Genomic DNA, 144,179 nt, shown 5'->3' with positions numbered 1-144,179 from the left:
TCAAATTAATGTGATTAAATGAGATTGGCGAAAAATGATGAAACTAAGAAGGATAAAATGTTTTCATTAATTTATTTACTGATAAAATTAGTATTGATTTTACCGGTTGCTATTACTACTGTAGAGGAAACATTTTAGCAATGAGTTTTGTAAATAATTGTTTGCAAAATAAAATAAATGGATAATGTTGAATGATAGCTTGATTGTGTGTATATAAAAAAAGATGTGTTTGATAATATTAATAATAGACTCATTATACAGTATTTTTAAAAGATTAAATCACATCAAATAATTATAAATATTTTATTAATATAAATATTTATATTTATTTTAATTTAAAATATATTTATGTTATTATATCATAGATCCTGCTAAGTTCAGCTTCTGGATGGGCCAGCGGAAGGAAGTTAGCTCGAGAAAGTGACATGCGAGAATGCGCAGAAGGATGCAAAGAAAAGTTTGTTCATTTGGTTTGTCAAATTATTACCAAACCTTATAAGAAACGTTTGCCAACATGTGAGTACGTAGGCCTTAACACGCGTAAGCGAATCTAAGGTTGCTTTTTGCTTTGATATAAGCCCTCGGACTTATCACCAACACGTGTGGCTAGCCATGCATTTGCCTAATTTTTTGACCTTTTCCTAATTTTAGCAGTTCTTTCGCCCTCCTTCTAATTTTATGAAACAGTGACCGACATTTTCTCCACTTGGGGAAGTTGTGCTTCGCACCAATTCACCATTTTTCCACAGCTTAATGAATCTTCCTCCTCTATTTTACACTATTTATTCAGGTCATCATTTATTTATTATTTTGACTCTTTGATTAGATTAAGTTAGGGTTTGAGTTTTATTGAATGGCTAAGTTTTGTTGGAATTTGATTTTTGGATTATTATAAAACTTGTTTGATTATTTGATTTGTTTTGAGAGTGATTGTTTGAAAGAAAATTGGTTAGTTTTGGGTTGTTTCTTGATTGTTTGTAATGTGTTTAAATAAAGTACGGTGTGAAATTAGTGAGGTTAGTTTTGTATTTAATGAATATGTCATATATTTTCATGTTATTTATTAATGATAAAGAGTAAAGTGAATGTTATAAAAATGTAAATGTCATAAAATGTATTTTTAATCTTTAAAAATGTAAACAAATAAAGTTAGATTTGAGTTGAGCTTGTTCAAATTAAAAAATCAACTCAGTTTGAATGAATCTAAAATGAGCTCAGCGTGCATGAATTTAAAACAAGTTCAACTCAAACAAATTTTAGCTTAAGCTTGAGCTTAAGAGTTAAAAATTTTTGGGTTTGAACTTCAGTTCGAACTTAAGGGTTGTTCGCTTCGTCAAACTCACAAGTCTTACAAAATTTTAACAAATCGATTAAAACGATTTGTTAATATTCTACCAGTTTTATTAATACTAAAATAATGTTTTTATCAATACGTATCAAAATGATATCGTTTTAGTCATTTTTTATTCAGTTATAATATTGAGTCGAGCTCAAAGCTTGACTTGACTTAAACTTGAGTTCAACTTGCTTGAAGAGAGTCAAATTTGAACAACTTTAAGGAGAATTTGATGAACTCTAGTTTAGGTAAGCTCGAGTACAGTTCGACTCAAATTCAACTCTATAAACAAGCAACAAAGACATGCTAAGTGAGAGAGAGTCATCCATGTTTCTCACATGACACCCCTTTCTCCGAAACATTGTCAATCCTCTTCCTCTGCCTTCATTTCATGTTATTGTTTGATTATTCATTTAGAAATTAAAACATTGTTAATTCTTTCTCCACAACATTCTCAATTTGATGTCTTCACTTTGGATATACGCTTAAATGTCAAATTAATGAGAATAAATGAGATCAGTGAAAAGCGATAAAACTAAAAAGGATAACATGTTTCTATTAGTTTATTTATTGATAAAATTAGTATTGATTCTATGGTTGTTACTACTAATATAGAGGAAACATTTTAGCAATGAGTTTTGTAAATAATTGTTTGCAAAATAAAATAAGTAGATGAGATTGAATGATAACTTGATTGTATATATACAAAGAAAGATATATTTAATAATATTAATAATGATGTTATTATATAATATTTTTAAAAAATAAATCACGTCAAATAATTATAAATACTTTATTAATATAAGTATTTATATTTATTTTAATTTAAAATATATTTATATTATTATATCATAGGTCCTACCAAGTTCAGCTTCGGGGTCCGCCACCGGAAGGAAGTTAGCTCGAGAAAGTGACATGCAAGAATGCGCAAGGATGTAAAGAAAAGTTTGTTCATTTAGTTTGTCATATTATTACCAAACCTTAAGAGAAACGCTTGCCAACATGTGAGTACGTAGGCCTTAACACGCGTAAGCGAATCTAAGGTTGCTTTTTGCCTTGATATAAGCCCAGTCACTTATCACCACCACGTGTGGCTCGCCATGCATTTACCTAATTTTTTCACCTTTTCCTAATTTTAGCAGTTTTTTCGCCCTCCTTTCTAATTTTATACTCTTTGTTTCCAACGTACGTCCGTTAGCCTGCCTCACTTCATCATCATTTACGATTGTGATTACCCAATATTAATTAATTTGTCAAATGCACTAAAAGAATAATGAAAAAAATAATGATCATGTTTAATTTTGTTTATTCATTAATGCTATTTAAGACGATTATGACCAACCAATCAAACTCAGTAATTTGTTTAATTTTGAGTACCCTCCTTTCATCCAATAGCAAACATGTTCATAGTTTAGTTGAGACACGAAACATTTAATATTTATTAATTAAATCCTCTAATTTTGACTAAATGTCTTTTAATAATTAAAAAAAAACTTTTACCTAGTTATTTGAATTATTAAAGATAAATATTTTATACACTTAGTTTTAAATATCCAATCAAATAACTAAATAATATGTCTTTCTGTAATTGATTATTATTTTATCTTTAATTCAAAATTACTCGATTATATAATAACATATCATTTGATAATTAATTAGAATCACTTTCTTAGAGGGGTTCAAACTTTCTTATAGTAGAGACATTGCAAACTGGAATAGAGAATAATTAAAGCATGAAAATGTCCCTGTGAGGTTGACTAGAATCACTTTCTTGCATAAGCACTTATAGCATTGAATTGTTTTTTTTTTTTTTTTTTTTTTTTTTTTCTCTCATAAGCACAGTCAATATCATATTAGAGGTTTTATAGCTTTTGAAATAAAATTTAATAAAAAAAGGCCAATTAGAAAACATATCTTGAAAATTTGGGCATCAACAAATGGGTAGTATGCTTGCAATAGTGGCATATGCACAGAAACCAAAACCTCAAAGCTGAGGGGAACGGGAACCCAAGGATACATCCGTTACCGTTAGACGAAGAGTTAAAAAGTAAATCTTATTATCCATGTTTACTTCTTTTAACTCAATAACACTTTACTTCATTGCTCTATAAATGCATCACCTCTTCTGAACTTTTCTCACTGCTTCCTCTTTAAACGGTTTTGCCTTTTCGTTTCTTTTCATGGCTATGGTTTCTATCTGCGTTTACTTTCTCTTTCTTTTTCTTTTTAAATCCTCTTAGTCAGGACAACTCTCACTGTAGTCATTATACTCTATACTTTTACATTCTGCTTTCCAAAATCAACACTACCATTGAAGAATATCGCAACAAATACATTAATTTTGAAACCATAGAAGCCGTTTTTCTGATTGTCTTAATCCTTATAAAAATGTGGAAAGTTGTGAATCCTAGTTTCTACGATTTCACAGATCACCCATTTGGGGGCTTATCTCTAAACCCTAGGCAATACCAAGATGCCCTCGACGAAGCGATCTACGGCTCCGATGAGTTCCGCATGTATGCGTACAAGATCAAACGGTGCATAAGAACCCGCAGTCACGACTGGACCGACTGTCCCTACGCCCACGAAGGCGAGAAAGCTCAGCGCCGGGACCCACGCAAGGTGCCCTACTGTGCTATCGCTTGCCCCACGTTTCGAAACGGAAAGTGCCCGAGAGGCGACACGTGTGAGTTCGCTCACGGCGTTTTCGAATACTGGCTCCACCCGGCTCGATACCGTACACGTGCATGCAATGCGGGGCGGTTTTGTCAACGGAAGGTCTGTTTCTTTGCGCACACCCGTAATCAACTCCGCCCCGAGGCCAAACACAAGCGCCATTTTGCTTTCAAGGAAAAAATCAATGGTAGAGATCGTTTCATGGGATTTGGTCGAGGAAAGCATACCACCTCAGCTTCTATCGTTGAGTCGTCAGGTTCTCCGTCGACGGCGAAGACTGGGGACAAATACTGTTTTGAAGAGATTTCGGAAATTTTGAAGAGTTTGAGGGGATTAAAGATTAGTGAGGAAGAAGGGAAGAGTACTAGTCGAGGAGTTGGAATTGAAGTTTCGGATTTTCCGAATATTGAATGGATTTCAGACTTGGTGCGGTAAAATTCAAGTGTATAATTATGTTTTGGGATAAGATTATTACACATATACGCTTCAATTTGGTGCCGTTTAAAGTGTAAAGATTTATTGTTAAAGATGAGTACTGTTTGGATGGAGGGTCTTTAATTTTTGTTTTTAAATTCATGTAATATTTTCTGCCGAAATGCTTGAAGAAAGTTCATTGCATGAGTACTTTCTTTTTCCATGTAATAGTTAATTTTATGTGTTGTTTTTTTATATATTTTTATAGTATTAGTTAGTGGTTCAAGTAGGTTTAATTTCGCCATGGTATTATCTGTGACCTCCATTCCAGGTTCAGGAATGATCAACAGCTTCCCTTGATTTCTGTAAACGATCACGTACAGCCAGTGAGTTAAGAAGTCATGTCAAATTTAGTACAACTAGCATTGAATTTAACAAGTTTTTCTATCCAGACATCCATTTCTTTTTGTTATTTATTTACTGCAATTTCTTTTCTAGATTTTTTTTCCCTTCAAATCCATTTAAATTAATCTAATCAAAACGTTAATTAGAGCTTAAACTATCTATTGTGTTACAACTTGATTACCATCTCACTCAATTTTATCTCTTTCTTCTAAATACCTAATGTCACATTCGGTTTAAGTCTAAGTCTAAGTCTAAGTGTATAAGGTCTAATATTTGTTTGAGATGCTTAACCCATATTTCTAGAAGTTTTTAGAAGATTTTTTCATAGGAAAACTATTTAAATCATACTAGGATTCCTAATTTTTCAAAGTAGATCTTGATAAGAGAGAGAGAGAGGCAGGTAGATCTCTTTGTAAGTTGACTTAGTGTTTGATTTTGTGCTTGCACACTAAAGCCATATCTTATATTAAAAAATGTTAGTTCACATATCTCATATTAAAAAAGGGAAGGATGACACAAAAAAATTGTAATGATAGTGATGTTAGTATGGGCCAATAGTATGCTCACAAGCAACACTGAGGTGACTAGACTAAAGTTGGCATTCCCAAAGCATGTTGAGAAGTTAGATTGCCTAGACCAATATGTGGATGATGTTGATGGCAAATTAGAGAGCCTAAAAAAGCCCACACTTAAATGTTATTAACACAAATATCGAATAAAGTCATAAGTCAACCAATGACTTTATAGAGCTTTTGAGTCAAAAAATTTCAACATATTAGCCAAGAATCAAGCTCAAGTTGAAGAAATTAAGAGATGAAAATTGATTGTTCTATCTTTAAGAAAGTGATAGTAGTAGGACCAATCATCTCTTTATCTTTGTTTATAGCCACACATGTTAAAACTCCTAAGATGATGCCATATAGTGGGAAATGGATTGGGGAAGAGGTGGAAACTTTCTTATGGCACTGACAATGTTATTTTCATGTAATTACATTGCTAGATGAAAAGAGAAAGGTGAATCAAACCACTATGTACCACCAATTCTAGGAAGAGTTGAAAAGAGTTCAAACACCAATTCTACAAGAAAGCTAATAAAGAAATTAAAGCATACTCATTTTTATCATGGACTATGTTGAAGTGTTCATCAAGCTAATGTTGTAGATTGAAAAAATGAGTGAAAAGGATTTGTTTTTCAATTTCATAGATGAATTTTAAAACTAGGTTGCAGTAGATATCATAGGGTGAAAGATGTATCCTCAACCATGACTATAGCAGAAACCTTCCAAGATTATCGAAGAAGCTAGCAATTCTTCCAAACAAAATAATTTCAAACCAAAACATAGTAAATGTGAGGGAGTGAAGGAGTCTCATTCGAATGACGAAAAGAAATGGGATTAAGGCAAGAGAAATGTCAAGCCTTAAGGTAACTACTTCACATGTAATGATTCATATTGTCAATCAAAATGTCTAAAGAAAAGTGAATTAAATGCCACCATTAAATGAAATTATAGCAACCTTAGGTACTTTCAGCGGTATTTTAGTCATTTGACATGTCCAGGTCTTTTGATAGGTTTGATTGCATTGAATTTTCAAAGTCAATGAAAAAGTTAAACATGTGGAATGCCCTTCCTACGAGCTAACCATTTCAAATGATGCTCGCGTAATTTTCATGATGCGAATCTTAGGAACTCCCATCCTATTCGAAGGGACGACTGTCCTTGACGTGTTTTCTAGTTGTTATAAAACTTCTTTTAGTGTTGTGTTCAGGGTTACACATTCTAACCCTAAACTCACTTTTCACAAAGGGAGTAGTGAGGATTGAAAGCCTTAGAGAGTCGTTGGAGCAGAGGAACGCTGTTGGATTCTTGCCACCGAAGACTAAGCATCATCAGAGGAAAGGTAGGTGAATTTTTCTTATTTTCAAGTATTTGATGTCATGTTTTATTCTTGTTATGTGATAATTTTTATTTAAGGGAGTTAAGTTTGATGATTCCTAAGAATATATTATTTGTCTTATGTTTTGCAATAAGTTGTAGTGACTAGGGTGTTTATGGGTGTCTTTAGAGTGGTCTTGGTGGAAACGAGTACTTAGAGAGAATTGAAGGTTAAAACCTTCCTTCGCTCCAATAACATTGCACTTTCTAGTTTCTAACTATTATACACGCCATTGTGTTATGCATAAAATTATTTTTCAAATGAATCTAAATCTAAATAAGAGATAATTCCTTCCATTTATGCAATCACTATGGTAAGCAAACATAATAATCAAACCTCATATAAGCAAAAATGTAATGTAACATATATCAAATGAATATGAACCCCACATAACCACCCTGCATGAAACACTAACAAATTATATAGAGTAAGCAACTTATAAATAGTAATCTTACGAAACAATAAGTAGTCATAAAAACCAAACCAAACTTGATAATAGTACAAACACCACACCAATTTTAAAATCTACATTATAGAAGCCTAAAAGCTAAACCTGACACATACATAACAAAAGTATAATAAAACCTAACCCATATAGTTAAGGAGTCCTTGAAAACAAATTTTAAATAGTAACATGTTTTCATCCAAAATTCATGTGTAAGCAATAAAAACCCTAAATATACATATACTACAAACCAATATACTTTAAACCTACACACATTCCACAAGCCTACTTAGAACGAAAAAACAATACATTAAACATAATAAGCATGCTTAAGTTTCCTTTCCATTTTAATAGCTAATTTAGTTACATCCTCCAAAAAGACAAAAGGTTGTAGTTTCTATGTATTATGAATTTATCTATTCAACCCTCTTAGGCATCTTGCAATAGTTTTTTTTCTTGGGGTACTTGCAATTCACATCTCATTAATAATATTTGAAATTCCTTAACATAATCTTCAACACACATACCCCCTTATTTAAGACTTTGTAATTTAATATAGAATTCTTATTTATAATATTTAGGGAAAAACTATTTTTGCATTAATCTTTTCATCAATCTCCAATTTCTAATGTAATCTTCTCAATATCTTTTTACATTGTGCTTTCAAATTCTCCCACCATAAATTAGGTAAATTCAAAAGCAACAAGTTTTCACTTAGTTACCTCATAATAGTCTTGGCATTCAATTACTTTTTCCACTCATTGAACCCACTTTATGTACTCCTCTGGTACACTAGTCTCTTTGAATGGTGAAATCTTCACCTTAATATTATTTTTGGATTCTCGATGTTGTCACCATTGCCAAGGTTGTTCTTCTGTTTCATCCCTAATTATAGGCTTTTTCGCACCATCTCGATAAGCTCCCCTTAGCGATTGAGACTTATGTGGTGTTTGTTGGCTATTTAATCAAACAAATTTGTTCCCTCATTTTTCTTCTTGTCATTGCAGTCTCATAATTTGTGCTCGTTCCAAAAAAAATCCTCTTGTTGTGTCTTCTCCTGCCATGACTTTCATTTCTCCTTCTATGTCTCAAGCATACACAAACCTGACTTTTATACAAAAATGATGTGCCCAAGAATCAAAGTTTGTGTGTGTGATTAATTAAGATAATGTTTGTAAGGATTTATGGATATTTTGAGGGTTTGAATCAATGATCAAATAATAAAATAAGAAAAAGAAGAACTAGCAACCCTTGTTTGATACGAATATCACCATAAACAAGAAGTTAGGCAGACTCACCACACTCTAAAAAAAAAAAAAGAAGAGTAACAAGAATGGATAAAAATTCTCCACTAAACAAATTAATTCTTTCTATAAGAATTAGAGTAAAGACAAATAGCACTTTATGAAATTATTCTTTAAACTATAAGGCATAATTTAGTTTTCCACACCCTTTTATATAGAGAATAATATTATAAGGTAGCAAAATAGGATTTTCCTTACAATTTAGATTCCTATTATTATTATTAATGCTACTAAATTACATAAATTTTCTTATTAAATGTTCATTAATTTATTTAAATAAAAAAACCATTTATTATATCCAAACACTTAATTAATATGCTAACTTAATTAATATTTCTAAAATAAATACATCTAAAACTCTTAAATTAACTAAGACTTTCAAAATAATTAAAACTCTATAACAACTAAGAAACTAAAATTAACAAGGAGCTAAACTTGACATATTTCATCAAGTAGATATGTCACCAAATATATGTCACATTATTTTTCATATGTTTGATAATTGTTGCATTATCCTTAATTATCACATCATCCCTTTTTCCTTTGATTTGTGTTTTCAATATTTTTAATAGTTTTTATGCTATTACACTCTTGTTAAAATTCTTCTTTATAAGATCACATATTCATTATCTTTTGTAGATTACATAAAAAATTCTCCTGTATAATTAGGACGTATTTATGGAGCCTATCATGACTACGTTTTGAAATTCGAAATCCGCCGCTGGTTTTTTTGTTTCATCTGTTATATTTCCCTCAAGCCACGTGTCAATGACGTAGGAAGCCATGCCAACCCTAATCAAATAATCATCGCACAACTCAATTCAACTCACCAAAAAAGTCCCTTTTGCCAAGCGTCAAAGACGAACGAGATGAAGGGTCAGCCACCTTGCATTGACTCCGCTATAGATTTCGTTTTATTAAATTATTTTTAAAAAAATTAGAAGTATGCTTAAAAGGATTATACTATTCAACAAAGATATTGACTATACCGAGTTTTACTAACAAAAGGATGGTTATGAATTTTTTTAGAAGTGAGAATAAGTCTTTTGACTTTTTATATACTCCTAGCTCTCATTAGTAAAACACTATCCTTTGACCCAAAATCAATTTTATGCCTCCGCCAGACTTTATACTTTACTCCGAAATCAATTTTCTCCCCCTGCCTCTTCGTTGATAGAAATGATCAAGTTAAGCCAAGTTAAACTAGGTTCCTGGAAATGATTAGAGAAGCCCATAGAGGTAGATATGAGTTTGACGTGCAACAAAATAAAGTTGGATTGGATGTAGGGATGTGCATAATTAAACACTTTATGATATATATCATTTTTTATCTGTATCATATCGTAGGATATGATATGTATCGTATATCATAAGATACTGATAACTATAATTCAAACTATAATCCAAATCAGATCAAACCATGTTTTTCAGTTTGGTTTGGTTTGAAATCTAAAATAGTTTGATTTGGTTTAAAAAAATTTTAAATTATTTTTTTAGTTTGATTTTAGAAAAAAAAAACTTCTTAAACCACATCAAACCAAATCGCACACACTCTTAAGTGGATAAAGTGCAAGAGAAATTCTCTACTACAATACAAATGTGAGAATATATTTTAGTGTAATCAAATTTCTTAGTCAAACTCATGAAAGTAATATGAGAGAGATAATCAACTATACAAATAATAATACTTGATGATATCAGAGGGATAACCAGTTATATGTAATAGCTAATCAAATAATCATCTATCACATGAGATGACTAGTTATTCCAATTGCATGTAAGAGCTAACAAAATCATCATCTATGCCAATGGCATGTAACGGCTAACCAAATCATTACCTATCACAAATTACCTCAAAACGCAGTCAAAAACTCTTTCACCTAACCTAATATACTAATATTATATTAAAAATGCAAACTCCAAAACGTGATCAAATCAATTTTCAAAATAGGGAAATTTTAAAAAATGGCCAAAATGCCCTCCCATTAAGCAAAAAAACCCAAAATCACTATTTTCAAGCCAAAATGCCCAAAATCACTGTTCCAAAAAAAAAATGCCTATGACTTTTTTTAATACCAAAACTACCCTTCCCCTCATATTTATATAACTCTCCCACTTACTATACGGTTTTAATGTAATTTTAGATAAATATGAGGGGTTTTTAGATATTTTACATTATAAAGGCATTTTGATATTTATTTATTTATTTCAAACTTTTTCTAAAATGTCAAAATTACCCTTCCCTTCATTTATATAACTCCCCTCACTCATTATGGGGGTTAAAATAATTTTAGATAAATATGAGGGGTTTTTGGATATTTTATATTGTAAAGGTATTTTCATTTTTCAACTTTTAGAATTCGAATTTCAGTTCCGTTTTTTCGAATTTCACCGTTTTACGATATATCGACTCGTATTTTTCAGATTTCTGAAGGATTTTCCGTTTGTTGCCATTCTAGGGTTTTTCAACTTTTACAATTCGAATTTCAGTTCCGTTTTTTCGGATTTCATCGTTTTACGAGATATCGACTCATATTTTTCAGATTTCCGAAGAATTTTTCGTTTGTTGCCATTTTAGGGTTTTTCAACTTTTAGAATTCGAATTTCAGATTCGTTTTTTCGGATTTCACCGTTTTACGAGATATCGACTCGTATTTTTCAGATTTCTGAAAGATTTTTCGATTGTTGCCATTCTAAGGTTTTTCAACTTTTAGAATTCGAATTTTAGTTCAGTTTTTTCGAATTTCACTGTTTGACGAGATATCGACTCGTATTTTTCAGATTTCCGAAGGATTTTCCGTTTGTTGCCATTCTAGGGTTTTTCAACTTTTAGAATTCGAATTTCAGTTTCATTTTTTCAGATTTCACCGTTTTACGAGATATCGACTCGTATTTTTCAGATTTCTGAAGGATTTTTCGATTGTTGCCATTCTAGGGTTTTTCAACTTTTAGAATTCGAATTTTAGTTCAGTTTTTTCGAATTTCACCGTTTGACGAGATATCGACTCGTATTTTTCATATTTCTGAAGGATTTTCCGTTTGTTGCCATTCTAGGGTTTTTCAACTTTTAAAATTTGAATTTCAGTTCATTTTTTTCGGATTTCACCGTTTTACGAGATATCGACTCGTATTTTTCAGATTTCTGAAGAATTTTTCGATTGTTTCCATTATAGGGTTTTTCAATTTTTAGAATTAGAATTTCAGTTCCGTTTTTTCGAATTTCACCGTTTGACGAGATATCGACTCGTATTTTCAGATTTCTGAAGGATTTTTTTATTGTTGCCATTCTAGGGTTTTTCAACTTTTAGAATTTGAATTTCAGTTCCGTTTTTTCAGATTTCACCGTTTTACGAGATATCGACTCGTATTTTTTAGATTTCTGAAGAATTTTTTGATTGTTTCCATTCTAGGGTTTTTCAACTTTTAGAATTAGAATTTCAGTTCCGTTTTTTCAGATTTCACCGTTTTATGAGATATCGATTCGTATTTTTCAGATTTCCGAAGGATTTTCCGTTTGTTGCCATTCTAGGGTTTTTCAACTTTTAAAATTTGAATTTCAGTTCCGTTTTTTCAGATTTCATCGTTTGACGAGATATCGACTCGTATTTTCAGATTTCAGAAGGATTTTTCGATTGTTGCCATTCTAGGGTTTTTCAACTTTTAGAATTTGAATTTCTGTTCCGTTTTTTCGGATTTCACCGTTTTACGAGATATCGACTCGTATTTTTCAGATTTTTGAAGAATTTTTCGATTGTTTCCATTCTAGGGTTTTTCAACTTTTAGAATTGGAATTTCAGTTCCGTTTTTTCAGATTTCACCGTTTTACGAGATATCGACTCGTATTTTTCAGATTTTTGAAGAATTTTTCGATTGTTTCCATTGTAGGGTTTTTCAACTTTTAGAATTCAAATTTTAGTTTCGTTTTTTCGAATTTCACCGTTTTACGATATATCGACTCGTATTTTTCAGATTTCTGAAGAATTTTTCGATTGTTGCCATTCTAGGATTTTTCAACTTTTACAATTCGAATTTCAATTTTATTTTTTTGAATTTCATCATTTTACGAGATATGGACTTGTATTTTCCAGATTTTCAAAGGATTGTTGGATTTGGTGTTAATTTATTTCATTATTACTATATTTTCTCTAATTGTTTCAAGTGTGTAAATGTTTGAGTAATTATATGTTTTTATTATTTTTTCATGACAAGATTATTTAAAAAATGAACTCAAATACGATACACATCCATATATAACCACAAATAAAGTATATCATACACGTATGAACATACAATAAATATATACATCTAAACATAGGAATAACGATAAATATACATCCGTGAGCTACTCGATACAATGAAAATACAACTGCGTCGCTAATCGTCGACGCATAGAGGTAGACGACTCTCGGGGAAAAACGTAGCTCCGTGCCAATGCCAAACACTCAAAAAATCGTAACATAAAGACGCCACAGTCACCGGAGCCCAACCCCTGCTGAGGGACATCCGACGCTCGATGTAAAGTGAGGGGATCACGTCGTGGAGTCCTCCTAGAAGCTGTCCAAAAAGTCGTCGCCTCTAATAACGCAGGAATAAAGGTCATGTACGGTCGCATGCGCTGCTCCAGAGTCCCTATATTCCCCGAATATGAAACATCTAAATCGTACACCGTAATCGACCACTCACAGAAATCTATAACTCCGGCGACCCAATGTGCGTTCTCGAAGTTTATAGGGATGAAAACCTATAAACAATGAGACATTTTAGTTACTTATCGTTGTCGTTAACCAATTGAATATAATAGAAATATATATAAACTCTACCTGATCGACCATCCCCCATGGTTTGTACAACAATCCCGGGGTGTACGATGCATCAACCATCCTCGTGAAGAGCCTCGAAAACTCAAACTCTCCAATCGGTGTGGTCTGCCAACTCTTCCAGGCCATCTCAATATGGCCTCCGAAGAATGTGTGGGCAGTCGTCCAACGCTGTGAGATAGTCGACTGGTGATCATCCTGCTGCCGATGTAATAAAGCCAAAAAGGAATCCACATGCTACAATGGTATAAACAAGTTCACGTGTTAGTTATTAATAAATATATCTAGCTTTTTATCAAATTATATAGTATAGACAACTCACATCGTCGGTCAACCATTCGCGCAACTCTACAACAAGCCTCCAGAAGCTGTCCTTTGACTTCGACCCGATGAAGTAGACATCATGTGAGTCGGAAGCCGCGGCGCTGGTGTACCACGTGAGGAAAGATTCCTCACGCTCAGAGGCAGAGGATGGAATGGCCGTAGGTCGTTGCCGTTTCGCCCTCCCTTTGAGTGGATTCGTATACGGGGTGCGAACCAGCGGACCCTTCCGAACGATCCGGCCACGTGCTGTACGAATCATCTGCATGATCCCAAAAAAATAATTAATTCATCATTCATCTTACGCAACAATTAACATTAATCGATTTATCTTACCTTCTCCACGTATGCGGGAGGAGGTTTAGCAGGAGAATCTTGAAACACGGTCAAGTCCACCACGCGTGCTCCCTCGGCAGACTAGAAAATACAAATTTTGAACATCTCAATGACCAGTATATACAACTATTTATATACTAAGTATAATTGATATACCTCAATAGGGATGGCCTCAAAATCGTCCTCCTGGAAGTCCTCCTCCTGTGAACCAATATCCACAATTTTTTTGGTCGAGCTCGGGATATCAGCAAGTAACCATAATCGCTCGTCCTGAAAAACAGTCAAAACATCATTAAATAAATAATATAATTGAAAAGACAGATCAATCAATGACAATTTAAAAATAAAGTTAACCTGAACTTCCGGGGAAGGTGTTCGGGGAGAACCCTCGATCGATGCAACAGAAGGACTAACCGGTGCGTCCTCCGGGCCACTACCCTAAGATATTAGTAATAATAACTTAATTAGTGACATTTCATATATAACAATACTATAATATAATAATGACATTTAACAATAAATATAAATTTGAAATAGCATACGGACCTCGTGTGGGTGACGGGATGGTATTGCGGTATCAACAGGGGATGTCGGTGGGATATCCTCGTCCCTCTCCTGTGCGAATGTAATAATAGTTGTCAGAATAATCATCAGGTAAGCCCCGTCTGTAGTAGCGATCGGAACCGAAGAAGATGAGGAAGAATCAGCATCGGGTAAACCGGTGTACTCACGAATCTCAGCGTACCACGGTAAACCCTCCTCGATCGATGATGGCTCAAGAGGGAATGTAACATCCTCATAATAATGAAGATATATAAGTCAAAATAATTGTAACATATAATGAATTAATCAACTTATTAATTAACTAGTACATACCGGATCACCACTGAAAATACGCCCTATATGAGTCCAACTAGGGACGTCTCGCGTACGCCACCTCAACATCCGGGGGGACGAATAGAGATCGACAAGGTCAATCCAATCGTGTAACGTCTCTAGAGTCTCGTATATCCAAAACTGTAATATAATCATTTACGATGTAAATAAATCAATTTATATTTTTGTCAATTAATATATATAAATGATAATATAAAACTTACCTGAAATGCGAACGAAAATCCGTAAAGGTCGTATTTACGAATTTCCAGCATCCGTCCAGAACAGACTCTCTCACTCGCCTGTGACATAGAATCGTATGTCATCTGTCACACAACAACGCCCCACGGGTAGGAATTAAACCCGTCCAAATGATCAACTAACTGGAAGTAATCCGTGGACACCTTCTTTCGTCGATCATTCCCCAACAAAACAATGTGAAGAATATACAACAAGGCCATCTTGACAGCGTCAATATCGTCAGCCCCCCATGGCCTCGACAAGAAAATACGCTCTAAGTCGTGATACTGCACCGTCAAAAAACCTCGAAAGTAAGTATCTCTGATCCGATGTCCGGAAGAGCGAGACATATATGAAGAGACATCAGTCCGTCGACTAAACGATAGACCTGTGACTAGTGCAAACTCGAACGGACTAAATCTGACATCAACCCCACTAACCCTGAACCAAAACTCGTCTCTGGTAGAGGGTCGATGTAACTGTCGGAGTAGAAACGCATGAACCAACATCCCGGAGAATTTGGTTTCGGGTAAACGAAGGAGATACCCGAAACATGTCCTCTCAAATAGTCGTAGCTGATCTGGGGTCAATGTAGCAGTAATCTGAGATAATGCGGCACACTGTGCACGACATATCGCCTCTGCCCGGAAGTGTCTGGTCTCGTCAGGGATTCGCAGCTCGCTGTCAACCCGTCTTCTTTTGCGAGAAATATCCTGAGACAATGTAAAAAATTCGTTAGACATGAGTAAAAACAAATATATAAACAAATGTATACGTGAAAAAAACATAAAAAGATGAAAAATACCAAATAATCAAAAAGGAAATGACAAAACTTAAAAAACAAGATTGGGAACCCTAGAATGGGAACAATCGAAAAATCCTTCAGAAATCTGAAAAATACGAGTCCATATCTCGTAAAACGATGAAATCTGAAAAAACAGAATTGAAATTCGAATTCTAAAAGTTGAAAAACCCTAGAATGGGAACAATCGAAAAATCTTTCGAAAATCTGAAAGATAAGAGTCCATATCTCGTAAAACGGTGAAATAAAAAAAACGGAATTGAAATTCGAATTCTAAAAGTTGAAAAACCCTAGAATGGGAACAATCGAAAAATCCTTCAAAAATCTGAAAAATACGAGTCCATATCTCGTAAAACGATGAAATCTGAAAAAACAGAATTGAAATTCGAATTCTAAAAATTGAAAAACCCTTGAATGGGAACAATCGAAAAATCCTTCGGAAATCTGAAAAATACGAGTCCATATCTCATAAAACGATAAAATTCGAAAAAACGGAATTAAAATTCGAATTCTAAAAGTTGAAAAACCCTAGAATGGGAATAATCGAAAAATCCTTCGAAAATCTGAAAGATAAGAGTCCATATCTCGTAAAACGGTGAAATCCAAAAAACGGAATTGAAATTCGAATTCTAAAAGTTGAAAAACCCTAGAATGGGAACAATCGAAAAATCCTTCAAAAATCTGAAAGATAAGAGTCCATATCTCGTAAAACGGTGAAATCCAAAAAAACGGAATTGAAATTCGAATTCTAAAAGTTGAAAAACCCTAGAATGGGAACAATCGAAAAATCCTTCGAAAATCTGAAAGATAAGAGTCCATATCTCGTAAAACGGTGACATCCGAAAAAACGGAATTGAAATTCGAATTCTAAAAGTTGAAAAACCCTAGAATGGGAACAATCGAAAAATCCTTCAGAAATCTGAAAAATACGAGTCCATATCTCGTAAAACGATGAAATCCGAAAAAACGGAATTGAAATTCGAATTCTAAAAATTGAAAAACCCTTGAATGGGAACAATCGAAAAATCCTTCGGAAATCTGAAAAATACGAGTCCATATCTCATAAAACGATAAAATTCGAAAAAACGGAATTAAAATTCGAATTCTAAAAGTTGAAAAACCCTAGAATGGAAACAATCAAAAAATCCTTCGGAAATCTGAAAAATACGAGTCCATATCTCGTAAAACGATGAAATCCGAAAAAACGGAATTGAAATTCGAATTCTAAATGTTGAAAAATCCTAGAATGGGAACAATCAAAAAATCCTTCAGAAATCTTAAAAATACGAGTCTATATCGCGTAAAACGATGAAATTCGAAAAAACGGAATTGAAATTCGAATTCTAAAAGTTGAAAAACCCTAGAACAGAAAAAACGGATATAAAATTCGAAAAGTACACAATCAAAAACCCTAGATAAGAAAAATCTCAATTTACCCCTTCATGAAAACTGAAAATCTAAAAGGTCCACTGTGTTCTAAGGAATTTCCCCAGCTTCCCAATATTTTAAAAAAGCTACTTTTCCCCCCCAAAAACAGCTTATCTTCGCTGCACGTGGACTGGACGATTTTGACGTGGGAAACACTGTTCCCACGTCGGACTACCGATCTCTTCGACAGTCAATTTCGGCCAAATTTTGGTCGTTTCAGCCTCCGATTTTCACATAAATCAAATCTACACCTTGTCTAACACAAAACCCCTCAATCAATTTAACAAAAACAACCAAGAATCAAAACATTTTAAGCATTATTCAAACCGTAAACCCTAAAATTTCAAACCGAAAAATCTCAATCAAATCTCAATAATATGAGCAATAATTTGATCCAAATAAGATTAAGGGAGATATACTAACCTTCTTTGCCATTTGTAGGTGCCGGAAATCAAGAAAATCGATGGAAATCGACGGAAATCAGATCGCCCGTGGGATGAACGTGGTGACGTGAAAATGCTTTGAAATTTTAGAGAAATGCACAGTAATTTCGCTAATATTAACGTGGGAAATAGTAATTTTTTCTGTGTTATATATATGGACATTTTCGTAATTTTGCAAAACTCGCGTTGACGTGATAAATTTCAAAAAAACCCCACGTGGGATAAGGATGTCCCACGTCGCCCCAATTGTTTTAAAAAGCTATGTTCCCCCCCCCCCCCCCCCCCCCCCCCCCCCCGAAATTAAGCTGAACGTGGGATATTGATTTTGACGTGGGAAACACTGTTCCCAGTCGACTGCCGATCTCTTCTGCAGTCATTTCCGGCCAAATTTTGGTCGTTTTAGCCACCGATTTTCACATAAATCGAATCTACACGTTGTATAACACAAAACCCCTCAATTAATTCAACAAAAACAACCAAGAATCAAACCATTTTAAGCATTGTTCAAACCGTAAACCCTAAAATTTCAAACCGAAAAATCTCAATCAAATCTCAATAATATGAGCAATAACTTGATCCAAACAAGATTACGGGAGATGTGATAACATTATTTTCCATTTTCGATTGCCGGAAAGCAAGCAAATCGGCGAAAATGACGTTCCCCGTGGGATGCGTTAAAAATTCGAATTTTCTTTGAATTGAACAGTGAAAATTTGCTGTGTTTATATATGGGGGCATTTTCGTCATTTCACAAAACCTGGGCATTTTTGCTTAAACCGGAATTTTTTGGGCAATTTCGCTTAGACCCCTTTAATTTTGCCTAATTTTTAAAATTTCCCTTAAAAATATTACTATACTTGTTATTACCACAATTGAAATTGATTAAATTATATGTCGAGCAAGGAGGGCTAGAACACCTAAGATCCCTTCCAGTCATTGTCAAAATGATTCAATCAATAGTCAATGACTTTTAAATATTAAGATTGGATATTGACGTGCGTGATTAAATAACTAGAAAAAATATTAAAAAAAATGGGGAAAAACAAAATTCAGATAATGTGAACTGTAACAAGCATGTCCTCGCCCCGGCGATGAGAATTACCAATTATGGTAACGAAATTAACAAGGTAATTCAAAACAAAAACACAGAAAGAAATCACCACTAGACATGAAATGAGCAACTATTAAGAAGAGTACATTTCAAAGAGTAATAACACCATATTGACACAAATACAACTTACAAAGAACCCAGTACAACGCACTGTTTATTAAAAACAAACACATAAAACCAATGACTTCTCAACTACAACAGTTGATTGCATCATAGCCGTTTGATCTCCACTCAATTATATATCACCCCCGTCCATCACATGGTAGAGACAACATCAACTTAACGCCTTAGGGGCTCTGATGCGGCTCCGACCCCGTGTGCTGCTGTCCATATTGATCAACCTTGTCTTTCATTTCTCGAGCTTTAGCAGTCAGTTTATTGCGTGCATAATCAAGTTGATCGGTCCCAGGTGGGTGCTTCCCAGTAACATACCTGCGAGTTTAACAATCGTAATCAAAACATCAATGAAGGTGAAAATCTGTTCGGTTTATCAGTTTTGAGGTCTATATACCTGTAGATCCATGACAAAACAGTGATAGCTGCTACACCGAAACCACCGGAGGCGAGGAAGCCCATGGTCAAAAGAGCCACTGTAATGACCGCAGGGACAAGAACGGGACTGAATATGACGAAGAGTGGAGTGGCAATGGCGAGTGCAATGACCGTACCAACAAGAGTCAAACCAGAAAGAAGCAAAAAAGAGCCACCGGCGGTGACAGCAGTGGCGGTCTTCACAACCAGGTGGGACCGAGGTTGTTGTGGGTTGTGGTGCTGCGATTGATAAAGCTGACTTTGGTGATGCGGTTGGTAATGTTCAGCCATTGACGAAATAGATGACGGTTACAAAAAGGTCCTGATGATATTTGAGAAAATAGATGATTTTGATGAGGTGAAGGTGAAGGTGAAGGTGTAAGACAGTAGTGAATTAAATAGGAGGGACAGTGGGAGATTGAGAGGCACGTGTTGAAGAAAAAGTAGGCACGTGTTGAAGAGGTCATCATGCAGGGGTTGCATGTAACGAAGTGGATTTGGATTTGGACACGTTGATTTTTGTCTGAATTACCAGCATTCGAGGATTCCGCATGCGACACATGAAGATGATTGTCGACTGTCTTCAGCCAATTAGTGTTACCGTTTGTTTCCTTCTTCTTAATGTAACCAAAAATGAGTGAAAAGGCTCAAGTTAAATTAGCATGTTTCACTGCAGGGTGTGTGTGATGGGAAATCGTAGAGAGAGAGCAAAGCTAAGTATGAACAAACAGAGGTTAAATGAAAGGGAGAAGTTGGATGGAACAAATGCAAGAAGCACGGTGTTAAAATATATTCTCTAAATATATGTTTCCAATGTTGAAATATATTTTAAATCTATAACTTCATGTTACACCTTATTGCATATGGATTATTTTGGTTTATATTTATAAAATTTAGGACGTGTAAATTCATAAATCATTCACACAATTACATTCAAGAAATGCAATTTCTCGTTTCTCTACATGATATCAGAGTTAGATTAATATCACTTTGAGCGTCTCTAGTTTGATTTCTCTCCTTTTCACCATTAAAATTTGAGTTCTCATCCTTTACTTCTTACAACTGAATCCCTCACCTTTGAAAATTTCTTTAAAATTTTTTTGTTTCAGCCCATTGGAGGTATAACTCTCTTGGCCATAGACAAACGAGGTCTCCCTTCTCACATTGTCAACGATCTTGGTTTCCGACCACTGTTGGCAATTTCTACATTCAGCCAACGAAAAACCGCCATTGAATTGTCCCAGGTTTTGTTGTCACGGATCAATGTCTAATCCAATATTATTGCATTTGCTTGCAAAAACTCGACTCTGTTCTATCTCTGGTGTTATCATAATTGTTTGCAACGAATTAATTTCCAGTGTTGTCTCTAGTCAACATCAATCTGTGGTGACAAGACTCCTTTGCCCACCGCATCTAGTTGTTGCATATAGATTTTGGACACAAATTTCTTCCTTTGACCGTGAGTCTTCTCATTTTGCTGTCACTTTTATTTGATCGAGATATTAGATTCTTCATTGATAATGAATTTTTTCTTGCCGGTTCTTTGGTTTGATTTAGTTGAAAGAGTTCATTTGGTTCATTTGGTATTATTTAGTTGAAAGTGTTAATTGGATTGATTTGCTTGGTTTGAGGTAATTGGGTTGGGCCTAGTAAATTGATATTATTTGAGCTAGGCTTTGTGTTAGATTGATATTATATGAGTTCGGCTTTGGGAATCTTATTAGAGATATTTTGGTTTTCCCTAATTTTTGAGTTGTGCATAGTGAATCATTATTGGATGTTTTGTTTGGGAATATTTTAGGGTTGGACTCCAACTAAATTTTGTTCTTTTCGGTTGTGATTGTGATTGGAGTTGTTTGTTCCATAAAGAAAATAGATATTTTGCATCCCATTAGTACCATCCTTATGGTACCAATTATGTTATTTGGGCTCAAAAGGTGTCCATGTTTCTTAATAACCAAAATATATATATATATATATATATATATATATATATATATATATATATATATATATATATATATATATATATATATATATATATATATATATATATATATATATGGTGTTATGTTACTAGTGATATACATCAACCAATCAAAAAACAGGACATGAAGACATGCTTGAAGAATGAGACTAGAAATATAATTAGATCATTACTTGATTCCATAACACTTGTGCTCCATCATAAAACTACAATTTGGATGTTTTGAGGCTGTAGAAGAATTTAGGATCTGCTTGCTAAAGACTACTTCACTACTAATGCTATATCGGTTTCAACTTTACGATAATCTTAGTCATATGTATTAAAAAATTCAGGTTAGTCAATTAATAATTTTTTGTCTGAGATGATTATTTAATGAGACCAATTATTACTGTCTAAATTGAAATGACATGATGCTCATGATGTGTTATTTTATGCAAAAAAAAAACAAGATGAATTTAGAGTTTACTAGTTTACTGTGACAATGAAAATAATGAATTTGAATTCATCATATTCTCTCTATTACATAGAGACACTTTTCCCGATCTTGACACGGTGGTTACATAATTATATGCTAAAAAGGTTTGACTTGCTACTCTAAAGTTTCTTTAGTCTATACTATCCATTCACACATTTATGGCTACTCTTGCCTCTTTCTCCATCTCAACATAAAAAGACTTGTAGGTACTATTATAAACCAAGTGTTGGGTTGAGTTTCCCTCTATGTGGAGGATAGCCCAAAGTTCACTTATTAAAAGTGAAGCCCAAGTAAGTTTTTTCGCTCCCTTGGAGAAAGGCTAAATTGATAATCTTAATGATCAATTAAAAAGATTAAAAACCCAAAAGTTTAGGACATCAAGGGGTGATAGAATTGGTTTTTACAGCAACAAATAGAGAAGAAAAATGTAGATTTTTCTAGGTAAGAGTAGTCCATCCATGTTTGATCAACAGTCTCAACAAAGTCAATCTATGGTTTGACTGAACTAAAATTTTAGAAGCATATTCAGGACTCATTGATCATCATTCTAAATGATGGAGATTGAATTTAGAGTTCTAGAAAGTCGTCCTTTAGCCTTTGAACACACCTTTATTTTTGGTGAGATTTTTCCATATTTGTTGTGGAAACTGATTGCATTTGCTAAGAAAATTTGTTCTTGGGGAGTCATGGATTTCTACCTCTAGTTTTAACTAGAGAGATTTGTACCCAACCTTGTTGATAATGGAAATTTTTTGGTGAACTACGGTCTTGTGGTTTTTCCTCTCTCACATTAAGGAGGTTTTGCAAGAACAAGGAATTTGAGTGCTAGTAACAAAAAAAGGTAAAGAAAAAGTGGTTGAAGATAATGAAATAAAAGTTATGAATAAAGAAGATAGAGAAATTGAAGAGGAAGATGTGTTACCTATTTTGCATGATAGTGATAAAAATAGTAGAGATATAGATATTAACATTGATTTTGATGATATGAATGATTAAAAGGAAGATATTATGGTTTTTGCTTGATATATTTCTAGCAATTCCTTTCTACTCTTAAATGATTAAGAGTGAAAAGTTGAGTATAAAATGTTTTGGTTGTTTTGATTTGGTTAATAGTTATAATATTTAAAGATATGTTAAAGTTAGAAGTAAAAATGATTTTCTTATGGTAAAGTTGGATATTTAATATATAACTTTATAGTTTTATTTATTTTTTTGGTTGCATTATTATTTTTCATAATGAAATTTAATTCTACATTGTTTTCCTATACTCTTTTCTTGACTAAGTTTGTGACAATTTGGTGAAATACTTTTAGCCTTTCATTTATATTTGGAAAAATTAGTCACATTAAATTGAAGTGGAAGACAAAAAAAAAAATTATAAAAAAAAAACTCTAATTTATGTTTTTAAAATTTATTACTATTTTATTTAAAAAGGCATATCATATGATATAATATATGATATGAAAAATTAAATTTTCAATACAGAATTTGACTACCATGTTTAAGTACCTTTAACCGAGGATCCTGCTAGTCAATTTGTGTTATTGACTGATTTAGGAGAATCAGAATGTTATGCAAGAGTGATAGAAGATGAACATAAAAGTAAATAAATTGAAGCCATGCAAAATGAGATGCACTCAGTGCATGAGAATCATACCTTTGAGTTAGTAGAGTTACCTAAAGGCAAGAGAGCTTTCAAAAACAAGTGGGTGTATAGGGTGAAGCAAGATGAGATTACTTCACAACTTAAGTACAAAGCAAGATTGGTAATAAAAAGATTTAGTTAGAGAAAAGGCATTGACTTTGATGAGATACTCTTATCAATTGTGAAGATGTCTTCTATTCGTGTGGTTATAGGCTTAACAGCTAGCTTAGACTTAGAGATTAAGAGAATAAATGTCAAGATATCATTCCTTCGTGGTAACTTGGAAGAAAAAAATTATATGGATCAACCAAAGGTTTCATAGTAAAAGGAAAAGAAGATTACATGTGCATATTAAAGAAGAGTTTTTATAGTTTGAAACAAGCACTGAGGCAATGGTACAAAAGGTTTGAATCTATTATGGAGAAGCAAGGTTATCGTAAGACAAATTCTTATCATTATGTATTTTTCCATAAATTCTCTAATGATAATTTTATCATTTGATTGCTTTATGTTAATGACACGTTAATTGTTGGCAAGAATTCTTCTAGAATTAACAAATTGAAGAAACAGTTAAGTAAGTATTTTACAATGAAAGACTTAGGGCCAACAAAAAAGATTTTTGGCATTCAAATTAATCGATACAGAAATTAAAAGAAGTTGTATATGTCATAAGAGCAATATATCAAAAAGGTTTTTGAATGATTCATATGAGTAATGTTAAAGTGGTTAGTACACCTCTTGCTACAAACTTTAAATTAAGTTCTAAGCAGTTCCCTTCTACTGATAAAGAGAAAGAAGATATGGCTAGAATGTCATATGTCTTAACTATAGAAAGTTTAATGTATGTGATAGTTTGTATAAGGCTAGACATAGCACATGTCATTGGTGTTGTCAGTAAGTTTCTTTCTTGTTCAGAAAATAAGCATTGGAATGTAGTAAAATGAATATCTACGTGGCACTTCTAATATGAGACTTAGTTTTGGAAGTGGTGACCCAATGTTAGTTGGATATACAGATTTTGATATGGCAAGTCATGTAGATACTCACAAATCTACATCGAATTATTTGATCATATATTGCAAACAGTGATGTTTCCTAGTAATCAAGATTACAAAATGTGTTGCATTGTCTACAACAAAGGCAGAATTAATTGCAACAACCAAAGCTTGTAAAGAGCTGCTATGGATGAAAAAGATTTTAGGAAAGCTTGGTTTCCAACAAAGGAGGTATGTTTTATTTTCTGACAACTAAAGTGCTATACACCTTGCTAAGAACTGTACATTTCATGCAAAATCAATGCATATTGATATGAGGTATTATTTGATAAAAGATGTACTTGAAAAGAAGATATTTAGACTAGATAAAGTACACATCAATAACAACAGCTCAGATATGTTAAGAAATACTCTATCAAGGAAAAAGCTACAAAAATGTTGTTTGGTCATCAAAATGGCGAATCCTTTCATATAATCAAAAAAGGAAAGATTTGTTAGGTTGGATTTCCCTCCATGTGGAGGATGGCCCAAAGTTCACTTATTAAAAGTGAAACCCAAATTTTTCTGCTGACTTGAAGGAAGGCTAAATTGGTAATCTTGATGACTAATTAAAAAGATTAAAAACCTAAAAGTTTAAGGTAGTCAGGCAGTGATAGAACTAGTTTTTACAGCAGCAAACAGAGAAGAAAAGTGTAGATTTTTCTAAGTAAGAGCAATTTGTCCAGATTTGATCAACAACCTTGATTAAGGTCAATTCATGGTTCGATTGACCTAAAATTTTATAGGCATATTCAAGACTCATTGATCGTTATTTTGAACGGTAGAGATCGGATTCAGAGTTTTAAAAGTCGTCCTTCAACCCTTGAATGCACCTTTGTTTTTGGTGAGATTTTTTTGTATTTGTTATGGGAACTTTTTGCTTTTGCCAAGAAGATTTGCTCTTGAGTATGAATTTATATCTCTAGTTTTAACTAGGGATACTTGTACCTAACCTCGTTGATAGAGAAAATTTTTTGAGTGGACTACAATCCCATGGTTTTTTCTCTCTCACATTAAAGAGGTTTCCATATTAAAAATTGTTTGTGTTTTGTGTTGTTTGTTTTTATTTGCTTCCATATTTTTTGGTTCACACAAATTGTGAGAAATTTTATTCCATTATGTATTAATTGAATGTGTAAATTTGCAATTGGGTTGTGTTTTTTTGTGGGTTCTCCCAACACCAAGACATGCCATTTTTTAGTGTTTCAAATTGTAATCTAAACAAAGAACTAAACAAAAAAATTGCACCAAGTCTGAGTTGGGTAAGGCTTCTACTCATAACATAGTTATCATTGCCATTGAGAGTTTTTTTTCTAGTCACTCCTCTACTTTAAATTAGCTTCTTAGTCAAGTAAACACTAATACTTTAAAACAAACCTTAACACAATCCAATTTTTGGTATCTTGACTTCTTTCGTCTTGTTTGTCACCCTAGTTATATCTTCATCTGGACACTTTGACTTAGCATGTTATAATCATGTTATAACCAATCCTTATTTTTTCAATCTAAAAATAATATCTATTATCCTACTATCTATACTGTTAAAACTCTTGTTTGTCTATTACATTAGTGATATCTCTACTTCCACTTAATCTTTTTTCTAGTGTTTTTCTTGTTCTTGAAATCTATATCTTTTTTTATGTTAGATAATTATATGAGTTTAGTTTTAATATACATTTTTCTTGTCATGGTTATTAAACATAAGATTCATAGATAGAGCAAATATCTAAGACCCATTATAAGGTTGATTGTCTATTTGCATTGATATCTCTTCAGCTAACTTCATAAATTATGTTTATGTCCCATAATAAATCAAAATCTGTAGCCTTTGTGTCTTCCTATACTTGGCATTGTCATCTTAGTCATGCTTGCTCCTCTCGCCTAAAGTTTTTACGTTCTAATAGTCTTTTAAAAAATGTTAAACATTAAAGTTTTGATTATTCTTCTTATGAAATTGCCAAATCTCGCGTTTTACCTTTTAATAATAGCAATTATGTTTCTTTTACTATTTTTGATCTTGTTTATACTAATATTTGGGGATATTCTCCCATAGCTTCTATAGTACCTATTGTTTGATTTTTACTAATGATTTTTTTTTAAAATTTATTTGGATATATTTCTTGAAAAATTGTTTTTAATTGCTTCAAATTTTACGACTCTTGTGAAAACTCAAATGCTAAACTTTTCGTTCTTGTCTTTTAACATGACATTATTTTTCATAGATTTAATCCTAGTACATTTCAACAAAATGGTTGTGTTGAATACAAACAATGACACATTCTAGGCACTGTTCATACACTATTGATCCTTGCCTCTTGTCTTGAATGATTTTGGAAAGAAACAACTCTCACCATTGTCCGCACAATCAACAGTATTTCTACTAGTGACTTGTCACCAAAGTCTTTATGAATGTTTGTACGGTAAACTTGCTGATTACAATATTTTTCACGTCTTTTGTTCTTGTTTTATTTTTCTACAACCCATTACAAAAAAAATGGCCTTTAGCGAGAGAAAATTAACGAGAAAATAAATATCTCCTCATTATAACTATTACCTTTATAACTTTAACGACTAATTATATATATTCTCGTTAAAACTAAATAAATTTATACTTTTAACGACATATTTTTAATTTTCTCATTAAAAAAACTTACAAACCCGTCGTTATTGATTTTATAAGTATTAAAATCTAAAGAGGAATACGAACTGAACTAAATCCAAATATTCCTTTACATCATTTTTAGATATTTATATATATTTTTAACTAATATAAATATTTTTAATTTATTATGAATATTAATTAATTTAATAAAAAAATCTTATGAAAAATATTTTGAATATCCTTTGCAAAACAGAATGATTATTTTCTCTCCCTGTACTCTATCATTTCATGCCTTACACCTCTCTCTCTCTCCCCCTTTAGGTTTCCGTCCATGAGGGGAAAATACAAATTAATATAACAATAACTAAATACAAATTAATAAAAAAAATAAATAAAGAAAGAAGGCTAAGGCTTCTTTGTTTATTTGTCTTTTATAACAAAGAAAGTTCTAGCTGTGTTTCTAAGAAATCTCTTGATCTCTCCACTCTCTTCACCAAAGAAACTCTCTCTCTTCACATCAATTTACTTACAAATTTCAAGGTTTGTTCTTCTTAAGCACTTAATTACTCTTTTCATTTCTTCTTATTCTGTTTTAATCTTTGTTTGTCTTGGTAATTTTTTTATTTTTATTTTTTTGACTTTTTTTTTAAATAAGTTTGTTCTTGTTTCTATTTTTTGTGCTATTGTGGAAGTCTTTTTAGCGGCAAATTGTAGAGTCAATTAGAGGGGTTAGTATTGCGATTCAGTACTGTGATTTTTTTCTCTAGTGTTAAATTTAGGGTTTTAGTACTTGCTGTAATGAATTCACCCTTGTAAGTGTTTTTTCATTGTTTAATTATTTAATTATTCACCATTTTTCATATATGTTTCTCTGATCTTATTTTTGGATTTACATATCCTTAGTGCATAAGCTTAAAATTACACGATATGTACATATACATACATACATATATAAATATATATATATACATACACACACACAAAGGGACAAGTTAAAGCAGACTTTAGCAGATTTTTTTAAATTATAATAAATAGGATTATTTAATATAATATTCTTTTTGTAATTTATGCATATTTAACTGTTAAATGGATTGAAACTGATTATTTACTAATAAAATAACTCCCACATTTTGTAATTGATGATGTACATTGAATTATAAATTAAAACTTACTGTGTATATATTTTGTGTTGATGTTCACAATTTCAGACATTCTTTATAAGTAATGGCACCCGATAAGCAATGGATGAATCTTGTTAATGGTCGGTTAAGTGAAGCATATCAATTAGGCATTAAGAACTTTTTAAACTATGTTTCAAAAAAGGTGGGAGATCATGAAATTCGATGTCCATGTGTAAAGTGTAACAACACTTACTCTAGAAGTTGTAAAGTGATTGAAACTCATTTAACAATTTATGGCATAGTCCAAAATTATACATTTTGGTATCACCATGGAGAAAGGTTAGGTGAATCTGAATCTGATAGTGAAGAAGATGAGATAGTAGAAATCGAAGGAGAGGAAAAGATTCATGGGATTATGAGGGACTTTTTTCCTAGTTTTGATACGTTTAACAAAAATGAAGTGAATTTTGGTGGCTCAAGCTATAATGTTCAAAAAGAGGATCCTAATGATGAAGCAAAGAAATTTTATAGATTGTTGAGAGATTTGGAGCAACCATTAAATGAGGGTTCTAAAATTTCAAAATTGTCAATTATAATCAAACTTTTACATATTAAGAGCCTTGGTCGTTGGAGTAACGAGTCATTCACCATGTTATTACAAATGTTAAAAGACAAATTACTCCCTGATGGTTCTACATTGCCAAATTCATATTATGAGACAAAAGATTATTCAAGATCTTAGGCTCTCTTACGAAAAGATTGATGCATGTGTTAATAATTGTATGTTATATTGGAAGAAAGATGAGGAGTCTAACTTTTGTAGTATATGTGGTGCTTCAAGATGGAAAAATGATAATGGAGGAATTAAAGTTGGAAGGAATGGCAAAAGAAAACCAATGAAAATATTGCGATACTTCCCTTTAAAGTCAAGACTTCAAGGGCTATTCATGTCTAGTAAGATAGCATCCTTTATGAGATGACACCTGAAAAAAGAGTTGATGATGGAGTAATGAGGCACCCAACTGATTCTTTACAATGGAAATCTTTTGATGAAATGCACAATGTTTTTGCTTCAGAGCCTCGTAATGTGAGACTTGGTCTTGCAAGCGATGACTTCTAACCATTTGCACATTCCAAGATTTCATATAGTATTTGGCCAGTATTCCTTATTCCATACAATTTACCTTCTTGGATATGCATGAAAGACTCAAATTTCATTTTATCAATGCTCATACCTGGTCCTGAGGGTCCGGGAGATGCTATTGATGTCTATTTACAACCTTTAATAGAAGAATTGCAAGAGTTGTAGGAAGTAGGAGTTGAAACATTTGATGCCTCAGTTCACCAAAATTTCAAGATGCATGTAGCTTTATTGTGGACCATTAATGATTTTCCTGCATATGGAAACTTGTCAGGTTGGAGCACTAAAGGCAAATTGGCTTGTCCTTGTTGTAACTAGGATACATTTTCTATGAGGTTAGACAATAGTAAAAAGCAATGTTTCATGCGCCACTGCCGCTATCTTCCAATGAATCACAAATGGCATAGTGACAAGAAATCATTTGATGGCACAAAAGAGTATGGATTACCATCAAAACCTCTTTCTGGTGAGGATATTCTAAATCAAGTGAAAGATCTCGAAGGGGTCATTTTATCTAAAGATGCTAGCAAAAAGACAAAAGTTTCACATAATAATAGGGGGGATAATTGGAATAAGAAAAGCATTTTTTTCAAGCTTCCATACTGGAGTAGTCTTATGTTGTGACATAATTTGGATGTGATGCATATAGAGAAAAACATATATGATAATGTCCTTGGAACAATTATGAACATTAAAGGGAAGACCAAAGATACTATTAAAACTTGTCTTGATTTGCAAGCGATGAATATCAGATCAAAGTTGTACCTAGTAAAAAAAAGATATAAGTTTGTGTTGCCAGTTTCATCTTACACATTATCTCCAGAAGAAAAACATGTGTTTTGTGTGTTTTTGAAGAAATTAAAAGTTCCAGATGGGTTTTCATCTAACATTTCACATTGTGTTAATATTAAAGAAGATAAGATTTTAGGTTTGAAGAGCCATGATTGTCATGTTCTCTTACAACACCTACTTCCTCTTGCATTACGTGGTATTCTTCCTAAATCAGTATATGAACCACTTTTTGAGTTGTCTTTATTTTTCAAAATTTTGGTTGCTAACACTTTACGGATAGATGAGTTAGAGCAGATTGAATCTCAAATTTCCATAACCCTTTGTAAATTAGAAATGAACTTTCCCCCTTCATTTTTTGATGTGATGATCCATTTGTCTAGTCATTTAGCCTTTGAAGCCAAAATTGTTGGGTCTGTCCAATATCGATGGATGTACCCTATTGAGCGAGAGTTATATCAGTTAAAACAACTCATTCATAACTTGGCTTGCCCTGAAGGTTCAATTGTCGAAGGTTATATTGCAAAAGAATGTATGACACTTTGCTCAAGATACCTTACTACCACTAAGACAAAGTTTAATCGTCTTGATCGAAATCATGATGATGGTATTCCAAAATGCAAAAGTGAATTATTAATATTTTCACATCATGGACACTCATTGGGATCTAGCATGACTCGAGATCTTCATATAAATGAATGGAAATAAGCTCATCTTTATGTTCTGAAGAATTGTGATGAAGTTCAACCTTTTTTTGAGTAAGACTCCATCATTAAAGTAATTTCCTTTCTGTATGTACTTTTTTGAAAATATTATCAATAACATTGCATCTTATTTGTGTCATGATTTAGGGAGTATTTACAACTCGAATCTAGAGCAACAGTACAAATGGAATATGAGGAATGGAATAGAAGGTTTATTGATTGGTTTAAAATTAAAGTAAGTGAATCGTTTTTTTTTTTGACATATTTATGATGCTTAAATAAGCATACATTAAAATTTTAATATTTTATTTTGTAATTTGTATAACGCTACAAAAACATGACAATCGTAAAATAGTTGAGGAATTGATCTCTTTGTCATGTGGTCCTTCTCAATCTGTTTGTTGCTTTAATGGTTATAGGTTTCATGTAGAATGTCATGATGAAGGATTTAGGACACAAAATTGTAGGGTGGTTGTGACTACTGACATCGGTTCTGAAATGGGAAACATAGATTATTATGGAATCTTAACTGAGATTATTGAGTTGCAGTATCTAGGTGGTAGAAATATGGTATTGTTTCGTTGCAAATGGTTTGATGTGCATGATAATGAAATGGGAGCCAAAGTTGATGAGTATGGTTTGACTAGTATTAATTGTAATTGACTATTAAAGACGAATGAGCCATTTGTCTTGGCATACCAAGTATCCCAAGTGTTTTATGCCATAGACAATATCAATAAAGGGTGACAGGTTGTTTTGAAAACACATCCACGTGATTCTTATGACTTGCCTTTACAAATGGATGACAATTGTGATGAGATGGACAACGTTAGTGAGGCATATCAACAAGAGGAATCATTTAGTTATAAAGAGACAACTCCCATGTCAACTGCAATAAATAATGAAATCAATTGGGTGAAGGAAAATGTGGAGCCAATGTAGGTTGAAGTAGTGACTTAAAAAAAGAAAAGAAAAAGAAGATGTTAGAAATTTCGTTGCCTTAAAAGTATAAATTAAATTGTTTTTTTGTTCTCTTTCATACAGGTGAGTTATTATATGCTTATTTATGCATATATCTATTAATTATCACTTATGGGATTAACTAAAATGTTTTTTTTTTTTTTGTCTTATTTTAGGTTTACATAAATGATGCAAATGTCCAAAGTTGTAAAAAAATCGATGTTAAAGACCAACAAGTTTATAGCCCCTTTTAGAATGACACATGATAATCCAAGTTTTGGTATCTTTCTCTACTATGTCTACATTCTAAATTACAGTTATTATGTTCATCATTTACTCTAAATGTTTATGTGATTCATAATTCCTAGAACCTCCAAAGGCAACAAATGTTAAGATACATGGTGATCTAAAGGAAAACAATAAAATAACCATTACCACAGACGTTAACGGAGGGGTTGAAGTTGTTAGTGTAGTTCAGTGGTATAAAACTACGACTATTGAATTAGATATTCAAAATGGTCTTGAAGAAATTAGCATGTGTACTACTGAAAAGGCACGTATTATGCAAACTATTTTTTCTAATTTAAAATTTGTTGTGCATATTTTAACTTGTAATTTTCATTAATAATATTGAATGGTTTTTGTAAAATGTTTTAGGAATTTCTCTTGCCAATAGGAGTTTCTGGATATTACATTGTTGCAAAGTATACTCCGATGACTTTTGATGGTCAATCTGGTGAACCAGTGTTTGTTACATTCGAAAATGTAGTTGAAAGTAAGTATATGCCATTCAAGTCTTAATTTGGTCTATATTTAGTTACATGGATTTTAAATTTTTTTTGGGTATTTCCAAATTCTTGAAGGTGAAATTTATACACAAAAAAGGAAAGTTCGAGGAAAAAATCATAACAAAAAAGTATCTGGTCTAAAAAATGGAGAAAAACTTCCAATTGTCTTTTACAACAATCGAGTAGTGGGAGGGAATCATCTTTCATGGTCAAGGCACTTGGGAAGAATTGTGTATAATCCAAACATTTGTCCTATACGAGTGAAATCTTGGAAAGAAATTGGAAAGAAAGAGAAAGATCATAAGTGGGAATCTGTAAAGGTACATTTTCTAATTTACTTTATCTTATATTGTGATTGTTTACTCAAAATAGATATGTTTAATCACATTCTCAAATTTTATTTTTAATAGGATAAATTTGAGAATCCTGACATGGAGTTGTATCGTGACTATACTCTGGAACATATGAATACCTTGTGGGTAAATTGGAGATCATGTTTAAATGCAAAATATGTTAAACCTTGCAAAACCGTAGCTGAGGCTTTAAAAAATAAGCCAAAAGGTATGGAGAAAGAAGATTGGGAATGGTTGACTAAACACTTTTTTACTAAGGATTTTTAGGTATAATCTATTTTGAATATAAAAATGTCAAATAGTTTTAATGTTTTGATTCATTGTTGCTACATGTCAAATAATAATTATTTTTTGGTTTTCATATAGAAAATAAGCTCTCAAGCCTCTCAAAACAGAGCTAAATCTTCAATGCCTCATCGTACGGGTAGTAAACCTTATAGACAGATTATTTATGAAATGGTAATAAATAGTAATTTGTTTATTTATGATATATATTGTTCAATATAATTTTTTTGATGACTTTGTATAACTACCAAAAGGGAGGAAAATAAGGTAATCCACCTGATATGGGAATACTCTTTTTTGAAACTCGAAAAAAAGATGGAAAGTTGGTTGAGCCTGAAACTGAAGAAAAACATGTATGTTCTACTACTTATGCTTTTATTAAATGTGCTAAGTAGTATTCTTTATTTCAATTTTAAGACTATTTAAATTTTGTAGCTTCAAATTGTAAAGACTATTCAAGCTAAGCCAACACTTTCTACTATTGAGGTAATTGAAAAATGTTTTGGAGCACAACATCATAGCCATGTGTTTGGCTATGGGGGTGGAATTAAACGGAAAAACTTCAAAGATCCTAGACAAAAGAAGATGGATGAACTTCAAGCTAAACTTCATAATGAGGATGAAGAAAATTTCATCCTCAAGAGGCACATCGCAAAAATTGAAGAGAGATTACTAAGGGTTGAACATTTTATGCAACAAAACCCAAATGTGTCCACTGAATTTCCCCTATCAGAACTTGATCAGGAACTTCATAAGGTTATATTTTCATAAATCTGCTTTTAGAAATATGATTACTTTTTAGATAAATGATACCTTCTAATCATAAAGTGTTTTTTTTCGATCGAATGATTCAAATTTTTGTAGAACGATGTTTAAAAGCTAGACAACATGAAAGCATTTTGGCAACTTTTTTGTTGGATAGGTATTATATTCTTAAACTTCTTATATGATCATTAGTAATTTTGGTTTGTGTCTTGCTTTTTTCTTTATTGAAATTAAACTCAATTTATCAAAATTAAACTCAGTTATATCTTACTGATTATACTTTATGTTACTAGCTAGTAATATTTGCTAGGTGAAGCAGATTGCCAACCTTCATCCATTTAATGTTGATTTTCTTATGTCTGACTATTTGCTAGGTGAAGCAATTGCCAAGTTTATTCAAAACATAGTCATAGGAATTATTTCACCACCCAATCCTTTAATAGCAAGAAATTCCAAGTTCCTAGTTGATGTTTCAAGTTGAATGAATCCTTGGTTGGTGTGTTCTTGCTTTCTATCTTCATTTGCATTAATTCATTCTGATTGAAGTCTTTGTTTTTCATTTGGGATTTCATTTTACAAAAGCTCTTCAAATTCTAGTTTAGAGATTGTTACATAATGTGAAAGGAAAAAAATAAAGTTAAAAATGAAGTGATTTTGGAGTACTACCATTAGACTATTTTAGAGTGATTTTAGTATTAGAAAGTTACATCTCATAGTTGTTTGACAATTGTTGTTTAGTTTTCAATAATATAAGGAACATATTGTAAATATCTAGATAATTTACATATCAAAGTTGTTTGAGTGGAATGTTTATTGATTTTGCTTTCATTGTAGGAGAGTAAAATTTTTATCTTTAGAAGGATGCTCACTACTAACAACAAAAGGTTTGGAATATGTGATTCTTCCTTGGACAAAGCTTAAAAATCTGTGTAACAAATTCAAAATTTGAGTAAAATTTGCTTGTAACAACTTTTTAATTTTGGTTATAAAGAAAGATTATTATAATAGGAAATTTATAATTTTCCTTCTTATTTTTTATATTTGCAGATCATATGAAGACTTTAAAATAATTATGATTAGATATAATCAATGTCAACGATCATATCTTGAGAATCAAATTTTTATTATGAAATATTATTATAACGATGAAGATATTTATTATTGATATTATATTTAGTGGTGGGTAATTATTATTATAACGACAAAGATATTTATCATTGATATTATGTTTAGTGACCGATAAATATTGTTATGATGATAGAGATATTCATTGTTGATATTATGTTTAATGACCAATAAATATTGTTATAACGACGGGAATATTTATCGTTAGTATCATGTTTAGTAATGGACAAATATTATTATATTGACAAGGATATTCATCGTTAAAATTACTATTTTTAATGACGAGATTTATACCTATAGTTATTTATATTAACGATGGGACTTTTCTTCCTGTCGTTAATACTTTTAGCGGCGGAAGCTATAACGACGGGTGACGACGGGATTTTTTCCATCGTTAAAACTCTTTAACGATGAGAAATAGACTTTTAACGATTAATTTTCCTCTCGTTATAGCCTATCTTTTTTGTAGTGACCTCTTGAATGGCTAAAACTAAAACCTCACTCTAGGTTGTGTTGTTTCTTAGGTTACAATATTGAACGTTAGGGTTATCGATGTTAAAATCTTATTTCTACACGTCCCTATATTTCTTAACATATTACTCTTTAGGAAATTAAGATGTTTTCTACTCTTTCTGAGTTTCAAGTCTTTAAAAACTACCCCCATTTCTTTAACATTCTATCTATAAAGTTGTTTCTTGATTCATCCTTTGATAGCAACAATGAGACTTCTTCTACTTCTCCTAAGTTTCTTATAATTGTCTTCATCTAATTGAATTATAAGAAACTCCAATATTTTCTCATCTAATCTTTCATTAATAAAGAATTTGTCTACCTCAACACGCTTTGTAAGATCATGTTGAACTAGATTATAGACAATATCACATGCAATTATATTATCATAAAATAGTTAGATTGATGACTAGATAGATAACCAAAATCTTGTAAAAGAAGCTTTAAGCATAATGTTTCACAAAGTCCAAGTGTTATAACTCTAAATTTAGTTACTACACTTAAGAGTGAAATAACACTTTGTTTCTTGCCTTTTCAAGTAACAAAATTGCCACCTACTAAAGTGAAGTAACCTGAAGTAGACTTCAAATTCCATTTCCAACCCATTATCTACTACTCCATCCCAATCAACATCAATATATGCTTTCATGCTACCTCCCAGAGTTATTGGGAAACTAATTCACTAGTGAACACAAATTAGTAGTTAATAATGTTGTTACTAATGCATTCTCTAGAAGATACGATGAGATAGAAACAAAGGATGGAAAACCAACACTCCTAGCTTTGTCCTCCTTGCAATTCAATTTGATTGAAGAACTACAGAAGAAGAATTGGACTGCCATTAATTTGATTCACGTAAATCTACAGTTAGCTCTTGGGAAAATCTTAGAACTAATTTCCATGTCATAAAAAGTATACTATTCTTTCAAGGAAGGTTTTATGTCAGATCGTCTTCTTTGACAGATTGACTACTTAAAGAATTTTACGAAAAGCCGATTGGAGACATGCAAGGATTTTGTGAACATATTTACGCTTGATTATAATGTACATTTCTTAGTATTAAGAAATCAGTCCACAAGTTTGTTAGTTGTTATACTCCATTGTTGCCTCTTATGGCGTCTTTTAACCACTAGCACATCCTGAAAGGATTTAGGAAGACTTGATGTTAGATTTCATTGATGCTTACCGAATTCTCATGGATTCACCACAATATTGGTCATGGTTGATCGTCTGAGTAAAACAACAGACTTTGGGGCTTTACTTATGCATTATACCATAAATTGAGTGATTAAGCTATGTTATTTAATGGTGGTTCGTCTACGCAGCTTACCTCACGAACTAGTTTTTTACCAAGGTTTTTTTTCACCAGCCGCTTCTAGGTTAAACTATTTGAGCCCACTGGTACACAATTCTTTTAGGCTTTCACCGCCAATAGACTAAAGAAGCGGTTAGAGTTTTAAGGTATGTTGAGAAGCACTATAACACTAGTTTTCAGTTTCCTGTTGGAATAAGCCCATTTCAGGTTATATATGAGTATGCACTACCTAAAATAATGACTTATGTTTGAGGTACTTCAACCATTCAAAGCTGTGGATGAATTTTTATCTTCCCTGGATGAGCTTCTCGGTCGACTTAAGTAACATTTCTACCAAGCACAATAGAGCATGAAAGACATGGTCTACAAGGAAAGTATTGATACTTCTTTTGCTCTAGAGGATTTACTTCTCATGAAATTACAACCATATATATCGACATTCTATCACTGCTAAGTGAGTAAAAACAAAGCTCTATTGATGTTACTCCGGACCTTTTTCGTTGGTGAAGGCATAGGACCTATTGCATATACCTTACAACTTCCTCCGAATTGCAAGTTCAACCCCCCACAGTCTATGTTTGACTCTTAAAAGCGTTTAAAAGACATGTCCCTCCTACTGTCCATGACATGTCACACAGTGTTAATAACAATCCATTCATATTTCTAGTGGTTATTTTAGCTTCATGACTTGTGTTGTGTTACATCGATTTTGGTCAACAAAGGCCCAAAGTATTGACCCAACGGCCACACAACCCCACCAAAAGATGCCACATGGGAAGACTTTGTTGTATTTTGTCGATTGTCCAAGAAGTTCAACTTTGATGACAAGGTCCGTTTCTATGAGGCAGGCATTGGTATGTTGGCTGGAATGGAGATTGATCAATTAAAGGCCAAGGAGTAGCTACAAGTGGGCCTAGCAAGAAGAGGGACAGAGAGAAAAGAACTTAGCCCAAGCTAATTCTAGAACTAGCTTGTATCTGCAATGAACCATGTCGCCTCAGTTTTTGCGTGAAGAGATACATGAATATCCTTGTAAACAATTATTTGGGGTTATGAAGCCATTTCTATGAAATATGGGATTTGGAAACTGAGTTTAAGAGTGTCGTTGAATTAGTCTATAGTGGCTCCGTATCACCCACAGTTTCGTGAACTGTTATATCAAAAGACCAAAACAGAGAAATTTGATGGTTTGTCAAAGACTTTGTCAAGAGAAAAAGCAATACGGAGGAGAAATTTAAACATAAACATTAAAATATGGAGCTTTTTGCTTTCTTACGCCAGGCACCATTGACAACGATTCCTGCCTTTCAGTGCGTATCATTGTAGACGTAAATCAGTTTGTGGGGTTTCCAATTGGTGATGATTTCAGTGTAGACTTTAATTTTGGGAGTTTTCCATGGAAAAATTTGCCTAGATATTTTGGCTTTTTTTGGTGAATAGCCAACCACTATCCTAAAATGTCATTTTTTTGGAAAATGAAAATTCATGAACTTTATTCCTTTCATATTTATCAACTTTTCCATCCTGGCTTTGAAAATCCTCACCTTGCACCATTTATTATTTTCTTGTTATCCTATACATGCTTTAATAAACAAGTACAAGTCTATATTCAAATTTCAATAAATCCTCATTTGTTAGCGAAAAGGGTTTTCAAGACTTGGAAATTTTTCCCTATTCATTGTTTGTTCAGTCTCTTTCATTTATTGGGGATAAAGAAATAATTTGCATGATTTATTAAAGAATTTTAGGGTTTTGGATACATGTTGGTAGGTGGATAAAGAAATGGATCTTCTTCATTTTCTTTTTAACTTTTACAATAGAACTCCCTCTATTAAGTCTTTTAAATTGATGTCGACTCAACCAATCAATAAAATATTTTTATTCAAATGTTTGATTTTGAAGTTCCAAATTGTGCTTTAAGATTTTTCCATTCACATGGTTAACTGTAACCTTTCAGGTGTAATTGCTTAACACATGAAAAAGTTGGAACTTCAAAATTTTTAATTAAAAAAGTTGTGTTTTCTTTAAATTAGTAAGTTTTACTTATGAATTTGAAAAAATTAAGTTTAAGCTATAGTATGACTGTAGTATCAAATTGAACTTGATTTATAATGATACTATAAATAAATTAAAATTATTTAAAATAATATCGTTTTAATTTATAATAATAAAAATAACATTATTTTAATTAGTTGAATATTTCTCATACTCAAACTCGACAATTAAACTTTTAAACTCAAACTCGTCTAAATCAAACTTATTTTAATTTTATTCGAACTCGGGTCAACCCTAATTTTACCTTTTCTACTTAATGGCAATATATAAGCAAATGAAAGGGAAAGCATATTTTTGTATCCACATTGCCATTGGTCGGTAGATTGTGGCTATCTTTATTTGCTATCTGTAGTACAATAATACTTTACCAACAATTACACTAGTACTGTCCAACTCAGCTTTATGTACCAATTACTGCTCTGCAACAGGCAGTAGGCCCATCGGAAGTACAGTGAGTCTGGTTTCATTAGCGGTCATTAGTCGATTCCTTGTGTAACTGAACGCTTGGCCGTCACTCTCACGGGCTCCGGCTCATTAGAACCAACCCGGTGAGGAAAATTCAGCAACGCCCTCGAGCCACGAATCCTATAAGCTGCTCGATCATAAGCCAAAGCCGCTTCCTCAGCCGTTGCATACGTTCCAAGCCATAGTCTGGCGCCATTCTTAGCCGGGTCTCTTATCTCCGCCGCAAACTTCCCCCACGGCCTTTGCCTCACCCCTCTGTAATGTCTCCCCTTGACAATCTTTTCCTTTTTGCTAACACTTTCAGTTATGTAATTTGAAGCCACAGGCTCTCGCTCAGGCTCAAGCTCTTCCCTCGGCTCAGCTTTTATCGCCGTCGTCGTTGTAGTAAAATCTAGGGGAGACCACCCAGAATTAACAGCATCACGGAGGGAGTTGTAGATGATCATGTCCTCGGAGTCGTCAACTTTTAATGGCAAGTCACCCCAGTGCTCCGTTAAGCAAGAACTCAGACTGCTGAAGAACATAACTCCGTTGATCGTATTAGCCTAACGTTTCTTTTATAGCTAAAGCAAAAGGGGTATAAAGAAGATATCTGAGAAGAATTTTTGTGGATAAGTTTTAAGTGAACCATCCATATATACATATATATATATATATATATATAGAAGAAGAAGAAAGAGATAAAAGAAGTCAATTATTATAACTTGTGGAAATGGGTTTAAACTAATTAAAGAGTGGCAATGAAAGTTCAATGGGGCAAGTGGGCAAATGGGAGAAGCAATGAGGCGGGTGAGGTCATTGGATTAGGTCATTTACGAGTCATTGTGAAAGGAATTTACTTGTTTCTCTTGTTGGTAGTTATGTACATGGGCAAAATAATTGAGTATTTATTTATTGGCCAAATACGTTTCCCAACAGAACTTTGATGAATGGTTATTTATCTCCTTTTAAGTTTTAAAAGCCTATTTAGTTCACTTAAAATTCACTTTCGTTAATAAATATATTATGTGAAAAGGAAAAAATATATTTTTTGTAAGCATAGAAAGTGGCAATTCAAGAATATTTAAATATTCAACCAATGCAATTTCGACAAATAACTCCAACATACTTTTATCTCTCTCTAAAGTTCCCTTCTTGCATAATACTTGTTTTTCTGTTTTTTTTTTTTTTTTTCTACCTCTTCTTCTCTCTTTTGTAAAACCCAATTCAAAGGAGAACACTAGCTCAACAACGACCACTATTATAAGAGGCTCAGTGGATAGAAGACACTGGCTAAAAGGAGCAATAGCGACATTGTGAGGGTTGGGTGACCAGCAACAGAGGTGGATATATGGCTAGAAAATGCAAACTATCCAAACCACAAATTCTAACAACATTCATCCAAGTAACCTTAAGCAAAACAACAATACCAGCCACCAATCAAGTTGACAATACAAACAATGACAACACATTGGCTGGAGCAGAAAAACTGACTTAATCACTATTCTAATAATGACACTATTAAAGGAGTGAAACTAATTAGAGAGGATGGGTAATGGAATAGTGAAGGTTAGGCACTAGACACGGTGAATGTTGGAAATGTCGCATGGCACACAACTTTGCACACAAAAATGGACGTGCAATTGTGGATGTGCATTGTTGTGTGTGCTAGTGTACACACGATTGACCGATGACATTGGTCACACTAACGAAAATGAATTGTTAAAGACTTGGAGAAGAGAGGTGCATGGGTGACAAGGGTGAGCACAACAAATGGCACAATCGCAAAGATGACAACTAGTTGTTGATAGAGATCAAGGTTTGTAAGACGTGACAATTGTAAGGGAAAGCAACCAATGGTTGGTGGTTGTGTGGGTGTTGCAAATGGAAAGCAGGGAGTGGTGCACCCACACAAAATCAAAATGCAAGTGCCCTGGTTCATAACTTTTCACGATGACAAGAACTAGTTAATTATAAGTAGAATGAAATGACAAGATGCAACATAGACAAAAGTTGCGACAATGTTGTGGGTGAGGTCAACGCAAGCAAAGAGACAGAGTTTCCGATCAACAATGGTGAGGGAAGGTTGAACGAAGCCCCATAGAAAAAGTAAAAGTAGTGACGGTCGCATTCTTTTAAAATTGTTTCATAGTATTATCTTAATTTTACTACAAATTAAGGATATATTCATAATTAAATTTTGTATCAAATGTTTAAAATAGTTTCGTAATTTCACTGAAAATGACAAATTAACCAGTAATCTAAAGTGAAACCAAATAATTTTCATTAATAAAAATAAATAATAAGTAGATATTAGACTTCTCAAATTTAAAGTATAAAATTTGCCGTTCATCAAAGTTTAGGTGAAAAGTAGTTATTTGACCTTAATTTATTCAACCATACATGCATAGACGAAATAACTTTAGTTGATGATAAGAATATTCTAAAACTTGTGCATGTTCAGCTATATGATAATCTGTTTATATTAACTCACTGAATGTACAATATAAATGATATAAATTGGTATAAGTCATGAAAAGTTAAATTAATTGTGTTCACAGACTGAATAGGCTTACAAATGGACACAGATTTAATAGGATTTTGCCCAAATAAATATATTATAATAATTAGATTACTGTCATTACATCCTAATAATATGCGTAAATTTGTATACAAACTATAATATATAATTTAAAATTAGAGATAAAACAACATTCAATCGCATAATAATATATTATTAAGTATACACAAAATTATACACAAATAATTTGTAATAATTAATACAACATTATTTTTTTAAATTAACTATTATGTGGGTTGTCTCGCATCACCTTCAAGTTTGCAACTTGGAAAAGTATCAGACAATTTTATATTTAGTTTTTTTTTTTTTTCAAATGCGCCGAATTAAAAAAGCATTTCCAATGAGTTGGATAGTCTGTGGTTGTTGAGTAAGAGTTTAGCTGGCGTCTCTAACGTGGTTAGATTGAATCTTCAAGTCCAGCTAGGTCGATGACAGTATAGCATTACACTATATTTTTTTAATGTTCATGTTAATGCTTTTTAATAGCAATTTGATGTAATTAAGTTTAAGTTAATACCCATCTAATGAATAGGAGGTCAATGTAAGTTTTTAACTCAAACCTTGCCAACTAACATTAGTTCTTAAGTTAATTCTAAGAGGGAGATTTCAATATCCTGTTTGATTTTAATAGGGGTCGTGGTTTTTGATATATGAAACAATAATTTTAAAGAGCAAAAAGAGAAAAAGGAAATTTTGAAAAATAAACAAAGGTTAAAAGGGTTTTTATGGGTTATGGTAGAATTTGTCAACTTTGACAAATAGTTTGGGATTAAGGGTTACATCTAAAACCAAATGGCTTAAATTGTTAGTTGGCAAAACTTTGGTGTTTGAGAGTATTCCTTTAAAAGAAATCTAAGATATCAATACATAATTATTTACATTGATGGGGTTTTATTATTTGATTAATAATTTTAAATTAAAAATAAATTAATATCTAATAACATAACGATATTATCTACATATCTAATTATTATATACTAAAAGATATGTGAATAAAACGTTATTCTTTGTATTAAAAAATTCGAGACTCAACTTTCTCTTCTCCTCGGCCTCTCTATTCATGAGCTAAGATTAGTCAATTGTTTTTTTGGGTAATTTAGATTAGTCAAATGTTGGTTGGCTCTTTGTTATTTTCACAATGATTGTATGTTATTTTTTCAATGCTTGTGATTTTTTTTTACTTTGATCACCCTATTGGCATGGACTTTGTAATCTATGTAAGGACTCGTAACCCTACCTGTTCTATAATGGAAAGTCAGTCAATATTATTTATAAGATTTTCCTCTGCACTTCTTCTCTTATACTCAATTGCTCCTAAGATTGGATTCAAACCGAGCCGAGAGTTCAGCTCGGTTCATATATAGTTGGCTCGAGCTCGACTAAGCTCGGCTAAGACCGACTCATTTCGGGCTCGAATTTAATTCGACTCATTTTTTGTTATCAAAACGATATCGTTTTAATATATATTGGTCAAAACGACATCATTTTGTATAAAAAATTTTAATTAAAAAATCTGTCGAGTAGTTTGAGCTCGACCGAGCTCCACTAAGGCCTGCTCGTTTCGGGCTCAAGCTCGAACTCGAGCTGACTCAATTCGAATCTAGTCATAATTACTTCTATTGGGTTTGAGTCTATCTATAAAAGATCATCTAACACAATATGCATAAATTGCCTAGGGGGCAGTTAAAAGACAGTTGATTGCAGATGGACACTATACATAATGTCCCAAAACTGCCATAAGAGACTATGAACGCAAAAAGGCAGAAAAAGGAGCAAACATTCCCCTCCCCAAAATACACAAAAAAAAAGTGTCTCCAATCCCAAAATCAAAGTACATATAAATGCAAATTATGTTGTAGTAAAAAACTTTGGATCGCTTCGGACATTACAAATCATTCAAACAAAAGATTTAACGAAATCTGAGACGCAACTTATAGTTTTATGGTTTACAAAATTTGGCATTTATTTTCCAATATTAGTATCAGAGCTTGGTTGTTGTTTATGCCAATTATTCTATGAACTTTTGCATATGTTATTCTGGAATTTTTATTAAATTTATTGAAATTTGAAATTTGGGTTCGAATTAAATTTCAATAAATTGCATAAAATTGAGGTTTAGAAACATGTTAGGATGATGTTTGGAATTGTTTTACATGAGTTAGATTGAAAATCGTATAAAAAACAGCCCTAAATCGACAATATTAAAAGGCCAAAACTAAGACTTGAGCTGTGAACTTCTCACCTCAATTTCATCAGATTCCGACAACAATGACTCCAAAAGATGGAACAAAGAGAACTACCAACATGGGCTCGTCTAAAGCCCCAAACTTTCGCCGCGGATAATCAGTTGGAATTGACGAACTAACGGTGGCCAAGAATTAGGGTTTTTAGTGATTTGCAAGTTGCAATCAAATTGAAAAAATCTGATTGTCCAACCCGTTTAATCAACGAATTATACAAAACCGTTGGTCAACGGGTCAACTCATAGGTCAACTAACCAAACCGAACTAATCAACACCCATTGGGTTCGTTGATTGGTCTACAATCAATGTTTGACTGGTCATCAATTGATCAGTTGACTAGTCATCGTTTTAAGTTGTGGATTATTCAAATGAAAGATTCAATGAAATTCAGATACGTAATTTATAGTTTTGTGATTTACAAAATTTAACATTTTATTTTCCAACTGCTCTTCTTTATCATAATTTTCTGTTGAATCAAAGCCCTTACATTAAGAGCTACACTAACATGAGCAATATTATATGTTCTGTGTTCCGTGGAATTCTGTATTAAAGAGAGATAATTAGGACAACAAAAACTACCATATAAAAATCTGTCAATCGAAAGTAAATGAGTAAAGTGAAAAATCACAGTATCTTGTCATTACTAATGTTGTTGCTGCTAAACGCTTTATGGGTTCATGCTATTACTGTTTTGAGAAAAGATCTCCTCAAAGTGGAAGGTTCATGATTAGGGTCCAGGAACCAGAAACTATCATTTAGCCACATAATTGGGTTAAGGGCGTAAGGCAACCAACATGGAAGGTTCATGGCCATCTCAAGCCCCACTAATATATATTTTCAGAATTCATATAGAAAAATATTAATTTCATCATCATAAATTAAGAACTTTTTCGTCTCCCTTCATTTGTTAAACTCGACAGTCATAATTTAACTTCTTAAATTCATTTTTTATGCTCTAACCTAACTCATTGATTATAAACAGTATACAAAATCAACATACTACTTTCCACCCAAGTGTTTATCAATTATATATGGTCTTTCTAGTGTTGATTATCTCATTTCGAGAAATAAAAGGTAGTTCAAGGAATGATCAAGATAACCTGCCTAAAGTGACAAAATAAGTGTTAGACTTGCATCATGAAAGTTGGATTGGGAATATGGGGTACTACTTTTTTGGTGGAGTTTGTTGTTACATGGAAAAGTATATAGTTCGCATGATTTTAGGGATTCTAGTCATGAAGCATTAATTGTCAATGTAAATCTTGTTGTTAAAGTTTATAAGTGGGAGAGGACTTGAGAAATATAATTTTTTGATTTGGTATGATATATATATTTATATATTTTTTTTTAATTCAAATTTTATATGTCGGAATTATGTAAGCATACATTGATTAAATTTTTTTTATCGTTTAATATAAAACTATGTGAATGTGTAGTTTAAAAATAATTTATTTTATGAGTTCAATGTAATCATTTGGAAACGGATCAATACACTTCATATTATTGTTATTAATTTGGATTATAAATGTGGACCAATAAAGGTTATTAGGGTTTTTATAAGAAACTTCAATTCACATTTTGATATAAAATATAAAAGAAAGGGCTAGGTCCCCTTTCCAGTATACACCATATATTTTGGCATCCCTTGTAAATATCGTAAATCTAGAACTTGAAAAGAAAGGTTTGCTCAAAAATCGATAATCAATATTTTCTATAAAAAAAGATACAAACAAATCGGTGTAAGTTTCTAATATAAGAATTACAGTGTTTTATAATTTACTGTGTTTGATGGAAATTTCACAAAATCACTAGGATTTTGTGATCCTGCAATTATGTTATGTAATAATGATTTGGCCAACAATAGAAGCCTAATCAATAATAATCGTATAAATTTTAATGTAGCTATCTTATTAAGTGCAACCGGGCTAATAATAATAATTGTCGAGGAAGCAATAACAATTAATTAACATCTTGGAGATTAATTAGCCCGGCCATAAAGATTGATGCTTGATGGTACCGTTGCCTTTCTTTTATTACGTTTTCTATGAAAAGCTAAGCCAATGGAACGAGGAAGGGCAACACATGCTTAATTAGGCTTAAGATAAATTTTAATTTGAGGAAATAACATTTTCCCACCCAATGTATGGTCTAAGAGCTCTTGTTTGCCTTTAGTTTGTATAAATAACATTTTCCCACACAAATTCAAATCCTATTAAAAAAATTCTCGAAAGACCCTTAAACTTTTTAAAATTTCCATAACCCCCTAAAAATTTCATTAAGGCCTATGATATTTAAAAAAATTATAATTTACCCTCTAATAAACGATTATATAATAAAAACACTATTATTTATAAAAAGAGACGACGAAATGATGAGATTGGAAGAAAAAGAAAATAAGATACTTCTTATGTAATTTATATATTTAAAATATTATTTTCGATTTTTTTAGATTTAAGGTTATATAATAATTTTAAAAAATAAAATAGTAGAGATAAAAAGATAATTTTACTCTCTAATATTATTATTTTATTAACAGAATTTAATTTTGAATGGGAAGTTGTTATTTATACTTGATTTTTAAGGTGGAAAAGTGTTTTAAAGCTAAACCTTGGATGGAAAAATGTAATTCAATCTTTTAATTCAATCATTGTAATGTTTTTCAATTATATTCATCTAAAATTCTTATAAGTATTTAAACTTGTTTGGTCACCAAGAGAGTAGTGCAGTTGTTTGATAAAAATGTCAATTTGACAATTGAAATAAAAAGTAAAAAGTAATGAGAACTAGTTCATAAAATGTGGGAGACTATGCTCTTCTAACAATAATGGTATCCTATGCTCCATGATCTCAGCTGATGCAATGAGTATAATGCTCATTGGGAGTGTCATTAAGAATTAGATATCATTAAAAATAATAAATAAATTGCATTAACTCTTAATAATTATTAATTAAACATTTAAAAAATACTTTTAAGAGATTAGTGGTAAGTAAGTTGAAACATTTTAAAGGTTTTTTATTATATATGACATTCCTTCAGATTTTTAAGAACCATTGAAAGACTTTGACAGATTGCCCTAAGCAAATCGGTGCTACAATATATTTTATTTTAATATGATGTTTGGAGAAGCAATTTTGGATTGTTTAAACTTTATACTAATTTTTCTTAGTGTAAACACTAAGCATAGCAAGGTAACAGCTAGGATTAGATTTGATTTGAGTTATTCGAGATCGAATCATAGCTTGGATTGGATAAATCGTGCTTGAGTTTAAGTTATAGATTGAGTTTGATTTTATAAATGGGTTTACTTTCAAATTAAGTTTAAATCCTAATTTACATATCAAACGGAGATTGAGTCTCAATTCATTTAACACAATCATCTCAAAAATTGAAGTCAATTTTAAAACTTACTTCGAACTGAATTCAACTCTAATTACGGGGTCTACTTTTGCTAACCTTATCAAGACATAAATACATGAAGTTTACACGAGTTTTGAAATCAATGAAACTTATAAAAGTTTACATATAATCTTAATGTGATCAACGATAATAAATTAATAAAATTCATAAGCTATGATTTATGTGGATTGTTTAGTGTGGGTTTTTTGGTTACAAAATATACTTTAATGAGAGGGTCCAGTCGGGGGGGCGGGGCGGGCCGCATTAGTATTAGGAGGCCCACCCTCAAAATTAAAAAAACAAAAAACAAAAAAAATTGGATATAAAGGCTACCGAAAAGTTTTCTTAAATTATTGTTATAATCCAAACATTTTTTAAAATTTTTATTCCCTCTAATACTTAAATTACTTCTCCTCTCCAAATTAAAAATCTTGCTCCTTGAAACCTAATCTTGCTTCTTAAATCCTATTTTCAAATGGAAGCTGTTAGACTCATGTTGATTTATTGTTTTATTTCCAAAATATTGTTTTCATTATAAAATTTGTGCAATAAAATCTTAAATTAGTAAGTGATTTATGCATATATTTTTTATTATCTTTATTTTTTTTTAATTGAATGTTATGCATGTATGTATGTATGTATGTATTAATTGTCAAATTTATGTAAGTTGTTTACTGTTGCATTTTGTAGTTGATTATTTTCTTTGTCCCTTCAAATTACCTAAGTTTGATTTTTAATCTGAATAATTGAATTTTGATTTTACAATTAGATTTATAATTATACAGTTTTATCTATATATATTGGTTAAAAGGTCTTTGTGAAATTTGTTTTACCTATTAAATGTTGTTAGAGGCATTAAAAAAGGAACACTAATAATTGTATCTAGGCAATTTTCAGGAACTTTATGAATAGATATATATTTTATGTTTGTTATTATATGATTTGATGATTTTGAATTATGAATAGAGTAATACTCAATCACATAATGACACATATAAATATATACTTAAAGTAGATATGTGTAGTATTACTCTAATATTAAATGCGTGTCGGGACAATATGATAGAAAATTTGAGAAGTTTATGGCAAAAGAATCAAAGAAGTTAATTTATTAATTGGGGAAAAATCATAAAATAATTACGGGGTATTTGATTAAAGGTTTATAAAGATTATTTTGATACTCTATCTTTTATTATTTATCTTATATTTTTTAGTTTATAAATAATAAAATATTTCAGTAATCTTCTATTATTAACAATGATGTGATAAATAATATATGAGATAATTTGATTATAAGTATTAAAAGATTACTAAGATAATCTTGATTTTATTATAACTATATCCTTATTCATTTTTTTAGGATAAAAATAATTTCATTTTTAATTAATATAACAAATAATATAAAAATATTTTAGGATAATTAAACCCAAGTGTATTTAAATAAATTTATTTATTACCTTTAATTAAACACAATAATTATTTATACCTATTTATTTTTATCAAATTTTATTAAATATAGTAATAATTTATATCTAATAATCCTTAAAGTAATTTATTTTCAAAATACTCTTTTTATTTTTTTAATAAAATATTCTTCAAACCAAACACCACCTTTAATATATTAAAGGTAGAGGGGTCATTTGTCCCTTAATTCCTCCGTTCTATTTTCATATTTATATATATATGACCTCACATGACTAATTAGTGATTACCTTGTGACACTTTCTTCCACGTGCTTCACCTATCATTTCATTAATGACATGTTTAATTTAAACATCAAAATCATGGAAAAAAATAAATAAAACAAATTATTTGAATCTAAATTTGATTCATACGAAAAAATGAATGAAATAAATATAAAATCATTTTAAGATAATATCATGTAACTTATACCATGTATTCATAAATTTAATATAATATAAACTAAATAAGATCACATATATGATTATTTAGGACACTGAATTAATTGAGTTTATAACAAATTTATCTCAATATAACCAGTGGAATAATACCGAAAAAATCTATAATAAAATTTTCTTCTTCTTCTTCTTTTCTCTTATGTAGGTAGAGAAGTAACCATCAATATAAGCCCCACATTTCTGTCAAGAAAATGGTGGAAAGAAAATTGCCATTGAAGGAGCTTAAGCACCCTTGAAATTTATGTGTCACCTTGACGATTTTCTCTCTTGGATTATTACTTGAAAACGACAAATGAGGGTATAAGTAATCACTTTATAATTTATATTAAGCCCTCAAGGTAATAACCTTAAAATCTACCTGTTGCCATTTTTACAGTTTTATAGATTTAAAAAAAAAAAAAATGGTTTGAGAAATCAACAGTACTCACAAAAAATAGAAACGGGCCTTTGGGGCAATCAATAGAAAATAATTAAAAATTAGACAATAATAACTAATATTTTGACAGTTTGATGAATTCGAATATAGTAAGAATAAATAAATAAAAGGGTCAAGAATTAGCCAATTCATGGTCAATATTCAAAAGGTTACAGTGGAACAGTTGGTCAAATTCAATGGGTCAGTATTCATTTTTTTCAATAATGCGGCGTGGTGTGATGTATGACGGACATGCTTGAAATTCTCAAACCTAATGTATTGAATGTTATGCATGACTGTCAACAAATACTGCACTGCTAAAGGAAATTTTATTTTATAATTAAAAACTAACCTCTTTATAAAATATATAAATATATAATTACCAAAAACTCCATGTGATTAATATCATCTCTCTTTCTTTATTTTTGCTTACGATGAAAGTTATGCAGACCATGTCACTTATCACTTTGCCTTTCAAAAAGAAAATGCATCTTATTATTACTTAATTCGTGAGGCTTCAAACAAGCTAGCTTAAATCTATGTAACGTAGTTATCAAACTTGACAAGTTAATTATTATTAGAACTAAAATAGTGGTAATGATCTTAATTTAAGTGATGTTTGAAAATACTTAATAAAAATGTGATTGAACCTAACATCGGTGCTTTCATTAGCAGATGGCACTCGTCTAGAATATCATCAATGCATATATGTAGGTATCTCAAGAATGAAGTCCATGTATCCATTCTCTTCTTGTACTTGATACCGAATATGAGAAAATAAATTTGATTAATATCGTCTTTTGCATCAATAATGAAAAGTGACCTAAAATACTTTCCTTTCAAATGTAAAACGTCAACGCAAATCACCAGACAACAAAATTATTAAAACTCCTTTATCGAACAACCTAAAACCATGAAGAAAAACTAGAACTAATTTTCTGTGTCGACATCAATATGTGTAATAATGTATGGGTTCTTTAGCTCTAAATTATAATAATACTCAGGTAAAAACATGACTCATCGGGAGATCTTCGTAATACATTTATGGTAGATGTCTTCACACATATGTAAAATGTCAATTTTGTACCTATCTGCTATGTCAGAAATAATTTTCTTTTGTTGATACATACAATCAACCACAAACATTGATTTAACGATAGCCCCTAATGATCTGACATTGGTCAGTTTATGATGTGACAGTATTTTATCGCTTGGACAAGTGTGTGTGTGTCATCTATATGTCATAATAACTAGTAGTCTCCATCCTCCTCCCTTCTGGCTCATGCTTGTCAATTGAATTGAAGATGTACACACATAATCTTATAACGTTTCATATCAAAGTAGGCAACTTTTCATTGAATACATGTCTCTAAAGCATAACTTTCAAATAAAGTTATCAATTCAGCCTTCGAATCATAAAAGCTTATTACTTTTAGGCTGTTATCTCTTTGTGTTTCCCGATTACTAATACCCACGTTTTCAACATCCATAGCAGGTTTAGGAATCCACTAAAACAGATTAGGATTATGAATATGACTTGTATATGTTTCAATATCTATGGAGTCATGACATCCTGTGCTAGACTCGACCCCATCATTATAAGCATTGGTTTGACTTCTCCCAACATCTTGGCTTGATATGCAATACGTGTTGTCATCATCATAAAATCCTAAAAATTCATCATCAACATCATTATTACCCTCAAGATTATAATTCTCATCCACATTGTCATCATTATCGTCATCACCATGGTTCACACCACATTCCTGGAAACTTTATGATTGTGCCCAGTCTTATGTTGGATGATCCTCTCTTTCTTCCTCATGAACTTTTTTATTTAGTTGACTGTCTCTTACTTCAATAGGACTCTTGATAACATAAAGTTTTGTCCATCCTAATAAACTTCGTGTTTTCGTCATCACATACTCAAGATCATCATCATCTTAAATCTCAATAATACCCACCGATGCCTTGTAAGGGAAAAATATGTGGACATTTGACTAACTATGACTGATTATGAGACAATAACATATTTTTGCCATAAATCCTTCGAAATTAATACTTGTGTCAATGCAGATCGGTCTCTCCTTCCCATCGACATATTTCATTATATTATCATCATTTGTAATCCATTGCTTCTGAAATGAACTATAAATCCTACTTGTTTCTATTTTTTCCTTACAACCTGCATCATCAAGCAAAACTTGGATAATTACAAGTTCTTGTAGGAAAAAAGGTATGCAAGATTGCCTACCTATTCTTCCTACAATTTTCATATTGCTGTTATGAAAACGAATGTTATATCAACCCATTTTTAGTCGAGACCAAGTCCTAGTTGAACTATTAATCTTACTTTAACTTACAAATAATAACATTCAACAATATATTAACATAAATTTACCTTAAATCATCTACTTTAGTATACAATCTTTGGTTTTCAATACTAACTTAGATTAGAATGAGTTATCTATAAGATCTCTGAACAAAATTAATTTTCTTTTTACTATTGAAAAAGACACCTCTTCCTTGTATTTATAAAGGAAAAGACAAGAATAGTTTAGGTATTTAACTAACTTTGTGATATAAAAATTTAAAGAAAAAAGAGTGTGATAGAATTCTTTAAGTGGTCCCAAAATGTGTTTTTTTTTTCAATATCCCAATATTATATGTACAAATAAATTAAACAAATTTATTTATATAATTTGATATAATAATATCTGATTTGATAATTTTAAAATGTAAAAAAAAATAAACAATCATATCATTTAATCACAAACTGTCACCTCAATTTTTACAAATAAATTTGTATCATTTATTTATATGCAAAATTTTATTTTAAATTTAAACTCTTAATTATATGTAAAGTATGCTAGTAGTTGTTCTTGTTTTGAATTACCTCTTTTTCATGGTGAAAGCTCGGTAAAAGTTACAGTAATTTTAATATAAAATATACCCATCTTATGTTTTCCTGAATTTTATTATCGTAATTCAATAGTTTTCTTTGTTTCAGGTGCCCAATCCTCTTAATCGTAAATCAAATGGAGGGCACTTCAGCATCGGCTAGAGCCAGTGAAAAAAATGGAGGACAATTCACCCAAAAAAAACAGCCGTCTCTCTTCGTCAATAGCAACCAAACCCAAAAAATTTGCTGTTTGTTCAAAGCAACCTATAAAAAGAAATCAAACACAAATATATCCCAAAAACAATGGATATTTCTTGATATAATTATGCTTTGACTAAAATAAATAAATTTGTCATCGAAACACCTTGCAGGCATATATAGTATAATTCTCAGAACATGTGTGACAGAGAATATGTAAAGCAAATATACCATGATGCATCATAATTAATAACTGCCAATTTTGCATCACTGTTGACCTCTCCTTCTATGGTTGATGATAATGTAACATCTTCTTCCTTTGATTTGTCCAATTAAAGAGAGACAAAACATCAATTTAGCCAAATTGAAGTGTCGGTGGCCGAAATAGAGTGAGATTTCTTGCTCGATTTTGGCGAGATTTTGAGCTAAACTGGGAGATAAATGAGAAGAAAGTGAAGGAGATGTTATGACAACTCAGTCTTTGATGTTGATTATAAAGAGAGAAGATGTCAATGGCGATCTAAAAGTTAAAAGTAAATAAGGGGTGAAATTAAAATTTTTTAAAAGGTTGGAAATGGCTTTAAATAAGAAAAATATGAAATGTTGAATTAAAACCCTAGAGTTGAGAGAGAAATGTTAGTTTTAAAACTTAAAAAAATAAAGTTATTGATTTTTAAAATTAAGGTGAAAAAATGAGATAATTTTTTTATTCATTAAATAAAATTTTTAAATAATAATTTTATTCTGATAATAATAATTAAAATTAATTGATGAGTGAATATTTAAATTTTTAAAAATTAATAAATATAAATTTGTTTTTACATTAAATTTTAGGTGAGAATAATTCTTTTAGCATAATTACCATTCGGTGATTACTTAAACAATTAGCTGAATGACTATTTCCCAGAGGTCCTCTGGGAAGACGATCGTCTTCCCAGATGAAGACGAAGATGACAACTTCGTCTTCATCTGGGAAGACGAAGAACTTTGTCTTCCCCGACGAAGTTCTTCATCTCCCAAGGCTTCTCCGACACCGATCGAATGTCCAAATGAGAGAAAAGAGATCGTCGGAAGAAAAGGATGTTTCAGGAGGGAGAGGTCGTCGGCTATAGAGCTGGAGATATCATCGGAGATTTCAAAACGAAACCCTAGGATGAAACTGCCATTTTTTAAAACTTAGGTTGGGAGAAAAATTTAGTTTTTAAAGTTTACGGGGGCAAAAAGAGAAAATTTTCAGGCGTTAGGGTTCTATTAAATTTAACCGGTCATAGGTGGGTGTTTGGTATTTACATAATTAAAGGGTGGAAACTTGAGATTGCAGTATAGCTTAGGTGGGAAATAGTCCTTTGGCCCTTTTGCAATACAACACTCACCACTAGGGCTGGATATGATCTAAATCGATTCAGTTTTGAAAATTGATTCGGTTTAATTTAACTTAGCTCAAATTTATTTAATTAAAATTTGAATCAAACTTGAATAGAAAGATTCGACTCTTTTTTAATTTAAACTGAACTCGAGTCAAATGGTGTTCAATTTGATTCAACTCTAATCTGATTTAAATTTATAACCACGAATCAGAAATTTTGTGACTCGAATCAGAAATTTTGAATATTATTTAGGTAAAAATACGTCATTTTGTTAATGAACCGCAAACTTAAATCACGAATCTAAGCCATATATTCGAGTTATCAATTCAAACTATTAATTTGAATCGAACTGAGCTATAAATTTTAACCATTAATTCAAATTATGAAATTAAGTCAAACTTGAACTAAGTTAAGCTAAGTTATTTTCATCCGAATCAAACTTAATTTTGGCTCAATAAACTAAAATTGAATTTAAGTTAGACTATTTTTTGTCTGAACTAAACCTGAGCTAGGGAGAGTTTGGGCTTGAACTAGCCCAGAACCACCCTTACTCATCACTATCATAATTTTTACTAGAAAATAGTCTTTATCAATTTTGTGTGATCGTTTTTCAACCGTATAAAAATTTAAAGTTAAGAATTTTGTAATTGTTACAGTTCCAGGTGGCTTTCCACCAAATGAAGTCAAGAAAAAAGGGTGGGAAATCATTTATTATGGTAAATACATGGAGGAAGAAATTGGAAAGGCTGACGCAGGAAAAAAAAAACAAAAGGGTGTTAGTCAATGCATTAGGTAAAAAGGGTGGGTTGGCGGCAAACTGCTATATAAACCCATTTTTCTATCACTTGTAATCACAATTGAGAAGCATCCGAATTCTATATAAAATTACTCTCTCAATTCTGCCTCACTTCCTTCTTTCATTTTTTTATCTTTCATATTTAAATTAATAGTATAACACGTTATCAGCACGAACAGCTCAACTTGTAAAATCGTGAGAATATATATATGGGCTCAAAGTCCTAAGTTTTACGATTTGCAACTTGAAGTTTGTAAAATCATGAGAATACATATATATAGGCAGGAAGTCCTAAGTTTCATCAAAATCTTTATTTTAGAATAATTATATCACCTTTGCAACCTGAAGTTTGCATAAAGTATGAAAAATATGGACTTGAAGTCTAAAATATAATCAGAATACGTATTATAATATTATAAATACTAATTACAAAATCAGAAGTTTTGTAAATATGAGATAATATATGAATCTGAAGTTTCTAAAAAAAATTAGTTCTAATATTTCTTCTACAAAATCAACTATTTTATAAATATGAGATAATATTTGAACCTGAAGTTTCAAAGATTAACTCATAAGTATTATATCGTTCCCTGAAGTGAATGCAATTACTAGAAGTAGTTATCATGAATATGAGAAATAATAGAAAATCTCAGTCACACCACCAGAAGTGGACTAAGATTGAGACGAAGTAAATTATAATGCAGAGTAAACCATAAAACAATAAGTATGGTTATAAATGTCATTGGTGGTGTACCTGTAGTACACACAAACATTGGGTGGTTCTAATTAAGCACTCATAAGAATTAAATTTTTAATAAGTTAGATCTTGTCGATCTAATAATTCTTGATGTTTCAAATCTTCTTTCAAATAATAACAATATAGGTAATTTGAATAGTGACAAAGATGCCTAAGATTTTTATAAGTCCATCATATATATTTATTTTGGAGTCATAAATATTATTTTGTCTTTTAGTATCATGTTCTCTTCCTTTCAATATTTTATGTACGTTATAACTAACTTAATTTTTAAATGAAAGGAAATAGACTCCAAAATTGAAGTATTGACTTCAAAAACTAATGTGGACGACATGTGTTTGGTGGATAGCGCAACAACGCACATAATTCTCAAGGAAAAATTTTTTTTCTTAACTTTAGCATTAATTGAAGCTAAAGTAAATATTATATCAAGATCAATTAATTTGATAGAAGGCTTCGAAAGAACCACAATTATGTTAAACAATGGAATCAAATTAAGCATCAATAATGCATTATATTCAAATAGATCAAGAAGAAATCTACTGAGTTTTAAAGATTTAAGAAAAAATGGTTATCATCTTGAAACCATGAGTAAGAATGATGTAGAATTCATCTGTATAACCAGTAATACCTTCGGAAGAAGGCTTATACTAGAAAAATTATCTGCTTTATCATCTGGATTGTATTATACAATCATAAAGGCAATTGAAACTTATGCAGTATTGAATCAGAAGTTCGTTGATCCAAAAACATTTATATTTTGGTATGATCATTTAGGCCACCCAAGATCTACAATGATGCGTAGGATTATTGAAAATTCACATGAACATACATTACAGAATCATAAAATTTTATTGTCCAGTGAACAATTCTACATCGTCTGTTCTCAAGGCAAATTAGTAATAAAACCACCCCTCTTCAAAATTGGAGGTAAATCTTAGGGCTGGATTCGAGCCGAGCCAGCTCGGGCTCGAGCTCGGCTCGGCTCGGTTCGAGCCCGAAACGAGCCGGGCTCTGCTCGGCTCGATCGAGCTCGAGCCGAGCCCGAGCTGGCTCGGGTTGGCTCGGTTAATTTTTTTTTTAATTTTTTATTCAAAACGACGTCGTTTTGATTTATATATATACACAAAACGATGTCGTTTTGATATGAAAAACGAGCCGAGCCGAGCTGTTAACGAGCTGAGCAAAAAACGAGCCGAACTCGAGCCGAGCCGAGTCAGCTCGAGTCGAGCTCGAGCCGAACTCGAGCCGGTCATAAAAAAACCGAGCCGAGCCCGAGCTGGCTGCGAGCCGAGCTCGGCTCGGCTCGAATCCAGCCCTAGTAAATCTCCATCATTCTTACAAAAGATAGTGTATTTACAAATTATTACCAACCAAATGTCTGATGCATTTGTAGATACAACAAAAGTGACAAAATCACATATTCCAGCTGCTAATGCACCAGGAAAAATCAATGTGACTGCTGAACAGTCTATTCGAGCCGTAACTGATTAATCTACTACACACTAGAAGTGTGGTAGACCGTTGGATCGAAGGACGCTGTTCCTCAAAAAAGAAAGACAAATAATCAAACAAATATCAATCATGATGATTCTAAGATAATTGAAAAATCCACACTCTCTAATATTCCTCCAGAAGAGGTTATAGTCCCTGAAGTGACACAAACCCTTAAAGAACAGGAAAATGAAAATATTAAAATATCTTTAAATTATGTTCATACACAAGAAATGTGGAATCGTGAAACAATTATAATTGATGATACATTCTCATTTGCAGTAGCTACTGAAATTATGAATAATGATGATTTTGAACTACGTACTGTGGTTGAGTACAAACAAAGACATGACTGGCCTACATAGGAAGAAGCAATTCAAGCAAAATTAACTTCTCTAGCAAAATGTCAAGTGTTTGGGCTTGTAGTTCCAACACCTCACGACGTACAACCCGTTGGACATAAATAGGTATTTGTGAGAAAAAGAAATGAGAAAAATGAAATTGCTAGATATAAAGTCAGGCTTGTAGCCCAAGGCTTTTCCCAAAGGCCCGGTATAGATTTTGATGAAACATATGCACCTGTGATGGATATAATCACATTCAGATATTTAATCAATTTAACAGTTTCTGAAGGACTGGATATGCGTCTAATGGACATAGTTACAACTTATTTGTATGAAAATTTGGATACTGAAATTTATATGAAACTCCCTGAAAGATACAAATTGCTTAAAGCAAAAAAGGTCAATTCAAGAGGCATGTACTCAATTGAATTACAACGATCATTGAATAGATTAAAACAATCCAGACATATGTGGTACAATCACCTCAGTGAATATTTGAAAAAAGAGGGTTATGTGAATGACCTTATATGTCTATGTGTTTTTATCAAAAGGTTAGAATCAGGATTTGTTATTATAGCAATTTATGTTAATGACATGAATTTAATTGGGACTTCTGAAGAGCTTTCAAAAATTGTTGAATATCTGAAAAAAGAATTTGAAATGAAAGATTTGAGGAAAACAAAATATTGTCTTGGCTTGCATATCGAGCATAATTCAAATGGAATATTTATCCATCAATCAGCGTATATTGAAAAATTATTAAAACGCTTTAATATGGATAAGGCTTATCCTTTGAGCACCCCAATGGTTGTTCGGTCTCTTGATCCAAAAAATAACTCATTTTGTCCTAAAGAAGAAGACGAAAAGATACTTGATCCTGAAGTACCATATCTTAATGTCATTGGAGTCTTATTATATTCGGCCTAATGCACGAGACCAGATATATCCTGGAACAGAACAGAATCAAACATATACTCTATTACCTATGTGGAACTAGAGATTTGAGATTATTTTATTCTGTCAAATCCTCTAAAAATCCTAGTTTGATTAGATATGCAAATGCTGGTTATCTTTCTGACCCCTGTAAGGCCCGTTCATAGATGAGATATGTTTTCACTTATAATGACACAACAATATCATGGTGCTCCACCAAACAGACCTTGGTTGCAACTTCTTCAAATCATTCAGAAATTTTAGCTCTCCATGAAGCCAACCAAGAATGCATATGGTTACAGTTTGTCATCTATCATATCCATAATGCATGCACTCTTCCTTCTACAATAGACACTCCTTCCTTATTATATTAAGACAATACAACATGTATTGCCCAAATTAGAGGTGGATACATCAAAGGAGACATAACCAAACATATCTCACCAAAGTTCTTTTACACTCATGAGCTCTAATAGAGCAAAAAGATTGATGTCAAGCAAATAAGATCCAGTGAGAATGTTACAGATTTGTTCACTAAGACATTACCGACATCAACATTTGAGAAGTTAGTGTATAACATCGGTATACGACGACTCAACAAGCAATCAAGTTAATCTTACTACAAAGAAGGGAAGCGTTCATTAGAGGGAGCATTCATCAGGTAAAATTTTGAAGTTTATCAAATATTGGATAAAAGATGCACTGTACTCTTTTTTCCTTTACTAGGTTTTGTCCTACTGGATTTTCCTAATAAGATTTTTAATGAGGCAGTTTAAGTACGTCCAACACCAACTTACAGGATATTAAATAATTATATTCTTTTGCTTCAGTTTTTATCCCATTAGGTTTTTCTTTAGCAAGGTTAATATAATTATCTGTAAATGGTGAAAATTCAAGGGGGAGTATTATAGATCCATGTGGCTTTCCATCAAATGAAGTCAAAAAAAAAGGGTGGGAAAGCATTTATTATGACAAACACATGGAGGAAGAAATTAGAAACGTTGACGCAGGAAAAGAAAAACAAAAGGGTGTTAGTCAATGCATTAGGTAAAAAGGGTGGTGGCAAACTGCTATATAAACCCCATTTTTCTATTACTTGTAATCACAATTGAGAAGCATCCGAATTCTATATAAAATTACTCTCTCAATTCTGCCTCACTTCCTTCCTTCAATTCTTTCTTCTTTTCTTTATCTTTCATATTTAAATTAATATTATAACAGTAATCAATATAAATTAATTATAAAAACTAATATTCATGGGTTACCCGTAAGTTGACCCGTATTTGTAAAGTGGGATATGAATCCTAAAAATTACTATATGTATAAAACAGTTCGTTTTTAATTTATACCTGTTTTAATTCAACCCGTACTTGACCCATTCACCCGTTTATCCGGCATAGCATCAGCTAATCAATAATTATCTTCTTTATTAGTTTCTTAGTCATTAATGTCACAACTAATGAATAGAAAAGTCAACTAATTAAGAAGAGCCATCAGTCAAAATATAATGGTTTCTTAGAAAATTTTGCGTATAACATTTATAGTTATGTTTAGGTATGTAGATTATTTATTATTATATAATTAAATATTATTTTATTTTTTATTTAAAATTATTTAATTATATAATAATATATTATTTATATACATAATTATATATTTAAAAGAATATATATAATTTTAATATTTTATAAAAGGTGACCAGATTCATCCGATTTCTGGCTTGTGGATAGCTCTCAAGGCAAGTTGGAAAAACGACTTGAATTTGCAAACAGCCACGTGCTGAGCAGCTTCTTCTTCATCTTCTTCCTCCTTTTGGATTTAATATAATTTATTTAAATTTTAACTTATATTTATGTTCATTAAAGTCAAAATTCAAGCCCACAAGATTGACAGTCAAAGACACTATCAATGTTCTAGTTTTACCAAAGTCCTCAATTTCATTTTCTTATTTTTTATTTTTGTTTTTTTTTTAATTGACACTGGTCATTCGTTGAAAGTTATTAAATCTAATGGCATGAGGACACAATTTATATTTTTTTATATTTTTTTTCTAAATTATAATATTATATAACATAAACTTATACTAGTTTATAAGGTCTATCAATTTGAGTCTAAATAATTATATATATAATTATAATTAAATAATTTTAAATTAAAAATAAAATAATATATAACCACGTGATTAATTAAGTATTCTTATATTTTTTTAATCATTATTCTATCATATTTGAAGATATTATTAAGCCCAAAAGACTTGTACCCACCTAAGATATATTGAAATCTCAAATTTTTATTTTCTAATTTTTAAAAATTTAAACACTCACACATAATCTAATTTTTATTAAAAATTTCAGTTAGGATTAGGGTAAAAATGTTATTTATTAAAAAATTAAAATTTTATCATATTTTTTTCTTCAGATTTAAAAATCTTATAATTTTTCCCTATCTAAAGTTTCAAGTTTTAAAAAGTAATCATTTTACCATGAAATCCCTAAGTTTTCTTTCTCCCCTCTCTGGTGACCATATGAAGATGAGACAAAGAGCCAGCAATTATCTCCAACAGATAAATCTTCATCTCTATCTCCATTGATAAAGAGACGTCATCTTTGTCTCTTCTTAGATGTCAACAAAGAGATGATTCTTCTTCATCTCTTTGTCAACAGAGACGAAGATTAGTCTGTCAGAGATGGTCATTGGCTCTTCATCTCGTCTTCAGATGGTCATTATCATCGAAAAGGGGAGAAAGAAAACTTAGAGATTTGGGGGTGAAATTGTCACTTTTTAAAACTTGTAAACTTTGGATAAGAGAAAAATTGTGAGATTTTGTAAACGTGGGAGGAAAATATAATACAATTTTAATTTTTTTAATAAATAATAGTTTTACCCCTAACTTTAACTAAAATTTTAAACAAAAATTGACTCATGAATGAGTGTTTAAATGTTTGAAAATAGAAAGATGAGAATAGACTATACCTTAGATAGGAACAAGTTTTTTAGCGTATTATTAATTACGTATTCAAATGGTTTAATTTTCATTTAAACAGTCAACAAATATATGTAAGTAGATCACCCTATCTTTTAATTACTTTTTTTTTTTTCTAAATTGTTAAACTGTACAATCTCTTTCTCGATAATAAGAAAATCTTAATTAATTATATCAAAAAGATAAAATTTTAAATCTAACAAATAGTTCATAATTATTGAACTAAATATACCAATAAAATTTTAATTTTAATATACCGCTGATAAGATAAACTTATACCCTCAAACTTAACATCTCTTTTCTTTACCCATCAAACAATCCTATATAAGTGTCTCTCTAGTATGTTAGTAAACGCATGCTTTGATTTCGTGTTCAAAAAGCAAATATTTATGAATAAATCTAAATCCCTATTCATAATTTATAATATAACGTGTACATATTTAAATGATAATGATGGCACCTTCAAATAAATTAATGAAGCAATTGAAACAACACGCATGATTGCCACAATCATATAATAGCAATTTATTCGTAATTTATACGCTTTATAAATAACACAATTATATAATGTTAAGGATAAGGAGTTGCGATGTCATCGTTGGTGGTGGTGGTGTTCAAGAATCCACCAAAATCAACATGTCCCGACGACTGGTCTATTACATTATTATTAGCCAGAGCCAACCAATTATCCAAATGGCCTCACTTTCCAGCTTAATGGTAATAGATATCATTCTTTGTGTATACAAAATGATAAGTCATGGTTTCCTAAATTGTATAGGAGATACAACATATGCTAAATAATATTTTGGATATTTGTGTCATTCTACAAAGGAGTGAATTATATTTTCCCATCAAAGGTTTGTCTTTAAAAGAGTTTTTCACTTTTTGTTAACATAATTAACATTTTTTTCGAGCAAAATCAAATTTTATTAATAAAAAAACAGTATTAAAAAATGAAATTATCAATTTATCATTGTTATTTCATTTTTCAAAGTATCATATGAACTTAAATTAATAAAAATAAAATATAAATTATTTAAATAACCGAATTATATAAAAATTCACTTATTTCTCTTTATTTTTTCTTCATCGCTTCATCTTTTCTTTCTGTAAATATGAGTGTCAATAATGTGTAACTGTTTTACCTTTTGATGTCATCCACCCCCTATCTTTTAAAAGCCAAGAGATTTTCACTAGACAGCCGCTTATTGGCCTTTCTAGGTGCTTCTTGAAGCAACATGAGTAATTAATACCTCTCCTATTCTACTTGTGGGTAAATTATAATTTTTAAAAAAATATTAAAAGTGTTAATAAAATTTTAAAAGGTCTTTGAAATTAAGAAAAAGTTTGGGTTGTTTTTAAAATATTTAAAATTTCAATATATTCTCTAATAGTTTTTTAAATGACAATTACATTCTCATAATATTGAATAGAATATAATAAATTAAAAGTATAAATACCATATTACAAATAATAAGGTCCATAATAATATCTTAAAAATATATGGAGATTTGAAATAATTTTAATAATTGATTTGTGAATTTTTAAAATTTTTTAAAGAATATATTATCATTTTTAAATTGTTTTGATCTTATCTGTAAGACAATTGTTTTCTATTTTTTAAAAAATTAATAGACAATAAAATTATTATTTTTATTTTATTTTTATATTAATTAGAGATAGATTAACTCTCAATGGGAAAATGGTATTTCCTTTCTAAAATTTAATATTATGGGTGTTTTATTTTTAAGAGTAAATGGCATGATATTTTGTAAATAAAATGACAATATTATTGAAAATTAAAAAAAAAATTGAAATAATCATTTGTAGCAATTTCAACATGCTATTAATTTACGCTGAAAGTCAAATTTACTAGAAGATTAAGTTACTTGATCATTTGGCGCACGGGTTTACCCCGAACTAACCTGGAAGGTCTCCGTGAAAGCTATACAAATCCACAATAATTAAAAACTTGTTAAAACGACAAAACGTCTAACATAAAAAACTCTTTTGAGTATCCCTCTCTCTCAATCCGATGCTTCCAGGATCTTACGGAGAACCTCCAAGGAAGCTCCTCAGATCTCCTTTGCTTTCTTCTCTTTATATACAAATGACACACTCTCTATTTCCACTCAAGCTTCTCCTCTTCATTACTCTTCATAGTCCTCACTTAAAAATTTCCAATTCATTTATTTCCTCTCTTAAATGGATTATGATCAGAACGAAGCTTTTACCTTAGAGTATATCAACCAGTTCCTCCTTAATGATTGCAGTGCTTCGATGGAATCCTTCACCACAAATTTCAATTGTTATGCTTCATCCACCAACCAAGGACCTCAACAAAAACAACTCGAACAAATCAATTCCCAGAAACATACAACAACCCCTGTAAAATCTTCAAGTACTTTAAGCCAGAGAAAACCATCCATACAAGTGATGATTCCTCCAGCAACATGCTTTTCATCGAGCTCCAACAATTACACAGTTGCGAAAACGGAACCACAAACTGAAGCTGAGAAGGAAAAGCACTACAGAGGAGTAAGGAGGAGACCATGGGGGAAATATGCAGCGGAAATCCGTGACCCAAATAGAAAAGGGAGTCGGGTCTGGTTGGGGACTTTTGATACCGCAATTGAAGCTGCAAAAGCTTATGATAACGCAGCGTTTCGGCTCCGTGGAAGCAAAGCGATCTTGAATTTTCCTCTCGAGATTGGAAATTCAATTTCGAGTTCTGTGGAGTCTAAATTACAAATGAATTGTGGGAAAAAGAGGAAGAGTGAAGAGACAAACAGTACTACGGACAGAAAGATCATTAAGAAGGAGGAAGAACACGATGAAAGGGCAAAGGCGACGGAGACTAAAACCAGTGGCGATCATCCTTTGACGCCGTCAAGTTGGAAGGGGTTCTGGGATGTTGGTAACGGGATCGGGGTTTTCAGTGTGCCACCGTTATCTCCTTTATCTCCTCATCCCACAATCGGATACTCTCAGCTTCCAGTTATGTGAAAAAAGGTCTAACGACCGTTAAGAGGACGTTTAGTAAATTTAGAATGTTGGAGGGCTGAGGATAATATATGTATATAGTAAGCAGTAGAGATTAGACTGCAATACGCAACTAATTAAGTTTAGTTGCGATATGTTTGGATTGGAATTAATTCGTTTATTTCTTAATATGAGTTTTTTTAATTATTTTTATTTCATTAATATTTGACCACTCAAACTATAAACACATTTTTTTTTTTTGTTTTAAGTATATAATTCAATATGAGTAATATTACGTAAATCTATTTTGGGTATATAATTATATATATATTTATATATGTTATTATATGATTAAATATTATTTTATTTTTAATTAAAAAATATTTAATTATATGATGATATATATATATTTATATATCTAAAATAAGCATATATAATTTTATTGATTTATGATGTGATTCGAACTCAAACCCAAGCTTAGTTCCACTCATGCGAGTTGAGTTTGAACAAATTCAGCCAAGAATAAAAAGGAAAGGAAATACAATAAATTTACAAGTGAAAATGCCAAAAATTTCAAGTCTAAAGGCAAAACCACCAACTTGGTTGTTTACCACCAAACCTAGACAAGATTTGAATAAAGGAAATAAATTTTTCAAGAAAACCCTTCAAAAGCAATTTAGGATTTTATTCAAATATCATTCAAGTCTAAAGGATTATAAGTGCAAATATAAGACTATATTTATAGGTCAAATAAAAAGTGGAACAATAAACAAGTAAATGCACCTCAAAATCCACAATATAATGCTTGACCATTGAAACAAATCTATAATCTTAAGTAGGAAATCTTAGAATTAGTACAAATTATGGATTTTAATTCAAATTCAAATAGTTTTACCACAATAGATTAAATAAATAGTTAACAAAGAAAGTTAGTCTTGTCTTTTGTCAAAATAAATGTCAACCAAATTAAAAAAATTTGTTATAAGAGGAGGGAATAAGTAGTGAGCTCGAAAAAAAAAACTTTATTTTTAACCAAAATGGAGCTCTTGTTTAATGTTTTGTCTCTCATATGTTTTTTCCTTCGAGTAGTATAATTTTGTCTTATTTCAACATGACATAACTCAGAGTTTGATTTGGCTATTTGGGTTACCCAAGACTTGGGTTGGATGGGTGGAACACAATCAAAGTAAGTTGAGCTAAATAAAAATTTATTGATGACTTTGGGTTTGAATCTATATCAGAACAACGTTGGAAAGAATTCGAATTTAATTTAATTTGAATCTAACCTTAACCCTAGCCATTTTGCATGGAGATGGGCCGCCGAAGTATCCAAGAAGCAGTTTCGAAAAGCATTAATAGAGGCATGGACCCTTCCAAGTGCCCACCGAAAAACTTGAAATTAACGAAAGAGAACAAAACATCGCCTTTATGAGGCACTTTCTTCCACTTGGAGCACTGAATCAAAGTCAACAACAAATGGCAACATCCAGGATCCACCCCAGAACATTATAAGAAATCACTCATTTCTTCTGAAAATTCTTCCCTTTATATACTTCCAAATTCTCTCACTCTTTCATCAATTCTCATCTTCCAATTTCAATTCTCACTCACTTGAAATTTCTTACTCTTTGATGGCATCTCCAGACGAAGCTTCAACTTTAGAGTTCATTAGCCACTATCTTCTCAATGACTTCAATACTTCCATGGCCAACCTCGACTGTAACACTGCTTCCGGCAGCCAGCCTCAACACCCACAATCTGATATCGACATCTCCGATTACTTGGAACCAAAAGAGATACTCATCAACCAAATTCATCACTCAACTCTTAGTCGGAGAAAACCAACCATAAACGTCTCAATTCCTCCAACAATCTTCAAAACAAGCTTCGACGGTGGCATTAATCCAGTTGTTAAGACGGAAACGAAATCCGAGATTGATAAAGAAAAGCATTATAGAGGAGTTAGGAGACGGCCATGGGGAAAATATGCAGCAGAGATCCGTGACCCAAACAGAAAAGGGATCCGGGTCTGGTTAGGTACTTTTGACACTGCCATTGAAGCTGCAAAAGCTTATGATAAAGCTGCTTTTAGGTTCCGAGGAAGCAAAGCGATCTTGAACTTTCCTCTTGAAATTGAAACTTCAAATTCGATTGAATATGAATTACCAGTGAATTGCGGGAAAAAGAGGAAAAATGAAGATAAGGAGCGTATGGAGAGAGAGGTTGTGAAGGAGGAGCCCCAAGAAAAGGTGACGAAAACCGTTAAGTTGGACGCTTCTCCATGGACGCCGTCAAGTTGGACGGGATCCTGGGATGCTACCAGTAGTGGTGACGGGATTTTTAACATGCCTCTGTTTTCTCCGTTAATATCACCACATCCATCTATGGGATACTGCCAGCTTACGGTTATGTAACGGAGGGTAAATGGTTGGAGGGGAGTTTAACTAAATTTGGGATTCTTTTATTATTTCAACATATGATTGTAAATATTTAATTTAATAGTTAAATAATTTATTATTATACTATTAAATATTATATTATTTTAATTTAAAATTATTCAGATATATAATAATGTAATTTTATTTTATTTTTTATAAAAAAATAAAATAGTGCAGTGAGGTGTGATGAATTAAATATGAGCATATGAGATCAAAATCATGACTTAAATAAGTGTTTTATCATTTGATTAAATTCGTGATAAAATGCACACTTTTTAATTTATAATTAATATATTATTATATGATTAAATAATTTTAAATTACATAATAACATAAATAAAAATAAAATAATATTTAATCACATAATATCATATCAATTATGTATTAAAAATATGTAAATATGAAATGAAATTGCTCTTAAAGTTAAAAGGTAATAGCTATCTAGAAAGCAAAAGCAGCTGCAACTGAAGCCAGTGCCCAACCCAAACCACCACTCAACTTAACGGTTGAAGATGATGATTCAGATGAAGTTGATGCTGCTGACGAGTCTGCACCTGCTGCACTTGCAGTTGAGGATGAAGCATCGCCGCTTGCAGTCTCAGTTGGGCTTGAAGCATCGGCGCCACTTGGGCCTGCAGCGGGGCCATCTGCAGTTCCTTCCACTTCAATTTCAACTTTTTGGCCCTTTTCACAATGTCCAGGAAAACTGCAAAGGAAGTAAGTTTTCCCGGGCTCCTTGAGGGTGACTTTGTCGGCGCCGGTAGTGTATTTTGCAATTGGAGATTTTGCACTGCATGCTTCGAAATCTGCCTTGCTCACTTGCATCACATCGTGCATTTCTTGGTTGTACTTGAAAACTACATGCAAATTTTTTCAAAATCCTTTACCATATATTCAACAACAATATATTCCAGATTTTCATTTTATATATACATACATGCATACATACATATATATATATATATATATATATATATATATATATATATATATATATATATAATCATTTTGGTTGAAAATAGGGTTTGTTTGTTTTGACCCCCTTTGGTTTAATCAGACGACAAAATTCCTTTGGAGATTTCAGAAAATAAATCCCTACCATTAAAATTTATAATATGATGGGGTAAGAATTTTTTTCATGGTGGGAGGGGTGTTTATTTTTTTTAAATTACAAAATAAATAAACAAACATGTCAATGTTGATATAAGGGAATTGTACCAATAACTTTTTTTTTTTTTGGATTAATATAATAGGTTTTATCATTTAAAATATAAATCTCAATTTGAAACAGAAATTAAATAGGCTTGTAATAATCAAAAGATTAATTGAATGTATTTTATTCTTGTCGAGGAGAGAAGCGAGTTTGTTTGAGTTTAAAAATTTTAAAGAAATTTGTGGAAGAGTAATACTGTGTACAAATTTTTTGTACACATATGTATTATCATGTGATTGAGCGTTATTTCATCATTAATTCAAAATTATTCAGTCACATTAAAATAAATATATGTGTGTAAATATTTATGTACCAAAGGTTCATACACATAGTTTTATTATTTCTGGAAACAAAGAAATAGCATGTAAGAGGATTTCAACCATAATATTTCTATATCTTTCCTTTTAATTTTTTCATGCATTATGATCAAGAAATTAAGAAAATTAATAACGATTGAATATTTTTAAATATGCAGAATATGATAATTTTGGTTGAAAATTTTATGCAGATTTCTCATGTATGATGATTTTTGTGTAAACATACCAAGAGTATCGCCAACTTTGAAGTCCTTATCGTCAGCCCATTTTTTGTAATCAGGCATGTCTTTGGTAGTCCAGCCGGCAGTGTCACCAACGTCGTAGGAAGCTGCCATAGCTGCCCCGAAGAGAGCAATGATTGAGAAGACAGAAACAGCACTCTTAGCCATTGCCATTCTGGTTTTATTCTTATTATTATTAACGAAGTAATCAAATTATCAGCTAATTCACATTGAAATATTCTGCTCAAGATGGAAAGCATTTATAAGGTTTATGATTCTGTTGTGGCCATCCATTTCTGTCTAAATATAACTTCTTGTTTCTAATAGAGAAACGATTTGCGAAAGAATAGAAAAAATACCTCAAAAATTTTAATGGCCCAACTTAACAGTAGAAACTGATATATTTTGTTTCTTTTGGAAAATATGGGTAAAATAAAGAAAATAAAACTAGTACAAAGGATGAAATTTCAACTTCCAATTGGGGATGTTTTGTTAATAATAGACATAATAAATATAGAGACAAATAAATCTGGAGAATTTTTATTATGTTCCTTTTATTGGAAATTAATTATCATTTTCAAGAGAAACACAAGAAGAAGAAGAAGAAGAAGAATAACAATGACGTGTGTTCAAACGTTATATAAATGAACATAGCACTTAAATATGACACCAATTTTGATTTAAGAGCTAATATTTTTTAAATGGCCAAAGGACTTATTCCCACATAAGGTTTGTTGCATTCTCAAATTAATATCTATTAAGTATTAAAAATTCAAATATCTACTCATAGGCTATTAAAATTAACATAACTGATTAAATTTAAAGATAAAATCATCATTTAATTAGTAAAATATTAAAAATAATAAAATATTATCTATTTCTTCTCTAATTTTATAAAACAAACAATTTTTCTCAATGATTAAGTTTTAAAAAATTATATTTTCTCTTCTAAGGTTTCAATTTTTTTCTTATTTTTCCAATGATTGGACTCCGGTCAAGATCACTTTTATCCCATTCTTCTCCATCTGCCGCCAACAAAGAAGGTTGATATAAATAAAAAAACCCCAATGCACAACGAATCAAAGATGAAGAAGTGAAGAAGTCGATGACGACATGAAACCTTTGGACGACATAAGTGCATGATGTACGTCGATTCAATGGAATCACACTTTTTTCTCTTTTTCGAAGCCAAATCAATGAAAGCACCTCTGATTTCTTGTTGTTTGGAGCCAATTTGATGAAGACAAACTTTGATTCAACGATTCAGCTTCTTCACTTTGTCATCCGAGATTCGTTGTTTGCTAGGTTCTTTGTCTGTCATCGGCTATAGAGAAAGAAGCATGAGATGAAGCCGGTCTTGGCCAGAGTTTGGTCATTGAAGAAGGAAGGAAAAGATTGAAACTTTAAGGAGGGAAAATGTAACTTTTAAAAAATATAATATTGGAGAGAAATTGTTAGTTTTTTAAATCTAAAAGAAAAATAGATAAAATTAATTAGTTTTGTTAATTTTAATAATTCATAAATGGTTGTTTGAATTTATAATATCTAACGGGTACCAAGAACACAACAAACCTTGAGTGGGAATAAGTCCTTTGGCCTTTTTAAAAAGGAATAAATAAGTGCTGCAATTTTTTTGGATTAACATATCACTGATCATCAACCAACATATCAGTTTTATTTATTATTTTTCTTTTGAAAATTGTAAGAAGAGAGAAGACGGATGTAAAAATAAACAGTAGCAGACTCAAAAATAAAATTTAGGGATGTCAATATTACTATCCCTCGGTTACTTTATTTATCTATAATATCTGCCATGAAGCACATATAAAAAGTTAGTATAGTACAATGATGTCATTTAAAAATCTATATACATTATTATTTGCCTATTTATTAGTTCAAAATTTTGTTATACCTAACACATTCTTCATCAGTACACGATATATGATAAAAGTAGTTAGCCATGATGTCTGGATTCACTTTTTTGCACCTTCAATCATCTATTCTATACACTTCTCTATTCTTCTTGTTTCATCTCAAACATATAATACAGCATTACTATTATTTGTTGGTTGGTTTTCTATTTGAATTTAAAATTTTCATTGAATATCTATTTTCATAGAGAAGTTATAAAAATAAATAAAAAACCGGTTTGCATGTGGAGACCACTTATGAACACTCATTCGTCTTGCTAATCATGTATATATACAAAACAAGTTATAGGTGAAATTGAGATTGATGTGCATATAATTGAAGACAAACATATACAAAATAATTTGTTACATATTAACTCTATCTTTGTAATAGGAACATTCAAACTTTTACCGTATTCACTTTACATCTGCAAAACCCTAATAAATGAAAAACATTCACTTTACTCTACAACAAATAACATGAATATATATGATTAACATTAAGCATAAATTATTGTAACTTCCTTCACACAGACTTTTTAATTAGCCCAAAACTGACCAATTTTCTCCAAACAATTACTCTCAATTTCCAAAACAAACCAAACAATTAAACAAGGTTCGTAGACGGTCTTTTATCAGCTGGGCTTTGAAGACTTCGTCGGTTACTGTGAATTAAGAGACATGTGATGGCGCTAAGGATTTTCGTAAGCTTATTGATGTAAAGTTTTCTTCGTTTTCTCTGTAATCAAACAGAACAGTAAGGAAGTATCACATTTGATGTGGAAACTGCTATTGTTGGTGTTTTTTTTTTTTTTTAACAAAAGTAAATTTGAGAAAGCAAATATGGTATTTCTTCAAAAGAATAAACATGGGATGAAATTGAGACCTGAATGAATAACTGAACATCAATATAAAACGGATGTGGAGAGGAGAAGGTTTGACAAAGCTGTGGAGAAAATGGTGAGAAGCACGACTACCCTAATTTCGTCAGCATTGTTCAATAAAATTAGAAAGGTATTTACGTTATAAAATTGTAAATTAGAGTGAGAGGAGAGGAGAGGAGAGGAGTAGAAATGGAAATTCACATAAACTTATGAATTTTATTCAAAAGTCAAATATATTATACAGTGAGTGTCACTCACTATTAAAGGCAGAAAATAAGAAAATTGTTATAGAATTAATTTAGAAAATATGAAAGATAAAGAAATGAAAGGAAGAATTGAGAATAAAGGAGAAGAGAACAAAGGAGAAGAGAGCAAAGCTATGAAATATGATTTCCGGATGATCAATTACAATGGATGAGGGGGTATTTATAGCACAATTGGCCACCCTCTAGTCAATTCTACCACGCCACGTGTTCAAGGCATTTAATGCCTTCCCATTTTCTTTTGGCCAAGTCAAATGCATGTGGTGGAAAAATCCACCATGTATAATACTCTCCCTTAGATTTCCACCACTTACAGATAAATATATTTACCTTGCTAAGGAAAAACTCATTGGGATAAAAAACCAAAGCAAAGGAACATAATTATTAAATGTCTCGTAAGTTGGCATTGGACGTGCTTAAACTGCCTCATTAAAAACCTTACTAGGAAAACCCAGTGAAACAAAACCTAGTCAAGGAAAAAATAGTACAGTGCACCTTTTGCCAATATTTGATAAACTTCAAACTTTTGTCTGATGAATGCTCCCCCTCTTTGTAGTAGGATTAACTTGATTGCTTGTTAAGCCACCGCATACCGATGTTATATACTAACTTCTCAAATGTTGATGTCGGTAGTGTCTTAGTAAACAAATTTGCAAGATTTTCACTAGATTTTATTTGTTTGACATCAATCTTTTTATTTTGCTAGAGCTTATAAGTGTAAAAGATCTTCGGTGAGATATGTTTGATTCTGTCTCCTTTGATGTATCCACCTCTAATTTGGGCAAGACATGTTGCATTGTCTTCATATAATATGGAAGGAGTGTTTGTTGTAGAAGGAAGACTGCATGTGTTTTGGATATGATGGATGACAGATCGTAACCATATGCATTCTCGATTAGCTTCATGGAGAGCTAAAATTTCTAAATGATTTGAAGAAGTTGCAACCAAGGTCTATTTGGTGGAGCGCCCTGATATTGTTGTGTCATTATAAGTGAAAACATATCTTGTCTGTGAATGGGTCTTGTGGGAGTCAGAAAGATAACCAGCATCTACATATCCAACCAAACTAGGATTTTTAGGGGATTTGATATAATAGAATAATCACAAATCTCTAGTTCCACATAGGTAACGGAGTATATGTTTGATTCCGTTTTAATGGCGACAGGTTGGTGCAGAGCTAAATCGCGCTAATAAATTAACTACGAAAGATATATTCGGTCTCGTGTATTGGGCCAAATATAATAAGACTCTAATGACATTAAGATATGGTACTTTAGGACCAAAGATCTTTTCATCTTCTTCTTTAGGGCGAAATGCCTTATTTGGATCAAGAGACCGAACAACCATTGGGGTGCTCAAAGGATAAGCTTTATCCATATTAAAGCGTTTTAATAATTTTTCAATATACGTTGATTGATGGATAAGTATTCCATTTGAATTGTACTCAATCTGCAAGCTGAGACAATATTTTGTTTTCCCCAAATCCTTCATTTTAAATTTTTTTTTCAGATATTCAGTAGTTTTTGAGAGCTCTTCAAGAGTCCCAATTAAATTCATGTCATCAACATAAACTGCTACAATAGCAAATCCCGATTTTGACCTTCTGATAAAGACACATGGGCATATAGGGTCATTCACATAGCCCTCATTTTTCAAATATTCACTGAGGCGATTGTACCACATATGTTTGGATTGTTTTAATCCGTACAATGATCGTTGTAACTTAATTGAGTACATGCCTCTTGAATTGACCCTTTTTGCTTTAGACAATTTGTATCCTTCAAGGAGTTTCATATAAATTTCAATGTCTAAATTTTTATACAAATAAGCAATAACTACGTCCATTAGATGCATATCCAGTCCTTCAGAGATGTTAAATTGATTAAATATCTGAATGTGATTATATCCATAATAGGTGTATATGTTTCATCAAAGTCTATACCGGGCCTTTGGGAAAAGCCTTAGGCTACAAGCCTGGTTTTATATCTAGCAATTTCGTTTTTCTCATAAATACCCATTTATATCTAACAGGTTGTATGTCTTGAGGTGTTGGAACTATAGACCTAAACACTTGACGTTTTGCTAGAGAAGCTAATTCTGTTTGAATTACTTCTTCCCATTTAGCCCAATTATGTCTTTGTTTGCACTCAGCCACAATACGTGGTTCAAAATCATCATCATTCAGAATTTCAGTAGCTACTACAAATGAGAATATATCATCAATTATAATTGTTTCATGGTTCCACATTTCTTATGTATGAGCATAATTTAAAGATATTTCAGTATTCTCATTTTCTTGTTCTTCAGGATTTTGTACCACTTCAGGGGCTTGTGTCTCTTCAGGGATCATAATCTCTTCTAGAGGAGTATGAGAGAGTGTGGATTTTTCATTTTTCTTAGGATCATCATGATTGATATTCATTTGATTATTTGCCTTTTTTTTTCGAGGAACTGTGTCTTTCGATCCAATAGGTCTACCACGCTTCTAGCGTGCAGTAGATTGATCAGTTACGGTATGAAGGGACTGTTCAACAGTCACATTGATTTTTGCTAGTACATTAGCAGCTGGAACATATGATCTTGTCACTTTTGTCGTATCTCCAAATGTATCAGGCATTTGGTTGGCGATAATTTGTAAATGCACTATCCTCTGTATTTCAGTTTCACTTTGGGATGTGCGAGGATCTAAATGAGACATGGTAGGTACATACCAAGTAAGTTCATGTCTAACTTCATGAGACATTTTCTTTTCCCCTAAAGATGGGAAAGTTGTCTCATCAAAGTGACAATCTTTAAATCATGCAGTAAAAAGATCACCTGTTAATGGTTCCAGGTACCTAATAATGGATGGTGAATTATATCCAACATATATTTCCAAACAACATTGGGATCCTATTTTTGTGCATTGAGGAGACGTAATGGGGACATATACAGCACAACCAAATATTCTTAAATGAGATACATCAGGTTGGTAACTAAGGACCAACTGTAGGGGAGAATATTGATGATAAGAAGAAGGTCGCAAGTGAATTAACGCTGCAGTATATAATATAACATGTCCCCACATAGAAGTAGGTAATTGAGTTTTCAGTAACAAGGTACGTGCAATTACCTGGAGTCATTTGATAAGAGACTCAGCTAATCCATTCTGTGTGTGGACATGTGGGACTAGATGTTCAACCTCAATCCCCATAGACATGTAATAATCATCAAATGTTTTGCATGTAAATTCACCAGTATTATCTAGTTGTATTGACTTGATCGAATAATCTGCAAAATGTGCCTTTAATTTGATAATTTGTGCTAACAGTTTAGCAAATGCAATATTTCGAGTAGACAATAAACAAACATGAGACCATCGTACAGATGCATCAATTAAAACTATAAAATAATGAAATGACCCACTTGATGGATGAATTGGTCCACATATATCCCCTTCAATTTTTTGTAAGAATGATGGGGATTCACCTCTAATTTTGGAAGGGGATAGTCTTATTACTAATTTACCTTGAGAACAGACGGTGCGGAATTGTTCACTGGACAATAAATTTTTATAATTCTGTAATGTATGTCCATATGAATTTTCAGTAATCCTATGCATCATTGTAGATCTTGGGTGGCCTAAACGGTTATGTCAAAGCATAAATGCTTTTGGATCAACGAACTTCTGGTTCGATACTGCGTAGGTTTCAATTGCCTTTATGATTGTATAATACAATCCAGATGATAAAGCAGACAATTTTTCTAGTATAAGTCTTCTTCCGGAGGTATTACTAGTTATATAGATGAATTATGTACCATTTTCACTCATGGTTTCAAAATGATAACCATTTTTTCTTATATCTTTAAAACTGAGTAAATTTCTTCTGGATCTACTTGAATATAATGCATCATTAATACTTAATTTGGTCCCATTATTTAACATAATTGTGGCTCTTCTGGAGCTTTCAATCAGATTGATTGATCCTAATATAGTATTTACTTTAGCCTCTATTAGTGATAAAGTTAAGAAGATTTTTTTTTCTTTTAATATAGTGTGGGTGGTTGCACTATCGACCAGACACAAGTTTCCATCACTAGCTTTTGAAGTTAACGCTTCAATTTGGAGTCCATTTCCTTTCATTTTAAAATTTACATTAGTTATTACAAAATTTGAAAAGAAGAAATATATAGTACTAATTAAACACTATAATATACATAATTTGTTTGTCTTGAAGAAATTCTGAAAGGTCAAAGTTTGCCAGATCTATAGGGTCTGGATTATCAACATAATTTGGTTCGATCTTTTGGTCTGTATTTTTAATAGATGTTTGGTATAAATCTATCAGATGTCTTGGCGTACGACAGGTACGCGACCAATGACCTTTAGAACCACATCTATAACATTTACTTTCATGGTTTTGTGGTTTATTCTGCATTATTTTCCCTTTACCCTGTTTTGCTTCATCTCTGGTCCTTTGAAGGTGGAAAGATTTTCAATTATGACCACCTCTGGATCAAAACTTATTTCGTTCAGGACCTCGTTTGCACATATGATGACTACTATTAGTAGTTGCGTTCACTTCAGGGAATAGGGCAGTACCAGTGGGGCATGTCTGATGGTTCCTTAATAATATTTCATTGTTTTGTTTAGCCACCAATAAACAGGATATCAGTTCAGAATATTTTTTAAAATTTCTCTCCCTATATTGCTGTTGTAGGAGCATATTTGAGGGACAAAAATGTGGAGAAAGTTTTTTCTAACATATTTTCTTCAGTTATTTTTTCTCCACATAGTCTCATTCGGGAGATAATTCTAAACATGGTAGAGTTATATTCACTTACAGATTTAAAATCTTGTAAGCATAGATGAGTCCATTCATATTGGGTCATTGGTAATGTTATTGATTTATGATGATTGAATCTTTCTTTCAGATTTCTCTATAATTCTAGTGGATCCATAATATCTACGTATTCTGCTCGTAGCCCTTCATGGATATAATGACGAAGAAAAATAGTAGTTTTAGATTTATCCTGTTGGGATGCATCATTTCCTTCTTTTATTGTTTCTCCAAGCTCATTGATTGTAGATGGAGAACTATATCCAATGCCCATTCAAAATAATTTTCTCCATCTAATCGAAGGGCAACATATTGAAGTTTTATAAGATTTGTCATTTTCACCAACTGCAGGTTGATGAAAGAAATAATAATTAGTGATATAATGAGGAAAAATTACATGCAAACTTCAGGTTCGTATTTGTCATATATTCACAAACTTCTGGTTTTATGATTAATATTCATAATATTATAGTCTGTAAAACTTACATAATATTATAAAATTCTATTTTATTATTTTCATTACTTTTGCAATCTTCAGGTTCCAAGTGGGATGTAATTATAATAAATATATCAGTGAAATATAGGACTTCAAGCCTATATATATTTTCTCATGATTTTGTAATCTTCAAGTTACAAATTATATACAGTAATCATATTTAGGACTTCAGGTCCATATTCATAATTTTTGTAACTTCAGGTTACAAATAATATTCAGAACTTCGGGTCCAAATTTATGATATTTTGCAAACTTCGGGTTGCAAATAGGGTATCATTATAATAGAAAATTAGACAGAAATATAACAGAAATTAAAAGTTAACTAGGACATCATTATGATATCCGTATTTATAATATATAAGTAGCATAACGACATAATGGAAAAATTATAATATATTTGAGCATATCGTGCTAATAACGTGTTATAGAATTAATTTAACAAATATGAAAGATAAAGAAATGAAAGGAAGAATTGAGAATAAAGGAGAAGAGAGCAAAGCTATTAAATATGATTTTCGGATGATCAATTACAAAGGATGAGGGGGTATTTATAGCACAATTGGCTACCCTCTAGTCAATTCTTCCACGCCACATGTTCAAGGCATTTAATGCCTTCCCATTTTCTTTTGGCCAAGTCAAATGCATGTGGTGGAAAAATCTACCATGTATAATAAAAATAAGATTTTGATTATTGTTATAAAATTAATAAAGTAATTGACTTGCCAAAGTATTATTAAGCCAAAACACGGCAGAAGGAATAAAGAAATAAGAAGAAGCAGAAAGAAAGAAAGAATTGCTTTTATATATGAACCGGATGCAGAGAAGATAACAGAAAAATTGTACTTTACATGAAGGGAGGAAGGGGTATTTATAGGCAATTTGCCTCCCCTCCAGCCAATAAAAATAATGCCTTCCAGGCAAAGCTTCTGAGGCATTTAATGCCTTCCCATTTCTTTTGGCTAAAGTCAAAAATGTTGGGTGGAAAAATCCACCATCTGCAACACTCCCCCTTGGATTTCCACCACTTACAGATAATTATATTAACTTTGCTAAGGAAAAACCCAGTGGGATAAAAACCAAAGCAAAGGAACATAATTATTAAATGTTCTGTAAGTTGGCGTTGGACGTGCTTAAACTGCCTCATTAAAAACCTTACTAGGAAAACCCAGTGGGACAAAACCTAGTGAAGGGAAAAAGAGTACAGTGCACCTTTTGTCCAATATTAGATAAACTTCAAAACTTTTGCCTGATGAATGCTCCCCCTGATGAACGCTCCCCCTCTTTGTAGTAGGATTAACTTGGTCGCGTGTTGAGCCGCCGCATACCGATGTTATACACTAACTTCTCAAATGTTGATGTCGGTAGTGTCTTAGTGAACAAATCTGCAAGATTCTCACTGGATCTGATTTGCTTGACATCAATCTTTTTGCTCTGCTGGAGCTCATGCGTGTAAAAGAACTTCGGTGAGATATGTTTGGTTCTGTCTCCTTTGATGTACCCACCTCTAATTTGGGCTATACATGCTGCATTGTTTTCATATAATATGGAAGGAGTGTTTGTTGTAGAAGGAAGACTGCATGCATTCTGAATATGATGGATGACAGACCGTAACCATATACATTCTCGGCTGGCTTCATGGAGAGCTAAAATTTCTGAATGATTTGAAGAAGTTGCAACCAAGGTCTGCTTGGTGGAACGCCATGATATAGCTGTGTCATTATAAGTGAAAACATATCCTGTTTGTAAACGGGCCTTATGGGGGTCAGAAAGATAACCAGCATCTGCATACCCAACCAAACTAGGATTTTTAGGGGATTTGACAGAATATAATAATCCCAAATTTCTAGTTCCACAAAGGTAACGGAGTATATGTTTGATTCCATTCCAATGGCGACGGGTTGGTGCAGAGCTAAATCGGGCCAATAAATTAACTGCGAAGGATATATCCGGTCTCGTGCATTGGGCCAAATATAATAAGGCTCCAATGGCATTAAGATATGGTACTTCAGGACCAAGTATCTTTTCATCTTCTTCTTTAGGACGAAATGGGTCCTTTTTTGGATCAAGAGACCGAACAACCATTGGGGTGCTCAAAGGATAAGCGTTATCCATATTAAAGCGTTTTAATAATTTTTCAATATACGCTGCTTGATGGATAAGTATTTCATTTGAATTGTGCTCGATCTGCAGGCCGAGACAATATTTTGTTTTCCCCAAATCCTTCATTTCAAATTCTTTTTTCAGATATTCAGCAGTTTTTGAGAGCTCTTCAGGAGTCCCAATTAAATTCATATCATCAACATAAACTGCCACAATAGCAAATCCCGATTCTGACCTTCTTATAAAGACACATGGGCATATAGGGTCATTCACATAACCCTCATTTTTCAAATATTCACTAAGGCGATTGTACCACATACGTCTGGATTGTTTTAATCCGTACAATGATCGTTGTAATTTAATTGAGTACAAGCCTCTTGAATTGACACTTTTTGCTTCAGGCAATTTGTATCCTTCAGGGAGTTTCATGTAAATTTCAGCGTCTAAATTTCCATACAAATAAGCAGTAACTACGTCCATTAGACGCATATCCATTCTTTCAGAGACTGTTAAACTTATTAAATATCTGAATGTAATTATATCCATCACAGGTGCATATGTTTCATCAAAGTCTATACCGGGCCTTTGGGAAAAGCCTTGGGCTACAAGCCTGGCTTTATATCTAGTAATTTCATTTTTCTCATTTCTTTTTCTCACAAATACCCATTTATATCCAACGGGTTGTACGTCTTGAGGTGTTGGAACTACAGGCCCAAACACTTGACGTTTTGCTAGGGAAGCTAATTCTGTTTGAATTGTTTCTTCCCATTTAGGCCAATCATGTCTTTGTTTATATTCAGCCACAGTACGTGGTTCAAAATCATCATCATTCAGAATTTCAGTAGCTACTGCAAATGAGAATATATCATCAACTATAATTGTTTCACGATTCCACATTTCTTGTGTATGAACATAATTTAAAGATATTTCAATATTCTCATTTTCCTGTTCTTCAGGATTTTGTACCACTTCAGGGGTTTGTGCCACTTCAGGGGCTTGAGTCTCTTCAGGGACTATAACCTCTTCTGGAGGAATATTTGTTTGATTATTTGCCTTTCTTTTTCGAGGAACAGTGTCCTTCGATCCAACAGGTCTACCACGCTTCTGGCGTGAGGTAGATGGATCAGTTACGGCTCGAATGGACTGTTCAGCAGTCACATTGATTCTTGCTGGTGTATTAGCAGCTGGAACATGTGATCTTGTCACTTTTGCTGTATCAACAAATGCATCAGGCATTTGGCTGACAATAATTTGTAATCGCACTATCCTTTGCACTTCAGTTTCACTTTGGGATGTGCGAGGATCTAAATGAGACATGGTAGGTACATACCAATTAAGTTCATGCCTAACTTCAGAAGGCATTTTCTTTTCCCCTAAAGATGGGAAAGTTGTCTCATCAAAGTGACAATCTGCAAACCGTGCAGTAAAAAGATCACCTGTTAATGGTTCCAGGTACCTGATAATAGATGGTGAATTATATCCAACATATATTCCCAAACGACGTTGGGGTCCCATTTTTGTGCGTTGAGAGGACGTAATAGGGACATATACAGCACAACCAAAAATTCTCAAATGAGATACATCAGGTTGGTGACCAAGAACCAATTGTAGGGGAGAATATTGATGATAAGAAGAAGGTCGCAAGCGAATTAATGCTGCAGCATGTAATATAGCATGTCCCCACATAGAAGTAGGTAATTCACTTTTTAATAATAAAGTACGTGCAATTACCTGGAGTCGTTTGATAAGAGACTCAGCTAATCCATTCTGTGTGTGGACATGCGGGACTAGATGTTCAACCTCAATCCCCATAGACATGCAATAATCATCAAATGTTTTGGATGTAAATTCACCAGCATTATCTAGCCGTATTGACTTGATCGAATGATCTGCGAAATGCGCCTTTAATTTGATAATTTGTGCTAACAGTTTAGCAAATGCAACATTTCGAGTAGGCAATAAACAAACATGAGACCATCGTGCAGATGCATCAATTAAGACCATAAAATAACGAAATGGCCCACTTGGTGGATGAATGGGTCCACATATATCCCCTTGAATCCTTTGCAGGAATGATGGGGATTCACCTCCAATTTTGGAGGGAGATGGTCTTATTACTAATTTGCCTTGAGTACAGGCGGTGCAGAATTGTTCACTAGACAATAAAATTTTATGATTCTGTAATGTATGTCCATGTGAATTTTCAACAATCCTACGCATCATTGTAGATCCTGGGTGGCCTAAACGATCATGCCAAAGCATAAATGCTTTTGGATCAACGAACTTCTGGTTCGATACTGCGTAGGTCTCAATTGCCTTTATGGTTGTATAATACAATCCAGATGATAAAGCAGGCAATTTTTCTAGTATAAGCCTTCTTCCGGAGGCATTACTAGTTATACAGATGAATTCTGCACCATTTTCACTCATGGTTTCAAGATGATAACCATTTTTTCTTATATCTTTAAAACTTAGTAGATTTCTTCTGGATCTACTTGAATATAATGCATCATTGATGCTTAATTTGGTCTCATTGTTTAACATAATTGTGGCTCTTCCGGAGCCTTCTATCAGATCAATTGATCCTGATATGGTGGTTACTTTAGCTTCAATTAATGCTAAAGATAAGAAAAATTTCTTTTCATTAAGAATTGTGTGCGTTGTTGCACTGTCCACCAAACATATGTCTCCCACATCAGCTTTTGAAGTCAACGCTTCAATTTTGGAGTCCATTTCCTTTCATTTAAAAATTACGTTAGTTATAACATACACAAAATATTGAAAGGAAGAGAACATGACCATAAAATATAAAATAATATGCATGACTCCAAAATAAATATATATGATGGATTTAATTATAAAAATTTTGGGCATTTCATACTCATAATAACTATTTCTGGTAGTTGCGTTCACTTCAGGGAACGATGTATAACAAGAAAATATTAATTCAGAATTTCTTTTCTGATATTGCTACTACAGGAGCAAAAATAAAATGTGGGGAATATTTTATTTTCCACATTCAAGAAAAGATTCTGAATAGTACTAAATTGCTCCACAAATTTAATGGATTTATTATTATATCCATATTTCGGCTTGCAATCCTTCAGGGATATGATGCCGAAAAATAATAGCCTTGTATTTATCCTTCTGGGATATTTTAGTTAGTTTTTCAAGGCTCATAAATTTTAGGTGGAGACTCATGTAAAAAGCCCATTTAATATTATCCATCTAAATTTGGGAATTTCAGGTTCAATTATTGTCATATTTACAAAACAGCTGATTTTGTAGGAGAAATATTGGGATTAATTTTGGAAGCTTCAGGTCCATATATTATCCCATATATACAAAACTTCTGGTTTTGTAATTAATATTTACAATATTATAATATATATTCTGATTATGTTTTGGACTTCAAGTCCATAATTTTCACACTTTATGCAAACTTCAGGTTGCAAAGGTGATATCATTATTAAAATAAAGACTTTGATGAAACTGGGGACTTCCGGCCCATATTTATGAAACTAGGGACTTCCGGCCCATAAACATGTATTCTCATGATTTTACAAACTTCAAGTTGTAAATCGTAAAACTCGGGACTTCGGGCCCATATATATGATTTTCTCACGATTTTACAAGCTTCAGGTTGTAAATCGGATATAAATAAAAATAAATATTCAAATAAATAAAGATGCGAATAAATAAATATTCAAATAAATAGAATACAATAAAAATAAACATTTAAATAATATCAAGACTTCTGGTCCAGATTCTTGGTTTTGTAAGCTTCAGGTTACAAATAATATTTATGACTTCAGGTCACAAATTTATAATTTCGTAAACTTCGGGTTACGAATAATATTCAGGATTTCAGATCCAGATTCATGATATTCAGGACTGCAGGTCCAGATTCATAATTTTGTAAACTTCAAGTTACAAATAGGATTCAGAACTTCAGGTTCAGATTTATGATATTCCAGACTTCAGGTCTAGATTCAAGAGTTTCAGAACTTCAGGTCCAAATTTACAATTTTGCAAACTTCGGGTTGCAAATCTTGTATAATTATAAAGAAAAATTAAGCAGAAATATAACATAAATTAAAAAGCAACTGGGACATCACAACTGGGATATCCGCATTTATAATATTTAAGCAGCATAACAGCATAATAATAAGATATTATATACCTGAGCTGATCGTGCTGATAACGTGTTATAAAATTAATAAAGTAATTGACTTGCCAAAGTATTATTAAGCCAAAACACGGCAGAAGGAATAAAGAAATAAGAAGAAGCAGAAAGAAAGAAAGAATTGCTTTTATATATGAACCGGATGCAGAGAAGATAACAGAAAAATTGTACTTTACATGAAGGGAGGAAGGGGTATTTATAGGCAATTTGCCTCCCCTCCAGCCAATAAAAATAATGCCTTCCAGGCAAAGCTTCTGAGGCATTTAATGCCTTCCCATTTCTTTTGGCTAAAGTCAAAAATGTTGGGTGGAAAAATCCACCATCTGCAACAATTATGAAGATGTATTTGATATATCATGAATATTTGTGATTATATTTCTTAATTTGTGTTTTTATGAAGTTATAATGCTTATGTGATATCATTTTTTTTTTTAATTTAGTTCATTTTAATAAATTTTTATCCATTAATTTAAAAAAAATTTACTACTTCCCTATCATTTAATTATAGTAATAATTTTGATTAATTTAAAATTAAATTATTAGTTTACCCTTTTATAATATAATGACAAAAATACCCCAAAAAGATTGATATATTTTAAATCACAGTCATTCTCTGTAATTGAAACTATGAATTTACCCCCTTAAACTCTCCTTGACTTCTCTGTGAAAGCCTTGACAACATTAACTCTCACTTCTCTCTATTTTTCTTTAGAGACGAACGATAGGTCAGAGTTCAAGAGCAAAGCACTCGACTGAAAAAAAAGAGAGATTGTGAATGTTGTTTATCCTTGTGCAAAGCTTTACCTTCCCAATGAAAAGCTCTTAAATTCTTTTCTTGCACTGCAACTGATGCACTTTCTTTATTGGCAAAGAAAAGAAAGTCGAGGAAGCCAAAGACTCTTTAATTTCTTACTAGGCGGGTTACCAAATGAACAACTTCATTCTCACTTGCCTTGCTTCATTTTCCTTTTTATGTGCATATTAATCGAATCGTATATCATATCGTATATTAAAAATCAAACTTTACGTATCGTATATCGAACATCATATCTTCTTTCTCCCTTGCCTTTCTCCATTTTCTTTTTATGATCATGGTAGTCAAATTATATATCGTATCATATATTAAAAATCTAATTTTACGTATCGTATATCGAGTATCATATAATATAGTTTTTAAGAAATAAAATAATAAAAAAAATATAATTAACACGTTATCATTTTAGAAAATTTCATGAACATTTATACAAATTTAAAATTTTTCATATATACCTCTATTACATCATTTTCTCTAAAAAATGTATCGATTTATATCGATAATACATATCATGTCGTATGATATGTTTACTGTATCATAATAATTATGACACATCACATGATAATATTATTTTTTATTTGTATCGTATTGTACCATAAGATACATGTTATATATTGTAAGATACTGATAATTATGTTTATGATTGAAAGTAGCAAGCCACTCCACCACTAGTAAAGAAGCCTGATAGGAGGTTTCTCATCCAGCTTCATGCGGTAGTGCAATGCAACTGAAAAGCCTCTGTTGCTTGCAGGCTCGAAAATCTTTCTTTGCCTCTCTTGCTTGTCTCCATTCTGATTGATTCGCTTCTTCCTTCGAAAAAGCGCTTGGTTTGCCCCCTGTTTTGTTGCATTTCACATCTCAGTCTTCTATGTTTTTCGGATTTTCGGGATCCGACGTTGATTTTCGATTTCCATGGTTGCTCCAGGTTTTTGGCGGCCCATCTGGTTAGTTCAGCTGTCACTGCTGGAAGCCCCTGTGGTTGTGACAGATAGAACGGAAAGGATTTTTTGGGCACAAAACATCTATCCCTCTCTCTCTCTCCAGCCTCAACTGTATCATTCTTCTCATCATATTTATTAATATTTTATGGTACATTATATATATCTTAAAATACGATATAATATAAATAAAAAATAATACATATCATAATTAATATGATATAATAAACGTATGTACAATATAATATATATTTTATGATATGATACATATTACTGATATAGATTAATATATTTTTTTAGAGAAAATGATGATATAATAAAATATATATGAAAAATTTTAAATTTTTAAAAGTATATATGAGGTTTTCTAAAATGATAATATATTAATTATATTTTTTATTATTTTATTTTTTAAAAGTTATATCATATAATATAATATAATGTTTAATATATGGTATATAAAAATAAAATTTTAATACATAATGCAATATATGATTCCACTGTAATGCAAGTTATTGGTTGCAATTTGTCCACGGCAGTTATTCCAGAGTACAATGAATTTAATTTTATTGGGTACAATTAACTTAATATTATCAGATACAATAATAATTTAATAAATTATATATATTTATATTAACTATATAAATAAATAATTAAATAATTTTAAATTAAAAATAAATTAATACCCCATTACAAAACTACATATCATATATTTATATATTTATATTAAAAAAAACAAAAAACGCTTGGCGTTGCTCATGGAAATCATCCTCTTTACACTGATACATTTCGATAACAGTTGATACCCTCTCTCTCTTTCCCTCGAGTCTCAACTGGATCACCTCTTCGCTCTATCCCTGATTGATTGCAATCTGTACACCGCAATTGTTATTGAGTACAATGAATTAATTTTACTGGGCACAATTAATTTAATATTAGGTACAATACTAATTATATATTTAATACTGGGTAAAGGACTTATTTCTACTCAGGTTTTTTTTTTTTTTTTTAAATTCTAACTGAATAATTTTAAGTATGTTAAATTTTGTTCTCATAAGGAAAATTATTATTTTGAGATTTTATATAAAAATAATTTATCTTTATTTTTTATCTTAATTTTAAAAATTAATAAATTTTTTTTGTAACTTAATTTTAAAAAATTACTTTTTCACTGTCACTATTTAAGATTCCTATGGTTTTCATATTTTAAAATTAATGGTTGCCCCTCAAAGTTTAAAGTATTGCTCTTACATCCTAAAAATTTATTTCCTCTTTCCTACGACTATTCTTCTTGACAATTGACTCCAGCAACACCTCCTCTCCCTCTCCGATGATTTTTCAATATGGAAATCACAAAAAATCTAGTTGAAATGATCAGATTTGTCATATGACGATCTATGTGAATTGCACAAATTGGCCAAATGATGCATAGATCAGTTGGATGACGTCCACATTTGTCTGATGTCATCCGACCAATTTGTGAGTCTGTTGACACATAGATCGTCGACTTCACACAAATTATCTCACAACAAATCCGACTATTTTGATGAGATTTTTAGTGGATTCCACATTGATAACCCACCAAAGAGGAAGAATAAGTGTCGTTTGTGGGGTTGATGATGCGTCGGAGTGAATCGCTAGGAAAAAAGATTTTTAGAAAGAGGGAATGAATTTTTGGTAATGTAAGTGCAATGTTTTGAACTTTGAGGGAGTGATTGTTAAACCTAAAATATAGAAACCTTAGATGATGGGATGAAAAAGTAACTTTTTAAAATTAAGTTAAGGGGAAATTTTTAGTTTTCAAAATTGAGATGGAAAATGGGGATACATTATTTTTTCTTTAAATAAAATCTCAAAATAATGATTTTACCTTGACAATAATAACAAAATTTAACAAATAGATGAGTATTTGAATTTTTAAATATTAACGGATGAGAATTTGATAAAAGAATAAACTTTGGATAGAAAAAAGTCCTTTGACCTTTAATACTAATATATTTTACTAGTAGTGATACTTGATAAGTAGATACTTAGATTTTCTAAAATCTAACTCTTAAACTCCCTAGACAATCACTTAACACATAAATGAAACTTTCACAAACATCCCACTTGTCCTCGGAGTATCTTGATTAAGATATAGTTCAAGCTCAAGTCCCCTTAAACTTTTATATAAATCATGGAAAAAAAGAGAAAATCTTTCTATATGAACAACGAAATATTTAGATTCTCCCCAAACGAAGGAAAACTAAGTTATTTATATGATTTTTTTTTTTTTATAATAAGAAACCCCATCTGAATTAAATTGTTATATTAGAATTGAACTAATCACATTGAATAAAATAAATCTGAATCTAATAATTAACTCTATAACCACTTTTATATGATTAACTTTGTTCTTAAAACTATTGACCTTTTTCTCAAACAAAATAGTACAATTGTCCATTTTTTCAATCAAATCAAATTAAGATAAAAAGGATCAATATTCAATAAATAAGGATACAAATAATATCATGTCTTAAATATGTTCAATACCCAATAAATGAAAATAAAAATTATATCATATCAAAATAATGTCACATCATATTTAAAGATAAGCATAATATTATATCAAAAAGATAAATATCAAAATAATGTCATATCAAAATTGAAGTATCAAAAAAAATAATTATACTAGAAAATAAAGATTAATATATTATCATATCCAAAGGATAAGATTCATGTTTCATAATATGATTACATAATGCAACATATGTGTACACAACATTGCGAAAACACAAACTAAGAAATGTGATAGCAAATGTTGATGATTTTTCAAATAAAGTTTTAGAAATACTCCTTTTATTCCCTCAATTTCAAATTGAGAATTTTGACTATCACTCTAGAATAATGTCTTCCTAAATATAAAACTTGCATATACATGATTCTAAATTTAGTACATAATAAGAAAGATGTAATTGTCTGTTTAACATACTATCAATGTAAGTGAATGTAAAGAAGAATCATGACACATAAATAAAGCATCCCTATTAATCTATAGTTGACAAATTGTCATTTATACATATAATTCATTAGCTTTAGGGCATTAAGGACTTCTAATCTCCCACTTGTCCTAAGTTAACAAATGTGATTTGTTATGTATCCTCATGCTCTATATATGCTTTTTGAAGCTCCTAGCAACTAAAGTTTTTGTAAAAGGGTTTACAAAATTATCCTCTGACGTGATTTGACATGTCGACACATCTTTATATTCTACATAGTTCATTATTATACGATAATTTCAATTGATGTGTTGCCTTCCCTTCTTATTATCAACTATGGCTATATTGTGCTCACAGTAAAGCATTCTAGCTTTATCCATGTCTAGTATGACTTCTAGGTCTTTAAGAGACTTCTATAGCCATGCCACTTTCTTAGATGGTTCACTGGCATCCACATATTCAGATTTCATGATAGAATCAATAATGCATAATTATTTGATGCTCCTCTATATAATGGCAGTATTTCAAGACATGATCAAATGAAGTCCACTTAACAAGTGAACCAATCTTGACGTAGATTTCCTTGAATGCTAATTTGATTGAAAATAAAAAACAATATTCCGAAAGGGGACCAAGCTTAATCTAGAATAAACAAGCATATAATCTCTTGTTCTTCTCATACACTTAATAATATGTTTTACATAAATCTAAAGATTTGGCTATAGATTTAGCTAAAATCTACTCATTGTCCTAACTATATAACCGATGCTCAATCGTGTATAAAGTATTGCATACATAAGACTATCAATGATAGATACATAGGGTATCTTTTGCATTTTTGCATATACTCCTTTTCTTGAACTAATTTTGGACAATCATCAAGAGTAAGAGTTATTCCACCATGAGAAGGTTGTGCATCTTCCTTGGTATTTTGCATTACAAATTTCTTGATAATCTTGTCTATGTTTAAAGCTTGTATAAATCCACCATGATGTTCTTTCTATCTCTAAAGATTTGAATTCCTATAACATAATTAGCTTCAACCCAAGTCCTTCGTGTCAAATTGTTTGGCCAACCAAACTTTGATTGGCATTTGGGATCTTACATCTAACTGTATATAAAAGCAATTCCCACTCAGTATGCAAAATTTAAGGAAAATAAAAAGAAAAAGTTCAAGATGCCTTCGTTGAATTTATACAATCTAGTTGGTATCTTATTCCCATTAACATTTTAGGTTAATATGGCTTTATATAATTATTATTTAAACTTTTTAAATTTCTACTATGTGTAAGCACTAACTTATTTATATTAGAGCAATGTTATGTGTACACATTATATGTAGATAGATGATATGTCATTATATAATTGAGTGTTATTTTATTTTTAATTTAAAATCACCTAATTACATAATGATACATCATCTGCATACATATACTAAAAATATGTACATATAGTTTTATCGTTTATATTGCTACTTGTAGGTTTTAAATATCAAAACAATTTGTACATTAACAATAAATCAACAAAATAATGAATAAAATTATTGGTACATTTTTTTAGTATATAATTTATATATACAAATGATATGTCATCATGTGATTAGATGATTTTAAATTAAAAATAATATAACACTCAATTACATAATGACACATCATTTGTGTATTCAAATTGTATACAAAAAATATGTATACATAGTATTACTCCAAAATAATCCTATACAATTATTCTAAGTTTAACTTAAAATTATAGAATTGGTAAATGCACAAATTTAAAATTAAAATCAATCTTAATACATGAATATACTAAATTTCCTTACTTGGCATTGTGTTTATTGGATTCGAGTTCACCCATGATGGGTCAACCTGATCTATTTGGAACCAACTACCAAAAGACAATTGGTGGGAGTTGAAAAACAGTTTTATATATATATATATATATATATATATATATATATATATATATATATATCTCAACTGTAGTCTTGTGAGTGATTAGAGAAAGGATACACAAAGTTTCTCTCCTCCAAGCATCTGTAAAACACAAAATGCAATGTACAAAAATCTGTGGTCTCCCAAATTGATGAAATCAAAATTGCAGTACGGAAACAAATTGCGTCGTGGAAGTGACTAACCAGCGTAACCTCAAAGTGCATTTGAATCATCTGAAAACTAGAATAAACAATCGGGGACGTATTTACATTGTTGTGAAATTACATAATGGTATTTGGCATGCCTAAATTGTCCAACATTAGTATCAGAGCTCAGGTTTAATGCATGCCATTGATTTTGTATATTTGAATTATGTTTTTCTGGATTTCTTTTGATGAAATTTTGTTGAATTAAAATTTTGAGCACGAATTAAATTCACCATAATTGTATGAAATTGAAGGTTAGAAATGTGTTGTTATAATTGCCGGATGTTTTTTGTATTTTTTGGTGTGAAAATCATGTTGAAAACAATTGATATCGACAAAAATCGAGCCAAAAAAAGGGACCTAACTTGTGTTCTTCTTATTGCTATATTGCTAGATTTTTTATGACGTTGGTGACTGTTGTTGGTTCAAGTAGAATAGCCAACATGAGAGATGAAAAAGCTGTTTGGTTTTGTCGCCAACGGTGGTCGAAAATGACAAATTCATGGTAAGAAAATTAAGGTTCTTCATGGGAATTTGGATTACAATAGGGTTAGGAAAACCTAATTGCCCAACCCATTTGGTCAATAGGTTGCCCAAACCTATTGGTCAATGGGTTAATCCGTGGTCAACTGGGTTAAATCAATTAATGTCCACTCAAGTTAATTGACCAATCAATGGTCAAAGTTTGATCTATTAATGGAGATCGATCACCACTTGTCAATGGTCAATAGTAGTCTACCGATGCATAAGAGTGCATAGAGGTGTGTGAGAGACTTCTCCCGTCGCATGACAGCACGTGTAGCTCATACTCTATGTGTGAACGTGCTTGCATGTATTTTTTTGATGTGTGTGACATTGTCTCCACGTATGAAGGCACATAGGGCCATGCTTTGGCATGTGATAGTGCATAAGCTACAGTTTACGACACGTTTGGGAGCATAAAACCAATTTTTGATGTGTGGCATTTGTGCAATGCTTGAATTTGCATATGGAATTATTCTATGGGTCCTATGTTATGTAAAGACATGTAATACCTTGTTGCAGCTTATGAAAACACATATTGGTGTTTCAAAACACATGTTTCTAATTCATGCAAGTTTGTTAACTATGAACTATCACATTAAGTAGAAAGTATGATCGTCCGATGATCTAATGATACAGGTTGAGACTATATAAATAATAAAGAATTAGACTTAAAGATAAATCGTACTCTTTTAATTTGAAAAGAGATGATATATATTATAATCGTATTCATGCATAACCATTAGCCCCCGTAATAAATGATTTTGTTTGAGACAAAAATACGAAAATTTTTTGGGACTGTGTGGATACATTACGGCTTGTTAAATAGCAACATATAGTAATGTACATGAGAAAGTCCATCACTTTGTCATTATCTCAAAATTAATGAAATGCAAGGTATTTGACCTACTGCAAATTTTATAAAGAGTTTATCATGAATAAAATGACTCTAAAAATGGTACGAATTGATAAAATAGTCCTACTCATAATAGTGATGCATTTGTTGTATCACATTTTATAATTAACAAATGTGGAAATTTTGAGATTGGTAGGATTTAGTTAACTTCTCATCCAAAATTAATATTTGTGTAATTAGATTGAATTTTAAAATGTCGAGCATTTGAGTCATAGAAAATGATTAGGAATGCAGTGAACTTTCAATTTTGTGTCTTATGTGAGATATTTTAAATTTTAATATGTAATTACGACAATTGATGTGTATTTGGTTACATTGATTAAGTTGTATATGATATGTCTTCGTGATCTAATTAACCATAACATCTTAGAAAATGATGGTTGATTTAGATAAGATGAAATTAAATAGAGATAATTATAATGTATGACATTTAGAGATGCATTATATCTTAGATGAACAAAAGGTTTTGGAGGTCGTAAATTAGGTTATGATAGAGAACTGACTATGGGATAGAAACCCAAATGGTGTCTTACACAAATGTGATATGGACACATATCATGCATGTAAGAAGTAATACTCACTTTGTGTGATATCTTGATTGATTCCATGAATAACGATCTAGTATATAAATACCAGTAATGCTCAACTACAAATGTCATAAGTATGATTTTGATAAAAAAGTTTAAAAGAATTACAGTCTCCAAATGAAGACAGTTGATCATTAAATTTGATATAATATCAAATATGATTATAGAACCAAAGTTAGATAGGCACAACTTGATAAATAAACAATTGGTTCATGCAGTAGAACGATCTCTTCTTGAAAGTGAGAGCATATAAAGGTGCATATGACCTACAATGATACTTGCCACATTGAACTAGAGGACAGACATCCTTGAGACAGCTAGACTAATTACTCATGTATATGTTACAGAGTCAAGCTTCAAAAGTTATTTATGGCTTAAAATGTAAGTAACTTAAGTATGAGAAAGGGAAAGAGGTCATACGAGGCTCAAAGAATAAAAATAAGAAATTAAAATGATAGAGTGACAAACATACTAGAAGAAGAAACAAAAGCAAGATAATATGTTGCAACTAAAGCAACAAGAGTTATGTCACCCATGAATTCACAGAGTTGAAAATGATATTGACTCATTTTTCATAAAGTAATGAAACTTTAGTTTCTAATACTATGATATTAATTGAGTCTTACCCTATGTGGATTATGAATTCAGAAGTCATTGACCAAGTAAATCATGACAGAGGAGCTTTAATGGATTTTTTTGTCAAATTCCAAAGAAGATGAGTTGGATTATGCAGACAATAACATAAAGGTTAAAGTAAGAAGGATAGACATACACAAATTAGTTTTACAAGATGATCGAATCCTCTATCTATATAAAGTCCAATAATATTTAACAAATTTTGGTCATAATATTTGTTCTTCTTAAACTAGGATATAATTTGAATTTTTTTGGGTGTTCTACCAAAATAGAATAAAAGTGATTTCTATATGTTTGGTTTGTTGTTGAATGGTTATATGATGTTAGTCACCCTTTATTATGATAATATTAGTTTTTTATTATTCACTATTCCAATAAGTGTGAATGTGAATATAAATTTATGATATGTTATATTAGGGCATGCTGACCAAAAAAGAATGTATAGATTGACTTACGAATGTTTATTAGGAACTTTCAAACAACTTTAAATGTCGATACGAGAGCAATGCCTAGCTAGAATAACTATTAGAAAACTATTTGACAAAATTGCAAGAGCTTAAGTTCTTTTACAATTTATATACTCAGGTATATGTGCTCATATGTCTGTAAAGTTAGATATAATGTCTTATATTTCGTTGCTTTTATTGAAGAGTATACTTGATTTGGTCTTATCTACTTGATATCTCATGAGTCAAAAGTAATAAACTGTTTTAGACGATATATAAATGAGGTTGAAAATCAATCAGACCAAAGGATACGAGCTTTTATATACTATACTAGTGAAACAACATTGAAAATCGTGAATTCAAGTTTATTTTTAGCTTAAAAAGATTACAATATCACACAAGTTAGAGATTGACTAACTTATAGGAGCAATCACTTTTGACATTAAGAGAGTGAATAAAGATAAGACATTATTCTTGAGAAAAATGGCACTAAGAGGGCATGCTAATGGGAGAAAAATTTCTCGAGAAAAGAATTGTTAAAGTTGAAATGTCGCCTTAATGATCAATTAAGATGAAGTCATAAATAGATATATTTAATAATGATCGATTTGGATTTTTCACATCCAAATAACTTGTGAATGTTAGATATAACACTACAAAAAAAATGGCCTTTAGCGAGAGAAAATTAACGAGAAGACAAATATCTCGTCGTTATAACTATTATTTTTATAACTTTAACAATTAATTATATATATTCTCGTTAAAACTAAATAAATTTATGCTTTTAATGACTGATTTTTAATTTTCTCACTAAAATAACTTACAAACCCGTCGTTATTGATTTTATAAGTATATAAAATCTAAAGAGGAATACGAACTGAACTAAATCCAAATATTCCTTTACATCATTTTTAGATATTTATATATATTTTTAACTAATATAAATATTTTTAATTTATTATGAATATTAATTAATTAATTTAATAAAAAAAATCTTATGAAAAATATTTTGAATATCCTTTGTGAAACAGAATGATTATTTTCTCTCCCTGTACTCCATCATTTCATGCCTTACACCTCTCTCTCTCTCTCCCTCTTTAGGTTTCTGTCCATGAGGGGAAAATTCAAATTAATATAACAATAACTAAATACAAATTAATAAAAAAAAATAAGGAAAGAAAGAAGGCTGAGGCGTCTTTGTTTATTTGTCTTCTATAACAAAGAAAGTTCTAGCTGTCTTCTATAACAAAGAAAGAAAGAAGGCTGAGGCTGAGGCTGAGGCGTCCCTGTACTTTCTTGATCTCTCCACTCTCTTCACCAAAGAAACTCCCTCTCTTCACATCAATTTACTTACGAATTTCAAGGTTTGTTCTTCTTAAGCACTTAATTACTCTTTTTATTTCTTCTTATTTTGTTTTAATCTCTGTTTGTCTTGGTAATTTTTTTTTTTTGACTTTTTTTTAAAAATAAGTTTGTTCTTGTTTCTATTTTTTGTGCTTTGTGGAAATCGTTTTAGCAGCAAATTGTAGAGTCAATTGGAGAGGTTAGTATTGTTGTAAGTTTGTGATTTTTTTCTCTAGTGTTAAATTTAGGGTTTTAGTACTTGCTGCAATGAATTCACCCTTGTAAGTGTTTTTTCATTGTTTAATTATTTAATTATTCTCCATTTTTCATATATGTTTCTCTGATCTTATTTTTGGATTTACATATCCTTAGTGCATAAGCTTAAAATTCTTTTTGTAAGCAGATTTTAGCAATACACCTTACCTTGATAATTAGGATAATAGTGATTCGATAATTAGGATAATTAGGATAATACTATCAAACATTGAGCTATGGTTGAAACTTAGGTACAATGTCTCAATTGTTTGGTGTGGGTGAAAGTGAATGGTCAGTAATAATGCTATGGTGTTATTCATTGGCCTCGGTTTCCATTACAGTGTGGATTACATTTTTCATGTGGTTTGTGAAATAAAAGTCTTTCATTTCCCTTGAAGCTTCGTATTAGTATAAAAAGTGAATGTTTTTGTTATCAATTGATAAGTTCCAAGCAAGAGGAGTTCCGTTAAATGATTTGCTCCATTCATTTAATGAAATAAATGACTTCTATTAAATTTAGCAGAAAAATTTTGGACAAGTTAAAGTAGATTTTAGTAGATTTTTTTTAAATTATAATAAATAGGATTATTTAATATAATATTCTTTTTGTAATTTATGCATATTTATCTGTTAGATGGATTGAAACTGATTATTTACTAATAAAATAGCTCCCACATTTTGTAATTGATGATGTGTACTGGATTATAAATTGAAACTTACTGTGTATATATTTTGTGTTGATGTTGATAATTTCAGACATTCTTTATAAGTAATGGCACCCGATAAGCAATGGATGAATCTTGTTAATGATCGGTTAAGTGAAGCATATCAATTAGGCATTAAGAACTTTTTAAACTATGCTTCAAAAAAGGTGGGAGATCATGAAATTCGATGTCCATGTGTAAAGTGTAACAACACTTACTCTAGAAGTCGTAAAGTGATTGAAACTCATTTAACAGTTTATGGCATAGTCCAAAATTATACATTTTGGTATCACCATGGAGAAAGGTTAGGTGAATCTGAATCTGATAGTGAAGAAGATGAGATAGTAGAAATCGAAGGAAAAGAAGAGATTCATGGGATTATGAGGGATTTTTTTCCTAGTTTTGATGCGTTTAACAAAAATGAAGTGAATTTTGGTGGCTCAAGCTATAATGTTCAAAAAGAGGATCCTAATGATGAAGCAAAGAAATTTTATAGATTGTTGAGAGATTTGGAGCAACCGTTATATGAGGGTTCTAAGATTTCAAAATTAAACTAAGTTATATCTTATTGATTATACTTTCTGTTACTAGCTAGTAATATTTGCTAGGTGAAGCAAATTGCCAACCTTCATTCATTTAAGGTTGATTTTCTCATGTCTTACTATTTGCTAGGTGAAGCAATTGCCAAGTTTATTCAAAACATAGTCATAGGAATTATTTCTCATGTCTGACTATTTTCTTTATTGATTTTGCTTCCATTGCAGGAGAGTAAAATCTTTATCTTTAGAAGGATGCTCACTACTAACAACAAAAGGTTTGGAAATTCTGTGTAACCTTCGGCACCTACATGTGATTCTTCCTTGTAACAACTTTGAGTAAAATTCTGTGTAACAAATTCAAAATTTGAGTAAAATTTGCTTGTAACAACTTTTTAATTTCGGTTATAAAGAGAGATTATTATAATAGGAAATTTATAATTTTCCTTCTTATTTTTTATATTTGTGGATCATATAAAGACTTTAAGATAATTGTGATTAGGTATAATCAATGTCAACGATCATATCTTGAGAATCAAATTTTTATTATGAAATATTATTATAACGATGAAGATATTTATTATTGATATTATATTTAGTGGTAGGTAATTATTATTATAACGACAAAGATATTTATCGTTAATATTATGTTTAGTGACCAATAAATATTGTTATGATGACAAGGATATTCATTGTTGATATTATATTTAATGACCAATAAATATTGTTATAACGATGGGAATATTTATCGTTAGTATAATGTTTAGTAATGGGTAAATATTATTATAATGATAGGGATATTCATCGTTAAAATTACTATTTTTAATGACGGGATTTATACCAATCGTTATTTATATTAACGATGAGACTTTTCTTTTTATCGTTAATACTTTTAGCGGCGGAAGCTGTAACGACGGGTGACGACGGGATTTTTTTCATCGTTAAAACTCTTTAACGATGAGAAATAGACTTTTAACGATTAATTTTCCTCTCGTTACAGCCTATTTTTTTTGTAGTGTAAGTTCTTAATGAGAATAAATACTTGTAAGTGTGAAAATGATTAAGAACTCAAGTTAGACACTTGGTGTAGCAACTGAACTAAGATCTGTACAGTATTGAAGTAATGACATTTATGGAGAATATACATTATAGTACATGATTTATGTCATGTATGCATAAGTAAGACGACTAGTTAAAGTAATAAGAAGTTGAATCTTTGCTTCCTCATTGTGTGAGACTTTATGAGGTTTACCTCATGTTACTACCCTTAGACTCTTTGTTATTATTTGATGTTTACTCTTAGTATTGTTATCTTAGTTTGACACCTATGACCACATACGATTTGATCTATGAAATATGATTAGAAAAATAATTAAGTTTAAATTGAGAATTTTGAGTAGAAGAGGAAGACTTATATATTATAGCGTCTATTAGCTGGTCAATCATGCCACTTATATGGGAGAATGGACTTGATCATGGAAACATAAAAAAAATCATAATGATAAATAAGAGATTAAAATGAACTAGTGTTATCGAATAAGTCTCAGGTACTGCAAGCGTAATGCTTTATTATATTTTATTTGAGTTTAAATAGCTATGTTATTTTTAACATATGCATAATATTTAACTCTCAAATACAGGTTGCTTGTGAGATTGTAAAACACATTTGCAAGTATAAAACGTATTATCATATGAGATTTGTGTGCCTAAGTACTTGACTTGAGTCTTCTGTCATGTATGAATAAGAAATATTGGATTTGGGTCGATCCAATCTATTTGAAACCAATTGGCAAAAGACAGTTGGTGGGAGTTGAGAACAGTTAGAGACAATAGTTGAGACACATACACATATATATGTGTGTGTGTGTGTGTCTTAACTGTTGTCATATGAGTGATGAGAGAAAGGATACACAAACATAGAAGGCAATGCACAAAAATCTATGGTCTCCTAAATTGACAAAATCAAAATTACAATATATAAGCAAATGACGCTGTAGAAGTAATTAATCATCGTAATCTTGGACTACATTTGCATCATTCAAAAACCAAAATAAACAATCGGATATACATTTACGTTGTGAAATTACATAATAGTATTTGACATGCCTAAATTGTCCAACAGTTTTAATTGCGAAATGTTGTAAATGATCTTAGTTATAATTTGATACAGTTATGGATAAATTGTTGGAGGACAAAATAGTATCTAACTAATTTAATTGGCTAGAATGATATAGAAACCCCTATAAATATGGTTAATTAATTTAGGAACCCATTGTTGTGCACATATAGCTTAGGCAAAATAGTTGCTAATAATTATCATATATATATATATATATATATATATATATTTGTTAATAAGAAAAGATACCTAATGTAAACTAATAAAAGAAATAAAAAATTTAAATTTGGGAAGTTAATGTTAAGGCAAGTATATGGGCATTCTTTTTACTCATTTAAAATCTTCACAATCTTAGGATTGAGTGATGCTGTTTATCCTCACATTTTATCTTCCTACACCCAATTTTAAAGTTGTTTTTATTAAAATTTTTAAGTGTATGTAAATGTCTTATAGATCCCACTTATTTCTAAATTATCATTTTCAATATTATGCATTATTTATTCAATAAAAATTATGCATAATCAATATATATATTCTTCGTTTTTTATCTTTAGTCACATAGTTAAATATATGTTTAACATTTATTTATCAAGTAAAAGAGATTTTTGCATTTGTAACTCCTATTTTTTATTTTATCGTTAATATAATTATGTGCATACAATTTTGACTTTTAATTAAATATTTAAATAATGTGTTATTATATTTAACAACATAATAACATATCATTTAGATATTTAATTAAATGTTCAAAACTGAATGTATATAACGTTACTTTTTTAATCATATAATACCAAACTGTCCTATTATTAATTACATCATACTTTTTTTTCAGGGGTGAGCTGAAACAAAAACAAAATTTAGGATGTCAAAATGAAATTTTCAATGGATAGTGTCACACAAGGAAGCTATAGGGTCTAAAGGTCAAATTCAAAAACTTGAAGGGATCAAATGGTAGAAACGAAATTTATAGGGACTTACATAGCTCCGCTGCCGTGCTTTTTACTGCCGCCTTTTAATAAAATAAGCAACCTTTTGTTACATTTTGTTGTGCTTGATATTTTGTACGCAATTTTCAGTGATAAAATCCATTTTTCTTTTCAAAATAATAACAATAATAATAATAATAATAATAATAATACAAATGCTTTAAATAATTTACAAAATTTGAAGGACATATGAAGAAACAAGTAAAAATTAAAAATATATACATAACTATTTAATACTTCTATGCTTTTCATTAATTATTTCTGTTTTATAAATTTCATCTTTTTTGGTTGACAAACCACTTAGGATTTAAGATAAAATTAAAAAAAATTAAAAATTTTTAATCATGGATGGAATAATGGATTAAATGCATAACTCTTTTATATCCTATTTATTAATTTTTAAAGAGTAAAATTATAAATAAAAACATAACAACAACTAGGGTCTAAAGCATCAAATCCAAGAGGCCAATAACATCAAATTTTAGAAAATCATAGTACAAAATAGTTTTAAAATGAAAAATATTATTTTTATATGTAAATCTTAACTTAAATTTTAATATAAAAATTAATTAATATCTAAGATTTATGTATATTCAATAAATATAAAAATAAGTGAACATTTCTATATATAACCAGCATAAACAACAACCTGTCATTATATAATTAAATAGTTAAAAATTAAAAATAAAATAATATCGATTATATAATAATACATCATTATTTGTGTATAAAATTATACATAAAAATTATATACATAGTTTTATTGATGTATAGTTAAAACTATATACAATAGAGACAGGTCAGAGATGAGAATTGACATCTTTTATGGAGACGAAAATAAAGGTTGAGATCCGCTCTCTGTTGTCATCGCTACCATTTACTGTTGTAAAGACATTATTTTGTTCAAAGCAATTCAACCATCATCTCTAGAGTGTAGCCAGCACAACCCAACCATGTCAAACCAAAATTAAAGATTTGTCGGATGACAATTTCACAGTCAAATCACGTTTTCTTATTAATATAATAAATATCACGCCAGCAAATATCAGGTATATATATTTTATTAAATTAAAGAAATAATCATTTTTATGACCCTATTTTAAGAGTTAAATAAAAAAACAACCCTTCTCTATTTGTATTTTTAAAGATTTTGATTAATACAAATTTTGGATGATTTTGCCCTTCTTCTTCTCATTTTTCTTCTCCTTAGTGTTTCTAGAGTTATGTTATTTTTATATATCAGGATTATGTTCATATACTGCATGTTAAGGAAAAAAAAACAGAAAACAGAAAGAAAGAAAAGACTCACCGTTGAATACTTGAATTAAAAAAAATTATGACTTTTAGAAAGAGGCACAAAAAATCTACTCAAGTGAAATTACTATTATTATACCCTTATAACAATTAGGCTCAAGCCACTTGAGTAGACATGACAATGAATTGTGTTAGACTAGTTTAGTTACGGCCTATTGTGTTTTGCGAATTGTGTTGGACTCAAGCCCGACACAATTACTCCCAACAAAATGTCAAGATAATCAATTATGTCATTTACAAAACTGCACAAAAGAAGTATTTTTTTAAGATTCCACTGCAAATTTACTATACAAAACTAAAAATTAAAAGTTTTTCCGTAAAGATGCTCAAGCATTCTTACAGAATTGAAAGATTCGTCTACAAAAATAAAATTTTCTGCAAGGTTGCAAAAGATTCCTCTGCATACTTCAATTATTTTTGTAGAAAAATCAAGACCTGTGATTATTATGCTGCAAGAATAGTTCAAAAGTTATAATATAAATGCATGCATGTCCTTGATTGAAAACCAAGTGTTAGTTTTTTTTAAGCTATCCTATGGTATCAATAAAAATTATTTGAAAGTTTTCTCATCTAAATTTTGTGAAAGACTTTAGATTAGTAAAAATAATCTCATTTTTAATAAATATAATAAATAATATAAAAATATTTTAGAGTAATTATATCAAAGTGTATTTAAATAAAATAATATATTAATATTTTTTTATTAGTTTTAACCAAACATAATAATTATTTATATTTATTCAGTTTTATCAAATTTTATTAAATATAATAATAATTTATAACAAATAATCTTCAAAATAATATACTTTTAAGATAATTCTTCAATTTCAGTAATAAAATATTTTTTAAACTAAAAACTGTCTAATGGCATTCATGGGATTAATTTGAAAGATAGGACATAAGTGTCGAAAAAATCTGATGAGAGGTCTTGCCTACAAGGCCATTTATAAGTTTGATTGATTTTATTTTGACTTTTTAAAAAGGGTCAACTAAGGAATTTTGCCAAAACAAAAACCCCAGAAGATATTTATAAAAATTAATTACCCTTCCTCATTGGTGATAATTACGGATAAGGTCTCCTTATTTATGAAAGATGCATGCACGGTTTCATTTCATGTCGGCTGGTCGCACCCACATGGAGGCATTTTGTGTCGGGAACCCCTCAGATTTAGTGACATATCAGACCCCAATAGATTTCAGATGGTAACAGTAACACCTCGCAATTGAAGTTAATTCAACAAAAATCTTACATGTAATGACCAAATACAATGAATTAAAAAAAAGTTCATATTTAAGATTCATCTCATCATCAAAATATTAAAAGCATTAAATAATTTCAAAATATTAAACTTTAATTTTTTAGTATGACATTAGAAAAAAAATAAAGTTTATAATAGTGATTTTTCACAAAGATGATTCAGTCATAAGGGTATAAGTTTTTCTTTCTAAAATATGTGGTTTTAAAAACTGAATTGAATTGAACGAAAAGCCATTAGCCAAAACATTTTGAGTTCGCTTGAAAATCATTTTTAAAGTTAAACCAAATTAGATTAAATTGGGCTAAATTGAATTAGGTAAAGACCGGTCAATATAATAAAATTATTTTTTAAAATTTATTTTTGAAACTTGAACCCAAGACTTCATTAATTAATTTTAAATATATATATCATTAAATTAAATTTATTTTTAAATTAAAATAATTTGTATTATATAATTAGTGATAAATTGTATGAATTTTTTTTGAAAAATTATTTTTAAATAGTTAACTAGCCTAATCACCAGTCAATTGATTTGATTGTCGACTGAATTAGACTGTCCTCTCTACTAGATCAATATCCAGTTTGGTTCCAAGTTAAACTCTATAAATCTTCCTGTTATTTCACAAAACATCAGGGGTGCCGAAATAAAAGCTTTGTCTTTCGTCTATCAGCTGGGTCAGCTTCCCAACTTGACACAACGTGGAAAAGCTGGCCATAAAAAATCTTAAAAAAACTTTTGTAGTTAGCTCGACGTGGAGGCCCCTTTAACAAAACTAGTTGTAGTTTTGTTTCCTAATCCATTAAAAGTCAATGCTCAACATGTCATACACTGCTTCATTTTCTAGGCCATCGCCTTGTTACCTCACTCGCAGGTTTCTTTTCTTGTTTTTGCTGTGCTTCAAATTGGATATGGTTGCTTTCTGAGAGTTAAATTCATGGGAGGTCCCACTTTCAAATTCAGGCCCCTCTCTGCTAATGACACCTTCATTGTCCTCTTTTTATAAGCTCCTTCACTGCCTTTCTTTCCTATTATCAAATGGCAACTTCAGAAGATATCTCTTCCCTGGAAATTATTCGTCAATTTCTTCTTGGAGACGTCATCTCCGTAGATGAACCCAATTTCGATATCTCTTCTACTTCGTTTCTCCAACCCGTCAAACCCAAATACCCAGTACCCAAATCCGAACCTCACTCTCCATCTGCTTTTCAGATAAAACCTGAAACAGTGGAGTTGGAGTCTCCAGAGGAACTTTATTTGGATTCAACTGATACTTACAGTCCAAAAATGGCAGACCCTGAAGAGAGGAAGCACTACAGAGGGGTCCGAAGAAGGCCATGGGGGAAGTTTGCAGCGGAGATCCGGGATCCAGCTCGAAAGGGAAGCCGGGTATGGTTAGGAACTTTTGATACTGAGATTGATGCTGCAAAAGCTTATGATTGTGCTGCTTTCAAAATGAGGGGTCGCAAAGCAATCTTGAACTTTCCATTGGAGGCTGGAGTGGGTGGCCCTCCGGCAACAACTAGTTGCAGGAAAAGGAAAAGAGAAAAAGGAAATGGAGCTGCAGGATTCTCAAGTCATATCCATGGAAATTGAAGGTCTAACATTCTCAAGAATAAGCATGAGACAAGTTGTATTATTGTTACTGTACAGGTAGACTTGAAGTTGCAGGAAGAATTATTGAACAATAAATGTTGAATCTAGACTTGATTTTCCTTCTAGATGGAGATGGGTTGACATTTTGTTCATTACTTTATTACATAATTTTTATACACAATTTTGTGTACAAATGATAATGTGTCATCATATTATTAGATGTTTTATCTTTAATTTTCAACTATCTAATCGTATGATAACACATCGTTGTTTATGTACATAATTGTGCACATAGCTTTACTAAAAAAATGAAAAGTCACTAATTGAACTTAGATATTTCTATAGCGGAAGACAATGACAATAACAAAGACATAGCAAACTACTGCTCTACTACACAATAGCAGCCGGCCTTCCACATTAAATTTCAAGAAGAAAAAGCGGTTAAAACTTGGCCATTTTCCAATGATTCCACAGAAAACTATGTTCTTTTTTAAATTGTACACAAGCTTGTATTACCCAGAAACCCTTTTGACAGCGTATTTTCAACAAGCAACTGAGTTAACAACCTTTTAGAAAAGGAAGGGCAGAGACACCAGAGTTGATTCCATCTAAACTAAATAAGCCCCACGTCAAATTTAAGCATGCAGGTGCATGTATGAGTATCTACACAGAGGATTGAGACAGTACAAGTTTATCCTAAAGGAATTAATATGAAGGATTCATAGGTCGATGGTACAAATTGAAAAAGATAGACTTGATGAACAAGTTGGATGACCAGGACCACTATTTGATCCAGTTGCAAAAGTTTTGTCTCCTAGTCTCGTGCATTGTTGTGTGGAATGTATAAATATCTGCAACTGGCGCAAAACCAGGTGTAAATGAGAGATACCGGGGGCAACTTGCTGACTTTATAGCTATGAGAAGAACTCAAGACACTCTTTGCTTTAAAGATCGTCACCAGCTCTCAACAACACGAGGTCATATTAATTGGATTTTATAATGGGGTTGGTTGATTCCTTTGCTTCTAGGCTAGGATCAGGAAGCCCACTTCTTAGCCATATTAAAAGCTAAGAAAACATGAGAATGAAACAGTAAAATGTATAACCTATAAAACACTACCGTTAGAAGAGTATTTTAGTGCAAAATAGTGACAGCTTCTCTATCCTTAATGATACAAAAATACATAAGCATACAAAATACTCAAACCAAGCAAAAGACTCTATTCTTAAAAGGAAGACATCCATTTTTTAACTTGTGCCACTTTGCAGAGAACTGGGCCATAATTTTACATTGAATTAATTTATATTCGTTGAATATAGAATATCTTTGCAGGATGCTGTTTACACGTATTTTGGCATGAGAAAACTGAAAGTGCGTGCAATATACAATCTAAAATCTGCAGAGCCAATAAATGTAGCAATAATGAAACCTAAACAGCAAATAAAATGTCTCAACAAAAGACACTCTGCCATATGCTTGTGACAATCACAAGGAAAAAATTCACTAACCTGCTTGAATTTGAGCGCAAATGAAATCCATCTTGAAATAATCTTTTTATCTTGTTGATGAACTAAACACTGAACTGTTTGGATCTGAACTCAAGTGATCTAAACTGAAGTGATCTTCATATTGTTGATTGCTTCTTTATCAACTCTATATTGCGACATGTCACTACTATTCAAGAAAGTAGGTTGATTTGTTGATGCAAGAAGCCTAGCCCACATCCTATCAGTCAACTTAACTGTGTTTTGTGTCCCAGTAACATGCTGCAAAATTGCATCATGCAATTAAAAATTAATGAGAAATTTGACTGTACCAATGCAGCGCAAAATTGAAATTTTAATAAACTCAATTAAGGATTACAAGCAGAAAGTATTAAGACAAAAGATAAATCAGTAACCTCAGTTACAATACACAAAATGTTATATTATCCAGAAAAAGAGATATAGGAGAAGCAGTGCTTACAGAAATCGGAATATAAGCATGCCTGCTGTTTACAGGTCCAACTGTGAAGCCTGTAAACCCAGCCATGGCCCCATGAACAGCACTATGGGCAAGAAGAGTGCAGTAGATGTTGTCTGACGCATTACTAGGAATTGCTCGTATCATGTATGTTGGATCTGCAAAAAATGGAATATAATATAAAAACTATAAATATTATAGACTTTTAACAAATGAGAATGTTTTTGCCAAAATTTGCAGACATCCACAATTTTTTGTTTATCCTCATGTTTCTCTCAGTATCCATAAAACAGAATGCTTAAAGTTGCCAAAGTAATATTTGACATTTCCTTACCACCACTAGAAATATTGAATTCTAGTGTAAGTAAACTCAAATGCACGAGAAAATAGAAACAAAATATCTCAGCAATATACCTATGTATTTCATATTTATTGTCATCTTCTGAATATTAGTGAAGTGATCCTGTGACATGAAGCATACTTACATTAGACTGATAATTATTAGAAAAAAATTTCTTCAACATGAAGAAAAGATGTCAGTACTCAGAAAAAGGAAAAAAACCAAAAAAGCAATACATTGGTTAAAAAAACTATAATGTAAATTATAACTCTTTAAATGAAGATTATCTCAAGGTTATTGGTCCAGTAAACATTTCATGTAAAGACAGAATCAACCATGTTTTCCATAACTCATTTTATTGTAGTGTGTAACCCTGCATACTATCTTTTTGAAACTGAAATCATATAATGCTTCTCAAGTCTAATAGAATCAAATTTGGAAACATGCTTACACAAAGAATCTTAGGATATAATCACAACCAGCATTGCTTGCAAAAGGTCATAAATTGTAAAATTTTATTTGATTAATCAGACTGCATACAATGATACTGTCTCATTAAGAGTCTGGGAGAAGAAATGTTGTTGCCCACCTTAATCTTTCGAGTCAACCAGAGACCAATGTCAAGGAGTAATCTGTTTCCCGATGCATCTTTCTCCTCAGCTGTAGCCATGCTTTGGGCAACATACTCTTGTCCTGCTCCTTCAGCTACCACAATTACCATATGCCTATTTTCTTTAAGCCGCTGTTCAATAAATTCAAAAAGTCCACCTTGGCCTTCCAGATAGAATGGAGATTCTGGAATCAAGCAACAATCCTGTAACATTCAAACAAAATCTTACAGATTAAAAAAAAAAAAAAACATTGTTATCATACTGATCTCTGAAAATCATTACAACATGAAACTATATTCTAAACCACAAGCTCATAATTACTCTTTTATTTGCACAAACAACAAACTTTTAGACACAAAATGTCATCACTCACAAAGAAAAATAACCATCGAGCTCTAGCACTATAAAATAGACATACCAAGACTAACTATTATCTTTGATAATTCTAATTAAAGCCTGTTTGGTATGACTTTCTCAAGTAGAGTTTATAGAAGTGGAGCTTATATTTTGGATAGATTTTTTTAAGCCAGAGCTTATATTTCATCACTACATATATTTTAGCACTATAATAACACCCAAAATTTGATCCAAGAATATTTAGGGTCATAAGCAGGAGAACAGGTTGTTATAGCATGGGAGTGAAGTCTTACCACATCTCGACTTGCCAAAGTTGCATGCATAGCAATGAAACCTGCAGAAGTCAAGCTCAAAAACATGTAACAAGAAAAGGAAAATAATGTAAAACCAATATGCACCTATGTATCACATGTTTCTTACAATACTTACCACTATATCTACCCATCAGTTTGACAATTCCAACTCCATTTTCAACACTTTCCACCTCCACATGTGCAGCATTAATGGCCCTCTGAGCTTCTTCAACAGCAGTATCAAAACCAAAAGACTTGTCTATCACCTGAAACCACAAAAGTAAATAGTAAATATATGGAGAATAATACTGATTTTATTTGGGAAGAGCATATCAATGCATGGTGAAAAAGAAGAAACTCATAATATACATATGAATTTCTTTTAAACAAACAATGCTATTACATGCACATGCATCAATTCTCATGCTGAAGCATAAAATCTGTTGGCGCTAAACAATCAAATCCATGGATATTTCCTTATATAAGATAACTACATCAACTTAACCAGCACTGTAGAGTATAACAGAAAAACTTACAGCAATATCATTATCAATTGTCTTAGGGATGCCAGCTACTGCCACTGGAAGACCACGTTTCTCAATTTCCTTAACCAAAATGTGCCAATAAGACCAGGAAAAAATAGAAATACAAAAACACATTGACGTTACATCACAACAACGTTGCCTGACAGGTAGACATGAAAAATAGGAATAGGAATTTATATAAGTATATATGTGTACGAGGAATTCTCACCTTGTAAATAAGAGCTGCTCCTTTCTGTGTACCATCACCGCCAATTATATACACCTAAATTCAATCGAAAGATCAATATTTCTGCTTGTTAAATTTTTATTTATTTTAGTTAGATAAAAACTCATGCTCCACCTGATTTATTCCCCTGTCTTCTATATTGTCAACAATCTTATGGGTATCATGACCTCCCCGCGAAGTACGAAGAAAAGTGCCACCACGTTTATGGATATCATTCACAACTTTAGGAGTCAACATCATGGTATTTTTAGAGTAAAAGCCCCTGTAACCACCCTGGATAATCCAACAAGATCATGGAGATGCAGTCATATTTGAAAATTTGATCCAAGTGATCAAGAAATAAACACAATTTAAGAAAATAATATAATGCAAACCACAAGATTATTGTTGGAAAGAGGAAACAAGAATTGGTGTTTTGAAATCCTTAAGGATTATATAACCAACTTCACTCTCGGGCACCAGCTCTTTGCAACCAGAGAAAAGAAGGCGCCTAATTAGAATTAGTAAGTCATCTCTAGGTACCTATCAATTTAGTATCAGAGCATGATGAGGATGGAATGAAGGGTAGAAACGATGTAGAAGAACATAATGTCAATAAAAGAAAAGTTGGACGAAATGGGTAACTAGTTTGGGGAGATGAACTCAAGAATGGAAGGGGTTGAAGCAAGTGTGGAGATCATGAAAGGGTACCTTCAGGATTTCAAGGAAGCGTTGGTCAAAAAAGAAATGGGGGACAAGGGTAAAGCCCCAATGGGTCAACAACCCATTGCATCAAATTCCCTATCCATCAAGGTATTTATAGCATCTCTGTCGAAACGGACTAAAGAGATAGAAGGAGAGGAGCAAACCACCGAAGGTAGGCGTGGTGGAGTATAGTAATAAGGGTTGATGTGCAAGAACCTCTAATACCATCGACTAGACTTACCTCTATTTGATGAAGAAAATATTTTAGAATGGTTAGAAGAAGTGGAAAGATACTTTGATGTGAACAAATTGGTAGAGATGGAGAGATTGATGACAATAAGAGTGTGCATGGAAGGAGTTGCTTTCCACTGGTTTAGATGGAAGAGAAAGCGACAACCCTTCTTTAACTAGGAAAAATTTAGAAATGCACTCAAACATTTCTAACCGGAAGACGAGCGTACCGCCCAAGAAGAGTTGTTTTCCCTGCGTTTGATGGATTTTATCCATGAATATCAATGTTGTTTTGAACTCTTATCAATGACGGTTGATGGATGATTAGAAGAGACCCTAATGGTGATTTTTATGAACGGGTTGACAAAAGAACTTCATTAGGAAGTCAGGTTGTTTCGGCCGACAATGCTTAAAAAAACCATGGAGCGTGCGTAAGAAATAGAGAAGAAGAGCACCATGATTGATAATAAATTGGCGCCCGACCCGTGAAGCCTAATCGGAAAGTCTATAACAGCCCAACCTGTTAAGTACACCTTTCGAATCCTAACCCACAAAACGCAGCCCACAACTCTATTTTCAACTCCAACTATTGACCCAATAACACCACCTAAGCTACTTCAACCAACCTAACTGGACCAAACAGAAGACAAAATAATCATCGTTTCTTCGCCCAAAATCGACCTGAAACCACACCTCAATATCCAGTGATCACCTTGGCAATTAGGGCAACTTCTAGAGCCTCATCGTCAAACCAGAAGAGGGGGGAACTTACAACGCTTGACAAATGAAGAGTACAGATCAAAAATTGAAAAAGGGATGTGTTTCAATTGCAATGAGAAGTTTACACCACGACATTGTTGTCAATTTTGGTAGCTCTATGTCATGATAGTCTACAAAAAAGAGTCAAAAGACGACGGTGCAGAGATAGAAGAGGAAGAACCCACTGAAAGCAGAGAGTTGGAACTTGGCTTGAATTCTAATTCGGTGTTTGAGATATACTCTCTAAAGGCCATGAAATTTTTTGGGGAAATCAAAAGGAGACAAGTGTTGGTGTTATTAGACAGTGGGGTGACTCATAATGTTCTCTCAGACAAAGTAATGAAGGAGTTGAATATTCTAATCAATCCAGCTCAATTTGTAGTAGTGTTGGGTGATGACAGAAAGATCTGAGGGGTGGGGAAATGAGAAATGGTGGAGTTAGCATTTCAAGGAATTAAAGTAGTGCAAGACTTATTTCCTTTTAAATTGGGCGGAGTAGATGTGATTCTCAGAGTTCATTGGTTGAGTCAATTGGGGGAGGTGAAATCAAATTAGGGAAACCAGACAATGAAATTTGAATGGGATCCGAGAAAAGTGGAGATTAAGGGCAACATTTCCTTATCAAGGCTAGAGTCGTCTGTAGGGGCTCTATCAAAGATAATTAATAACGGAGATGATGATTTTTATTTGAAAATGGAGAGTAAATTAGAGATTCCACAAACTGAAGATCACCAAATTCCCCTTAAACTGACGCCTTTATTAGAGGAATTCAGAGAATTGTTCTAGGAGTTACGTGGCCTTCCACCTAGGAGAGACAGAGATCATATTATTCGATTGGTAGAGGGGCTCAACCACCAAACCTTAGGCCTCACAGATACCCATATTTCTAAAAGGGGGAAATAGAAAGGATGGGGAGAGAGATGTTGATAGCTATGATAATTTGGTCTAGTATCAGTCCTTGCTTAATTCCATGTTTTTGGTTCTGAAAAAATATGGAAGATGGAAATTCTGTGTTAATTATCGGGCACTTGACCGTGTCACCATCCTCGACAAGTTTCCTATTCCTATAATTGATAAGCTGTTTGACGAGTTGGTGGGGAGTTGCTGTCTTCAATAAGCTTGATTTACGATCGGGTTACCACCAAATACGAGTTAGAGAAGGGGACATCGAAAAGACAACTTTCCAAACGTATGATGACCGTTACGAATTTCTGGTAATATTGTTCGGTTTATCAAATGCACCGACCACATTTCAAAGCTTGATGAATGATATTTTCTACCCATTTTTGAGATGATTTGTATTCGTATTTTTCAACGATATCTTAGTATACAAAAATGGGCTTCACGACCATGTTAGGCATTTAAGGGAGGTGTTGAGACTTCTACAAGTTCATCAATTAGTAGTCAACTTAAAAAAAGTCGATTTGGACATGACAAAATGGAATACTTGGGGCATGTGATGTCTAAAAATGGAGTTGAAGCTGATCCTAGCAAGATTCGAGACATGGCAAATTGGCCAACGCCACGAGATTTACAGGACTTGAGAGGCTTTTTGGGATTGGCAGGGTATTATTGAAGGTTTGTGCGAGGATATGGGAAGATCGTCAAGTCGTTAACAAATCTTTTGAAGAAAACTCTTTTTGATAGAGTAAAGAAGCACAGAGAGCGTTTGAGGCTTTAAAGAGAGCAATGGTTACTGTCTCGGTTTTGACAATACCTAATTTCTCCAAAGAATTTGTCATGGAGATTGATGCCTTTGGAGTCGGATTAGGTGTTGTGCTTATGCAGGAGAGGCCAGTGTCATATTTGAGCAAAACATTGTCACAACGAAACTAGGGAAAGTCAGTGTATGAAAAAGAACTTATGGTCATTATGATGACACTATAGAAATGGCGTCATTACCTCCTTGGTAGGCACTTCAAAGTGAGAATTGATCAACGAAGCCTAAAGTTCCTAATAGACAAAAAAAATCAGACATGAACAACACAAATAGTTGGTAAAGATATTGAGTTTCAACTTTAAGATACTCTACAAATTTAGCTATGAAAACAAAGTTGTCGATGGCTTGTCATGAAGGTGTAGAGGAACTCCAGTCTATCTCTATGAGGAATCCAATGAGTGTAGATAGCATACAAGCAGAGGTTTTAAGGGATGACAAGTTGCGACAGATTGTACAAGACCTCCTACGAGATCTTGTTTCCTGTGTAAGCTAATCTTTGAGGAATGGAGGATTATTATACAGAGGCAAAGTCGTATTACCAAAGAATTCCAAGTTCATCTCACAATTTATGACAAATTTTCACTTTTCTTCTTTCGGCAATCACTTAGGTTTCTTCTGCATTTATAAGAGAATTTCATCGATACTTTACTAGGAAGGGATGAAGAACAACGTAAAGCAGTTTGTGGCTGAGTGAGAGGTGTGCCAACGTGCCAAGGATGAAGCCACTTCGCCGACAGGTTTACTACAGCCCCTCCCTGTTCCATCCAACATTTGAGAGGATTTATTAATCGATTTCATTTTTGGATTGTCAAAAGTGAAGGGGTTCGACACGGTGTTAGTCTTGGTGGATCGCCAAACTAAATATGCACAATTTATTGTCATTCAACACCTTTACATAACAAAAGACATAGCTAGCATGTTCATTAGAGAAATAGTAAGACTCAATGGTTTTCTTCGCACGATTGTATAGAACCATGATCGAATCTTCATGAGCCATTTTTTGTTAGAATTATTTAGAGCAGTAGAGACAAAAATGAAGTTTAGCTTGGCATACCATCCACAGACAGACGAGCAAACCAAAGTGGTGAATTGCAACCTCGAAACATAACTCAGATGCTTCTGTTAAGAGCAACAATGAAGTTGGCCCAATTGGCTACCTTAGGTTGAGTTTTGGTACAATACGACTTTCTATGGATCAGTAGGAATGTGTCCTTTCAAGACGGTGTATGGGCGAGACTCTCTGCCCCTCTTAAGATTAGTGGATGAGACTTTAAGAGTAGAAAAGGTGAATGTGATGATTAGGGAAAGAAATGAAGTCCTGGACAAGTTAAAAGAAAATCTTACACAGGCCAAGAAAGAATGAAGCGTTTGGCTGATAAAAACAGAAGGAAGATTGAGCTAGAAGTGAGACATCAAGTGTTTTTATAATTACAGCTCTATAGATTCTGTTCATTGGCTTCAAAACCAAATGAGATGTTGAGTCTTCGGTTCTATAAACCACACTTGGTTAAGGAGAAAATAGGAGCAATTGCTTACAGTTGAGACTTTTAAAGACAGCGCGAATCCACCCTGTTTTCCACATATCGCAGCTAAAGAAATATATAAGACCCACTGTGCAAAGTCAACCTCTTCCGAGCTGCTTAAACGAATAAGTGGAATTAGAGATGCAACCTGAAAAGGTGTTAGATTTTAGATATTAGCAGTAGAGAGATTAGAAGTTGTTAATCAAATGGCATGGGGTTATCCGACTGTGACAGTTCTTGGGAATTATATAAGAATCTAATCCAAGTTTTCCATCAGCTACACCTTGAGGACAAGGTGCCTCTGGATGAGAGGGGCAATGTTAGGGCTCGGGTTTATGTAAAGAGGAAGAAATCAAAACACAGATGGCCTAGTTGCAGAAGGTACAAATGTGTTAGAGTGAAAGTGTTCATATGGAGGAAGACAGAAAAAGAAAAAAGAGAAAGTCCACTTGGCACCACTAATCCATCTAGCAGCAACAATCCGTATAATAACAGTGCAAGAGACATGAATGCTACCCAATTAACTAAGGAAACTGCAACAAATGTCAACCCACCAACTAAGGAACCCACTATAGACCAAGATCGACAGGAAGCTTAGAAGATAAGTAGGCAGCAAACATTGGGAACCATCAAGTTAAGGGAGGCTGATATGGTGCCAGAAGAATGAAGGAACAATGAGAAATGAGGGTAGGAAAATTACAAAAACCTAGAGAACGAAGGGTAGGAAAATTACGAAAACCTGGAGAACGGAAGGAGAAGGGCAGAACATTGAAGAAGAAGAAGTAGAGTGAGGGAGAGACCAACCTCTCGAATGCTGGATTAGTCGAATATATTTTGGCTTGCTACTTTTTTGTTACTGGCTTGTTAATCTTTTGCATTTTGGTTATTAATCAGTTTAGTGTATGAAACAAGAGTGATTGGGGATTGAACTTTGCATTCATTTTCCAGTAAAATATATAATACACACAGAAGTTATTACATCTCTGTCTCATACATTTATCCATATACAATATCAATATATTTGAGCCGTTGGCAAGGTTGTGGTTGGATATCCGTCGGAGTTTCTTCTTGCTGGGAGAGTCTCTTGATTTGTTGTTGATACATCAGCTCAAGTGACTCCTGACACCTATCAAAATGACACTCATCCAAGCAAGGAGCAGACAGCCAACACAACAGACCAACAACCAATATGTCAGAACCAATTGCCTAGAAGAGAGACCACAAAATTATTCTTCACTGAAGCGGCACCATCTGATTGGAAGAGCAGCAAGGGTGAGCAAAAAGAAAAAGAGCACCTAGAGAGCGATAGGAAGGCAGAGAAGAAAAATCATGAATTGAGGAAAACAGGAAAGTCTCAACCTCTCATATGCTGGATGAAGGATTACTGAATGTTTAAGTGTTATGTTATGAGTTCCTGAGTCATTAGCATTTCTAGATTTACGAATTTTCTGTTACTCTTTTACTTGTTGGAAACTGCTATGTATGTGAGAAAATATTTGTTATTGAAAACATTTCATTTAATATAAAGAAGTTATATGATTACAAGAACATCATTGTTTTATTGATTGAGTGAACTTAACACTTTACATTCTATTCAATAGAATTGCAATAGTTTCAAATAACCAACTTCACTCTTAGGCACTAGCCCCTTGTAACTAGAGAAAAGAAGAAGCCTAATCAAAAGCAATAAGTCATCTTTAGGTACTTATCAACCCATCAGATCCTACGGGTCAATTTCAAGTGCACAAAGGTATGGGAATATTTGGAGATTGTTGAAAGCCAAAATTCAATCAAAGCTAGAGAAAAGACTATGTTTTTGGTGTGATGAAAAGTATGAGACGAATCACCATTGAAAATCTTGCCAATTGAGAGTGGCACTAATATGCATAAAAGACAAGGAAGGAGAAGGACAATTCCGGCAATACCAAATACAAGGAATTAGAAATGGTAGGCACATGACGAGATGCTTAAAATATTTCTTCAATTTTAAGTTTATGTTTATCCATTTTTATTTTATTTTAAAAAAAGCACCATTCCTAATTCTCCTTCTAAAGTTAGCGTGATCACTATCCAAAATTTCATCTCTCAATGCTTACAAGGAAAAAAGATGTCAATTCAATAAGCAAAAACCAATAAGCATATAAAAGTTACCACAATTCTTCAGCAATAGGTTTGGTACAAAATTTTGTATAAACAAAGAAAAAATGATGGAAGATGAATTGAACTATTAAGGGAAAACCCTATCAAGTGATGGAACTTGACTATCAATTGAACTCACCTCAATGCCAAGTATATTATCAACCCCATACATGTAATTCAGGCCACATATTATCTCCCGAATGACTGTATTGATCCCAGGGCATAAACCCCCACAAGTCACAATGCAAGCACACACATCTTCTGGCTTGAAATACACCTAATATCGGGAATATTTTAATCATATTTTGTATTTTCTATCAAAAAGAACCTATATTGGTCCTTCAAAAAGAAAGCTTACCTTCGCTCGTGGTCCTGCACGCCGAAAATGTACTCCTCTAGGACTATCTTTTTGTAAAACTATCTGAATCAAATGCACCAAAATTAAGTAAGAGAGAGCAAGAAACATCACATATCAAAATTAAATTGAAAACTTCTACTTACTCTTTGGGCAACCACATCCTCAGGGCTAACGAATGTTTTCCTACCAAAACAAAAGAATATATGCACAATAAATCAATAATCAGAACTGAGATTCTTGAGAGTAGGAGAAAAACTAGTAAGATAAGTCCACAAATACTTGGCCTAATTACTAGCTCAAATGGAACTTCATGAAAAATTGAAATGCCTTACTTGACAATAGCATATGCTTGGCTCTTTTCCAGTGGATTAGGGTATGACTGAAAGAAAGGGACAAGCATGCCTGTGTTACATATCCATCAAATAGTTCAAAAGACAAAAGAACCATCCAAATATCAAACCCCAACGAAAGAGTAAGAACATCCTCGTTAACAAATTTTCAATGGAGGATTTCTAGACTAAATATAAGTCACAACTCAACCAAAAGATGATCTTGTGAGTTCTTTCTCACAATTCCATGCTGTTAAATCCTAATCCTCCCATTCACGTTTTTCAACCTAAACTCCACCAATACATATGGGTGCATTGCATATAACCAAACAATTGGTCAACTTTATGAAATTGAGAATTTGAAATTTTTTCCTTTTAAATATCTAAGAATGAGTCCGGTAAAGCAATCATTTTCTGAAAACAGAAATAGTAAAAATCCTTCAGCTACGTTTATAGAAGAAAAAATACACAGGAGCAATGTGTTTTTCAAACCCTGCTTTCAAACACAAAACTGAACGCCTTTTTAACTGTTTTTGAATTTGACAGGATCAAGCTTCCTGATTTCATCTCTGTCAAATTCTATGCCTCAAAATTTACGTTAATTTCCTTCAAACTACATTATACTCCCTAGTTTTCAATTGAAAATTCACTTCTCATTATTGTCAAATGCAATTGTACTATAAATGTATATTTATACACTTTACGATCTGAGCAAGCAATTAAAATTTAAATATGAACAAGTTTTACTGATAAGTTAAAATGAAAAAGAAAAAAAGAAGAAGAAGAAGAGCGATTACCGGTAATTCGGGGAGAAAATTAGTCAAGTGCGGAACATCCTCGAGAACAAAACCGTCGTCAATGGGCGGTTGATCCAAAACCTGACATCTGACTGGACGATTTTGGCGCGAAACCAACGGCTTAATTTGGAAGTTTCTGGAATCGAAATTCCAGCTGCGTAATAGTGGATTGAGAATCATGCAGTTATTGGAATTGAATGAAACTGGAGGCGGAGAGACAGAAAACCAACGAGAAGAAATTGAAAGATCCATAAAAAAAGACCGAAAGATTTGAAAATGTTAAGAAGTTGATTGTACAAATTTTTTATAATAAAGAGGAAAGATAGATTTGTTAAGAGATTAGAAAAACGAAGTGACAAAACGGGATCGTTCCAGGGGAAGGGCAGCCGCTAACGCAAATTCCAGTAGCCAAGTAATTAAATCGTGAGATGGTCAAATCAAAGATACAAGCTTTTGACTTTTCAACTCTACAGCCAAAATGGAAGACGCAATTAGGCAGTGCCCTTATAATGTGACAAGCAACAGTCTACGACAAAATTATTATTAATTTACAAATTGAAAAATCAATTATTATTAATCTAGTAATTTAGAGAATAACTGAGTTTTATTATACTAATGTGGAAAATTAAAATTTTGTCGCGTTTATTTTAACATGACTTTCTAGCATCTCATTTGCCATGCAATTTATTGCAAGATATTGATATACCATACAAATGCAATACAGTCAGAACTGTCATTGGTTTGGTTAAGCATAAGCCTAATTATTTGATCCGAAAAATTGACTTTGAAGTTAATAGAATTGGGTCTTGGGTATACATGGACAGAAAAAACTGTCCATTGAATCATCAGGGTTGAGCTTGAACAAAGATTGTTCAAATCGGAGACCTGATAGGCCTAAAAATGCATTATCGTCAAAGGTGCATTTATTAATTTTTAAACTTGCTAGAAAATCGTACGAGTATGCTGCAAATTTTTAGGGTGCGTTTGGTTGAGGATGATTAAATATTACTTTAGTAATCTATCTTTTATTACTTACATTACTTTATTTGGTTTATAAGTAATAAAGAGATTCCGATAATCTTCTATTATCAATGGTGATAGAGGAGATAATATAAGAGATACTCTGATTATCACTTTCACCTTAAGTATTAAAAGATTATCGAGACAATCTTGATTTTATTATAATATATAATTTATTTATTATTTTTTTTACAACAAAAATAATCTTATTTTCATTTAATATAATAAATAGCATAAAAAATATTCTAAAATAATTATACCTAAGGTTATTTAAGTAAAATAATATACTAGTATTTTTTTATTACCTTTAACAAAACACAATAATTATTTATATTCACTCATTTTTACGAAATCTTATCAAATATAGTAATAATTTATACTTATTAAGTTTTAAGATAACCTATCTTCAAAGTAATATTTTAACTTTAACAATAAAATATTTCCAAAATCAACCAGTCCTTCAAAATTATAAAACAATCTTGAAATTAGTTCAGAATAAGTTTAAAACCCGAAATTTTTAACAAAATGAATTGGAAAAAAAAATACTCTTAGGCCCTAATAGACAAGCCCAAAACTCAAGTGAGAAATTTTTTTACAAACTCAGGCTTGAATAAACCAAGCCCGATTCCATAGACCTGATTAACAGCCCTAAATACCATATGGTTGAATGCATGCATTTTTGTCCATCAATATGGGAAATTGAAAATTTTAACATGATTTTCTCCTATCTATACAATTTTACTCAACTTCCTTTTTTATTATACATCTATACTACAAAGTCTAGTATAATGTCAAGATTACCTTTATCTTCAACCTTAAAAACAAAAGCCTCAACTAACTTTTGACCACAAAATAACAGTTATTTTGCAAATATTTTGAATAAAATTCATCTTAATTTAGGTTATTTGTAATCCAAATCCCTAATCTTATGTTTTTTTTTACTAAGACAAAAGAAGTTAGCTAGCTTCAAGAAATGTGTTCGATTGTGTGGAAGTTGACATAGACCCTAATAGAGTCAGATTCCAATAAAAAATAAAGAAAATTAAGAAAAGTAGTGCATACTTAGATGGCCACCAACTATGTATGTAAGTGGCAAGACACATAAAAGCAATAGAGTTATATGAGAGATAGATACCTATAAGATGCATCATGTATTTGGCGTTAAAGCACATTAGCCACACAGTTCAGTTTAGTTCAGGTGTGCATGGTAAAGGATGTGACCTTTTTAGTTAATTCCTCAAGTGATTAACAGGATGCATTACATACATACCTATGGTAGGGGCCATTCGAGGATGGTTTGTAGATAGTAGTCCCATAGCTAGTGTATATGGTAAAAGAGGGATTGTGACCAGATTCTGCGTGTGACCAGGGTATCACAATTAGCTAGCTCAATAGATTGTATGACATGTACACAAGACACGATAGTGAGTACATACACAAGGTGTCATATGCTTTCACCAAAATATCATATATCTCGAGATAAGAGAGGCTTAATAACCTTTATAGATAACCTATGTTAGGGCAAGAGTAGTCGAGTTATGACCATACTAAGATTAACTAGTGGGACGTCAAATTTTTTTCTCAATTTTATGTTTTATACAAAGTACCGAGAGGACATTGACTTACTTAGTGTTTTCACTTATATGTTTTTTTTTTTTTGTGGTTTTGTAGATAGAGGTAAGTAACGGGGCATGCGGAGAAATCAACGATCTAGTCGTGCTATTACATAAGGGCAAAGGGCAATCGTCATTTTTCAGAGTAATTTTATTCATGTGTTTTGTCATTTCAATTACTGTTTTGTGGATGTTTATGCATAATAATTATTCGTACTGAGTTTTCAAACACATTAGTTTACAATGTTTAATAAATAAAGTATTTCAGTTAATTTTCTAGTTACACCTTTTCACACGTATTTAAGTTTAAGAATCTAATATCATGCTATTTTTCACTATTTGAATTAACAAGTCAAATTATATACATCTCTTCAGGTCATATTTCATGGAAGGGTATTATAATACATAATTGTAAATATTTGTCTTTCCAACACAAAGCAGTCATTTTGAACTTAAAAAAAATCATATTTTTCCTAAAATAACCCTAATTTTAATAGCCAAGCCACTAACAACAATGACACTTTCTTGCGACACACAAAAGCAAACACCAGTAAATCCCGAATTAAACAAACAACCAAACAATATCCCTCAACAAAATGAGATTTTTAAATTGAAAATTTATAACCCAAATGCAATCATCATCAAAATCCATTAATCTTATATCAAAAAGCAACAAAGAACTCACCTCGTCTACCATTGTAACGTCGCTTGACTTCTAACTATGGTTAGGTGTGTTTGGGTGAGCAGTTTTTGGGTGTTGGTTGTCTTTGGGTGAGTGAATTTTGGAGCGGTGTTTTGAGACCTCGTCCAACCATTTGAATCCTTTTAATAAAGGCGTGGGAAAAGGACTAGTTCCCACCTAATTTTTAGGCCATTCTCAAACCTACACCCACGGGAGATGAGAAACTCTTATGTCCACCCATGACCAAACTGTCATCCAAATTTTCAGTTAGAGACAGAGGTAAAATTGTCATTTTAACTATAAACTTTAAAACTTTAAAATTTCACCATTTTCCCCCTCCAGGTTTTAAAAACTAACACCTTAACCCATCCTCAAAGATTGAAAAGTTTAGATTTCACACCTAGGGTTTGCTTCATTCTCCGACCACCACCGATGGTCGACTCATTCCACCGATCTCCCATCTCCGACTACAAAAGATGACGAAGGACGACCCTTTGTAACCTAGATCTAAATGACGAAACATCGTCCAAATCTGAAAGAACAGCGAAGGGCGACACTTCGTCGTCCTTCATCGTTGCGTCTGGATGACACGACTAGTGACAAAGGACGACGAAGAGTCATCCTTCGTTGTCTGGGTAGAGTGATGAAGAGATCTTCGTCTTTTTGTCGCACCGTACGATGAGGAGATGAATGTCTCTTCATCACACCACCGTTGTCGCACTAAGAGAAGAAGGAGGTCGGAGACGACACCGAAAGATGAAGTTGAAGAATGGGGTTGAAACTACTATTTTTGAAAGATATAGGGTTCGGCTGAGTTTTAAAAAGTGGAAACCCTAGGTTTGGGGGTGAAAATGTTACTTTTCAAAGTTTAAAAACCTTAAGTAAAAGTGAAATGTTAGTTTCTAAAACCTGGGGAGACGGGGAGTAATAAATTTTATAACTTTTTAATATAAATAGTAAAATAATTATTTTATCCCTCCCTTTAACAGAAAAAATTAACAGAAAAAATTAACAGAAATTTGCCTATTGATGGAAATAGGAGTTTTTCATTTCCCGTGAATATAGGTTTGAGAATGGCCTAAAGTTGGGTGGGAAATAGTCCTTTTCCCTAAATGAGTGCTTAAACTGAGGAGTAATTTAGAGACTTTGTTGAATTTATGGCATAAATGTTTAACGAAATAACAATTTGTGGTATAAATGTTTAACGAAATAAAAGCCAAGTATATTTGTACGAGTGGTAAAAATTTCACTTTCCCAGTCGAATTTGCTTGCGCCTTCTTTATTTACTCACTCATACCTTAAATTGTAGAGATATTAAAATAAACACTTTTTAAAATACTTATTTAAAAATAATTTTGACTGCAATTTTTATACTCATAATCGTGTGTTTCTAAACAAACAAAATCATCTTTTGTCATAAATAATATTTATTTTAATTAATACCCCTAAATTATAACTAACAAATTAAGATTACTGAACATTTAGATATATATTTAAAAAAATAATTGATTCTGTTATCACATATGAGGTTATCCATAATATATATAACATGTCGAAATAGGTGTAGTGTCAAGATATATTAACAATCTAATAATGTTATGTATATAAATAATTTATATAATTTTATACACAAACAATAATAAATCACTATATAATTGAGTAATTTAAAATTAAAACTAAAACGACACTCAATTATATAATCATACATTGTTACTTGTATATAAAATTTTACATATTATTTGTATACATAGTTTAATCAATCGATAAACAAATATTGTAAACATGTACAAAATAATAGTTGATAAATAAATAAAATTTCTTGTGACTGAATTTAATCGCATATTATGCAACTGGTCCACTCCTAGATTCACGACATATTCACCTGCAACAACAGAGATTTCAGAAAGTTGGTTTGGAAAGAGGGATTTCTCCAGCAACATTCATTGTGCTTACCTAGGCGAACCTTCTACCACTGGCTTGTATGTGTTAATTCTGAGCGTAAATGACTTCTAAGTAAGAAAATGATCGATCATATGATGTATGACATCTGCACCTTCAACATGCATGACTTCATCCTTCACCTGTAAAAAAGATACTCACTAATTTGCCCCTCCAGGATAGAAAATATAACTTTTGTATATTCTTTTATATTTGTTTAATTTCTGTCAACTATTAAGGTATTCCATAAAATCAGCACTCCAAACATCAAAAAGTGCAAATATATGACACATCAAGAAAACCACAGAATAAAAAATTTTGCATGCATTGTAATTCTTATACAAAATTTCATACATACATCTGTTGAGAGTCTCGGTGTATGTGTGCACATTATCTGCTTTACCTGTATAACACTATGAGCAGCAAACCTCTGTCTGCTGCTGTGAAAGCTAACATCTACTTTTTCCCATGAAACTCGAGATAGGCCTGTCACCAGTTCCTCTGTAGAAAATGGTCCAAGAAATATCCATGTTACATGAAAAATCATTATATTAAAACATATCGCACAATTCTTTTGCAATTATTGAAGAAGGACCCACTTAACAGACACTTACATCTCAATATTATCATCCATATAGAGCCTAAAAAGTTATGATTGATTATGTTCAACCAAATTAAACAGAATTGTAATTTCACCCGGAATGACAGGCATTAAATGTATAAACTCAAGGCCCTGATCAAGGACACCAGATATTTTACAAAATCATAACAAACATTTTCAATTTTCACATTTGAGACTACTTCTGACATGCAACATTAATGCATCTTCAAGTCAAATATGACATGTAATTTTTGTCATTCAAGGGACTTTGTCTGATGAATCACAAGCAGCACAAGCAAACTATCAGTACTAAAACTATAGTTCAAAAGTTTATTTGTTACTGACCCTCTAGCTTGTCACCAGAATCTTCCACTGAATTAGGTTCTGCATCACATGCCTTGCAGTGTTCTTCATTTACAATGTGTGGATATTTCTCATTAAGTGAATCTTCCCACTGTTCACCAAAACACAATTTGCTTGTTATACTCTAACCAAAAGGTCGGGAAATGGAATGTAAACTAACAAAGTAAAGTAGATAATAATAATACATTTGGCAATTCACTATCACGTCTTATTGATGATGTTCTCCAGCCAACGATATCTATATTTAAATTTATAATGGAAAACAAGTAGACAATGTTTCACAGAAATTAGAAGCAAACAGCAATAGAGCTGCACCCAAAGAGCTACATAAATCATAAAAAAAGGATACGGTCATAGCCCACGTTTGAATAAGCCACCCGCCGTTTGAAAGTGCACAGTGCAGACCTGCATAAAAAGGTGGAGTATTATTCATTAACTGTTGTAACTATAAAACAACACATGCAAAAAGGTTTAGACATGTATCATACATGAAATAGTTTTCACCATCATCTTCTATCATGCATCTTAGCAATGGAGGCTTTCCCTCATCATTATCATTTAGAAAAAGATGCCGACCTGTTCTCCCAAAAATCAAATGAATAACAGCATTTGCAACTTTCTCAAAGGCACTTACACCAAAGAGAAAAGGTACCTGGGAAAAAATACCAAGTTTTTGAAGTCAACTAACAGGGAAGTTTTATTTTATATAGATATACGGAACAAAAAAATAACTAATAGTTGACATAGAGCAGGATGTGGAATGACAACACACAATTAATGGGATGGAGGAAGTCTATATCATAGACCAAGAACTTAGTACTTGACAATAATTTCCACTTACATAGCCTATTCATTATATAAATGGGAAATAGATGTTCATAATATTCACAAGTTCTTAACTAATTAATCTGATAAAAAAAAAAAAAAGAAGTAGATTGAAAGAATACCTGCTTATTACCCCTAGAACCAAGATGTGGGGTAGCAACAGTGATGAAATTCATAGCCTCCAGGCCACCTATTGTGCCACATGAATTCTTTTCACACGTATCAGCTGATGGATTGTCAACATTTTCAATCCTAGGAGGTTTATATAGTTTACCAACTGCATATCTTGCTACTAAACCTCCAACAGAATGAGCAACAAAAGAGATTTTACACAAATTTGGCTTTCTTTGTATAACTTCAAGGACCTATTATTGAAGCATTTCATTAATTACTAGACAGAAGATGTAGTTGATGGATCTCTTATGAAATGTTGAACAGATCTGAGAGATCTCAACACATTGATAGTAACATTATTTTATGCCAATCCACACATACCAACCTCTTGTGTCAACCGCTGACCCATCACATCCACACCATCCAGAGTCAGTCTAGACATATTTCGTTCACTACCTGCAGAACAAGCCAAAAATATAATTGATGTTCATATAACCATTTCACAACAGTTTACAAATACCCACTTGAGCATGAAACATAGACATTAAGATGACAAAGGACACAAAAATTGAAACATTTGGTAGTTGACAATCCACTTGAATAAGCCACTGATTTTACAACAATTTTACAAGTAAGAATCGGGGGGAAAAACAGAATTTCTGGGAAATAAGGCTAATCATATTTAAGAGCAAATCATGCCATCTCAATCAAACGAAAAAAAGCCCTTCTTTGTATCTCGTTACGAAAATGATGATTAACACCAGAAATTATAATACCCGCAAACGTGTTAGATAAGCACAAAAGTGAGAGAATTTTGGAAAGCATAATACAAGGACAAATCCTTCTTACAATGAACAAACACTTTATCAGGCAGCCTTTTAACAAACTGCTCTGCTCCAAATTTCCAATCAGTAGCACTGCACAATCAACATAAATTCACCACTCAATTATGGAAAAATTAACATTCAATTGAATCCTACAATTCCAAAAGTAATAAAAACTGAATAAACAAATCAGATTAACAATTAATCATGATCAACCAAAACAATTAGAGAATTCAAAAAAAATCAGACCTTCCGAGAATACCATGGACCATAACTACGAGATGATCAGCAGAAGAAGAATCTGAATCCTCACAACTCCACACATCGCGACTCCCATTCACTGATTCTTTTGAGCAAACTCCGTTCTCCACTATTCCGTTCTCCATAATTACAGTTATGTCGTTATCTAATTACGCATTTGATTATAAATAACCGAAAAATGAAGATCGAATCAAAGGTGTTTAGGATTGATAAAATTCTCGGGAGAATTGGGAAAAAAAGGGGGAGAAAGTGGAGGAAAATGGGAACACAGGTGGGAGAGTCTGATGAGAGAGTCAGAAGACGGACCTTAGACCGTAAGAAACTATTTATGGAAAGGAAAACGTGAGAGATGTACGATTTAAAGGAAAATTAGGTAGACAGCAATGACCGGTGATTTGTCGCCACGTAAGCAGAAAGGGTGATATGAGATCTTCGTCAAAATTCAAGATCTACTATTTTTAAAATTTACTGGTAAATATGCACTAACTGTTACTTAATAACATTAATTCATAATTACTGTTTTATATTTTATAGATTTAAGTTATGGAAATTTTAATAACAATATTATTTGAAATTAAATTTATTATAAATTTCATTAAATATTGACTAATTATGATTTGATAATTACATAAAACTTGATCATACCTGCTAAAAAATTTATAATATTTATTTTTTTACTATCTTTTAAAATTATAATTTATATGATACTCAAAAGGTAAATTACATTTTTTCCACTTGAGGCTTAGCCCAAAAACATTTTTCCACCATTTAATGGCATAAATTGCTTTTTTAAATCCAAAATTAAACTTTATTTACGAAAAAAACTCAATGCACATATTGTAATCACCATATTACTCTTAATTGTTTCACTTTTTCAGAATTTACTATTTTGCCCTAACTAAAATTTACTATATTAACCTCATCACCACATAAAATAAACCCACCAGATCTTGCTAGGCGAAAATGAATTTATGGCCAACTAGCAAAAATTTCACCTCATCTCCCACTCAATCAAAAACATTGGACCGAGGCCGCCCTACCCAAACGACCACCAATCCTCTCATCAATATCGTCATTGTCATCACCAATCTCAAATCTCTCTTTACTTCCACTAATACTACTTCTTCATTGATTAATATGGTTCCTTCTTTCTCTCCCTCAATCTGGTTTTTGTTGGCTTTCTCTCTCCAACATCATTGTAACTACTCATAGTTAGTTAAATAAAGAGATAATGGTTGAGTTTTCCTCTCTAAAAATTACTCCAACAATTAATTCAACACATAAGGTGATTCATATTCGCTTCACCATTTCCCTTGTAGTTATATTCTTAGATGGTATAACACTCATAGGTATGTCCAAGAGAATTTAAATCTTTTCCTCCAACATTATGTGATTTAATTGAGTATACGTTGTTGAAGCGTATGAACAGTCATACATCACAAGGGCGAATCCACATTGATGCCTGAACAAGGGCAGAATGGTCATTTCATGTTAAACGCATGAAATTGTCTAAATGTAAGAACAAGCGTTTGTTTATGATCAAGATGTGAAATTGGATAATTAACAATTTAGTAATGATTTCAAGATTTATTATGAAGTGGGAAATGGAAGGGACCACCGTTCATGTTGTTATTTTGGCAAAATAAAAAAATAGTTGTTGCATTTGTTTGGCTAAGTATTGTTTTATTAGTTTTAGAAATTAAACAGCAAACCAAAGAAGTTAAGAGCCAGAAAGCAAAAGAGAGGATTGGATCATCTGATTTTTGCCAAGCCAAGTAAAGAAAAGCAAGGTCTTCAGAGGGCAAGTAAGTTGGTGACCTTCACCCTTTAGTTTGATTTAAATTTGCTATGGTTTTGGCAATATCTATAAATATATGCATGTTTTGATGACTTTGCTGATATGTAAATATTTCTATTAAGAGGATTTTATGATGATATATTGGTAAAGCATGTTGAAAAGTGTGATGTTGTTATAGTTGGATAGATGTAGTTGAATATTGAGGATGATTTTTGCGATTTGAATATCTGAAGTGTGTTTATGGATTTTTGATCGACAGAGATATGTTTAGAATGTTTTGGTCTAGTTTGATATGCTTATAACTGCTTGAATTGTTGTTGGTTGATCGAAAATAGTAAAAACCAGTAAGATCGCAATTTTTAGATGTAGATGAACAGTTGTTCACATGAGCATGGATGCATGTTCATCCCTTAGAAAGAAGAACACTTCCCGTTCATTTGATGCACGTTTATTCTAGGGTTTAACTTGAACAATCATTCGATACGAGACGAACGTCCATTCATAGTATCTTGGGACAAACATCTATTCATGGTGTCTTAAGACGAACGATAAGATTATGAGAAGAAAGACCATTAGTTAAAGATAAAGAGACTTAACAAAGTTAGTCAATGTTAGTTTGTCATTAGTCAAAAGAATAATGAACGCCTACTCATAACAAAATGCAAACACTCATGCACAAGCTTAGTGAGATGCATAGTAAGCAAAGGCTAGTGATTCTTGTTAATATAGAGCAAATCAAAGTACTATTTTTTCTCTATATTATGTGTTAGAGTAGGGATAAAGTTAGAAAGGCCTGTTAAAGGTGAAATTCAGGTAACCAATTAATCAAACGTGTTTGGTTGTGTGGAAGACGACACAGACCCTAACTAAAGCAAATAATATTTGAAAATAGAGAAAGTAGGCAAAAGTGACGTATATTGAAATAGCCACCAGTTTTGTGCAAAAGTGGCATTATATGCGAAAACAATAGGACTATACGAGAGTTAGATACTCATAAGATACATTATGCACTCGACACTAAGGCACATGAGCCACTTATTTCAGTTTAGGTGTGCATAGTATGAGATTGTTATATTAGTAGTATTTTTATAAAATGTATTTTGCACTCGACGCCAAGACACATTAGCCACTTATTTCAGTTTAGGCGTGTCTGGTACAAGATTGTTGTATTAGTAGTTTCCTCATGTGATCAGCTGGATGTATCACATGTATACTCATGGTAGAAGTCATCCTAGGATGATAATCTAGTCAGAAATCCCATAACTATGCATAAATGGTAAGGGAGAGACTACAATAAATTTTCCTTCCCTTACCATATTTATGACTTTTTATGCTATAGTTATAAATTAAGTTTCCCTCCCTTACCAATTTTCCTTCACATATGCACCAATTTTATTAGTTGAGACTTTTATGCATATTTATGTACTTGGGATTATATTAAGACATGTGGATGTTATATGGTTGATGATATAATATTAGTATTTCTCAATTGAGCATTTAAGTTATTTCATACTTTTTATGCGCATTTTATGTAAGTGTTTTATATCATATTTTATGTCCATTATGGTTAACAAAAAGTTTAAGTTGTACATGTTTTTTTGGGTCATATTCTATATAGGAATATATATTTAAAGATGAGTGTTATAGATGAGAAGAATATATATAAGAAACCTAGCATAGGTCCCTTGGACTACTGATAGCAAATAATTTTGAGAAGTACATAAACTATCAATTGTGTAATTCAAATAGTTTGGAAGTGTAACATCTCTCTCCAAAGATACCACCCTAAAGAGAAATGTCACTTATTTGACTGAACTTGCATGATTATAACTCAAACATAAAACATACAAAATTTATCATTTAAAATTAGTTAAATACCTTATTATATTAAAACTTCGTAAAGTAACAATATCACAATCTAAAACAACATAATGTATGTAGCATAACTAAATCATAATATACCATGAGTCTAAAAAACATAATATAAATCATAAACATAATGTTTGTAACTCTTAATATAACATATTAGAATGTGTCGACCATGCACACCTTTAGGTGACCCGTCTCTACGCAACCGTCATCATTACTTGTAATTACCTATAAAACATTAAAGAAAAAAAGTGAGTGATAATCACTTAGTAAAGTTGAAGACACTAGGCCTCATATTTCTTCTATTTTTGATTCCTTTCACACTTAAAACTTATATTCCTTAACTTATGTATTTATTCATCTAGGGTACACCTACGAATCAAAACTTGGATAACATAAAATACAATGCATATCAAATTCATTTTGGTGAAGGTATTTTTCATAAAACATCTTTTTTTTTTTTTAAACATCACATAATTATGTTGATCGGACTAAGAGATTTGGCAACTAGTCATGTGAGTCACATAAGCTATTGCAATTAGAATATAGGTTTTAAAATAATTATTACAACAATTTATACATCTATAACAATTGACTTTAGGGCACTTACTCTAACATGAGCATTGTAGGATCGAATGGTCTAAGAGGGGGGGTGAATTAGATAATTTAAAACAATCTTTACAAAATTAGAAAATTAACACAATTTATTCAAATCAATGAATATTGTCTAATTTTTAATCCAATTTATGAGAATAACAAAAATATTTCAAATAATCAGTACAATCAAAATAACAAAAATATTTCAAATAATCAATACAATCAAAATAACATAAAATAAAGTATGAGTTTAAGGGAAGAGAAAATCAAACACGCGATATATAGTGGTTCGACTCAACCCGGCCTACGTCCACTCCTCCAAACTTTCTCCCTTGGAGTATTCCACTAATCTTTGGTTGAGCAAAAACTCAACCAAGCTTTTCTTCACAATACAATAGCTTCCAAGGTGCTATTAACCTTTACAAGTGTTAAAGCTCAATTTCTCTCACTAGAAATTTTCTAATCTCTCCAAGAGTGAACCTCACTCTTTTATAGTACGAATTTTAGTATGAATTCAAAGTGTGATCTCTCTCAAAGAGTGTATATGAAAGTTAAGCTTAGTACAACCCAATACAAAATGAAATTACAAAGTATATGAGCAAGAGTTTTGATTAGAGAAGAGAATTTGCAAGTGAATAGCCCAAAACTAATTTGCTCTCAAATTTATGAAAGTTTTTGGTGGCAAAAGTTCTTTTCAAACGAATTTAATTGGGTTTATATAGGGGAAAATAAAGAAAGTTACCGTTGTGCACAAAGAATAGTCGTTTTAGTTTTCTAGAAAACGCATAATTCGATCGACCGGATGTAATTTGGTCAACCGGATGTGATGTGGCACTCCCATGGTGCCTACGTGGCACTAGCCATTAGAAAGTTCAAACCAAAATTCGATTGATCGGATTTAATTCGGTCAACCGAATTTTTGAAAGCCAAAATACATGGCTTTTGGACAATTCAGAAGCTGCCATTGAAGAATTCGGTCGATCAAATTTTATTGCATTTTACCCCCTGAATTTTTAAAAATTGTAATTTGACCCATAAAACTTTGAAAAGTGACAATTTAACCCATTTTTTAAAATTCTTTCAAAACCAACTTTAAGATATAAAAATTTAGTTCACAAAACTTCATCATTTTAAATGAATTAATAAACTTTGGTGAAAAAATTGGCTTAACCCAATAAGTTTGAAAAATGACATTTTAACCCAAAATGTGAAAGATATGAGAATGAGTTTTCAAGTGAGTTATCCCATGCAAATAAATATTCTAATCAAAACGAATGCTCCAAATTACAAATATATCTATCTAAAACTTGAGGTTTTCTTCAAATCTTTAAGAATTTTTCAATTGAGTTTTCTCTTTCATTTCCATCTTGAAACTTCTTCAAGTGCATTAGATAAATTCTTGCAATCTAAGGTCACACTCAAGTAAAATCATTAGTTAATATGTTTAGGGACATATTAGTTTGTTATCATCAAAATAAGAGCATAATGAGTCATTGAGTCAACAAACATATATTGTGAATGAGATTGGTTCCATTATGTAATTGTGATGTAAATAGGTTTCATCATGTAATTTTGATATATAGACATATATGCGTAATAAAACTTTTACTTAGTTTATTTAGACAATATGTTTATAATGACCTATTTATAGGTCCACAAACCATCAATTTACTAACAAATAGTTTTCTTTTTAAGTAATTCAAATCAAAGTTTCACAAACATGGTAGAAACTCAAATACAAACATTTTCTCTGAAAATTCAAACATTCCACTAGTTTTATTAACCCCAATTTACTATCAAATGTTGACAAACACATGCACCATCAATTTTGTGATTCAACGTTTGAAAGAGTTGTGAATTTAGTAGGAGGAGGTTGTTTCTATTATGTTATAGTTCAATACTTAAATGACATTGGAAAGATAATATTTTATATTCACCATCAATTAATTTGATTCACTGTTTTTTTTCCTATGTAATGATGAATCCCACTTGAACCAGATCATCATTTTTAAGATCGAACCAACCATAATGAGTAACCGATCTCACAACTATTAAATCAGTCAAGTTAAAAATTTGATTTTGATATGTTATTAGAAGAGACTTGAACCCATGTTCTCTTCTACATAAAGTTTCTTCTTTTCTCATTTAAACTATCTCATGAGGGTAATTTGATTCTCTTTGTGTGTAATTCGAATTCTGCGTAATGACATAATATTTAAGATGTCTAACCGTTTCTTCTTTCTCCACCATTACTTCCAACATTCCATGTTAAGTTTTTCGCCTTGGGTGAGACGTACTTTACTCAATAATCAACTATGCTTTTGGGAAGATAACATTTGGTAATTGGAGCCAATAAGTTAGGTGTTTGTCCTCCTTACAGAAAGCAAAAAAGGTAGTTGTACTGCTGCAGAATAAATTGCGAATACCAGATTTACTAAACCCAGATTTCATCAAATTCTAATACCAAATTACGGTATTGTCATCCACAACTTTATTTTAACACGCCTAGAAGAGAAAAGTTTCATGTAATCATTTTGGGGTTATATGTCAATTCGAAAATAAGAAGGCTATAATGATGAGAAAGTTAAAATCGTGTCACTTTCAACTCTGGATAAGCAAGGCTAATCAAGGGTAAATTTGTCCATAAGAGGAGAGGGCTACAAAGGGTGAGTATAGACTTGATAGTTTGTGCTATCAATTTGTATTCGTATTATGTCAATTTAAGTTTCAGATAAGAAACCTTTAAGTTTAACCCGATTCGAATTAGAATTGTGACAATTTTTTTCAATCCTAACCCAATTATTTAATATTCGAGTTAACCCAACTCAATATAAATTAAACTAAAATTATTATTTTTTATTTTTTTAAGTATTTTTAGTATTTTAATTTCTTTATCAAATTACTCTAATCTATTATTAATAAAATACATAATATAATATTTTTTTAATGTTTGCAAATAGTGTAAAAATTGTAACCTAAACCTTTAAAGCAAGCTAATAATTTTATTAACTAAATCATATTCTCCAAATAATAAAATAAAATATTTAAATGACCCACAAAGCAATATTGCCTAACTTCAAAGCTTCAAGTAAAAATTTACTAGTTTGACTTTTAAGACATGTTCACCAGAACAAAAGTTTGAGAAAGGCTTGTCATATATATGATGTTCCAATTTTTTTTCTTTTGTACTGGAGGAATTCGCCCGTATATGTTAAACAGATAAATTTAGAATATAATAATTGAATTCATAATTATCGAATCAAATAAATCAAAATTTTATAAACATGACAGGGATTCGAACTCAGGTTTTCTCTTTAAAAATTTTAATACTCTATTAATTTTATTAATTCTTATGGTCAATCACCAAATCATTTGCATACACTTTTACGTTAAAGTAAGTTAACATTTTTTATTATTAGGTATAATATCAAACTTATAATTTTGAACACTTAATTATAAAGTATCACATTTTCTTGCCTTAATAGAATAAAGTAATCGCCTCAAAAGTTATCTACCATGAAAGATGCTCAAGTAGGTACAACAAAATCCATATAAGAAACAAAGTTATTGAATAATTATATTGAATGATGCAATTAGGAAGTAAGAATTAAGAACAAGTATATTTTACATTTTCTTTTGGTAAATGTCATTTCTCTACATTTCATGAATATTTGTCACAAAATTTTATTAATTCTTTAATCTAATTATAAATCACTTTTTGTTATCGTTCACTTTTCTTATCACAACAAATAAATACATTTTAGGGATGTTTAGTTTGAAGAATATTTTATTATCAAAATTAAAATATTACCTTGAAGATAAAATATTTTAAAGACTGAGTATAAATTATTGTTATATTTGATAAAATTTAATAAAAAATGATAGGTATAAATAATTATTGTGATTGGTTACAGATAATAAAAAATTACTAATATATTATTTTACTTAAATGTTATTAGGTATAATTATTCTAAAATATTTTTTTTGTTATTTGTTATATTAATTAAAAATGAGATTATTTTTTTCTAAAAAAGTTAATAAATAGGGATATAATTATAATAAAATCAAGATTACTTTAATAATTTTTAATACTTAAGGTGGAAATAATAATCAGATTATTTCTTATATTACATATTACATTACTATTAGTAATAAAAAATTATCGAAATCTTTTATTACTTTTATATCAAATAAAACAATCTAAATAATAAAAGATTAATTACTAGAATAATATTTAATCCCCTTTAACCAAATGCCCCTTAACTTAATAATATAATCCTATATCTTCATCTTCAAGCATAAACTATTAGGGTGAACTTCTTTTACCTTTTTGAAAAATCTCTCCATTTTCAAGCCAAGTGAATGATTTATTTTGTCTTAATCTTGTGAAATTAACCTCAACATTTTCATGTTTTTTAATATAAAGCATGTGTTTACTCCTAATGTTTTTAAATATGAGGTTTTTTATTATTGTCTTTGTGGCTAAATTTGACAATTAATTTGCTCGATTATTTTGTTATTTGTTAACAAATCTACATTTTTTGTTTGAAACTCAATGGTTTCATCCAGAAAAAGCAGGTTCATTTCCATTTATGCCAACATTGGAGTTTAAGATTTATATGAGTTTTGAGTTTAAATACTATTTTTGTTGACGGTTTATTTCTTCAGGCCTTTTATCTCTTTTCTTATGCTGTACAGATAATGCTTGCTGACACATGATTTAAGGACGATGACTTGTGCACAATGACATCTAAAGGCAACATCAGATAGTTACAATTGCTGACTTGCAAGTAGTGGTGTCAATGGGCCAGATCAGCTCTGGCTCAGCCCATTGTGCTAATGGGTTGGGTCGGGCCCAAACAGTAATGGATCTTTGGGTCAGGTTGGCCTACTGATATATAAATGTCCAAGGCCCGGCCCATATAATAATAGACCTTAATTGGGTCGGACTTTAATTGGATCGGATCGGGCTGACCTATTTAATCAATTTTTTTAAAAATAATTTAATTAAAATTTTTAAACACAAATTATTTTTCAATTATTAAAACCGAGAACAGTATCCCGAATATTTTATTTATAATTTCTCACTTGTGGCAAAAGAATACCGTAATTATATGATAAAAAATATTATAAATTGATAACATAGTATAAATAAATTAATTTACATATTGTATAAATTACAAAACATAAATAAAAAATATCTACTATATAACATTTATCTACTCATCTTCTATATCTAAATCTCTGAATTCTTTAAAGATAAAAAATTATTATTTACAAATTCAGATATTTTATAATATTTTGTAATGATAAAATTAAAATAAAAATGAAATTATAAATATAAATAATTATTATTTACAAATTCAGATATTTTTCAAAAGAGAGTTGATGAGAGAAAATGAGATTGAAAATATAATGAAATAATTGAGATTGAGAGATTAAAAGATTTGTAAATAAAAGTGAAAATGAAAGAAAATAGAATTAATTTATATAAAAAATTAAAAAAAATTAAGTAGAGGCCAACGACTTCTGCCACAAAAGGCAGAAGCAGATTCTGCCTCTACCTTGTGGCTAAAGCAAGGCAGACAAGGCTGAAGTAAAAAAAAAAATATTTTTTTATTTTTATTTTTTATATACAATGTCGGGCCGAGCTAGCCCATAGGCTTAATATTAAAGCCCTAAACTTGCTCCGATAGGCCCATGGGCCTAGCCTGACACGCAACAGTGTCTAGCCGGGTCTTCTCGTGATAGGCTTTTTTTTCCTACTTCGGGTCGGGCCTCCATTTAGCCCAGCCCAATTGAACTGTCTACTTGCAAGGACAGAGTTGCATGCTGGTGGAGTTAGACAATTTTTAATACAATCTGTTAACTTAATATGGCACAACATGAAAAAAATTAGTTTAGGATTGAGTTTTTTATATAAAATTTATTTCGGGTCAATCAGATATAATTCGAACCTAAATTAAATAATATTATAGTTAACACGAAAGTAACTTGAACTAACTTAAATGTTTAACAAAATATTACTTTAAAAAAATTTGTTAAAAATAAATTATAGAATTGTTGAAGAATATTATCAATAACAGTTTAAATCCTTATATATTATATATAATTGTATATTTACGTAGTTGTAATTATTCATATTATTGTTGATTTTTATTTAAATAATTATTTTATTATCCAATGGTAAAAATGTGATTTGTTTAATAGAATTATTAATGTGTTTTAAAAGTCTTGGTATATAATTTCTAGAGCATTTGTAAACAAAAGAAAATATTATATTGTGTATTTTATTAATAGTAGGTCAGGGTAATTTGGTAAATAAATTAAAATACCAAAAACACATAAGAGAGTGAAAACAATAGATAATTTATAGTCAATTTGGACTATGTCATGTCAACCTAAATATTAAAGGGTTGGGTATACGGTTAAAAAATTTTGATATAATTTTAATTATAATTGGATTAGAATTAAATGTCTCTGACATGACACAAACACAATCCTATAATACAAACTCTCATATTTACATACAGTGTCATGGTAAAATATAGTGCAAGACCACTAAGAAAAGAGAAAAAAATATCCAAAGGCACTTGAGTTGGACACAATAGGCAACTCAAGTTAGAACTTCACATATCATCTAATGCAAGCTTATGTTATTGCCATGAGACAATATAAAAGCTCCAAATTATGGCAAAAACTATAAGCTTATGTTAGTTAATTTGTGTAAATAATTGGTTTGGATATACAAAGTTACCAAAGCATATGTGCTATCATATTGTATATTATCATCTCTCTTCTGAGTAGTCTTTGTAACGTTAGAATTTAAAGATGCTTGCATTAGAATTTACCATCACATTGTATAAAATCCCCTCTCCTTCCTTGCTTAGACTAATATAACTAAGGCCAAAGGGCTATTTCCTACCCTAATGCAAAGACAAATACATATCCGTAGAGTTTTAAAAACTCACGTCATTTTCTTATATTTATAAAATAGTTCTTTATATTTATTAAGTAGTTGCTAAACTAAATTTTCAAGTATATTTAATATTTATAATTAAAAATTATATTTAAATTAAATTTATGAACTATTAATTTTGAGAAATTATATGAACTGACACTACTTACAAGAACTAAGAATTAACACATTTTACTTTGGACTAAGCAAATATTATTTATTTTATTATTCACAAATATTTGTCACAAAGATAAATTGAATCCAAATGCAAAACCCTTTTACAACTTTAAATGAGGGAGAACGACGATTTTGCGCGCCCAAATTATACCAAAATAACAAAGTTCTACTTTTGAAGTTGAAAAATAACATTTTTCCACCTTCCACTGCACATGGTGAGTGAAATTAGTTAATTTTTAGCATAGACACACTAAATAGTCAAAAATACCCTCATAACTTTTAATATTTCTTAAAAATAAATATCATGTTGCCCCTCAATCGTTATTAAATATATTTTTACTCGTTTTTTTTTTTTTAATTTAAACTTTAAACAGTCACTTACAATAGTTGAAAATGCATTGCATTAATACATTTTAAACTAGAATCATACCAGAATGGTGTTAATATTGTGAAAATCTCACCAAAATGATATAATTTCAGTTGGAATTATACAAAAATGATGCAATTAAGCTAGAATTGGATTATCAATTATTGTTGAAATCAAACTATTTTGGTGTAATTATAATTAAAATCTCACCATTATATTGCGATTTTAACAGGTATTGCACTATAATGATACTATTCTAGTTAGAATCGCACAAATATGATGTGTCTCAATTGAATCACTCAAATTTAATGTAATGTTTGTGCTTTATGGTAATGAGTATGTGAGTGGTAGACAAAATATTAGTGGCCCATTACTTCCTCTTTGGATATTTATTTGTGTAAATAAAGCCAATGAATTGTTTTGTGTATTTGGGACAATCTCGTAGTTGTTTGAAATTGATTAATTGTCCCTTCAAACAAACTTTTAAGTAGTGCAAAACTAATATTAAGTATCCTTTTGTGTATTTCTATAAAAAAAAAAATCTTAAAAATTTTTGTATTTATTATAAAAAGTTCTCTAATTGTCATGTACAACTAATTAAGATAATGTTGAATGTAAATGTTTTTATGAGATGAAATTCATATTTTCCTCCGTATATTTGAAGGAGATAATGAATAAATAATTAAAATAATAAGGTACTGAATTATTATCTATCAAAAATTTGTCAACGGTACAACAATGAGCACTGCATGGAAAATAGAAAGAATTTAGCAGTACAAATTAGAAGACAAGACAAAGCGACAACAACTGATGTTAGCCCTCTTCTGAACAGTACAATAAAATGACGGGGATAAAACAATTAGTTAGTGGCCAAAGGAATATTTTCCACCCAACTTTTAATACAAAGATAAATATACATCCGTAAGATTTAAAAACTCAAATATCCACTTATAAACTAACGACTGTTAAAATTTTCTTTCACTCTGTCAACGAAGAGACGATCTCTTCGTCGACAGAGATGAAGATTCATTTGTTGAAGATGGTTGTCAACTTTTTGTCTCTTTTCAGATAGTTACCATTGCCGGAAATGATCACCAAAGAGGAGAGAAAGAAAATCTAGGGATTTGGGAGGTGAAATGATCACTTTTCAAAACTTGAAAGCTTTGAGTGGGGAAAGATTGTAAGAAAATCTAGAGTTTTGGGGGTGAAATGATCATCATAAAGCTCATTTTAGGTCAGAGTATATTAAAAAAAAATATATTATTTAGGCTACTCGTGCACATATACACACACACATATATATATAACAATATTATGTGTAAATATTTTTAAATATAATTTGGGTATATAGATTTGTATCATCATGTGATCGATTATTACTTTATTTTTAATTTAAAATGTTCAATTATATGATGACACATCCTTTATATATTTAAATTGTAACCCACCAAAGATTATTCAATTCCTAAGTTTTAATCCTTTAACTTTGAAAAATATTTTTACCACCTATAAATTATTAAGTCTGTTAGTTGTAAAGACAAAATCATAATTTTACCTATAATATTAAAAATAAACTAAAATTTTATATTATTTCCCCCTTAAACCATAAAAAATAACAATTTCCCCCAAGCCAAGGTTTAAAAAACAACATTTTTCTTCTAGGGTTTATTCTTCAATCTCCGACCACTCCTCTACCAATCTCTCCCTCTGGACACGTTCTATCTCTTTGATGATCTCTCCCTCCTTCAACTAGTAATTCAAATCGGGAAGATGAAGAGCTTCATCGAGAATACATTGACATTCTTTCAAATCCATCATCTCAAACTTTTACCAAAAATAATAAACTATTATCCAAGATTTTTAGAACTGGACCGAGATAAAAACCATTTTGAATACTGGTTCTGATCGATTTGATCAAAATTCTAGTTTTATATAAAAACTTAAAAAAATTATATCTAATTACATGTGTTTTACACAATAAATTTTATACTATGCATACTTTTCACAATTAATAAAATATATACATTATTAGACATAAATGTAATAAGTAATAACCATTACCTTTGCATCAAAACAAAGCATGTGCATTAAACAAATCCAATTTATCAAACATATGCATTATTGAACACTTAAACAAAACACAAATATAATATATGCATTAAATAAGAGATAAAACCAACCCACTAATATAGCCATTATTGAATAAATAATATTCAATTTAACATTTAACAAAACATATCAAAAACATAATTCGTCATCATCTGCATCATTTGTTCATCTTCATCATCACTAATGATAAAAAATCCTGTCATCGCTCATATTGCACCCTCCATCATTTGTTCATCTTTTATATCATCCTCTTCAATAACATTATCTACAAAATTTATAGTTCAACATTTTATTTTCTTTTAATCAAAAAAATCATCATTTATGCACATGTGTAAATATTTGCGTAAGTGTCAAAAAATGTTTTTACTTGGGAAATTATGTGACAACTCATAATTTGTTAGATCATTATTAATGAGAATAAACCCTCTCCATAAAACATTTGATCTAATTCATCTGCATTAAATTCACCAAACTCCACTTCCTCATCCATTATCTAGAAATCCGTTTTATTGATACTTTCATAACCTAAATGACCAAAATAATAAGAAGTAAAAAATTAAAAGATTAAAAAACAATATACCAATAGCCACTAGATTGAGTGAAATCATATGTAAAGTTGTAATTAATCAATCAACGTGATAAATTAGTCTCAATAAAAATATTCAAAAATGTAATAATGCATAATTGACAATTGTGTTACTTATTTTGCAATTGTAAATTATAATAAATAAAAACAAGATCATTTACATATTGATGCTCCAATCTATTTCTCTTCTCAGTATATATACGTTCAAAAAAACTTTAATTACGCTCACAACCTGAAGATGTTAAAGTTTGACTAAGAATTTTAATTGCAAACTTCTGTAAATTGGGAGTATTGTACCCATATGTTCTCCATTATTCATCTAATACAAAATAGCATGTAAATAATTATGAAAAAACATATGAATTAAATTCATATCAGGTCGCGTGGTTTTACATGTTTCAATAGCAAGTTGACATGAGAAACTCTCCTCACAATCCAAAACAGTCAACTTTTTTCCGCTAACTTTGTTTTACTAACATTAAATATACATGTTTTACTCTCAACAACATTAAGAAAACCCTGTACTATCCTTGGTTTTGTGCAGAAAGATTCATGATCATACTGAAAGGCAAGATTCAAGTAATACGCAACTACATGAATACGTCAACGCAATGTCCTATCCCACCTCAACTTGATTGTTTGAGTCTAAGGCTTGTAGAATTTTTTTTAAATTCTTGAACAACTTCTTTATCCCAACCTAGCTCTATACATTCTATCATAAACAAGTCCTAATGAAGATCTCTTATCTGAGTCTATAATATAAAGCAAATGCATCAATGGACCTACAACTTTTATAATTATACCCATTTCATTTAAAAAATCATTATTCAAAATTATGGTCACAACCTTTTTACCTTGATTACTCTTTACATATCTGAAATCAATAAACGACCTGTTAGTGACCATTGCTTACAAGTCATGCTTATGTTAAGAAAGGTTTTGCAATGTGATGAAAGTCATAGCAAATCGGGTTTCTAGGTTGTATAATTTATCTCCATCCTTCTCTCTTCCTCAACCAAGCTATCGATAATGTATGATTATAAATAAATTATGCCACAAGAGATGCACGTTTAGAAATTTTGACAATGTGATCTTTTATAGTGTGCTGCACAAGATGACCAAGTAATATTTTGATATTTTTCAGACAATAATCTTTTAGCTGCTTTATAATTAATTTCATTATCAGTCAAAAAATGAACAATGCTCTTAGGCCTAACTTATAATACTATTTCCTCAAACAATCCAAATAATGTGTTTGCCCCTTTTATAACATCAAATGCATCCATTGATTTGATAAAACAAATCCTTTTTGGATAATACTATAGAAAATTTATTAATGACCTACTAGAAATGTTTATCCAACCATTAGCCATAAATGTACAGCCAACATCTTTCCAATTTTTTCTGTAACTATCAACAAGTAATTGAACTTCTTTCTTTGAATCGTTTAGCAAATTCACCCGTGTTTCACAATATGTCGGCTGTTTATATCTAGACCCAATTGCAATTATAACATCTAATATAAGTTGAAAATAAATAGAATTTAATCCATTAAGAGGGATGCACTCTCCATTTGGCTATTTTCTAGGCAAAACACTTCTTATTGAAGGTTGAGACCCACTAGTAATCCTTAAAGCAAAACAATCACCAACACCAATCGGTCTTTTCCTTTTTGAATCATTTGTCAGTCTATTTTTTTTCTAAAAGGCCCAGTATCACCTTCATTCATATTTATTGGAGGAGATAACCCTTCAAATTCTTCACGTGCAATATCACCCTCATATAGAGGTATACTAGTACCAAAATGAGTTGCACACCTAGGAAAATCTTTTCCTTCTTTATTTTTTACAGCAATCTCATCTAATGCATTTATCATTTGATAGCTAACATCATGAGAAACTTTAGTGCATGAACCAACATTGCTTTTTTTCGACCAAATGTTGCTTCATTCTATATATACCATCTCATCTAATTGTCTTACCACAATATAAATAATTCAAAATCTTCCTTCCATTCTCATCAAGATTCTTAGAAACATGTGCCCAAACAATATCACCTTTCACTTAAAATGGTGTCGAAGAAGCTCCAGCCTAGATTATGACATACTTTCACTTTATCTATTTGTTAGACACAATAACAAACTACCATAAAAAAGAACACACACACACACACACACACACACACACATATATATAGAAAACTTTTATAATTCACATTTGTTATGTTTGAATCGTCAAATAGGATTTCTGTGTATATAAATAATAAAGTAAATAATAAATATCACTTATGTAAATGTGTATATCTTTATCATATTATATAAGTAGTAAGTATAACTTTTAATTTTTAAATTTGATAACAACAATATTCATTATGTGAAAGTTGAAGATAAAAAACTCATAATCAAGTTTATTATTACGCATACATAACTTTATACATTTGTAATAAACAACAATATTTGTAATTTGATCACTAAGCTGACTTGATGGAAAAAAATTGTCATATATTAGTCTGTTATATATAAATAGGGTGTCACATAAGAATAATATTTAACTTCCAAATTCTTGGAAATTAACCCTATTACAAATGAAATACATCCAGTCCAGACATCCAATACAAATACATAATAAAATTTCAAATTTGTAGCATAAAATTACAAAATCAATAACAATAGGTAAATTACAAATTAACAATAAATCAATTACAAATCAGCAATAACAAATTGACCTATTACTAAACACCAAAAGCCATAACACAAATTGACAGGCACTAAAAGCCAAAACCTATTAAGTTAAAGTTAAAAATATGGCAACGTTGACTTGCTATGCACATTTGATCAAATTATCAAAAGAAACAAATTTAAAAAACATTGTGCTTATCTCAACATGTATTGTACCAGGATGAGTTCAAAGTCTAAACTTCAAAATTTAAAAACAAAGTTTGAATTTTAAACTTCAAAACTTAAAGAAAAAGGTTACAAAGCCTTATAAGCAACCAACCTGTCGTCATTACTGTTGAAGTACAATCATCGATCATAGCAACAATGAGAATTCGTTATTGTTAGTCGTCATCTGAGCATGAGAAGTCATCGTGAATGGTTGCAAATATAGCCATGAATATTGTTGTCGTGTGAGCCTCCGATCAAAACCAATACCCATTGGCATCATCGTCGTCGTCGGCACATGTCTTCAAACCGTCGTCGACAAAAAATGAATCAACGACACTTTGAATTTGTGAAGTTGGAGAAAGTTGTCAACCTGTAGTTTTGCTTCTAGCTTCTGCGTTGCATGAACTACATGGAAGAAGGAAAAAAAAAGGTTTATGTTTATATTAAAACTTGAACTAGGAATCGCCTGAACTAGGTTGGACCACGGTTTAGGTGTGAACCAATGGTTCACTCGTAGTCCAACTCGATTTTTAGTCTAAAGCGGTTCTGCTCTTTATATTACTTCTCTCTAATACTAGTTCATGGTCCGATCTTTAAATCCTTGCTATTATCACATAAATAACAAGGAAAAATTCCTAAATAGATATGTTTGTTCATAGTGCCAGACCTAATATGGCACAGTCTATCAAGCTTATAGGTCATATCGTGTCAAGACTTATTTAAGAGTAAGATCTAGGACAAGGCCAATTGTTTCTTGAGTCATGCCTTTGTGAGTTTTTGACATATCAACTTGTGTGTTTTGTGGGCTTTACCAAGGCAGGTCATGCCCTTTTAAGTTCTGTAGTCTTAAAGGTTCAAGTATCTATCGAGGTGTGCAAATTTCGATTTTGTGTGGTTTAAAAACTTTTTCAAACTAAATTGGTAAAAAAAAAAAAAATCAAAACAGTATGAAAAAATTTTCAAATGAACCAAACCAAATTATTTCAGGTTTCAAGCCAAATCAAATCAAACTAAAAAAATATGATTTAACTCGATTAAAATTACAGTTTGAATCTATTAAAAGTAATTCCCTTTGAAATATTTCTACTTGATAAATAATAATTAAATTATAGTTATTTAGGACATAACATAAACATGTGACATTAGCACTTGCAAAATTTTCAAAATTTACAATTCACTCTAAATATATGACTATCTATTATTGACACCCAATATATACTTGTACTTATAATTTTTTTTATTTTTAATTGAAATTAATATAAATTAGGGATACAAAAAAATTATTTAACAAAAATTTGCTGACAAAGCGTTATTTAGCTTATTGGTTTTTTTCTTCTTTTCAACAAATTTATGAAAAATTAATAAATTTTACATATGAGTAGGAAAATGATTTTTTATTGAACTCAAATGTGGAAATTTGTCATTTCATCAAAGTTTTAGTGGGAATAGTTATTTTACTTATATGTACTTAAAAAAAAAATGGTTTAAGGTTTCATTTGGATATTGCCAAACCGCAACCCAAGCCATAAACCATTTTTCCAAAATTTATACACTCAAAATAAATCATTTTATAAATCAAACCAAATGAAATCATAATTTTTTAATAACTCAATTTAACTTTATAATTTAAATTGAATTATACACACTATTAAGAATAGTAAACATAGTCACTATTGGATCAAAGACAGTCTTTAATTTGAATAATTGATGGGCTGAAGCTATCCATTCTCAATTATAATATTTATTGAAAATATATTGTTCTTTTACAAAACTGTATTATAATTATATGTGAAAATATAATACCAATTTGCCATAAAAAATTATTTACTCAAAATTTTTTAATTTTGAGTTTTACTTAAAAATTTTCAATTTTGTTGTAATACATCTCTAGTAATAACAATACCATGCACGTAGGCATTCCGATCATCGATTCAAACCACATTAAAATTATTAGGTTGGA

The 144,179-nt window shown here is 31.4% G+C and overlaps 9 protein-coding genes and 3 long non-coding RNA genes across 14 annotated transcripts; 6 read left to right on the top strand and 6 right to left on the bottom strand.

Annotated features, from left to right (window-relative positions):
• The first annotated feature begins 3,389 nt into the window (after positions 1 to 3,389).
• On the top strand, positions 3,390 to 4,898 carry LOC123226535 (zinc finger CCCH domain-containing protein 54-like). The gene has a single exon (XM_044651060.1). The coding sequence runs from the start codon at positions 3,725 to 3,727 to the stop codon at positions 4,445 to 4,447; it is 723 nt and encodes a 240-aa protein (XP_044506995.1). The 5' UTR covers positions 3,390 to 3,724; the 3' UTR covers positions 4,448 to 4,898.
• Positions 4,899 to 14,224: 9,326 nt separating this feature from the next.
• On the bottom strand, positions 14,225 to 14,571 carry LOC123225156. The gene is made up of 3 exons (XR_006504107.1): positions 14,536 to 14,571; positions 14,344 to 14,427; positions 14,225 to 14,259 (listed from the first exon to the last, which is right to left on the bottom strand). It is a non-coding gene; the product is annotated as an uncharacterized LOC123225156 (long non-coding RNA).
• A 4,381-nt stretch (positions 14,572 to 18,952) lies between these two features.
• LOC123226396 (oleosin 1-like) lies at positions 18,953 to 19,786 on the bottom strand. Its single transcript, XM_044650908.1, has 2 exons — positions 19,401 to 19,786; positions 18,953 to 19,321 (listed from the first exon to the last, which is right to left on the bottom strand). The coding sequence occupies exons 1-2, from the start codon at positions 19,709 to 19,711 to the stop codon at positions 19,177 to 19,179; spliced, it is 456 nt and encodes a 151-aa protein (XP_044506843.1). The 5' UTR covers positions 19,712 to 19,786; the 3' UTR covers positions 18,953 to 19,176.
• A 7,845-nt stretch (positions 19,787 to 27,631) lies between these two features.
• Positions 27,632 to 32,429, top strand: LOC123226543. The gene is made up of 3 exons (XR_006504344.1): positions 27,632 to 27,703; positions 32,055 to 32,158; positions 32,247 to 32,429. It is a non-coding gene; the product is annotated as an uncharacterized LOC123226543 (long non-coding RNA).
• A 1,574-nt stretch (positions 32,430 to 34,003) lies between these two features.
• On the top strand, positions 34,004 to 96,916 carry LOC123225972. The gene is made up of 3 exons (XR_006504234.1): positions 34,004 to 34,060; positions 34,169 to 34,226; positions 96,716 to 96,916. It is a non-coding gene; the product is annotated as an uncharacterized LOC123225972 (long non-coding RNA).
• Positions 39,366 to 40,140, bottom strand: LOC123225971 (ethylene-responsive transcription factor 2-like). Its single transcript, XM_044650371.1, has one exon. It carries the CDS (start codon positions 40,061 to 40,063, stop codon positions 39,551 to 39,553), a length of 513 nt encoding a protein of 170 aa, XP_044506306.1. The 5' UTR covers positions 40,064 to 40,140; the 3' UTR covers positions 39,366 to 39,550.
• On the top strand, positions 63,949 to 65,047 carry LOC123225968 (ethylene-responsive transcription factor ERF104-like). The gene has a single exon (XM_044650368.1). The coding sequence runs from the start codon at positions 64,053 to 64,055 to the stop codon at positions 64,851 to 64,853; it is 801 nt and encodes a 266-aa protein (XP_044506303.1). The 5' UTR covers positions 63,949 to 64,052; the 3' UTR covers positions 64,854 to 65,047.
• LOC123225969 (ethylene-responsive transcription factor ERF105-like) lies at positions 66,386 to 67,359 on the top strand. The gene has a single exon (XM_044650369.1). The coding sequence runs from the start codon at positions 66,461 to 66,463 to the stop codon at positions 67,241 to 67,243; it is 783 nt and encodes a 260-aa protein (XP_044506304.1). The 5' UTR covers positions 66,386 to 66,460; the 3' UTR covers positions 67,244 to 67,359.
• LOC123225970 (mavicyanin-like) lies at positions 67,636 to 69,216 on the bottom strand. Its single transcript, XM_044650370.1, has 2 exons — positions 69,024 to 69,216; positions 67,636 to 68,124 (listed from the first exon to the last, which is right to left on the bottom strand). Exons 1-2 carry the CDS (start codon positions 69,190 to 69,192, stop codon positions 67,709 to 67,711), a joined length of 585 nt encoding a protein of 194 aa, XP_044506305.1. The 5' UTR covers positions 69,193 to 69,216; the 3' UTR covers positions 67,636 to 67,708.
• Positions 96,917 to 102,826: 5,910 nt separating the features above from the next.
• On the top strand, positions 102,827 to 103,884 carry LOC123225862 (ethylene-responsive transcription factor ERF106-like). The gene has a single exon (XM_044650170.1). The coding sequence runs from the start codon at positions 103,202 to 103,204 to the stop codon at positions 103,757 to 103,759; it is 558 nt and encodes a 185-aa protein (XP_044506105.1). The 5' UTR covers positions 102,827 to 103,201; the 3' UTR covers positions 103,760 to 103,884.
• A 263-nt stretch (positions 103,885 to 104,147) lies between these two features.
• Positions 104,148 to 117,088, bottom strand: LOC123225861 (ATP-dependent 6-phosphofructokinase 4, chloroplastic-like). Of its 3 annotated transcripts, none has more exons than XR_006504218.1 (15): positions 116,634 to 117,088; positions 115,840 to 115,886; positions 115,651 to 115,690; positions 115,508 to 115,570; positions 115,289 to 115,426; positions 108,208 to 108,366; positions 108,076 to 108,129; positions 107,859 to 107,927; positions 107,459 to 107,588; positions 107,323 to 107,363; positions 106,651 to 106,875; positions 106,136 to 106,184; positions 105,725 to 105,879; positions 105,268 to 105,525; positions 104,148 to 104,616 (listed from the first exon to the last, which is right to left on the bottom strand). XR_006504218.1 is itself a non-coding variant. In XM_044650169.1 (14 exons), the coding sequence occupies exons 1-14, from the start codon at positions 116,883 to 116,885 to the stop codon at positions 105,367 to 105,369; spliced, it is 1,581 nt and encodes a 526-aa protein (XP_044506104.1). In that variant the 5' UTR covers positions 116,886 to 117,088; the 3' UTR covers positions 105,043 to 105,366. The 3 variants fall into 3 exon arrangements, 1 of the variants encoding a protein (XP_044506104.1); XR_006504219.1 differs by having other exon boundaries at positions 104,148 to 104,610; XM_044650169.1 differs by lacking the exon at positions 104,148 to 104,616 and having other exon boundaries at positions 105,043 to 105,525.
• A 4,543-nt stretch (positions 117,089 to 121,631) lies between these two features.
• LOC123225080 (lipid droplet phospholipase 1-like) lies at positions 121,632 to 125,192 on the bottom strand. The gene is made up of 11 exons (XM_044648934.1): positions 124,863 to 125,192; positions 124,639 to 124,706; positions 124,175 to 124,245; positions 123,798 to 124,040; positions 123,339 to 123,502; positions 123,200 to 123,255; positions 123,036 to 123,088; positions 122,833 to 122,941; positions 122,290 to 122,387; positions 121,902 to 122,029; positions 121,632 to 121,830 (listed from the first exon to the last, which is right to left on the bottom strand). Exons 1-10 carry the CDS (start codon positions 124,997 to 124,999, stop codon positions 121,958 to 121,960), a joined length of 1,071 nt encoding a protein of 356 aa, XP_044504869.1. The 5' UTR covers positions 125,000 to 125,192; the 3' UTR covers positions 121,632 to 121,830; positions 121,902 to 121,957.
• Positions 125,193 to 144,179: the final 18,987 nt, after the last annotated feature.

Source organism: Mangifera indica, chromosome 9 (genome assembly GCF_011075055.1).
Source record: "Mangifera indica cultivar Alphonso chromosome 9, CATAS_Mindica_2.1, whole genome shotgun sequence".
Lineage (NCBI taxonomy): Eukaryota > Viridiplantae > Streptophyta > Magnoliopsida > Sapindales > Anacardiaceae > Mangifera > Mangifera indica.
The sequence above is the reverse complement of the archived record's forward strand: the minus strand, read 5'-3'. Positions and strand labels throughout refer to the sequence as shown.

Excerpts from the sequence above, each read along its gene's own strand:
- LOC123226535 (XM_044651060.1), top strand. The coding sequence starts at position 3,725 with ATGTGGAAAGTTGTGAATCCTAGTTTCTACGATTTCACAGATCACCCA.
- LOC123226396 (XM_044650908.1), bottom strand. The coding sequence starts at position 19,711 with ATGGCTGAACATTACCAACCGCATCACCAAAGTCAGCTTTATCAATCG. Across the intron at positions 19,322-19,400 it reads GTTTTGTCATGGATCTACAG|GTATGTTACTGGGAAGCACC; the intron begins GTATATAGACCT and ends TTAAACTCGCAG.
- LOC123225971 (XM_044650371.1), bottom strand. The coding sequence starts at position 40,063 with ATGTTCTTCAGCAGTCTGAGTTCTTGCTTAACGGAGCACTGGGGTGAC.
- LOC123225968 (XM_044650368.1), top strand. The coding sequence starts at position 64,053 with ATGGATTATGATCAGAACGAAGCTTTTACCTTAGAGTATATCAACCAG.
- LOC123225969 (XM_044650369.1), top strand. The coding sequence starts at position 66,461 with ATGGCATCTCCAGACGAAGCTTCAACTTTAGAGTTCATTAGCCACTAT.
- LOC123225970 (XM_044650370.1), bottom strand. The coding sequence starts at position 69,192 with ATGGCAATGGCTAAGAGTGCTGTTTCTGTCTTCTCAATCATTGCTCTC. Across the intron at positions 68,125-69,023 it reads CAAAGTTGGCGATACTCTTG|TTTTCAAGTACAACCAAGAA; the intron begins GTATGTTTACAC and ends ATTTGCATGTAG.
- LOC123225862 (XM_044650170.1), top strand. The coding sequence starts at position 103,202 with ATGGCAACTTCAGAAGATATCTCTTCCCTGGAAATTATTCGTCAATTT.
- LOC123225861 (XM_044650169.1), bottom strand. The coding sequence starts at position 116,885 with ATGGATCTTTCAATTTCTTCTCGTTGGTTTTCTGTCTCTCCGCCTCCA. Across the intron at positions 107,589-107,858 it reads CAATTGATAATGATATTGCT|GTGATAGACAAGTCTTTTGG; the intron begins GTAAGTTTTTCT and ends TTGTGGTTTCAG. Across the intron at positions 105,526-105,724 it reads ATGCTTATATTCCGATTTCT|CATGTTACTGGGACACAAAA; the intron begins GTAAGCACTGCT and ends GCAATTTTGCAG.
- LOC123225080 (XM_044648934.1), bottom strand. The coding sequence starts at position 124,999 with ATGGAGAACGGAATAGTGGAGAACGGAGTTTGCTCAAAAGAATCAGTG. Across the intron at positions 124,707-124,862 it reads GTCCATGGTATTCTCGGAAG|TGCTACTGATTGGAAATTTG; the intron begins GTCTGATTTTTT and ends TTGATTGTGCAG. Across the intron at positions 124,246-124,638 it reads TGATAAAGTGTTTGTTCATT|GTAGTGAACGAAATATGTCT; the intron begins GTAAGAAGGATT and ends CTTGTTCTGCAG.